Source organism: Symphodus melops (genome assembly GCF_947650265.1).
Source record: "Symphodus melops genome assembly, chromosome: 10".
NCBI classification, from domain to species: domain Eukaryota; kingdom Metazoa; phylum Chordata; class Actinopteri; order Labriformes; family Labridae; genus Symphodus; species Symphodus melops.
The window spans coordinates 21,926,272-22,045,712 of record NC_136700.1 but is presented as its reverse complement, the minus strand read 5'-3'; the positions used below and the strand labels follow the sequence as shown (position 1 = coordinate 22,045,712).

At 39.6% G+C, this 119,441-nt stretch overlaps 6 protein-coding genes across 14 annotated transcripts; 4 read left to right on the top strand and 2 right to left on the bottom strand.

Annotated features, from left to right (window-relative positions):
• Positions 1-26,980: 26,980 nt before the first annotated feature.
• Positions 26,981-28,669, top strand: LOC306830785 (uncharacterized protein). The gene is made up of 2 exons (XM_079354463.1): positions 26,981-27,447; positions 27,511-28,669. Exon 2 carries the CDS (start codon positions 27,544-27,546, stop codon positions 28,288-28,290), a length of 747 nt encoding a protein of 248 aa, XP_079210589.1. The 5' UTR covers positions 26,981-27,447; positions 27,511-27,543; the 3' UTR covers positions 28,291-28,669.
• Positions 28,670-46,841: 18,172 nt separating this feature from the next.
• On the bottom strand, positions 46,842-63,640 carry adamts15b (ADAM metallopeptidase with thrombospondin type 1 motif, 15b). Of its 2 annotated transcripts, XR_013780016.1 has the most exons (9): positions 62,479-63,640; positions 59,039-59,171; positions 55,997-56,164; positions 54,944-55,227; positions 54,670-54,847; positions 54,033-54,208; positions 52,855-53,030; positions 49,155-52,024; positions 48,998-49,030 (listed from the first exon to the last, which is right to left on the bottom strand). XR_013780016.1 is itself a non-coding variant. In XM_079354529.1 (8 exons), exons 1-8 carry the CDS (start codon positions 63,448-63,450, stop codon positions 51,247-51,249), a joined length of 2,865 nt encoding a protein of 954 aa, XP_079210655.1. In that variant the 5' UTR covers positions 63,451-63,640; the 3' UTR covers positions 46,842-51,246. The 2 variants fall into 2 exon arrangements, 1 of the variants encoding a protein (XP_079210655.1); XM_079354529.1 differs by having other exon boundaries at positions 46,842-52,024.
• Positions 63,641-65,095: 1,455 nt separating this feature from the next.
• On the top strand, positions 65,096-78,937 carry LOC306830620 (A disintegrin and metalloproteinase with thrombospondin motifs 8-like). Its single transcript, XM_079354207.1, has 9 exons — positions 65,096-66,070; positions 67,766-68,005; positions 71,066-71,198; positions 72,054-72,221; positions 73,045-73,337; positions 74,912-75,098; positions 75,347-75,519; positions 75,887-76,062; positions 76,527-78,937. Exons 1-9 carry the CDS (start codon positions 65,336-65,338, stop codon positions 77,269-77,271), a joined length of 2,850 nt encoding a protein of 949 aa, XP_079210333.1. The 5' UTR covers positions 65,096-65,335; the 3' UTR covers positions 77,272-78,937.
• A 2,130-nt stretch (positions 78,938-81,067) lies between these two features.
• zbtb44 (zinc finger and BTB domain containing 44) lies at positions 81,068-93,156 on the top strand. 2 transcript variants are annotated; one of them, XM_079354560.1, is made up of 6 exons: positions 81,068-81,438; positions 83,707-84,806; positions 85,350-85,434; positions 86,142-86,293; positions 86,419-86,719; positions 90,143-93,156. In XM_079354560.1, exons 2-6 carry the CDS (start codon positions 83,744-83,746, stop codon positions 90,546-90,548), a joined length of 2,007 nt encoding a protein of 668 aa, XP_079210686.1. In that variant the 5' UTR covers positions 81,068-81,438; positions 83,707-83,743; the 3' UTR covers positions 90,549-93,156. The 2 variants fall into 2 exon arrangements, with proteins under 2 accessions (XP_079210686.1, XP_079210687.1); XM_079354561.1 differs by having other exon boundaries at positions 86,419-86,502; positions 90,143-90,290.
• A 2,746-nt stretch (positions 93,157-95,902) lies between these two features.
• On the top strand, positions 95,903-100,976 carry LOC306830325 (cyclin-dependent kinase 2 homolog). Of its 6 annotated transcripts, XM_079353732.1 has the most exons (15): positions 95,903-96,005; positions 96,248-96,299; positions 96,506-96,568; positions 96,737-96,772; positions 96,886-96,995; positions 97,112-97,344; positions 97,501-97,536; positions 97,683-97,748; positions 97,866-97,909; positions 98,013-98,040; positions 98,125-98,265; positions 98,489-98,681; positions 98,830-98,962; positions 99,295-99,402; positions 100,292-100,976. In XM_079353732.1, the coding sequence occupies exons 6-15, from the start codon at positions 97,272-97,274 to the stop codon at positions 100,727-100,729; spliced, it is 1,260 nt and encodes a 419-aa protein (XP_079209858.1). In that variant the 5' UTR covers positions 95,903-96,005; positions 96,248-96,299; positions 96,506-96,568; positions 96,737-96,772; positions 96,886-96,995; positions 97,112-97,271; the 3' UTR covers positions 100,730-100,976. The 6 variants fall into 6 exon arrangements, with proteins under 6 accessions (XP_079209858.1, XP_079209854.1, XP_079209853.1 ...); XM_079353728.1 differs by having other exon boundaries at positions 95,904-96,005; positions 96,251-96,299; positions 98,013-98,265; XM_079353727.1 differs by having other exon boundaries at positions 95,905-96,005; positions 98,013-98,265.
• LOC306830326 (uncharacterized protein) lies at positions 99,299-105,172 on the bottom strand. Of its 2 annotated transcripts, XM_079353734.1 has the most exons (14): positions 105,114-105,172; positions 104,520-104,594; positions 104,282-104,341; positions 104,021-104,111; positions 103,738-103,826; positions 103,511-103,638; positions 103,372-103,423; positions 103,072-103,169; positions 102,777-102,917; positions 102,632-102,693; positions 101,987-102,033; positions 101,758-101,906; positions 101,170-101,384; positions 99,299-99,403 (listed from the first exon to the last, which is right to left on the bottom strand). In XM_079353734.1, the coding sequence occupies exons 1-14, from the start codon at positions 105,161-105,163 to the stop codon at positions 99,398-99,400; spliced, it is 1,263 nt and encodes a 420-aa protein (XP_079209860.1). In that variant the 5' UTR covers positions 105,164-105,172; the 3' UTR covers positions 99,299-99,397. The 2 variants fall into 2 exon arrangements, with proteins under 2 accessions (XP_079209860.1, XP_079209859.1); XM_079353733.1 differs by lacking the exon at positions 99,299-99,403 and having other exon boundaries at positions 100,986-101,384.
• Positions 105,173-119,441: the final 14,269 nt, after the last annotated feature.

Genomic DNA, 119,441 nt, shown 5'->3' with positions numbered 1-119,441 from the left:
TGAGGAGGAAATTTGGCCTTCATTAGAGTCACAGTGCTCCAATAGGCTCGGCAGGAACAAGAACCAAGAGTCTGGAGGCTGTACTGTGCACTGTGATGAAAAAAAAAACTTGTAGACCAAAGTGTGCAACCAATAAAATGTTTAATTGATGATGGCTCTTCACAAAATGGGATTATGTGATCACTGCAGCTCTTGTGTGTGCACCTCAACCTAGTCCGTCCCTTTTTTTCTCTCATCAATGTTTGGTTCTGAAAAAAGTGTTTATTGGTTGTTTGCTGTGCCATTTTCACAAGCATCACTTTATACATGAGCCAAGTCCATTACATACTAAATGGAGTCCTAATTTACCACATTTAACATCACGTTTTGATGAAGAAGATTTACAAGTAGAGATTCAGGGTAGAAACTCATTAGAACAAAGCTTTAATGACAATAAATTGGGAAAGAAGTGAGGACATGCTCTTGTAGATTTACATGCAATTAGATGTCTTCTTGCAGGCAGTTGAGTTGCCTCCCCTGGCCATTGGAAAACTGCAGTTTAAAGACACTTTCAAGTTTATTCAAAATTGCTTCACTTTTGAATCCGGAAGGCTCTGTAAACAATTGATACACGATCTATGTTTCTGATTTGGGTTGTCACAATACCAAAATCGTATCGATGATACCTGTTTTGATTCCACAGCAACAAAAATACAGTAGAAGCCATGGCGCCCAGTATTGAGTATTTTCTGCATTTTTTTTATCATTAAAATTGCAGACAAACTCCTACACATGGTCTGAATCAGTGGTTGCCAAAGTAGGGGCTAACAAGCACAAGATGCCTTCCTTATGGCGGTGTGCTACTGTAGGTTAAATGCCTTAACCACCTTCAGGTACAGAGGGGTTCCCTTAGTCTCTGGCACCCCTGTTCTGGGGATCGCAAGCTGAAAAGTTTGGCAAGCGCTGGACTAAATTACATGGACACATTGCCGCAAATACTGATTTCATATTGGCTATCATTAAGTTCACATTTCAATCTATAGGGTGTGCGTTCAGCTGTCCTTTAACTTTCCTCCACATAGCAGGAGATCAGGTATTTGTTGAACATTTTTAATTTGAGATCTGGGCAAACCCTGGCTTCCTTCTGATGTGACCGGATCAACCTTAACCCACCCCATAACAGAGGAAATAAATCTATTGATCCATTAAAAAACGGGATTTGCCTGATCGTTCATGATTATGGCATAGGTGAAATTAATTCATTAACAAAATAGACACTTACTGTCAGAAATCAATCCAAGGCACACCTGAATTATCCAGGATCTACCTTTGTCTTAAAATCCAAATATTGTTTGCTTGTTTTTTGGCAACATTGTTTCCCATAAAAGCTAACATCAAAAGCAACAACTATAGTTAACATGGATTTCCTACATGCTGACGTCATCGCTGTAAAGCAGGGGTGTCCAAACTTTTTTTCTTGCGGGCCAAAATTGTTGCGTTAGAATCGCTCACGGGCCACAGGGTTTGTTTTTTTTTTAATATTGGAAGGAACTTTTTGTATTTTGACCTCTTCAAAAAATAATGTAAATACGCAATAACTAATTGCAGTGGGAAACTGTTGTGTTCTAATTTTTTTGGAAAGAATAGTCAGGCTTTTATAGGTCTCCCTCGCTAACATGAAAAAGAAAAAAAGAACGAAAGATGCCATCTGATGAGGCCTGGGGCCAAAATCTTCTGATTCTTCGATTTGAAGTCAAGGGCCACAAAAAATCCACTCAAGGGCCACAAATGGCCCCCGGGCCACACTTTGGACACCCCTGCTGTAAAGCAATATAATGGTGCACCTAAAGAAACATTTCAGACAGTTATGTTATGTGACCTGAACTGGAGAAGGTGTTGAGCTATTTTATAATTAGAATTTTTTTTCTTGTACATTCTCTGAGAAATGTTTGTTTTTCAAATCAGCTGCTGATCTAAAAAGGACATGAAGAAGAGTGTCAGACAAAGTCATTTTGAAGAGCTCAATTGTTAAAACGGTCAATGTATGCTAGTTGCTTTTCAAACTGTATACTATGCATCTATTAGTTGCTATTCAAACTCTGATGACCTGCTGGTTGGATGACAAATGACCAGCATAACATTACACGCAGTACATTGTGGAGAACATTGTGTTTTCATGCATTCATGCCCTCTATGTCAATCTAAGAGGTAATACATCCCCACTGACATAACATTATTAGTCTCATATCGTCCCCTCCAGGGACATGTTCGCCCTCCAGTTAAGTTCTCTGAAAAACAATTACTCAATGTTTCAAAGGGTATCAGGTGACGACAGAATTTCAGTCATACATTGAGTCAAGGTGGGCTCTATCGTTGTGCACCTTATTAAAAACAACAACATACCACATGGGTGAAGTCATTAAGGGGGGGGGGGATCTTTGTGCTTCTTTGTTTTCCCATTTCAAAAGGAGAGAGCATGAGCTCATTTCATCTTCACCATCCACATGCAGTAATATATTTTCATTATTAGACCTATTAGAAATACAAACAGGCCATCTGAGGGCAGGCTGAGTGTGCAGCCAAACTCTGTTCTTCCATGTTGTCACCCCTGTAACGCCTCAGTCCAAAAGAGAAGTATTAGTGACAGATTTTAAAAATGCATCCAAAATAAACTACTTACCAGGAAATCCACTTAATTCACAGAGCATGCTCTTACAGTATATATTAGCTTAGAAAAAAGAAAGGTACATGTTTTTTTTCTTCTTCTGGATATCCCCACACTGACTCCCATCTTCCAAATCTAATTTTCTAGGACATTTAATGTAAACACAGCATGAATGAGTTACCAAAGGCCATCCATGTGTAGCTTCTGTACAGTGACGATGCTGCAAACTTTAGATGAACAAATCATTAAACATCTCAGTTTTTCTTACTTTAATGCATAATAAAAAATACATTTGTAGATTTGTTTAAAGGTGAAATGATCCTTTATATGTGAATGTCAACAACAACAAAGAAACATTTACATGTTAACATTTTACACCTGTCTTAATGAAGCACAAGGTTTGCCAATATTAACTGTCCTGGACCAGAGGGACATTTGAGCGACTAAAAAAAATAGATTTGCTGAGATAAAAAAAAAGTGAATTTGTGTGAAAAAAGAAAGCATCTATGTCATGCTAGTTGAAGATGAAATAGTTCTCATATTAAAAAAAACACTGACAATGTTTTAAAGTCCAGATTTGCCATGTTAATGGGAAAAAAACAAACATTAACCTTTGAATACGATGATGTTGGCACCAACATTATCTTTTTTTGTTGGTCTTATATCTGACATGATGGCTCCTTTCCTGATTTGTAACTCCCCCAAACCCCTTCCTACAAAATAAAAAATAATGACTTAATTCTTGACCCACAGCAGTTGACACACCATGAATATTCAAGACACTGCTAACCTTTTTTTCTATGCTAGATGTTTTTTCTCTGTTTAATTAGCATTTTATTAGCATAGCAATACTAGCCTAATATTAATAAATATGTCTCTTTTTTAAGAATGTAAATGACTATAGATTTAAGTAATCAGGATCAGTTTTTCAGTACAGCAAGTGCATACTTGTTTCACTTGTCCTGACGTTACATGACAGTTATACAACACAGGAGTGACAAAGTGTGTGCAGGATGAAACCTAACAGGAGCTCTGTGCAGACCAGCAGACTAAACATGTTGAGGCCCATGTTGCCTCATCACCCACAAAGTGTTGGCCCTGCAGGCAAACCACAGGAGGCCCTGCTGTGTGTTGTATTTTAATGAATTCAGTTTGTCTTGTATGATCTAAGGTTACCCTGCATGGATTCTTCCACTGACTTCACCATGACTATGCACTCTAAAACAAGTCTGCATCATGTATTTCACACATTTCACTTGTTTGTAAATCAAACATCGTACTATCACTGTGCGCCCAAACATCAACCCAGTGTTGAAAAATGAAGCCATGGCAGAAGTGTACAAACTGCAGTTCCTCAAGTGTCTACTTAAGGCTGCCTGCTGAAGCAAAGAACAAAGTTCTTCAAAAAAATGAATATGGTATCTATAGCTTGTTTCTTCAATCAATCACTTTGTTCAGATGGTGATTTTTTGACTCAACATTTTCATAATAAAGTCTAAGAGTTAGACAGGAATTTGTATCATTACCAATGTGGCTAATTTGATTGACAGGTGGGTGCATCGTAGCTGTTTGCCAGGAGGTTTTATGACCCACCTCTGATTGAAAGTTAAGTAGAGACAGCCCTTCCAATTTGGCAACCGCCACCGGCTTCAAAATGCAATTTTGGAAACCAATGGATTACTGTATTGAGACTACATTCATGCGTGAGCCGCGAGCTTGAGATTTATGACTGCACATGTAAAGGGTTAAAAATGTGTATATAATTCATTGAAGGTATTGTGTTAAGTTAAATGAGTTAAAAAGAGACCCCAATATATTTTTTTGTCTAAAACAGGTATTTTAAGCCATATTTAAGTGCACTGGATTCATGTTATTGCGATTCTAGCTCAGGTCACTAGAGGGCGCATAGCGCTTGCAAGGGGCATTATACCCAAAAGAGGCAAGTGCTGCAGAATAAATCCGAGCTGAACGCAGCTAAACTTCGTTGCCTTTTTGTATCCATATACAGGTGGGTTTATTGTCCGCAAAACCACAAGCATGAATGTCAATATAATGACCAAGAGTGTTGTGAATGTTGTCGGTAAGAATATGTTTGTAGTTGAGTGTGTAACGGTGGCATGTCAGAGAGTAAAGTTTTACACTAGCGTGCTAGGCTAGCGCACCTGACGCTAGCGCATGGTAACATTGAAGAGCACGTGAGCTTACCAAGACATTTAATGGGGGTTGTTTTGTTCAAGTAACGATATAGAAATCACAGAGAGCTGTACGTTTCATGTTATGTTTAATGAATGGAGGTTTATTTAAACTTTATGGATGTGATTTATGTGTGAATATCTGATAAGACATATGTGTATGGTCTTATGTGATGATGTAATGCTAGTTAAGTGTTTTGTTTAAAATGTCTGTAGAATAAATCCTGCAGCCGAGCTGAACGCAGCTAAACTTCGTTGCCTTTTTGTATCCATATACAGGATTTATTTAAACTCTCCTCCCTGGCACCCCCTAGGCCAGGTCGAGGGAGCAACACACACTAAACATGCATGCCTGCACAGTAAAAGGACACTGTCCTAAGTTCCCTGGACCAGAGTATCTGATCAGTTAATTAAGCAGGGAACGATGGTAATGGATTTTCACCCATCAGGCAAGACAGTATCTTACTCGATCAGTCAGTATTGGCACTTTTTCCAGTCATCCAATCAATGGGTATAGCAACTTGAACTTAGGTAAAAGATATCACCCCGAGGAGAGTGTGATATCACATAATGAAACTGCTTTGGAATCTTCTGTTCTCCGGTATGTTCTTGTACTTGTTCATTATTGTGAATATTATGTATTCAATTCAAATTTGCCTCTTCAAAGTGTTGAACACTGTCCCTTCGTCTTCTGTCTTGAATGTCTACAGGATCCTCTTTCTGCCATGTCTTGCCTCCTGAGCAAACTCATCCAACAGAGAGAACTTTTAAGGAGTGCCTGTTCGAAATCTTCAGGCTTCAGCCTCATTTCTGTTTTTTTTTTTTTTTTAACCTTTGGTGGGATGAGACAGACCATAACAGATTTGGAAGGGACATTGGAGATTTTTTGAAGAAACAGATGTTTTAAAGTTTTAACACCTGTGTCTGATTCTCTGATCACTGGGATACAACAGGAAAAAAAAAAAAAACCTATTTCACAGTCTACTGCATGCATTGTCCAGCAGTGTGGTTACTCTGAAATTAGTTTCTGTCTGTATGACAGCACCAGTGAGATTGTTTTCCCTCTGAAGCTTACAGAAAGAGTGGGCAGGTGAGTGCATGCACACGTGTGAGCAGGGATGTCCTGTACATATTGAATTCCCGGCAGCCTCCTTACACCTCTTCCATCACCTCCTCGGTCATACACTATCTGTCAGCGGGCTGACAGTATCTGTCAGCAGAGTCCATGACTGCAGCCCAGCTCTCTGCCAGGGCTGCAGTCATGGACCCCATGCTGTGTTACCATGGTTACAAGATACACCGGGGAGAAACAGTGTTGTTGTCTTGTCTGTCTACTGTTTGCACATTCCTCGTAGAACCTCATCTCAAGCTCAGGGAATTAACAGAGTCAATACTGGGGAGAGGAAAAAGACATAACAAACATCACATCTTGTTCTCACTAAGCATTATTTGGTTTAAGTTTTAGCAGAAGTTAGCTCTTTGTCAAACAATACCCCTTTTAACATTTTACTACCATTACATACCTGCTGGAAATGTACAGTGAAGGTATACATTTTCCAATCTTCACCTTGGAATTAAGGTTGGAGTCAAAGAAGTATTTCTCAAATATTTGCACATGCATTTCTTAAGTGGTGCCCAAAATAACAAATTTTTTTAAGAACTTCAAGCAAAGTGGGAAAAAAAAACACTGCAACAAAGTCAATCAAAGGGACAATTTTAACTACAAAACCAAAAGAACAGAAATAGACAATAATAATAATAATAATTAACTTTATTAATTGATCCAAACTTACATCTATACAGTTTAAATGAATCCATCCATTCTGCCACATTTCATCCATCCATGCATCCATCACTTTCATCCATCAGGATTGCTTTTGATCAGGATACATGGATTTCAACTGTCACCTATTTCATTTTATACAAACACCGACTATGCAGACTCGAAACTATATGGAAATATATTTACTGTTAAAAGTATATGTCCATATTTTTGAATTTTTGAGACAGGGAAGTCGCTTGTTCAATTCATTTCCCTCTGAAATAAAACAAGCCCAAAAATGTGTCATCTACAAAAAATGTTCTTCCTGAGCTGCATACCTCAAGAACTCTACCGAGGAAGAAAAAAAATGAACATAACTCAAAGAGTGTGCCTTTGTGCCAAAACAAAATATCAATCATTAATTACAGTCTGTCCTCTGGCTGAGGCAGATTAGACGGTTCTCAATGCAAAGACACACTTTGTTCTTGATGTATTAGGTCTGAGTGCCAAAAAGATTTGGACCATCAAAGAAAACAGTTCAAGGCTGACCGAAAGTAAAATATGAGATATTTGGCATGCACTAAATAGAGGGAACTGTTGAGCTTTATCTCTGTTAAACATTGTCACACATATTGCATGTCAGGACATCTTCTGACTCTCCCAAACACGCACATACACACTTTTTTGCCACTCTGTGCTTGTCTGTGTAGGTCAGTCAGTTTTTGCAACAAGTCAACATCTTCTCATACACTACTTGTAGTTGTACAAACAGATTAAATAAAACAGTGAGAACAAGCTGACTTTTCAGGAGTTGCAGCACTGCGACACACAAACCAGCTGCAGCTCTGTTTCCTGTCTCTTAGGCCCAGAAACAGTCTTTCAACGTATTTCTTTCAGGCCCACAAAAAAGTGGTCATGTGCAGGATTTATCACATCACATTGCAGAAATCACTGGTCAACAGCCAGTTTTTGTTTTTGTTTTTGTGTGTGTGTGTGTGCGTGTGTGTGTGTGTGTGTGTGTGACAGCCACAGAGAACACAAAGCACTGCAGTGTTCTTCCAATAAATTCAACCTTCATTATTGATCACTAATTATGTTCATATGAACCAAAGCATCAACCCCCAGTGATGAAAAATAAAGCCAATGCATAAAAAATAAAAATAAAAAATAACCCTGCCGTTCCATAAACGTCTACTTGAGGCCTGTTGCAAAAGCCCTGACAGTCCCATACACACCCATGTTCAAATGTTTATTTTGACAGAAGAAGCAGAATAAAACATGCTTTAAGCCTAGTTTGACACAGTGTGGGTTTTTTCATTGTCTTTATACACACACAGTACTGGGAGGATTCTTCTTAGGAGCTCATCATTTTTCATTTTATGAATGATATGCATGATTAGGAGCCCGGCTGATCTGACTGACAGGTGGACTAGTTGGAGTTGTTTGTCAGAGGGCTTAAGGCCACCTATATAGCTTTTGCGAGGTTGACTGAAAGTTAGGATAGCATTTTCAGCACTGTCCGCTGTCCCTTTGCTTCAAATCATGTCTTTACCTCCTGGTGATGTCACCGAGACTACATCCATATTTATACAGTCTATAGAGAAAAAGTTCACTGCTTAACACAGGGAAGAGCTGCTGGAAAGACAAATGTCTCCTCAGGATATATTGCAAAATGAAACAGTCACACGAAGGGTGGATATCTGACTTTGTCATGTATAAGACATCTCACTAATGTGTTAAAGTTGCTGCTCTTTGTTGCGTGGAACTAAAGACATGAAAATATGTCAGAACATCGCTTATTGTGCTGCCTCTCTTGTTAACAGTCAATGATGCTTTCAGGAGTCAACATTAGTTCAGGACATTTCAATGTTCCTCTTTTAGAAATGTAAATATTATGAGTAACCTATTCCTAAATCTAAACATCCCTTTGTCAAACCATTATAGATTTCCAATAAAAATATAAAGACTGTGCTGATACTCGTATGTATATTGTATTGTTATTTCTCAGTTTAAACACAAACATCACTGACTCAGCACTCAACATTTGTCTTTGGTTTTCTTCCACTGAAAGATAATGACTGCAGCAGCTTTGGCACACCAACTAAATTGTTTGAAGTAATAACATCAGTGTCTCAATATTTGGTTTACAATAAGCCCACAGCCAAACTCATTCCTCCTCATTCCTCATTACTGAAGAACATTTCTTGACGGGGTTTGGCTCCTCCAGCACTTCTCTTGAATGATGAAAGACTTCTTTAGCTAAAGACTTCCTCATCACTCGTTCTGACTGCTATTACTTTCTAAAAGATGAATGACTTTTTTAGAAAGCATTAAACTCCTGCAGATCAAATGTTCTTACCCCTTGAACCCATTCATTCATCCTTCTGCTGATCTCTTCCGAACACTGTCACCCTCTCCTTACGACTTCCTGCTACTTCTTTTAAAAATGTCGAACTGCTGGCACAGAAGCTTGTCTATACATTGCTGCAGATGTGGCTGTTTTTGCAAAGTAATTAAGCTTATTTTTATTTAAAAAAAAAGACAGTTAGACTGCCCTGAAATCTTCCTGACTTTTCTTTTTAATGATGCACCTCTCAACTTAAGACTATCTCTGAAAGAAAAGGGTTGGTCTCTGAAGGCACGACATGACGTAAACACAACTTTGTAGAAGTGGCGTTTAAGCCAATCTCTTGAATTAATTACATTTCATTTTGTGCAAACAGTTTGATTATATCAGCAGTCCCTTTTGCTGAAGTCAGTTGGTTTTAAGGAAGAAAAAAAACAACATGCAACCTCATAGCTACTTAAAAGAAAAAAAAAAACTTTGCAAATGAAGTCCAAATACCAGGTTTTAGATCACAAGCTCTCTGTTAGCTATTAGCTTGTTTTCATTCTGTCTTCATGTCATGTCATGTCATCATGTTGTTATACAGTTTAGAAGTTTAAATAGTTAAATATGTGCCCCATACTCAGGGTGGGTCTCAGTGTATGTCATGTTTTAACAAATGAGGCATGCAATGCCTGCTGAGAAGACAAAAAAATAAATAAAATACAATGATACTGTGTTTGCCTGACAAGCTTTTATTGAGTAATTGATGAAATGTTAAAGAGCTTGATTCAGCTCTTTAAAGTGGGAACACAGCATGAACAACGATCGTGCCTAAAAACTCTGTTTCTATTTATGCTCCTTTGAACTGTCAAGTTCAACTTGGAGGGATCCATAAATATGGTTAATCTGTCCAAATGTTGGAGAAAGGCAAATATGAGGTGATATTGATAGAAAACAGGAATAACATCTGATGTATTAAAAGCATCATGTGATGACTGCTTATAGCCTACAGTATTTGATGTGACATTTTATTAAGGGGCTGGAAGGAAAAATTCGCACTTGCAGCTCACCCTAAACATTTATGATTTTCTCGTACAGTTTGTGTGAAAACACCATCGGGTATGGATCACTTATATGTTTGAACTGGCTTTCTGTATATGAAAAAACATACACGGATCATAATCAATCTTGATCTCAGTCATATTGCTCTGATTAAGTTATCAAATTGAAGCATGCTGTTTGAATATAATATCAAAGAAAGCAGATCTTTAGTATCAGTTCCAGTCTTGGTTTCAATTCAGACACACATTTCCTCTGACATTTAGTCAAAAGTTATTCCCTGTGTCAATCACCCCACAAAAGTTTGGGCCAAATACCAAAATAAACCAGAAATAAACAATCCAGAAATGCCTCCAATATTGACTTGATGGGTATGAAATCATCATCAGATCTACACGTGCCACATCATACAGTATGAGGCTCACTTTCAAAAGCCTCAGTTATGCAATAGCTGTTCCACTGACTCATTGGGCTGGCAGTAGATTATATTAGGGACTTTTGGAATCATCCCACCAGCTCATAGAAGAAGTGTGTAAATATTCCAGTTTACTTCGAGGCATACATTTACTCTGTAATATATGTTTATGGGTTGTAATGAGCTGGAATTAATCCGATTGAACACACCCATAAACCTGAACTCATGACATGCCAAATCTGCCAGGTTAAATTAGCAACACATGCCTTATTTACCGTAAAAATATATATGTTATATAAACAGGTGGGTACATATAGGTAATGTGCGTAGGCAGTTTGAGTTTTAATGATAACATGTGTGATTTCGTAGATACATGTATGTAAATAGGTACTTCCCCATTCATTGTTTTGTGCCACCACACAAGCAAACTACCTCATTTCTTCTTCTTCTACGGGAATGTGCGGAGTGCGGGGCTTGGCAGAATTGCGACATCATCTAGTGCAGCTGTGGAAATCTGTGCCAATGGCTCTGCTACCCATCAGTCATGGAGTAGAAGCAGGCCAACAGCTGACCATGCACCACACAGCACCATCGAGCCTTTACTCAACTGCACACACACACACACACACACACACACACACACACACACACTGACAAAACAGTGATGTCATTGTGTTTGACGGGACATAACAGCAGAGTTGGCCTGGCAGGCCTCTGCGGTTTGTGGAAAATAATTCCAGCTATATAAAAACCAGCAAATCCACACAACCCAGCCCACAAGACTCGTACATGTTGGAGCAGAACTTCATGTGTGTGTATATCTGAAACAAACACTGTCAGGGCAGAAAAGAAAGAGTGAGAATGAATCCAGAGAGTGAGAGGGACAGAAGACATTTAGTCATGCATGCACGAAGAAAACACACAAAACTGCACATATAGTAACTTGTCTATTAAACGTTTGCAACCACAGAGAGCATTAGAGAAGCAGACATAACCACTATGAAGCCACGTATACATTACCTTGAGGCCAGAATCAACCGTGTTCGGACATCAGGATGGATACATGTTACTACAACTCAATGATAGTGCATGTCAATCAAAGCCATCCATAGCTCTCTAAAGTATTATGTGCTTTTTAGTCTATTTCAATTAAAATAGAACTTTAATTTACAATCTGAAGGTCATCTTGAATTCAGAGCTTTCACATGAAATCACACACTAATGGAAACACCCATCTGGTGGGTATTAAAGGCTTCTGATTGTTGTACACTATGAGAGAAGGTGTCTGTCTCAGTTCCTATCTGTGTTTTAGCCAATTTTATTAAAACGTTGTTGTTTAACTGGATGCACTAACTGACAAGGAGAACAGTCAGGGTTGTACTTCTGTCTGCTGAAGCCGGATAACAGTTTTCAGATGCATGTTTGATTTACAGATGGTTTACACTTATTCAGGTGAATCAAAAATAAGATGATGATGATGATGATGAACGAGTCAAAGCTACAGACTTGTCACCTGTTGATTATGTCTCATACAGGAGACGAGAGGTGGACAAAAAATGGGGGAACAGTAGAAATTTGGAAAAGATGAAATAATCTTGCAACGCTTTCTTTCAAGTCAGAGTGAGAGAGGACAAAGCTCCTTTTTATCAGCAACGCTCAGCTATAGTTATTAAACAAAGTAAGTTGTTCAGCAGGGTAAACGAAGTCGAACACAAGCAATGCAGTGAGGTCTCTGCTTTCTGTCAAAATGATCTGTTTGAAATGTATGAATGTATCTACAAATTTAGTACAAAGTCTTCCTAATAAAGATGTGAAAATGACTTGCAGTTGTTGATAAGGGGTGTGAAGGAGGGTCCTCTCTGTATGAAAGGGTTGCAGTTTGAATCCATCTCCAGGAATCTACATATCAAAGTCAAACTGTGCAAGACACTGAACCCTGAGTTGCTCCTGAAAACAATGCACTGGGGTGTGGATGTTCTTTTTTGAGAGGATCTTAACATAGCAGCCTCTTTCACCAGGGTGTGAATGTGCCCTCTATAGTAAAAGCACTTTGAGTGGTTAGAGGACTACAACAACGCCATAAAAGAACAGTCCATATACCACTGATTAGGAATAAAACTGGCTCACTGTAGACCAGAGAGGAACTTAGCTGCATCAGTCTTGCTGCTTGAGCCTCCCTTGCATGTATGTTAGTGTAGTTAAGCTTATCTGAGCTCACAACACTTTACATCACTTGTCCAACACTGCATTAAACACCATTGCCAATCTCTCCTTAGGGGTGTTAAAAAAACCTTTAGATCTTAGATGGCATGTGATGCACTTTTATCTAATAAAAGAAGTTAATATATGTGATGGTGGTTTATGTGTTGCAAGCCAGCGACGCAGAGCTTATGTGGTTCAGCATCATGTTCAGTGACACCTTGTTATAAGTCCAAGAGACTGTGGTGGAACCCTAACCCGTGTGATTAAGTCACTTAGCCCCCTTAGTGCCATTCATTTTATTGCCTTTATTAAATCCTGCTCTCTGCATTGTTTCTTAGTAACTGCATCAGACATCTTTATAGCATATGAGCTACGAAAAAAATAAAATAAAGCCATACATTTCCTGCTCAAAGACATAAGAAGGAAAGAGAGTGAAATTTGTCAGCAGTAAATATCTGAATTTGTACTTAACTGACACGACTTGTGAAAGTTTGAGGGTTGGACACTTAACTTTATAATATCTTCAGCATGACACTAAGAACAACAGTTTAACTGCATTGAAAAAAAAAAGATTTCCAAATGATATAAAACACTCTGAATACAGCTGTATATTACAAATGGGAATTGTGACTCGAACACTGTGTACAGCACAGGGTGTGTGTCCATTCATTTACTTCCAACCATTTGTCTTGTGGATTCAGTCCAATTCAGCCACATGTAATTTTTATTGCTTTATTATTTCTCTAGCACATTGTTTGTCTTGGATTTATTTCTCCAGTTAAAGACAAGCAGGGAAAGTAAGAGAATAGATGTGCACATGGGCACGAGCAAGCTGCGTGAAGTCCACATAAACAAAGTCTGGTCACCACATGAGAATCTTTACAGGGATGGTAACTCGATGGCAATCCCAAACACACACGACCACATGACGTTCAGCACAGTTTGGCAATAATGCTTCACAGCATTCCACCGCTGATGAAGACATCTTGATAGAAGCTCAGAGCACTTTTGCGACACTCGAGGGGAAAAGGGCAATGACATATCCATTGGAATTTGCTAAATTATTTTTTCAGACCTCAGACAGTGGCTTCTCGCGCATCTCTTGGTTAAGAGGTTTATGTCAAGGCGCCCTGCTGGCCAGCTCCACTGACGTCAGTGTTTTCCACAGTTTTACTCTTCAGTGCATTGACCTCATATTAGATGCACCGCCACAAAAGACGTCATATTCAAAGGGGCGAAAAGATCATACCTGTCTCACCCACAGCACATCTCCTGCATGTCCCTCCAGGATATCATTCCTCACCCTCACCTATCATTTAGGGGGAGGATATGTGCAGGTTTTCAGAGTGACAAAGTGAAGTATTGTGCTGTGGTTCTGTCAGTGCCCTCCTTCTTAGGTAACAAATATACTTGCTGTTGCCAAAGCCCTCACGTACTGGGCGTTTGTTTCTGCCAAGTACCTGCAATTTATCATTTCCTCTTTGACAAAGACTCCTCTGTGTGTGCGTGGTTCGCTGTCATTACTCCCCTTCACAGTAAAAGTTTAGGATTGCATTTCTTGATGTAACTTTATAGGGAAGGAGTAAGCAGATAGATATGTCAACACTTCATGTGTTTTTTTTTTAATCCTTTCAGGGTTATTCGATGATACCTGCTTCTTTTTCATTTTTGTACAAGTTCAACCACTGTTCAACATCCAGTGAAAAACTACAATGTCAGAGCTTTTTATCATCTTATATCCAACGTCAATTAAGTAAACACACATAACTGTTTAATGAGAAAAAAGATTTTACAGAACAACTCCGCTTATGGGAGCACATATTTAACTTACAAGACATCAAAGATCACTGATGTGCAGGTGTAGTCCATAGTAAATATTCTTGTGTTGGTTTGAAGCTGTAACTCACAGTTAAGGAAACTAAAAATACAATTTATGAATTGCTTGTTTTTGTTACTTTTCCTCTCAACATTCCTCCTCTGCTCTGATAATTCAGATGAAAATACTGCAAGAGCCGCATTTGCCAACAAAACTGTCAATCATGACATTGTATTTTTTGCGTCCGAAACTACTTATCATTAGCATTATAAGCTCTATCAATAGAACTGTCGTTTGACAAATTGGTTTGATGTGTATTTTACATTTGCTGAGGTGACACCAAGCAATATCCACTTGCCACTCTTATTAGCCAAGCCAATAATTATTCATAATAAAAACGTTTATATCCATGAACATTGTAGAAAATACCAACATTCAGTCGCTGGGTGGAAGAAAACTTGGAAGATACTAAAACCAATTGTTTTACAAGGCTGTTAATGTTTTTGATTTTACTGTAAAGTTGGGCCTACTGGGAAATGTCTCACTTTTGAAACCAGCCTCTCGTGGCTTCTAAAGAAAATGCAGTTTAGAGCTTTTCAGCACTGGCCCTGAGGTTGCCCCTTGGTGTCATGATTTAGTCCTGATTTCCTGTCTTGTTTTAGTACTTTTTTTCCCTGTGTGGGGTATTATTTCTTAGTGTAGTCTTGGGTGTTTTCTGATTTATTTTGTAGTTCTGGTTGTTGGTGTTTCCTGTGTTGCCTTGTGTCCTTGTGTTCTTCTATGTTGTCTGTGATGTTGTTCGCAGTTTGTCATGTGTGGTCTGAGCCCGTCGTTTCGACTCCCTACTCCTTTGGATTTACTTTGTTTCTTCTTGCTTGGTTTTTGGAACGTTTTGGATTTATTTTGAGTGAGTTCTTGTTTTTGCCTTTTGTTTAATTAAACCTGTTTTTACCTGCAATTGGATCCTCCCTCCCTGTTTTTTATTTTATTTATTTTTTTACCTCAGAACGTGACACTTGGTTATAATATAAAACATTACATAACAAACATAATACCTTTAGAAGGCAAAAGATGAAATAGACTTCGAGTGGATTTAACATTGCTCATCTTTTCATTGAACAAATTGCACATTTTAGAAATTCCCACATACCAACAGTTAGAGATTTTGCTTGCATTTTGAAGATTTCCCTGGGCCTATTTCATTGACACACATGGGCCTCTACATGTCTGAGTGGCTTTACACATGGCTTTTCCTAATTTGTATCCATTATGAGTGGTTGCTCCGTCACTCAACCAGTTCACAGCTGTCCTGTCTTTGATAGGCAGCTAGAAACCAAATCCTTTCAGTATTTTGGATTCTTCCGAAAGCTGTTTTGTCCCGTTGGCTCAGTCAGAGGGAGCCCTGGCGTTGGACTAAAAGAGGAATGTTTACTCCTGTCAGAGACTCAACCCTCTTGTCTAATTGTCAGTTCTGTGAAGTTTAATAATTGGATTGCCTTAAGCCATATAGGCTTTTTTCAATGTTCACTTCCCCCCCACTCAGGACAGCAGAGCTACTGTAACATATATCTAAACACACAAAGAACCTTTATTCATACTGGGGTCTATAATCCCCACCACAATCTCCTGTTATTTTTGTTGTGATTTCTGCACATACTGCAGTATGCATTTGGCTCATTTTTCAGCACTCATTCAGTTCACTTGTTTCTGGTTTCTAAAACAATTCTTGATGCTGGATTAGTTTGTCAGTGTTGCATGTTTGATTCATAAATACAGTTTTAACTTCCCATGTTTTTCACAAATTTTAAGATCTCAACAACATATTTTAAGGTGAGAATGACACACTGTTAGGAAGGAAATATCACAGACAGATTCATTCATTTGTAAAAACAAACAAACAAGGTTTCATTCATTAACATTATTTAATGCATTAAATAATGGTTACTAACAGTTACCTATTGTGTCTAGTCATTTACTAAGGGTTTTTATGTTAACTAAGGTATCACTTAATACATGTTTTAATTGTTTTTAAGGATGCTATTAGCATTAGTTAATACAGTAATAAGCTTTAATCAACAGTTAAGTCAGACAATAAAGATTAAGAATCCCTTAAAAAATGTCTCTTGTTAACATTTACTTAGGGTTTAAATGTTAATTAACGAATATTACTAAATGGTTTATGAATATGTTCATTTCCATGCATGTCTGGAGGTTCACAGCTAAGTCATTACATTTAGACAAAACAGTTTTTAATTCACGTTTATTTGAGGTTCCTGACTGTCCACTTACTTGTCTATCCTCCAACTGGTGACTTATTTTGGATGTTATGCCTCACAATTTTCCATCAAGCACCCCGATACAGGGCACAAATATATCTCCAAAGACATGCAGGTAACAGACAGAAATGAACCTACTGACTGAACTTGTGACCCTCTGATTTAAGCTAAATTTACGATCCAATTAAACAAACTTTCCCCAAGTACATAAAAACACATACAATGGTTGAATGTTACATGACATCATCTCCCTAGGTCGAAATGCAGGACTCAGTCATAGCCGAGTTCTCATTCCTCAGGTTAATGGTTTGGTTGTAGAGCCGTTTACCTCTGGCCCTTAAGGGGCAGGTGTTAGCTGTAAACTCTCAGCGCTAAGCTTCCCCCTGCTGTTTACTAGCACTGCAAAGCTGGCCAGGCGTGAGCCCAGCGCTAATTGTACATCAATGCTCAGCTCTGCAATAAGTAATCTCTACCAGCTGCTGTCATTCATGCCAACATGAGCATGTGACAGCATAAAACTACCAGAAATGACATGGACATGGTATGTAGAGGTGTTTACACAAAATACAGGCAAGCATGCACACACACACACACACACACACACACCCACACACGCTCTTTGTGCCTGGATCAAATCCAAGCACAAAGAGCTTGTTCTAGTCTGGTCTACATTTTGAGGAAGTTACACTCTGACTGTAATTGTTTGAGATTTACAAGGAGCAATATAAATGATTGAGTTAATTTAACACAGTGTGAATGGTCATTTGTCACTCACTCTATAAAGCGTCGCTCCAGGTGGATCGGCTGGCAGCTCTGTCTCTGGAGGTTAGTTGAGGGAGGTCTGTTTTGACTGCACGGATAGTATGGTACAACTTCTTTCTCCAAGACTGAATGAGACCCCGGACAAGAACTACAGTTACCTTCAATATAATGTATATTTACAAGCCTTTTCTTGGGTATGATAGTTACTGTACAGCAAATGTTATTAATATTCATCTATAATTCAACAGTGTTTAGGATTCATTCTGCAATGTGAGTGACACAGAAAGTATAGCTACAAGCAGTTTATTGAATTTCAGTCACATTTTCTTAATACACTTTTCGTGCAACAAATACACTCTCATATTAATCCAAATATCTGCAGCAGCTCTGTGTCGGCTCGCATCTTCATTAAACTTTCTCTCATAGGTATACTCATAAACCGTAACCTTTATAAATGGTTAAAGTCAAAATACAAAAGTAAGAAACATGTTTGCGAATGTCTTTTAAAATTGTTTTTGCAGAGAAAGAAGGTAATTTGTGTCGACACATCTGACACTGGAAAGCCATCCCACTTATCTCTATAGATGCAATCATTTTGACAGACTGCTGTCAGGAACTCCAGCTCACTCCATTTCTTTTCTGGAGTTTTGTGCAAGTATAAAAACACTATGGTGGATGCAGACTCTAGTCATTCGCCTTTGACTTCAGCACTGCATTCAAAAATATAACCCACACTATCTTTACTAAAGGCTGCTTCACACGGCAGGATAATTAGGCCGATTTTGGCCGTGATTCTCCCCTTTGATAATCTTAAGGATGCCCCAATCATCGTAAAATAATCTTATAAAATAATCCTGCCATGCGTGGTGTGTTAAAACTGCTCTCGTCTGCTTGGAAGGATGTCAGAACTGCTCCGATTTCAAATCGGGGATATTCAACATGATGGATTATTTTGGCTCAATTTCTCATCATTTGTGGTGTTTCCCAAGGGGAAAACGAGAACGAGCCTGTTGTGTGTGACTCTGATGAAGAGTTTTCCGCAGACCCTAGTGAATAAAAATATGATGTCCCAAAGGATGTATTACAGACAAGGGCCAGTCCCATCATAGCTTTATTTAATCACTGCATCAAAAAGACATACAAGTAAAGAACAACTTATGTCCTTTGTATAGGATATACAGGGTAGAAATGTTAATGTAGAAACACTTGGCAATACAGTTTACTCATATTATTGCAGTTAAAAAGGTCAGGTCTTGGAAATTAATCAAAGGCAAGTTTGAGGGATTGTTTGGATACACAAAATGTGGGTAAAGGAACATTTCTCGGAAATCTTTTAAGAGAATACATTTTGTTTCTTTGTTGATTAGCAATAGTCTTACTTGTTATTTTGTTCCTGACAACCAAGAGACAAGCACCAGCTGGGCTCTGACCTCCTCACTGCCAAATTGCCTCATGTCTCATAGACTGACTCAACCAATATAAACCAGAAAATAACACAGACAAATTGGGTTTCAGGGAAGGAAGGGAAGTGTGGATGGAGAAATAAAAAGGACTGGATGGTGGATAACTCTACAAGAGTAAAATAAGAAAAGATGAACAGCCATTTGAATGTTATGTCATGCAGCCTTTTCTTCCAGCAACAGGTTTTTGCATTTTCCCATTACACAATGGGTTACATATAAGCAGAAGTAAAACAATACATTTCTAAATCAAATGAAGCTCAAGCACAAGTTCAGTCAGGAAGACTATTCCCTTCAAGATCGGGTCTAAATCCAGAACCATAATCTTCAAGATAATATGAGGAACAAGAAACAAAACCTTAACTATTAGGTCAATCAATCCTTCATGAAGCATACAGAGAGTCGAACATAAAATACTGGAAATGTGTGTCTTTGAGGGGGAAGCAGTAATAACATTTGCCTAAAACTGCACAAATATTTGACATATTACAATATTCTGACCAAAGACAACTTAAACTTAAAAAATTTAAAGCAAATTCACAATTTTCCAGAGTCTGTCTTTTTAAATAGTTTATTAATTGAAGTGTATTTCTTCATCTGGTCCTGCGATTTTACAACAAAGTCATGTCATAAGATCCTACAGATGTCTAATCTCTCCAGACCTGTCACTGATCCAGACTAAAGTGTGCACAAAGACAGAAAAGACGAGCGGGACACCTGTACTTTTTCTGTTGGTGTCGATTTAATTAGAAATCTCGTGAAGTATGCAGGTGATCCATCAGAGTCTGTCGGGCTTCGGGCCTCCTTCCCCTGCAGCTAATACATTCTACATGTGGATTCAGGGAGTGATAAATGGAGCTGGAAACTGTGAAGCAGACAAATACCCCCCTGTCATACCCGCGCTTCTTAATCTCAGCTACTCATAGCATCCTCACTCCCCCTGGTCTCCATCTTTCAACTGCGACTCGAGGGCAGCTGTTAGCAGGAGATTACATTGGCTTTTCTCTTGTCTTGTGTAAACTTTGGTTTAAGTGTTTGGCTAATATTTGGATGTACATGGCAACAAATCGACAAAGGCAGAACTTATTTATCAAACCACCCATGATACTTTCAAGTGATGTAATGCATTACTTTCATATTAGAGGTTCAGTCAGCCACTGACACATGCTAATCTGTTTAACAACGAAACTAATCCACAAATATAATTCCCATTAATCTGGCTGTTCTGACTGTACAGTATAAGAAATGCTGATCATGATATAACTCTTCTTTTATTAGAGCCTAACCAAAAATATAAACACTTAGGGCCTGATTTACTAAACGTTTGCATGTATTAAAACATGTGCAAACTTGATACCACCAGCAAAAAATGTGTTATCTGATTTACTAACAGCGTGCAGTGAGGATTGCGTCTGTCATATGAGCAAAACAACTTGTATTGTCCAAATAGTACGTTTGCCTTAATGAATATGAAACGCAAGGTGTTTCTGCCTCAGCGTGCAAAATACTGGGAGGAGAAAATGCAAAGAAGTTAAGGTAGTACACGCAACGCGATTTACCAAGCCAGGCAAAAATTGCGGGGATTGTGACAGCGTCTGAATTTAACACCTTTGAAGGGAATGTGCAAACTTTTGCAGTGAACATGCAATTCCGTACTCTTTAATTGAGATCTTAGTAAATCAGGCCCTTAAAGTAGTTCCCTTGAACCAGAGGTTATGACACAACATTAATGGACCACAATCACAGCACTAAGAACATTTTGCAAAGTTACAGTGGCAAAGAAAAACTGCCTTCCAACAGGCAGAAACCGAGGGCAGAACCAGACCATAGTTAGTTAGGTAGAATAAAACAAATTAAACCCTGTTGCTTATTGGTCTCTAGTGTTGCAATTCCCCACTTGAAATGTTGTATGTTGGAACCAAATGTCACCAATGCTAAAATAATTAAAGAGTAATGAACAGTGGACCGCATTCATCAAATGAAGCTCCAGCAAAAGTTCAGTCAGGATGACTATATTCCGCTGGCGGGTTTTATTGTTTATTTTTATACTGTGTCACATGTCCTCCTCCACACATGTTCTTGTCATCATTCGCTGTTCACATCACCTGGTGACATATATATAAAATAAAACTGCCCATTGTTACCCTATAATAATAATGCTGTCTTTAAATATGGCATCCACCATTTCATTTATTTTATTAAATGACATAACTAACAACGTAGTCAACTTTTATTGCAATATTGTATTGTTTATATTGTAACTGCAAAAAGCACAACTAATTTGTGAATGTAAAATAAGCACAAAGGTTAACTACTTTCACATAAATGTGACCTTTATATCTCTTGTTTAAACAACATGTCTGTCACATTATGTCACATGTTTTACAGCAGCAGCTTTTACTCCCAGTGCAAAATCAAATACAATTTCAAATTTGGGCATTCTGCACTTTTCAGTCCTGTGTGTAAACACGGCCCTGATGTTTCATGTCCTGACTATAAATTGGTCTTTTATGGGCATTAAACTGAGAATTAGGACTGGCACAAACTTATAACTTGATTAGTCCACCTGCACTGGAAGTCATAGATAAAAATGCACTTATCTGTTAGCGTACTTGAGGTCTATTATTTACAAGAGATCAAAACATTTTTCTTTAAAGGAACCCCAGATAGAAGCTACTATCCTTTTTAATGTGACCCCCCATTAGCCATTTCTCTTGCACTGTCTATATTAGATTAAGATCTTGTATGTTATCGCAAGCTGCTTTCAGTCAACTGTAGGTATATTAAAGCAACATTTCCATGTCCTCCCCCAGCAGGACCTGAATCATTTTTCATGTCACTGCAGTGCAACAGAAGTCAGATGAACTGCTCCCTGGTGGCCTTCATGGAGGTATTTCCACATTACAGTCAATGAAGCTGATGGATGAGAGGCTGGAAGCTGTCACTGGAGGCTGTCTGATGGATGTTCAACTCAGCCACTGATGGTGTTAAACTGAAATTCATGTCAGGAAATGATAATGAAGTGGCGTTATTGACACTTGAATGGTCTCGAGTCAATAATGATTGGTTATGTGTGTCAAGTGTGCATTTCTTTAGTAGAACAACTACTCCATAAACTCTAATGGATTAGCACTAACTACCTAGATGTTGGCCATTACAACATTGATTGTTAGATTATAAATATCTTCTCTCAACTCAGCTGATTCAGGCAAATGAGTCCTGGCAGTGACACTTATTAGCAGCTTACACTTTGTATGTTAACATGCACAGTGAGGTCAATCTACGGTTACAGCTCGATAAATTGGAATCCTGTCCTTGCCCCAGTATACATCACATGCACAGAGGGGGAATCGATCCTGAAGGAATACTGTCGCAATATACCACCTTTGAGCTACTTGGAACTTCTTCCTGTTGACCTTGCTAACAAGTTAGCAAAAAGCAAAGTGGCGGTTGTATGTCGAACAATGAAAACATGGACATCTTTAAAGTGCTGTGCATTTGGTACATGCTCTTCACTTTATCTTTGGTACAAATGCAATGCACCTACAGCTTATGGTGATATCCAGGGCAGACAACAACGTGACTTATGCTATGCTACTTATGCACAACTACATTTTGACTTCTTGATTAAACCCCGGAGTGCATTCAACATCTTAAACTGGACTAGACGTTCTGGGCATGCTCTACAATCCCCTCTCTGGGGTTTAAACCCAGAAGTCAAAATGCACAAGTTGGTACAATAGAATTAGTCACATAGCCATTATTTGGATTGTCTCGCTTTTGATAATGCTGCTAATGCACATTGCTGTTTTAGTAATAATTACGAAACACAGTACATTCAAGTTATGAAATAAGAAACTCAAATATGTCGAGAAACTCACTAACACAGTGGATGTGTCTTCATCCCTCCTTTCATAGTTATGTGTACTATCGGGGTCACCAAGCTTTTTTCTGAGAGCTAATCTGAGATAATAGAGTGGCAGCGAGCAAAACAAAGAAGAAACTAACATTCTGAATTCAGCTACCTCTTGTATACACGTGTCAAATGTTGAAAAACGTACAAAGCGAAGAGACTCTCTGTGACACTGTGTTAGTTACAGGAAAAATAATAAGTTTGTGTAAAAACTGATTTTGAAACATGTTGAACATGCAAGAGAGGGTACAAGATCCAATATCCCACAGAAACACCTATAATCACCTCTGTGATCCCTGCAAGAGCCAGTACCCCTTAAAATGTGTCCAAAACTTTGAATGTATGATGAAACAGTCCAAATTACACATTAAGAATTATTCAGTTAAAAGTATGTTAACACACACTTCATAAGTAATAATATAAGTAAAGCCTTGCAGGGTTGTTAGTTGTAGTAAACAACTCTTTTGGCTTTGCCAACGTGGAAGCAATTTGTACAATAATCTTCTTATGATTCCAGATCATATTATTCTGGTTTGTTGCAAACTTTTACCTGAGAAAGAAAAACACATTTGGTTGCCAGCATTGTCTTAATGGAGCATGTCTTCTTTCTTTACTCTTACATATATGGACGACTGTTGGATCAAAAATCTTAACAACAGGCTGTACCAGATGTTTCGCATGGCATTCAGACAGGCATTTCTGTGGCTGCACTTCACTCAAAGCAAATAAAGGCTCACGCCTGGATTTCGTCCCGGGTGGTGAGGTTGATGAGAGGAGGATTATTTTAATCCTTGTCCCTCCATGATGTTTGAAAAGACTTTAAAACTCAAATATATTCAACTGGTTTAAATAATTAACTAAACGGAGAATGCCTTTTTATAGCTCCTCTAATGTTATAATATCATCCTCTGTTTTCTGATTCTCAGATACTTCATGCAATGGGCCACCTATTTTCACACGACAAGGGGTGTTTCATTTGCACAACTAGCACTTATTCGACAAAGAAATAGCACTCATGGGTCTTTCAGATATTTCAGATGAATTTCCCATGAAACTTTAGATTTGCAAGTTTGCCTATCACTATTTCAAACTTGTTTGTTATATGTGTTTTTAAACCCATATTTCATCAACCGGACATTTATGACCGGTATTTCCACGTGTGTCAGACTGACAAACAGTGAATGATGATGGATGAAACATTATTCACTGTAAATGGGTGTGAAACAGACAATGTCTAATCCAGAGGAAGTTACATTCTCACGATGTGTTTCCAAAGATTTTGGCTTTCCAGTAACTGAGGGCAGATGAGGAAAGTGTTTGAAACAACATCCAACTGTGGTGTTTCATAACAGAAAGGAACAGGACAGTGGAGACTGTAAATTATAGGGTATATTGACATACACACCTCACATTCTTATATAGGTTATCTGATACAGTATTATTTTATGACTGCACAAACTGCCCACCATCTTGCTTTCTTTCTTTTTGAGATAGAGTGCGGGTACGGAAAGTATTCAGACGCCTTTAAATTTTTCACTCTTTGTTTCATTGCAGCCATTTGCTAAAATCCAAAAAGTTCATTTTCTTTCTCATTAATGTACACTCAGTACCCATCTTGACAGAAAAAGCCCCCAGAAATGTAGAAACTTTTGCAAATTTATTTAAAAAGAAAAACTGGAACAGCACATGGTCATAAGTATTCAGACCCTTTGCTGTGACAATCATATTTAACTCACACAATGTCCATCTCTTGTGATCCTCCCTAAGATGGTTCTGCTCCTTCATTGGAGTTCAGCTGTGTTTAATTAAACTGATTGGACTTGATTAGGAAAGGCACACACCTGTCTATATAAGACCTTACAGCTCACAGTGCATGTTAGAGCAAATGAGAATCATGAGGTCGAAGGAACTGCCCAAGGAGCTCAGAGACAGACTTGTGGCAAGGCACAGATCTGGCCAAGGTTACAAAAGAATTTCTGTAGCACTCAATGTTCCTCAGAGCACAGTGGCCTCCATAATCTTTAAATGGAAGAAGTTTGGGACGACTAGAACTCTACCTGGCTGTCCAGCCAAACTGAACAATCATGGGAGAAGAGGCTTGGTGAGAGAGGTAAAGAAGAACCCAAAGATCACTGTGGCTGAGCTCCAGAGATGCAGCAGGGAGACAGGAGAAAGTTCCACAAAGTCAACTATCACTGCAGCCCTCCAGCAGCCGGGGCTTTATGGCCCGACGGAAGCCTCTCCTCAGTGCAAGACATGAAAGCCTGCATAGAGTTTGCCAAAAAACACATGAAGGACTCCCAGACTATGACAAAGAAGATTCTCTTGTCTAAGACCAAGATTTAACTTTTTGGCGTTAATTCTAACTGATATGTTTGGAGAAAACCAGACACTGCTCATCACCTGCCCAATACAATCCCAATAGTGAAACATGGTGGTGGCAGCATCATGCTATTGTGTTATTCAGCTGCAGGGACAGGACGACTGGTTGCAATTGAAGGAAAGATGAAATTAAAACTGCAAGCGGTGATGAAGGGACCGAAGCACCCCACGCATGTCGGCGCGTGTCGCGACCGCGAGAGTGCGACCGCGGGAGTGCAGCCGCGACAAGTGGCCAAGCAGCAGGCCTTACAGTCATCGAAGGTTAAAAAAATTGCAGTGTGCCGAGACATCAAAGTTTGATGGTACGCCGTGGCCACGCCCTTTGACGAAATAACGTGCGGAGCACAACGAGAGATCTTCAACATGTCCAGAACACACTGACACTGAGTTCACGATGATCGGATAAACGCTGTTGTAGGAGTTCGTTCAAATAGCTAACCTGTGAAAAAGGAATTTCAGCCATTTTTCTTGCATTAAAAAAAATATGGCGGACTTCCTGTTTGGTTATGACTATGGGCGTAAGAGGCTTTTATGTGTCTCCTGACATGCCCAATGAGCATAAAAAATTTCATGCACGTAGGCCAAAAAAACCTCTATAGGGAGGCCTTTTTGAAAATTTCAAGGGGGCGCCACTGAGTCATTTAGCCACGCCCACTTTTTATGCCAACATGTTTAGTTTTATTTTTCCACTGGGATCATGTGTGTGATGTTTGATGAATGTATGACTTAGATTAAGGCCCGTTACAAACTACTTACTGTTTGTGACGAACAACGCGTCCGTATGACCACGCCCTTTGACGAAATAACGTGCGGAGCACAACGAGAGATCTTCAACATGTCAAGAACAAGCAGATACTTAATTTGCGTCCATCGGATAAACACTTTGAGGAGTTCGTTCAAATAGCTAACCTGTGAAACGCGAGTTTTCGCCATTGAAAAAAAATATGGCGGACTTCCTGTTTGGCTTTGACTATGGGCGTAAGAGGATTTTATGTGAGATCTCACATGCTTAATGTGCATAAAATTTTCATGCACGTACGACGAAAAAACGTCAATGGGGAGGCCCTTTTGAAAATTTGAAGGGGGCGCCACTGAGTCATCTTGCGAAAAAAATTTACGAATAAACGAGAATATCAAATTTTTCGCCAGACCCGATGACGTTGGAGATTTTGATGAGTTTTCATTCACGTTCAAGCCGTCAAAAGTGGCTCCAAAGAGGAAGAAGAAAAAAGAAAACGACAAAAATAATCATTTGAAAAACAATAGGGTCCTTCGCACTGGTCAGTGCTTCGGTCCCTAATAAAGATAAAATTATAAAGGAGTGGCTTCAGAACAACTCTGTGACCATTCTTGACTGGCCCAGCCGGAGCCCAACCTAAACCCAATTAAGCATCTCTGGAGAGACCTGAAAATGGCTGTCCACCAACGTTCAAAGTACAAAGTACAACCTGACACTGACACCACAACCAAAACCAGATATACAAAATAAAACAAGAAACACTAAAGACTAGACTTGGAAACATTAAACACCAAACTAAGAAACTGAAAACACAAGTAACAGGAAAACAAGCCTACAGACAACGTAGAAGAACACAAGGACACAGGGAAACACTAAGGACTAAAGTAAACCACAAGACTAAGAAACATTAAAGCACCCAAGGAAAAACAATCAACACGAGGAAACAAGTACACTAAGGACAGAATGAAACAAAACCAAACCATGACAGTACCCCCCTCTTAAGGGACAGCTCCCAGATGTCCCAAAAACCACCCCAGGGTGGGTGGAGGGGGTCCGGAGGAGGGACTCCGGAACTTCATGCATACAGGCCTTAATCAGTTCAGGTGGACGGCCCGGAGGCCAAACAAACACGGGGGAAAGATCTAGGGGACGGCCAGGAGGCCGAGCAGGAACGGGAGAGAGTTCAGATGGGTAACCCGGAGGCCGAGCAGGCACGGGAGAGAGGTCAGGTGGGCGGCCCGGAGGCCGATCAGGCACGGGAGAGAGTTCAGGTGGGCGACCCGGAGGCCGAGCAGGCACGGGAGAGAGTACAGGTGGGCGGCCCGGAGGCCGAGCAGTGAAGGGCAGGACCTTTTCCAAGGGCCCAGGAGCCAGCCCGATTAAAGACGAAGGAACGTCTGGAGTCGGCTGGACTGCCGAGGAGGAGACATCAGGAGTCGGCTGGAACACAGAGGGAAGCTCAGGTGTCGGCCTGACCACAGAGGAGAAAACGTTAGGTGTCAGCCAAACCAGCGAGGAGACATCGTTGGACGTTGGCCAGACCGCCGAGGGAAGCTCAGGCGTCGGCTGGACCGCAGAGGAGACGTCGTCGGATGTCGGCCAAACCAGCGAGGAGACGTCGTTGGACGTTGGCCAGACCGCCGAGGGAAGCTCAGGCGTTGGCCGGACCGCAGAGGAGACGTCGTCGAATGTTGGCCAGACCGCCGAGGGAAGCTCAGGCGTTGGCCGGACCGCAGAGGAGACGTCGTCGGATGTCGGCCAAACCAGCGAGGAGACATCGGCGGGCGTCGGCCCGTATGCCGAGGGAACCTCAACTTGATGACGGCGTTCAGCAGGCACGGGAACAGGAAGCTGACAACGCTCTGCCGAAGCTGGTGGCAGACGGCGTTCAGCAGGCACGGGGACAGGAAGCTGACAACGCTCTGCCGAAGCTGGTGGCAGACGGCGTTCAGCGGGCACGGGGACAGGAAGCTGACAACGCTCTGCCGAAGCTGGTGGCAGACGGCGTTCAGCTGGAACGGGAACAGGAAGCAGACGGCGTTCAGCCGGAACGGGGACAGGAAGCAGACGGCGCTCCGCCGGAACGGGAACAGGAAGCAGACGGCGCTCTGCCGGAACGGGAACAGGAAGCAGACGGCGCTCTGCCGGAACGGGAACAGGAAGCAGACGGCGCTCTGCCGGAACGGGAACAGGAAGCAGACGGCGCTCTGCCGGAACGGGAACAGGAAGCAGACGGCGCTCTGCCGGAACGGGGACAGGAAGCAGACAGCGCTCTGCTGGAACAGGGACAGGCAGCAGACGGCGCTCTGCTGGAACAGGGACAGGCAGCAGAGGCTTAGTATCGGGCTGAGGTTTAGGCTGCTGTGGAGGGCTTGACTCAAAAAACACTCTGGTCCAGTCGGGGAGCATATGAGTTAGCCAAGGCCTCGAGTAAATCTCCCTTCGAGCCTCAGCAAGGGCTGCCTCTCTTTCCTCCCCACAGCATGCCATTTTAAAGTCATTCTTAATGCACGTGAGGTTATATGTAACCTCACGCAGATCCAAAGAAAAAAATCCTGCTGGGTCCATTTTTGGTCGGTTCATTCTGTCACGGTGAAGCAGGCAGGAAACAGGAGAGGAGGACCCAATTGCAGAAAATAACTAAAGATTTATTTAACAAAAAGATAAAACAAAAACTTACTTAGCAAAACCAAAATCCAAAAACCAAGACGGAGAAAACACAGGGAGCAGGGATAAGCAACAACCAGAGATGACGACACACGAAAGACACTGACAATGACATGACAATACAATGAACCGACAAGAACTGAGGCAGACACAGAGACTAAATAGACATGGGGTAATCAGACACAGGTGAGACTAACGAGACAGGTGAGGAACATCAGGGTAATCACTAAGGCGGGAAACACAAGGAACAAAGAACACTGAGGACAAGTACAAAGTACAACCTGACACTGACACCACAACCAAAACCAGATACACAAAATAAAACAGGAAACACTAAAGACTAGACTTGGAAACATTAAACACCAAACTAAGAAACTGAAAACACAAGTAACAGGAAAACAAGCCTACAGACAACGTAGAAGAACACAAGGACACAGGGAAACACACTAAGGACTAACGTAAACCACAAGACTAAGAAACATTAAAGCACCCAAGAAAAAACAATCAACATGAGGAAACAAGTACACTAAGGACAGAATGAAACAAAACCAAACCATGACAAAATCCTGATAATAGCAACTTAAAAGAAACTGAGGATGAGGGAAACATATAGATGTGTTCTGATATTATCGTTTGACCATGGACTGTATAAAACATTGATCAATAAAATGCAGCGATGGAGGTCAGCTTGTTGGAAATGCTTTCTAAAGGCAAAGTGCTGGAACTGAGCCTAAACGCTACAACACCAGCTACAGCTTCACGTCCTTCATAAATCAAATATGATGACTTAAAAAAATATCCCAGCGCCAGTACATTGTGTGGCTGTAAAGACATGAGCTATTCAGACTTAGAGCAATTCTAAATCTTTTGGCTTTACTTGAGGCAAGGTAATGAGCTCTGTCTCTGTCACAGTCTATGTGATTGACTCACTTTTGGAGCTTCAACTAAACCTCAAGTTGGTGCACTTCACACTGGCTTCATGGCCTGAAACGTCCTTTTAGAGTGGTTCACCAAGCTTTCTCCTCTTGTCCTCTTAACTTAGTGAGTATTGTTTGGATTGTTCTTCAGCTAACAGAACTGCTGTATGTTGTGTTGTTGTTACATGTTTGTAAGAGCATGACTTTTAACACTTTTTCTCCCCTTTAAGACTTTTATCCTGATGCAACCCAAGTTTCCAAATATAGTAATTTTTGTTATGAGATGCTCTGAAAGGAAAATGATATCACACCTGGAAACTGAAAAGTGATGACAAGACTATGGAGAGCAATGCATAGTCTCTGCCTTATGTATGTTTCCCTAAAATCTATTACTTTATTAACATTTTTGTTTGTGACAGTTTGCACATTTTCTGAGCTGTGTCAGTTGAATTACATTTTTCTTCTGTAAGACAAGGACATTATCTTCTCAAGTCACTCTTGCTAAGAAATTAATCACAAATTGTTCCCAAAATAATCTACTATTATTTGTACTATTCAGTCAGTGATCTCTCTTCATAACAATACAAAGAATGAAGTAACTGATCGTCAACGTGTGTGCAGCGACTACAATAAAATGTCAATGGCCAACTCTAGGGGGCAAATTGTTCAAAGTGTTGGCTATTTGATGTAAAACAAAATTTAAAAAAAAATACTGGTGACTGTGTAAAAAAGCTATCAGTCAAACTCCTGTTGACAACAGTATTTCATCGGGTGTGACTTTCCATATTCAGGATCTATCATTTGGCATTACATTGTTGCTTCTCTATCCAGGAAAACATCCTTCAAACGTTACATCTTTGCATAAATGTCCACACAATATGGAGTTCAACATGTTTCCCAGAAGAATTTGGCTTGAGGGAATGGGCAGGAGGTTGGATGTGAGTTAAACATCACCTGCAAACTATTAACGTCTCCAGAAAAGGGCCTTTCCCAAAATGTAGCGTGAATCAAAGTTTACCGTTCTTTCAACAATCGGATCAGTGAGGTAATCACTGCCAATCTTCAATTCTCTTATTTAATAATACTTCATTTAGACATCAGGAGAAATATTTCAAAGAAGATGAAATTCCACATGCTCATATTTAATTTAAATCCCTTCATGTTACGTTTGAATGTGAATTGATTTACACCAATTATGGACTGACAGAATGTTACTTGTGCCTGCGTATGCTCTGATTATGTAAGCGGAGTTTGGCTTAGTGAGAGACAGTTCAGCCTCTGACTGAACTAAAAAATGGTCCTCATGTTTTCTTATTCTTTTATCATTTGAAGTAATAAAGTCTCATGTTCGGCATTAAGTCTTCAAACAAGATGAAACTTTAAGTGTCTGCAGACATGTTGGAGAATTCTTTTCTGATCGCATCAGCTTCCTCTAAATTTCATTCATAGACAGTTGTGCTGCCATCTAAAAATCCTCTGAGCATCCTGTCCCATCTGAAAACATTTCGAGGAAAGTGAGATTGCTGCCTGATTATGTTCCCTGGCAGCCAGGGTTGAACTTGGAACACATTTTTGGCTCTTGAATTCTTTGTAAGTACTCAGAGATGGGACGGTTGGATGAGGCCGGTCTAAGGACAGGTACGATGACGGTACCATTGAAGCCAAAATCTTAGTTACTCACAGACACTCAATAACAGAGTACCTTTAGTCATATTTAAGACTTTTTATATGCACACAAAGGAAATACTTTGTCAACACCAGATTTAATGTGAGATTGAACAGATTTGTTTCCATTTGCCCCAAGTTCAAAAGGTTTGTTTTTTGCCTATCTTGCAAGTCACTTCATAAGTTATATTTGTCTCTACCAACCATTCCCTATATATTCATCTTGATGCCAAATGGAAGGAAGGAATGTTGCGTTATAATAGAGAACCTAGTCGTGAAATCAAATCGCCTTTCTGAACAAGAGTTGACTTGGAAAACATCTTAATGAAAATTGTTGCCGAAACCACAACACGCAGCACAGCCACAGCATTGCATTTCTGTCAAAACATGTTTAAAAAATTTGCCGTACATGTTATTTATAGGGGGCCGAGTGGCCTTTGGGAGATGGAAGGATATATATTTCTTCAGATGCATACTTATCAGTTCACTAAAAATGTGTATTTATTTATTTTCCACCATAAAAATGCCTCACAGTGTTTACTTAATAATACATCAGGATTGTGCAGCGCAGCTTGAGGGTCAGGGATGATTGTGAGACCCCCAGAGAAGCTATATGAAATCACTGCCAGGTTTCTATTACATCTTTATTAGTGAATAATGTTCTTGGATTGCATAGCTATTACACAGCAGAAATGTATTTCCATAACACATTTGTGACCTTTGGCTGTCAGATGCAGTGTCATTAAACTACATTACCTCTCTGAACTGCAGAGAGCTGAACGAAATATTGTGTGAGGAGATGAGGATCTATATTCAAGAAAATAAGTCTGGATTTTGTTCCTTTATCAGAGAATTAGGATAAAAAGAAAAAAAAACAAACTGCAAGCATACGGCTAGTTGTTAAAACAATATTGATAGTTTGATCAAATCTACGAGCACATACTGTATGGACATTTCTTTTTTCAACAGGATGAATCAAGGATGCTTTCACACAGTAACATAGCCACAAAGGGAGGGGGCTTCAAAAGAATACAATTCTAGTATTTTATTGGCTTATAATTTTGAAAGGTACAAAATGTTTGAAAAAAAAATCTGATTTTAATTGTTTTATAATCTAAAAGCTTCCACAAGCAAAACAGAGAGAACATTGTCAAAATTGCACAAATACATTTCCAACGCTTCCACAGCGAAACATTGCCAACATATTTAAACAGCATGCAGGAGTTTGATTGTGATTTCAGTTAATGTTTTTTTTTTTTTTTTATCAATAATGGCTGGCGTTTATATATTTTGCTGTGGTATCAAAACAGATATGGATATCATTTCACATTTAATAGAGCGTTTATGTTTATAATTCTAACAGCCACACCTGCCTGTTTGTCTGCTGTCTTTGACTTGTACTGTAGGCTACATGTAGAACAAAGAACCCACTGCAAAGAACTGGAGAAAGCCAGAGGACACAGCAGGAAATGTAATACTTAACTTCTGTTTCCCAGCATAGATAGAATGTTTTTAATGTGACACCCATTAATAACAGAGACTTAAGAGGCAGCTCGGCTAGCAGCCCCTTCGTCAGACACCCTTCCTATGTCTGCAGAGGAACTTTAGAGAAACAGTCACTCTAAAAAAACACTTCATAATGTTTAGCAGTTTTACTCACTGGGTCATTTATATGGATGGGAGGGGAGTTTTGGCTTGGTGTGAGACACCTCAGTTGGTATTAGGTTCCTGATTAAAATCCTTTCAAAGAAGAAACACTGAATAAAATACAGACCCCAAAAAGCAAAGCTTGTAGAAACAACCTTAGCACAAGTTAGCAGCAGATCTGCTCATGGCCCCTCTTACTAAGCCATGCCTGTTGATTATCTTCCTAGAGACACAAATAGTAAGGTCCTTTACCTGCTTTTTGTAAAGCGTCTTGAGATAAAACCTGCACCTGAATTAACGGTATACAAATAAAGATTGATTGATTTTAAAAAGTGCTTCATCCAGTGTTTGAACTGGTTTCATTTACAGGGTGTGTTTGATTAAGAGAGATGGAGTCCCTCAAAATAACTCGTCACTGCTTAAATGTATTTGATTCACTTCTAAACATATTAGAATTTTTGCCATCACACAGTATCATATATTTTCTTCTACACGTTTACAATATCAACAAAAGAGTCTTGAGGAATATAACAGCACACAGAGTGACACAGTTTCCCGTGCAAAGAGATTGCAGTCACATGAGTACACTCGTAGTAAGGCCCAAATTGCAGGATATTAAAGTCACCACCTCCTCTCACTCACAGTTAATTTCCTGAACGTTTCTTACCATGTTTTCACATCTGCTCTTACAAAACTTCACACAGAAATGTATTTGAAGACCTGCAGCGTGGAAATCCTGCATTTAAAAACAATAATAGTGGTAGCTTTGTTAGTGTCCCCTTATTGGACATCCTCTGTAGATCTAAGTTCACCAGAGAGAGTTTAAACATGGTTTATTCATTCAAACTTTAGATCAGCTGTCTGGTTTCTTTAAGAGGATGCTTCTCAAACTGCCAGCATAACTGAACCAGATGTAATGTGATAAATGTTTTGATTTATTAAGTCTTCATACAGTACATTCACGTTTGTTAGTTACAGTACTCCTGCACCCGCTGTTCATTCACAACACATTGTCATTGTTAGCTGTAGTTCTATACTGTATCTATCTGTTTATATGGCTTATAATCACTCTAGAAGTACAATACGTATTGTGTATTTTTGACAAAACATGTGCAGGATGTCTGACTCTTTGCTAAATACAGATAAAATATCCCTTATTTTCAACAATGCAGCTTTTACCATGAATCTCTGCACAAAACCCTGACATCAAGTTCAAGTGGGTCCTGTCAGACTAAACTATTTGGAACGGGGCTACATTTGCCCTGACAGTGATGTATTGCAGCATGCGGTGGAATGATGAGGGGGTAACCTGAGATTTCCCACATGCACATTAAGACAGACATGCATTCACATGCACCAAACATACACATACAACCCCCCCAAAACCTCTGCGTTAAATACCACAATGACTGGGTAATTCTGCATGCCATGCCTCTGCAGGGATGTTGCACTTAAAAAGTTAAACATTAATAGTGGCCCACACCAACAACCTGACAGTGAGAAGAGCTGGGGTAAAGTTGGTGTGAAGCTTGGGACAGGTGACCTCCTCTCTTTGTCATTTAGATTGTATGCAACTCAGAGAAGAGGCAGTTGTGTTGTAATTGATTGTGTGTTGGTTTAGTATGAAGGGAGTGAGGGGAGTTTCATGATGACAACCATGACTTCATCCATTAGTGCTGCCCAGACTACATCTTAAGATAGCAAAAAACACACAAAAAAAACAGAACTTAACCACAGAATAACAAAAAAATTTTTCTTGTTTTCTTGCATCAAGAGTTTTAGAGACCAAAAAGAGCCCTCTAATCACCATGGTATCCCGTCTTTTTCATTTGACCTATTTGGATACCTGGAGTTTTCACGTTTGAAAAGATTTATTCTGACTTCATGATGTTCACAGCAACATTTAGAAACAACACAGATGTTACAAAGATAACATATTGTCTACCTAAACAGATTCACTCTTTGAATTATTATTCTAATTATTCTGACTGAAAATGTTTTGGCCCAGATCTAGCTCCCTGTAGATGTCAGATTTTTTTTTTTTCAGTTAAAACTTATATTATCAACTATTGAGACAGTAACAGACACCTTAGAGAAAAGAAAAACCCCTTTACTTGGTTTGACCTGATCACCTATTGATGACATCATCAACACTATTTAAATCAGGAAGTTGCTATGGGCCGCCCCCTTCCCAACACAAGTCCTGCATGGTACAAAGTTCAAACAAAGATACAAACCGTTAACATGTGAGGTTCTTTAGTTAATGAAACCAACCAATTACTTTGAGTCAGCTTAATCTTAATTGAGTATTTTGATGTGGACAATAAAATAAGCAACTCAGGCAAATGAAATGCTACACCAGCCATCAAAACATTAGCAATATACACATATAAAGACGTGTTTTATGTCAAATGAATATTCATGTGAGGAGAGGAGAGGTCTCAGAATTTAGATAAATTTAAGGATTTGGCTTTTCTGTCTGTGGAAGGCTGTCAAACTCCAAATGTAGATTCAGGGCACAACATTGTTTTTTTTGTTTTTGTTTTATTCTTTTACATCTTAACAGTAACAGTACATTTGAATGTTTACTTTGTGATTTAAACAGGTTTAGAGATAATACTTTGTTTTTTTCTGTATGACTCAAACTTGGTGCAAAAGGTCAAAATACCAGCTTCTATAATTTAAAGCTCCTGTGAGGGTTTCTCATCAAGTTAATACAGACTGAAATAAAGACCTAATGACCTATAAGTGAAAGAAGCCATCAGCAACATTTCTCAAGCAGCCCCCAGTGCTGAAGAATAAAGCTAATGAAGAAACTAATATCACATGATAAACTACACCTCATTGATTGTCCACTTACTGTTTTTTGTATTAGTTCAAACTGTATGGGACTAAAGGTTTTTTTGTTTTTTTTAACTAGCTCACTTGGGATTATGTTCGGGCTAATGAGTCTGTCTGTCTGTCTGTCTGTCTGTCTGTCTGTCTGTCTGTCTGTCTGTCTGTCTGTCTGTCTGTCTGTCTGTCTGTCTGTCTGTCTGTCTCAAACCTTTGCACACTTTAATGTAAATACTGTAATAACTATCTAGCGCTTTTAAATTATCACACTTGTTGCATAATTAACAATTTTTCACAGCATCTTTTGCACAGATCACCTCTGCACTATTGTTTTACAGAAATATTAGTGATTTCAGCATTTAAATGTTAACTTTAAAGTTAAATCCCTTGTCTATATGCAAACATGCCGTACCAATAAATCTGATACTGTTTGTTATTCTGCTTTAACAGGAAAAGATCAGTAGAAAGTAAATTACGTACCACTTTGTCCACTGGCTACCAGAAAGTAAATGTTTTTAAAAAAAAAAAAAGTAAGCAAATAACTTACAAGCTTTGTTTTTGTTTTGATTTTGAAATACCGCTAATGGTTTGAATTAAGTAAGAAAATGCTAATTTCCACTGGTTTTCAACCGAGGTCCTTGAGGGTTTTAAAAACACTTCCTAATAATGGTTAACGAAATCATGTATAAGAATTAATCGTGTTTTCACTGCAGCAGCTTTACACGGTACAGCTTGACTCCTATTGAGGCCTCAGAAAATTAGTTTCCATGGTTTGGACCTCCGACTGTTTCCTCTTCCTTCAGAGCTATAACGACTTGTTCCTGCCTCAGAGGCTGTCTTTGTGGCTCGCCATAATCCCTGACCACAAATCCCTGACTCCTTGAGTAAACTGATGCTAAATGTAACTGCAGTATGTCAAATCTCCGTAACAACGATTGACTCAGTGCGTCCAAGCTTTTCGCTAATATGCTTCACCTACCTGCAGAGACAATCAACCCAAATTACAGAGTCAACGTTTGATTATTTGACTTTGATCAGCAATTTGTTGATGATATTGGAGTAGATCCAGATGCTGTTTCAGTCTCTTTTTGTTTCACATGCACACTCTGTGGTCTGGCACAGTTCACATGTGTAGTGTCAAAGGATACAACGTAGATTCCCATGAGCAGAGAACTTTAAAACAAGGAAACCCAACATAAAAGAAAGACGGGTTATTGGTTCCAGCGCCCGAGGCCACATGCAGTCCTTAATGTACAAGGTTTTCATGTTACTTAAGTGTTAGCACATTTCACACAAAATGTCTCACAAATGTCCCCATCGTTTCATGCACATAGCTTAGGTCATAGGCCTATATCGTTTCTTTTCTCACTCATATCTGAGCTTAAATGGTGGTCCTATATAGTAAGAATAACTTATTGATTAGGTGTAGATATTTGTGGTGTAAACTGTTGCAAACTGAACATTAATAACACTCATGACCATTGTCGAGGGTTTTATTCATTATTTACGACTGACAGACCCTCTCTCCCTCTGAGCCACAGCCGTCCTATGGTCTACTTTAATGAAGATACTGTTACATACTCTATTTTCTTAACTTTGAACGAATTCTCCAAACTTCAAATCACAAAATGATCTTAGAGAAATCCACGTAATGACCCGACTCTGCAGTTTATGTAGTAGTGTAATAATGTATTTTATTATCGTGGTGGCATCGAGTAAACTGTTTCAATGCATTATGGACATGAAGGATCCATGAAATAGTTTCCAATGGTGTTGATTTTGCATGATAGTAGCAATAATGGTAGAATTTGTTTTCAGTTGTTGCAATGCTATGAATTTCAGCAAGGCATGTTTTTGCACACAAGAAGTCACCTGGGCAATCATTTCCACAGAACAGAAAAGACCAAAGAAAGTCTGAACCGGCTTCAGACAAGAGTTGCTGTATATGGTTTCACTTTGGCTCCGGCTCAGTTCTCCTCTGAGTTGAACTAAGCAGTCCAGTGTGTGGCATGAGTCTGCTTTGAAGACGTCAGTGATTAATGGTCTGTACGAAACTCCTCTGCTGTGCTGGTTACATCACTCTCTGTTTCTACCTCTCTCTCCAACATGACACCTGATACCTTGTCAGGCCTAGAAGATCATGTCACCAGCATCAGAGTCTAGTGTTTCATATGTTTGAGAGGAGTGCTCTTTAATCCAACACTGTCACATTGAAAACAGACCCTGTGGATTGCATGACAACACCCATCATAAAAACAGCCATTACTGCTTGTGCGTATGGAGGCTTGACCGCATGTTTTCCTCTCCACTCTGTGTTGTTAAGATGCTATAAAACAGACAGATAGACAGACAGAAACACACGCACACAGCAGTTTTATAGCGTGAGCATGTTGTTGGTGCACATTTTGTGAAAGCCTCATGTAATTCACCTCAACCCTGTGATTTAGATACAGGTGCTCTGCAGAGAGATCAAAACCAGTGATTCATACACACGTCATCAGCTTTTGCTCAAGCAGAAATAAGGAAGTCACAATAAATTTGATTGATTGCAGCCATGACAATGTTTGTATCGATGGCCCGGTTCAGCTGCAGATGACTTTTTGAACTGATGATGTAGTCTACATGGACCATTCCATTGTTGTAGTCCCTAGACCTGACATTAGCTGGCGTGCCACTCACACATTATCTTGTGACATTTTTATATTGCTTGGAATTAGAAGCTTTTCTGTTTGCAATCGAGAAACTCTGTTGTGCGTTTTGTCAAAGATACTGCAATGGAAGTTGAACAGAAAGGCCCAGTAAAGGTCAGGATGTTACTAAAGAGTTGTTAAACAGGGGAAGAAAAGACATTGCATTACTGTATTTCTAATAGTGCTCGTGTGTTTGTGTACATATGTCTGTTAATGACCGGCATGCTGTGAGACCGTCCACTGAAACATTTCCTCCCCTCAGAGAGGCTCATCAGCGCGGGCTGAGGTTAGCCGCTCTAGTGTAAACTTGTTAAGCAAACACAGCATGTTGTGATAAAAACCATGCTGTCTCACTCCACGCCTTTTCAAGATAACAGACAGTTATTACAGCTGAGGACAGGCTCTCGCTCTGCTTCTTTTCTTTTTTTCTCCCTTTTCGCAAATCTCTCCTCCGAGCCCACTTTTCCCTCCTTGCTCTCTGTCCACAGTTTGAACATGTTATGGCTGTGAGCCAAAGCGCCACAGAGGCCATTCTGTGGGATCAAAGCCTATTGGCATCTTCAGTGGATTCCAGCCATCCGTCGCTTCAATCTCCTTCAGATAACAAGAGGCGTTTTTGTGGTGTGAGAGCAAGCAAGCGTTTAAAATGTACAAAGTCTCTGTGAAGGAAGTGAATCACTCTTTGTTGGTGTCTTCAGCAGGATCCCAAAGGTGCTGCTCTCACTTTTTCATCAACTTGCCTTTCACTGAGATTTAGTGTAGAAACTGAATGTACAACTTTATCACAATAAGCAATACAAACTCTGTTTTAACTTTATTTTCCCAAAACTTTTAAAATATACCATAAAATGTTATCCTTGTTATAAACATGCAGTTTCACAACCTATTTAGGGCATGAACACAGTTGTTAAATTGCTGTTACATGCATGAAAACTGTAAAACCCAAAGGATTGAACTGTAAAGTGCTGCATTTTTCTAGCATGCTGCTTTTCATTACAGCCAAGATGATTGCTGAAACTTAAGAAGCACAGTTAACTAAGCCCGGCCCTTATTTTGAGAAGTCTCCATGGCAACGTAAATCTATGTAGGCGCTGGAAATACCCCAATTTAGTCCTCATGAAGCTTTGTTTTACTTTGTTGGGAGAAAAAAAGGACAAAGAAGTGAGTAAAAGGATGCAGAGGGACTTGTGTCTCTCAAGGTTAAAAATGAAGGTAAAATGAAAGAGGACAGGAGTCGCACAGAGAAACGCAGTAAGTTGTTTTTGTAAATTGGAAAAGTCTTGCTTTAGTATTTCCCTTTTGCTGAAACTTTTTACTCCTACTTCACATTTCAAATTAAAATTCTGTATGTTGAATTATATTTATCAAATTAATTTAGTTACATCTATATATAGATATATATATACATTTATAGAACAGCAAGTTAATACACAAGCTGAGCAGGCTATGTATGATTTACTGTAAATAAACTGCATACAAACTAAATCCCATGAATACATTGAAAAAAAGTTGTGCTTCTGCATGGTGGGGTTGCTCATGCAGAAGTATAAGCACAATATGCACCTTATTGGACAGAACCTATAGTATAAGCGATGAAACCATTCCTCTCACAAATCGTTTTAAACAAAAGCGGAAAATGTTTCACATAATTGGTTTGATGCGTGGGTTTGAGTGAGTGTTTTCTGGCCTATTGTTAGTGAGCCCGCATTGATTCATTCTTGATTCCACCTTCTTGGAGAACATCATCACCCAGGACCTTAAAGCCCTGTTTCTCGGTACGGCGCACATTTTGCGTTTGTGTTTCCATACACTAATCCCGGGAAAGACTCCTAAATAACCGATCCGTACCATCCTACTTTTTGGGACCATTGCATTGGGGTGCCAAAAATATAGAGCCGACCCGAAAAGGTGGAGCTAACACTACAGTCCGCTGATTGGTTGAAAGAATCGTCACTTCCCGTGTGGCCAACAAGACTCGGCTGTGTTTAAACCATTGACTGTAATACAAAGGCGATTGTTTGCATCTGTATTTCTTCTTGCCGCACACAACCTTCTCTGCAACAAAGCATGATTTAGTCTTTGTAATAAAGCCACACAGACTTTATCCAGCCCTGTGGGCAGCTTACAATAGGCTATATCCATGTTAAGGCTAAAACTGATTAAAGGGTATGCATAAACATACACTGCACTAAAGTATTCACCATTTAAACTGCACACTGTCAATTTGCACTCAGCCTTTATCATAAACATACCTACAGAACTGTACAGCTCCTCCTTTGTACTGTTTGTATTTTTTTTTGTTTTTACATTTTATTTTGTTGTACTACTTGTAAGTTTCGGTATTTTCTGTTGCATCATGTCTTCAGTCTTGTCACAAAGTTATTAAGCCTGCAGATTTCAGATGACTTTAATGTGCTCTTGACTTCATACTATAACATAACAATCAAAGCCACACTATGCTGAAACAACACGTGGCTGTCGTGTGAGGGCACAGTGTCTCATCTCCAGTTGATATCGATCAATCCTTCATTTCAGAACACGATTGGTATGAGAATATGACACTGCCAATAAACTCTTATGGATGAAGTTGTCACTGTTTACCTCACATTCACATACCCAGTCTTTTTTCGTTGTATTCTTTTAAAGCTCAGGCTGTAGGCTATCCCTTTAGAAGACAAAGAGCCAAGATTCAGAGAAGTGGTTTGTGCTGACTTAAGACCTCCATCTGCAAATTCTTCTAAACAAAGAGATAAATCACAGGAAGTATTTCTGCTTCAGGTAAAACATCAAAACTCATTTAACCTCCAGAAGCAAGTGCCTATTAACTGAATGACCTATGAGCCCAATACCATTTGCCTCTGTGGGGACACAAGTCAACTCAAGGCTGCTATAGGCAATGATAGGATGTAGAGAAATGTTCAAATATCCTGAACATTTTGATATTATTTGTAATTGATGCAACAAACTGCAGACTTTCTGTTGTAGAGTGATTCCTTTACAGCTTGAAGAATCAACATTTACCTTTTTTTTCAGATAATATATTTCAGGTTACATTATGTGTAAGTTAAGGAATATGCATAAAATAGAAAACCAATGCCACACACTACAGCTTTCATAACCTCTAAGCTTATTTGAAATGTGCTTCAATATGGGACTGACAAATGTATAAAATCAACAAAACACATCAAAAATACATGCAGAGTACAAAAACGTGACCTTAAACTAGTTTTGTAGTCAAGACCACAATAAATGAGACTAAGATAAACCCGAGACCAGAGTGGTCGGAGACCAAAACAAGTCAACACCAAGACATTGAGAGATCAATACCGAGCCATGACCAAGAACACAAGTATTAATGAAAAACCACCATCTTGTGTTCGGGGCCGTACATCTAAATACAAATGAATTGAAGTTAGTCCGTCTAATCACGGTAATGACATGGAAAGAAGACTGAATAAAAACGCTTTCGAATCTGAGACAAAACCAAGACCTCTGAAAGTTGGCCTCGATACTGGTCTTGAGACCAAGACCAATTTGACTACTAAAGCTCTATCACAAACAAACAGAGATTTCACTAACAAACAAACAGAGATTTATAGACTCCTAGTTGCTGCCACAATGGAAAAAAAAAGCTTAATACATTTTTCAAGAAACAATTAAAACCAGGAATGAATTGAACCCCTAACAAGTATCTGCTATAGGAGCATGATCAGATATTTCTTTACATTTTTCCTTACTTTAGAATAAAGTCAGTGCATTCATTGAACTCGTTGGTGAATGTGGTAGCAATTATTCTGACTTTATATTCCGTGGGACAAAATGTGTTTTGAAATGAAACTGTACAGATGCCATCATGGCCTAAACACTGTGCTGAACATGTTCTATTTTCAGAGACGTCACCCCACTAGCTGTTCTGAAGCCCAAATGATATCTTTGCCCGATTGAGAAACAGGCGTGGAGATATAGAGTCAAGACGAGCCCTGAGCCTCTTGGCTAACGGCTAGCAACGTATCGGCCTCAACTCAGCCACACCTAAATGTATGTTAAGGTATCCTTCATGAATAGAAAATGGAGGAGTTATAAAAAAAAAGACCTTCCGTCAGTTTTAATCAATATAAAAAATGAGCTATTTTATAAAGACCAATTATTTCTGCATTGAATTATTATAAAGCTATTTAATGTATATTTGGATATTTTGATACAAGACTTAATGAAGATTCATTCGCTGTTGCATCCAACCTCAAGTGGGCATGAAAGGAATGGCATTTTTATTTTGCAATTAACATTGGCTTCATTTTTAAACACTGGAGGTTGCTGGTACAGTATCTTATGCAACATATTTGTGTTATGTAATATTCAGTTACTGACTGAATTAAATGCATTTTCTGTACAAAGATCTTCTGTTCAATAAGCAGTGGACATGATGTTCTCCAGGGCGTCTTGGCTTTGCAAATGAACTTCACAGCCACTTGTTTACAGCCCTCCACATGCATTTAATTCTGCAACGCTGGTCATTCTGACTTTGCGGTTCAGTCAATGCAAAGAAAGGCCAACTTAAAGCCTCAGCGGTTCCCATGGTCGCGGAAACATTAACCCTTCATGCACATTTGCCGCATGACTGGACTGTGAATGGATGGACAGAAACCCACTTGCACAACAGGAGGGAAAAATAATCAAAATCCACTCAGCCCTTGGCAGAGGCCGCTGTCAACCGCTGCGTTGTTGTGTAAAGCAGATAATGTGATTTCCGGACAAGAGCTCTCTTCACACCTCTCTGCAGCAGCGGCCCACTGTGAGTTAAAACTCTTTAAGATGAACTGCAAAAGGGCGATTTTCTGAATACACAAGACCAAATCTCACATTCAATAGAGCCCTGTTCCATTCACACGAAGTCCATGTCCATTAAAGTGGCTAAAGACTCAAACAGTGATGATACAAGAAGACACTGCAGGTCTATGCTTCTTCACTTTCCTGGATGGTGTGCAGAGACACAATTCATCACATTCACCTCATAGCCATTTTCCTCTGACAACTGGCTTGAATCAGAAGCTTGAGTGCTGTTTTAATTTAAAAGTCTATTAAGAATGACAAAAAGGATGTGAAATTGATGTGTGACAAGTTTAAATACAGTATCAATGGCAAGAGAAATCATGTGATGCAAGTACTGTATGTGCAGCAGACCTGACAAGTGTGATTTTCGTTTACTTATTAATGTGTTGTTATTTTGGCATTCCTTTTGAACCATTTATTACAGTTAACCAAATTACAAGCTCAATTAATACACATTTTCAGGCACACTCTGTTAACCTCTTGTTGGGGGGCTATCAAAAATCTGGCAGCTACCGGTAGCTCGTGATATGTTAGAGAGTCAAGTTTAAGCTACATACAGTATAGGAAAAGTCGTGTCTGTTTTGCTTCAGGCTTTAAGATAGATAGATGGATAGATACTGTATTGATCCAGAAGGAAATTCAAGTTTAAGGCTTTAACAACAAATGCAAACATGTAGGTTGATTTTAAGACTTTAGTTTTTCCTGCGATATCATATAACACGATCACAAAGTAAAGTTAGATGGGAAATGCTTGAAAACTACTGCTGGCTGGTGTCTAAATGTAGCTAATGAAACAACACAACATGCAGGTACACTTAATTGTCTCGTCAGGGAAATTCGTCTCGTACTCTCGTGCTGCTTTTACATTTAGCTGCCTCCACAGGAGAACCAATTAATACAAATAACACAAAAGTCCACATGTAAACAGAGAAGCACTTTCATTGTGTAATTCCTCTCTGAAATATCGCTTGATGTCCTCATGTATTTTCACCGCCTTTTGAGTTACTGGTGATTTAAATAGTGAAATGAAAACAATGTGTGTTTATGTTAGTGCTTTGTGCAACCTGGAAACAGCATTAAGACATGAAAAGAGCATTTTTAGCTTCCCACCTCGAGTGAGACATCCCAGGGACGTGGCTTTGGTGTGAATGTGTTAAATGGGCGGAGGAGCTGTGTAGTCGTTTGGAAAATAATAGTAATGACTGACTCAAACCATGTTGATCTAATTTCCAGACACATTCGATTCAAACAATTTTTATTGATGTCATACAAAAAGTCATTCCTCATGCCTCAGACTCTAGCTGCTTTTATTATGAGGAGTTCTTCAACTTAGTTGGTCACTGTGTGAATCATGAACCCATTTCCCCCCGACACGCCCAACCTAATAAACACGTTACACTGCCAGGCTTTGTCATCATTCTTGGAAAGTCTTTAAAGTCTAGTGGAGTCTTCAGGCTTCTCAAAAATATCACCATGTCAGGCTAAATTATAAGCACAGCCACCTAACATAGTTACAATTCATATATTTCACCGATCAATGTTTGATATTGTTAAGGTTGAAATAGATTTCTCTATTTCTGTAGCAGTTCAATGGGAAATATGAGAGCAATAATGGTCTTTTAGTGGCATTATCAACAAGAGTTTTGCAACCAGGACGCTCAGCATGCTGTGATGTAACTTAATCCCTCTGTCATCTAACTCTACAGAGGTGACAGAGGGAAATGCAAGACACTGAGACATCTTATGGATGTTTTTTAAACTAGATGACCATGCAGGAGTTATATGATGTCAGTGCATAAAATTGCACACAGACATGGTCACACTTAACAAGAAGATACAGGACAAAGAAGGTCAAACAGTGGTGACTCATTGCTTTTTAAAAAACAAACAATGTGACTTTCAGCTGGAGAATCAGCCAAACTTAACAACAATTGTATTTATAAATTGTTTTGCCTTTTTTCTTTTTTTTACTTTGTGATTCAGGTTTCTAAATGTGCTAAGCATGATAAGCTAACCGAGTTCAGCTTCAAACGATGACCTCCTGATAATGAATTAATTTGTGTTTGTGTTTTTAGCTCACTGCCCTCACAGGCTGCGCTGACCTACAGACCAAACTTCCTCTAACAGATATTTTCTATAAAAGCAAAGAACAAAGCACATCTGGTTCACTGGCTCTGAAGTTTAGGCTCAGGCTTTTCAGGTGAGATCAGGAGGAATTCAGAGCATGTGGTTATTTCGTGAAGTTGAACTTTTTAGAGTGGCTGGACACCTGCTGCACCATGAGTCCAAGTCTCAGCCTCACAATCCTCCAAAATCTTTCAGAATCTCTGATGAATAATACTGAGTTAATAAACTAAAGATTGGACAGAGCTTCCTTATTGATGGGTTAGGGTGGTAATGTTTTTTTTAACCTCATGAAAATTGTCTCTCAGTGCTTTCTTACCTTTCCACACGTTGGCATTTATTTTCACAATATCACTTTCTCCATGTGATAAAGTTAGACAAAGGAGCACACAACCAATTGTGATTGCTGCATGCTCCCTATAGTGTAAGCGGAGGCTGTGGTCCTCCAAGAGGGAATCCCGGGTTTGAGTCCGACCTGTGGCTTTTTTCACCATGTCATTTTCCGTTTGATTTTTCCCAGATTTCTGACTGTCAACTCTCCTATCTCTCAAAAAAGGAAAAAAGCTTTAAAATACACTCACTGGCTGGGCAGAGGACCAAGATATTCTTCAGTGGTGAGTCAAGACAAGAATTTAATCATTAAAATCATTCCTGTGCTCTCTGAGTCATCTATAGATGGTATTTGGTCGTTCAGGCTGTTTATGAAATCATCAAGTATAGCATTCCCTTTATTAGCGAGCATAATCAGGTAAGAGCTGCATATAATCCTGACGGACCAGCTGTATTAGCAAAAAAAAAAAAAAAAAAAGTGCTTAATGAATATCTATAGAAATGTATTTCACACTGAAAGAGTCTGTGAAGGTCAAAAGCAGCAGTTCCTTGATGAGAATATCAAGATAGAAGAAGATATAGAATATTGCTTACGTTTCATCATATTTCATGTTTAATAATATGTTAAATCTACTTCATCTTGACACCTTCATCAACAGCTGTCTGATGTGAACTATGAATGCTGTTGTCACAGAGATGCGTCTGTATTTTCTGTCCAAAAATATTGATATCAAATGAATCACTAAACCCTTATGTGGGTCAAATCTTTGGGGTGAGGGTGTCCAAGTCTGAGAGACGTTTGTCTAACAATGCAGCAGGCTTACTGGGCAGACGGTGGCCGAGCTGGGTGTGTTATGACAGATCAGCCGGGACAATGGAGCTTGAATCAGCAGAATACCAAAATGGATGAATGAATGTGTTTTCATCTGCTGTCATGCTTCAGCTGAGGTATCAAGACTGTCTCATCTCATGTGATGGAAGACTGCGTGGCACAGCAGAACGCTGCCGTAACAGATACAGCTGGAGCAAAAGGGGATGATCAAGAGACTGAAGGAGTGCATCCATTCTGACTCCCAATGATGAGGGATAGTAATATTATTGTTTTTGTGTAAAAAAAAAAAAAAAAAGGATATCTGACAATGAAATATTTATGGACACGTCATTAACCAAGACTCAACATTTGTTTTTACACTTATATTTATTTTTATACAGCTAGATAAATGTATACATAGTATACAAATACAAAAACAATAATAATAAAAAAAACTGTACATGATTTAAAAGAGAGACAAAAAACTGTACAGCACCATCTTTTCAATGGTATGATTGGACCCTCTGAAACAAAACAAACTAAAATTGAGACAAAAATACAAAATTAAAAAGGAATCGAAGGAAGTGTTAGCAGTGTCAGTCAGTTCATTGTTGAGGCAATATTGAAATAAACACAATATACTTGTGCTCTAAAGACAGGGTGTACCTTGATAAGCAACTCTTACACGTGTACTCGTCTGTACATTATTTAACAACCAGGAGAAAGCTGTTCTTGTTTCGTGTGAAAGGGAAAGTCATTTACATAGTTTTTGTGCCAAAGCTATAGTCTATGAAGTAACGGATATTGCCACCATTATCCATCTGTTATGTAAGCCACTTATTTCGTTCAGAGTCGTGAGGGGCTGGAGCCAATCCCAGCGATTATTTGGCATTTGTACAACCTGGACTGGTCCCCAGTAAATCACAGGGCGGACATATACAGACAAAGAACCAGTCCCACTCGAATCCACAACTTAGAGTAATAAAGAGTCCCCTATCAGTGTAACGAGCGTGTTTTTGGACTGTGGGAGGAAGCTGGAGAACCCAGTGGGACCAACGCATGTACTGTACAGGGAGAACATGCAGACTCCACACAGAAAAATTCCTATATATCCCAATTGGAACAAAGTACCTTCTTACTGTGAGGTGACAGCGCTAACCATAGCACTCCGATATACTACAGTCACCAGTGGGTTCCTTTTTTTCCTTTTTGGAGTACTTGTTTTATACTTCAGATTGGTCTTTTACCAACACCAACAATCTTAATATTCAAAGTCTTAATAAACAATGAATCCATTAATCCTCGTTGGCAATAACTTTTTACATAACCACCGCTACTTCCCTGCTGTGTCATCTATCTGGCTCCTCATGACATTAATTGAAGAAGACTTTAAACTACGGATTCAGACCAACTAATTTGGAAATATTTACTCAGACAATCAATCAAGAAAGAAGTTGGCTCCGTGTCTCATAAACCTTCATCCGAACAAACGTATTTATGCAACCCTGTGTAAAGTCTGCATAAGCTACACTAACAAAACTGCAACCAATTCACAACCTTCAACACTTGCAGAATGTGCAGAGTTTCAATACATTTAGGCTCCATTTAGGTTCACTCTGATCTGCTCCATGCATGGACGACAAAAAACATTCAACAGTTTTGCCAATGCAGCAATACCATCAGCCCAGTTTAAAGGGCGATTCTTTCTCCTATATCTGGTACATGTCTCATGTCTCATCCATTCCAGCTGTTCATTGACTTTGACGTTGGTTATGTTTACTTTTAAACTTAAAGATGTTGGAATCCTTCTGTTCAATGCATTTCTGTGTGCTTCAATATTGAATATGACAAATTTACAAGTGAGTCCAGACAGGCGCCTTCACATTTTCGAAACTTTGGGTGTGATGACAAAAAGGATTCTTACCAAATCTTTTTAAGACTGCTTATACGTTTTCCACTTATTTCCACATATTTCCAGCTGTGTGGGAAATGCAGGAACAGTTACCCAAAGAAAACAAACCCTGTTCCATCAAAACAATTAGAAGCCAGGGGAGCAAAATGAACTAATATGTGTTTGGGGTGGACTTTATATCATAATGTGTGCCAGTGAAAACATTAGGCGTAACACTAAAACAATGACTAAATGCAGGAGCAGCATAGCAATAGACTGACATGATCTTGGAGTTTCCCAAAAAAATTAACCTGCATTGTGTCTTAAAGACATTCTTCAGATTGTGTTAGAGCAGTTGTGTCAGGTACATATCAAGTGTATTAGCCGCAGGACAACGTTTAGCTCTGCCTCTTTATTGAGATACCAGTCAGAGTTCTGGCACAAAAACTAGGCTGTATATCACTGCAGACGGGGCCAAGCACGCTAATGTAGCTCATTTAAAAAAAAAAAAAAAAAAAAACACTTTTGAAATTAACATTGACGATTCAAATTGGGAGGAGAGATATATTGACCAGAGTAGAAACGGAGAGGAAAAACTTCTTTAGATGGAGCCTCAACAGGTCCCGATGAGGTGGGGGGGGGGGGACTTCTGTGAAAACTGGGTGAGCTGGGCTGAGTGGGGGGAAAAAACTGAACCTCAGGACCTTAAGCAGAGGACACCAGCGACTAACACCTGCAGTCAGCATCACTCCCCATCCAGAGCTCCCTGCTGTATTGATCATTGGATTTTACTGACCTTCAACATTTTAAAATAATATATTTGTACTTTTTTGTATATTTGTCTTCACAGTAAATTTTCAGCTTAAACTGTTTTTCTTTTTTTTTTTTTCATCGCATAATGACACAACCAGAATGAGTTGGATTAACAAACCCTATAAGGCCCCAGTAGCCTAAAGGTTAGTGTGCAAGCCCCATGTACAGTATGGAGGTTATAGTTCTCCAAGCTAAATTAGGTGGCATCATTGACCCCATCTGCAGTTATAGATAGCCTTGCTTCTGAGTAGGCACTCTGACCAGTTTCTAAATTAAGGCGTCAAGCTCACATCTCCTGTGATTAATACCCTAACTTTTGAAATGTAAAACATAAAACCTTACTTATACAAGTACACAACATCCCCTTTAAGGAGTGATGAAGCAGCTGAGCAGCAGAAAGACAGAACCATGTGCAGGATGAGAAGACACAATCAAAAAGTAAAAATTAATGTTAGCCAAAGCAGAATATGATTTTCAGTTGTAATTTGAGCACAAGACTCTCACCTCTTGTGTTCAGGAATCTTTGATGAACACTTGTGGCCAATATTTTAAAAGGCTTCATTATGAATCCCTGTCCGTCTCTGTGGATTACTTGCACACGATAAGTACAACATAAATGAACCGTTATTATTGCTAACCAGTTACTGTTAATCTGCTGAAAATGCACACACAAATACTTTGAAGGTACTTCGATACTTTTGTAGGGGTTTAAAAAATCTCCCTTCTTACAGACAACAAACTGGTTGTTCAGGCAATAAAACACAAGATCTTTTAAATGTCCCATGTCGTTTCTTGATTCCAGAGAGATGTCTTCAGGCCCTTTTTCCCCCCTCACAACAACCTAAAACCATTTGTATAATCATTTTTTTTCCATTAAATTACTTTTTTGAGAAGGTGGAACAAGTTGTTTAACTGCAGTAAACTATTAAACACAAACAACAAGTTCATTATCTGATTGACCTGATGGGTTGGTTATTAGATTTTTTTTCCCCATCTAAATGGCCATCTCTTGAGCTTAGAGGAAGCGAGTTTTGATAAGCAAAGACAACTTTTAAAACCAGAATGGTAGCACACAAGTTCATGCAGAATGGCTGTAAAAAAACCCCCCAAAAAACCGAACAAAACGTATTAAATCTCTGCAACGCTTTAAGGAACTTTAGGCCTGTTACCGTAGCACCAAAGCGTCTTTGAAAGTAATAATTCTTTGGCAACAAAGAGCAAAAAGCTTAATAAGCTCAGTTTGGTTTTCACAGAACAGACATGCATGCATTATGGTTGCATTCCTAAGTACATTCACTACAGAATATTCTCACATCTTACCTCTACTACACTTACTTTCCTCCTATAAAAAATACTCTAATTTTTTGGTCTGGGGTAATAGTTAGAAAGTCTTTGATACTGCTGAAATTCTTCAAGATTTTATGCATAGCATGTGTGGTAATTGCAGGTGAAGAAACGTGTAAAGGTCAAGATGAAATACTCAGATGAGCAGCTGGCTTTGTTTTCTACATCAGGCAGCAGCCATTGCAATGGGTACAAAGTATGGAAAGAAAAGAAAAAAATGATGAAAAAACTGCTTGGACCTGCAGAAATAATACAGTACTTAGTTTCACATTTTGATATAGTGAAATAAGACAAATGTCATTTCACAGGTGACATAACTGCACAGTGCTTCTGCAGAGTTTTCTCCTCAACAAATCTGTTTGTTCAAGTGTCTTTGTTGGTTCATCTCAACCAATCCATGAAGCAACACCAACATTTAGTTATGTTTCTGTGCAGTCAGTGTCTCTGCACCTTTCTCCTCTTTTGCTCTCTGTATGCTCAGGTACCGTGTCATGTCTCCTGGTAGAGGTAGACAGTTAAAACCTGCTGCAGAGGATCTGACAGTTTCTTTCTTTTTTTTCTCTCATCTTTAATGAGGCCTGTCTCTTCTAACATCGAAAGCAGACCCTCTCTGTCTCCTTTTGCTTTCTTTATCGCAGCAGGCTGCTTTTGAGGGTATTTCTGCCCAATGCAGCCTTGAAGTCCTTGAATTTGACTGTCAAAAGAAGTCCTCAGGCTGCGTCTTCCCAGCTCTAACATGGCCTCAGGTTACAGAGGTCCAGTTCCTGAGGCTTCCTCCTTCCAGCGCAATGGTCTCTAGGTAGATTCAGGCCGCTGTCTGTCATGCAGCGTACCGGCCGCCTTTTAAAGCCCCTTCCACAGGACTTAGAGCAGTGTGACCAGGCGCCTACATCCCACATGGGGCAGGGGTCCCCACATGCTCTCACTGCTGCAGGTCTTTCAGTGTTGTCACAGTCTGCTGCAGGACGCCCCTCAATGCTCTGGCACTGCACCAGCCTCTTCTGCAGACCGTTCCCACACATCACAGAGCATGAATCCCAACTCCCTGTCACCCAGTGGCTGATCGGCCTCTTACCCATCATCTGCTTCTTTGCTTCAACCCTGTTACTATCCGACAAGACGCTGTTTTGTGCTGCATGGCTTCGCTCCTCTTTCTGCAGAGTCTTCTCCTCTTTGCTCTCCTTGGTGATGTAGAAGGAGTAACGTACCCTGGGAGGAGTCATCTTACCCACAGAGAGCACCTCCACAGTCAGAGGCTCCTGCAGGGGTCTGATGGCCTGAAGAATCTCCACAGAGTTGGAGGTGCCGCTGTAACGCAGCAAGCTGCCCTTAACCAGCAGGTCACGCTCCACGGCTGACACCACATAGTTACCGTTGAGAAGGTACTTGCCATGTCGATTCTTTACTGCCAAGTAGTTTTCATCACTGACCATTCCTCTGTAGCCACGTTGGCGGATATCAACATTGGAAGCTCCGACTGGAAGCATCACCACAAAGTTGTAGCCATGACTGAGAAGAAAGTGAGGACACATACACCATTATTGATGTCCGAAGGCCAGTAAAAAAATCCAGCAAAATTGAATGTACGCTTAAAGTGCATGACATGTTTTAAGACTGATTGCCTTTTTAGATAGGATAGAGGGTGATAGGAGAATGGGGGATGGGTATGAAGAAGAAAACAGACCATCTGCTGGAATCAAACCAGCAGCATTGCTGGGATAATGCAGGATGCAGCATCTACGTCAGGGTCTCGGACATGTTGTAAATAGCTTGCGGCAAAGTTTTCAGCAGCTTGCCCAGAGGTTTACAGTTAGTTTTCCAAATTCCATTGACATTATGTTTAAATATATATTGAAAGTGTACTTTCAGTTTAATGAAATACATAGATCACCCCTCCCCCCAATAAAACTGATAATAAAACAGATTACAATAAAAATACTGTTTGTCAAGTTTGTCAATGCTTGAACATAACTGCACACAGAAAAATAGCTGCAACCTCCATTGACACTTCCCATTCATTGAGTGTATTCTTTACCATTGCTTAGATAAAATAAGTTATTCAGTCCTATCAGCAAGCCTGTTCAAACAATGAAGGTGGTCATGCCGAGAAAAAACATGATGAGTGGGAAAAGTGAGAGCTATAAAGGGAAGGTGAAGCGATTGATGACCGATGTTGGCAAGTCATTGTCCTGGCACTGCCTTTTGATACAGGGCTTTGAAATTAATTTAGAAATGTTGAGTCTGGAAGCACTTCAGAGACATACTAATTGTAAAAAAACTTTGACCTCTTCCTGGCACTTGAGTTGTACTAATGAGTGTGACAGTATGTGTTAACGTACATTGGTTTGGTGAACAGTCCTGAGACCTTCTTGCAGCCTTGGTTGTCCCCGCCACAAACACCACACTTGTCAAACTTCCTATTAGAGTCCAACTTGCCATCACAACCAGCCTTGATGCATTTTCCTTGAACACATACGGCCGAGGTGTCAGGAGAGCAGGGCGTCCCGTCCACTACCTGAAGAGTAAGAGGCATTACAGAACATCATGCCAATTATGTTTTTTAAGAACAACAGGGAGAAGTAAAGCACCAGACTTTTGGCACAGAGGCCTATATGTTCCACCGATGTGTAAACTTCATTCTTCTGACTAAACAAACACAAGAAGCCAAAGAGCTATATAAACAGAGAGTCAAAGCTGCACCACAGGGAGTGTACAGTGTCCTTTAGTGTAAACGAGACATTGGCTTGCGTTGCTCTTACAAGATTGTTTCCTCTCTGTTTGCATAAATAGTTGCTGACAAGCCACAGCTGTGAAGGGATGCTTTCCCTGCATTTTTCCTGTCTCTCCACTCCATTAATCGTGCAGCAGCAACGGCTTTCTCTCACGCCAACAACCAATCTCCTCTTACTGAATGACACAGAACATCTTGAACTGTGGGTAGGGTCAAATTATACCAGGTAATCCGACTCAAAATTCAGTAACCCTTTTGAAACACAGGTCTGCTTCACACCTTTACCTACATGTTTAAACTCCACCTCCCATGAGGTTTTAACTCGTGATGAGGCGTTTGATGACAACAAGTTCACCTTGCATTAGCAAGTATAAGACTTGATACCCATTAAGCTCAGTTTAATAACACCATTCCCAAATGCCTAAGCTTTCTAGACAGATCTAAGTGTGGCAGCACTTTGGTTTTGTATTCACAGCAGAGTAATGAAAGCTGACAGCACTGCTCCATATACACTCTACAGGCTGCAACCGCATTTGCACTAAAGCTAGCAATTATTGGCCCTCAAATCAGCCTCCAGATGGTTGGGTAATTATGTTTCGCTGGTAAGGTTGAAGCAGTCAATATGTCATTTGCCTAGAACTTTTCAGAACTCATCAGAGTTTCTCTAATAACACAATGTTCCTAATGGCTTCTCTAATGAATATCATTTAGAAATGAAGCAAAGTGGGCCATTGATTCAAACAGTTGCGGTAATATAGTGTAAAAATGTATAAATCAGTTAAATACCTTTGGAGCGAGGACATAGAAGTATCCAGTCCCGTTGGCGCGGCAGATGAGCTTACATTTGTCTTTGGGAGAGATGCCTGAATATTTGGGAACCCAAACTACAGAGGAGCCCAATCTGTTGGTGTTCAGGTTCAGGCCATTGAATGCCTCACACTGCTCCTCACGGAAGCTCTTACCTGTAAATGAAAAGAAAAAAAGATCAGTATGACAACTTATCGAACACTGGTAACTCTTTGCATGTCAGGCCTTTTATTTCTTATTAACGCGTATGCAACAGACACCCAGCACCAAAATCTTGGCCCTTGCCTATATACAGGTTCTGCAGTCACATACAGATATATTGACTATGATAACTGTGACTCTAATAGTTGCACACTAATGAGCCTATACTGGGTAAGATGGACACATATTACTCTTAGTAAATATACAACCCACAAACTTCATAAATATTGGAAATCATTCTAAGCAGAGCCCCATGACCACTGTTTTAACACTCAGACAAACCAGGTGTGCTGCACTAAGTAACAGATGTTGAAGTCTAAATGGATAATATGCTCCTTGGGGGAAAGGTGATCAATGACAATCATGACCCACAGGAATTTTATGTCTGTATATAATGAGATAAAGGCTACCATACCTGTGTCAGGGCAAGGGTTGAGGTTACAGGAGCGATATTTGATTCGAAGGCCATAGCAGTATTTGCCTCCATTCTCAGGTACAGGGTTGTTACACTCCCTCTTGGCAAGCTGAACTCCTCCACCACAGCTACGGGAGCAGTCTCCAAATGCACCCCACTTCCCCCACCGGCCATCCACCTTGAATCAAAGAAAGAAAATGCACTGTGGTAAACAAACTTGTATTAAGAATAACCAAGCTGGAAAGGATGGTGAGCTCTTTCCAGACTCTCTTACCTGGATGTGCATGGTGCTGTTCTTGTCTGAGCAGGCTCCACGGTAGCAGACTTTTCCGTTTCCACAGTTGGTGCCATCTGCCCAGGGGAAGTGTCGGGTTTGGCAGACCAGCTGACCACGAGCTTTTCCGGTGCACCACAGCTTTGAGCAGGGCTGCATGTAAGGGCAGGGCTTGGAACCTGGTCCAAAGGCGAGCTCGCACTGGCGGTGCAGACTGTAGCTAGAACCAGGCAGGTTGTCTGAGAGGGACAGCTGCCTTTGAGGCTGATCCAGCAGACAGTCTCCTACAGAAACAAACCACAGACTGTAGGAAACATGGAGGTAGTCTCACCCATTGGTTCCTAAAGAGGCATTATGAAGCCCCATGATGACAGCCACCATATTGGAAATGTCAACTTAACATTCATTCATGTTACCTTTAGCTGCCTCTAATAGCATTTTCAAACTTAGAAAACCTAAAGCTGCAATCATTGATATTTTGCATTTAAACAGGGGCCTTTTAAAAACTGCATTTGAACTGGAACTGGAAACTGCATTTTTCTTCGGCTTATTATTCAACTCTTCCCTGTTTTTTGATTTTTGGTTTTTATTTACGATTTGAATGTTTAGTTACTATCACTTTTCTTAGTTATAAAAAGTGAACTATTAAATCGTACTGAGTAGGACCAATCAGAACGAAGTAGCGTCAGCATTGTATTATGGCCATGACGAGGTCATGTTCACCTCCTTTGCCTTTAGCTTTGGCAGCAGTATGCTAATCAGCCATTATGATTATATCATGGCCAGCAGACGCCTTGAAGCCCGAAATTATTGTTTGACATGACCATTTAAAACAATAAGAAAGGACAGGTCAAAATAACTGTTAGTTAAAAAAATAAAGTATATTGACATGAGCTCTTCCACGTTCAAACAGTTTTAACCGTGACAAAACAGTGCCAAGGTCTCTTTTTTTCATGGATACAATCAGATTGTAACCAGCTGAGAGGCATGAAGCCTGGACAGAATTAAAGCTTTGTCTGAAACCACAGACTCGTACAGGATGTGTTTACTAACCATGACCTCTGTCCAGGAACTCTGTAATGATGGCTGCGCTGCACACCGACCAGGGCCGGCTCCTGTCGATCTGAATCAGAGTGGGAGACATCATGTGGTTGTCCTTCAGTTTCCCGAAGACCTCCTCACATGCTTTCACGTTGTCGTGGGGCATGTTGAAGACGTGGCCTGAGGGAGGGAGAGAGGGAGACAGAAGGTCACAGCTTTTAGAAAAGGAAGAGTTACAGTAAAAGTAAAACATGGGTGAAAGACAGAGCGAACAAAGAAGTTAAGGAATTCATAAACTAATGGAGGATCATTTTAACTCAAAACAAGCTGCAATCAAAAACAAACAGAGGATAATCTACATGTCAAAATCAAACATTTCTACATAAAATTGTAAACAAAACTCTTTCGGGGAAAAAAAATTAGGGATGCACTGATGCATCAGTTAAACATCTGTATCAGCCCTGTTGAAAAACTCAGCAAATTCCTTTGTATGCATGCCAGTAGCCAATGTTTGTTTGTTGTTGCAAGGCTAGTATGCCACCTACTGATTTTGAAAGTTTTTTTATTGGCAGAGAAAGTCAAGTGTTGGACAAACTCCAAATCAGTTTTTTTTTTAAATGATAGAAAACATTGACTGTGAAGATGTCGTTATTAATGTATCTGAGAAAGATCAGGGGAAAGCAATTTGTAAGATATTAAGTGACAGTTTAAGAGGAAGGGGTTTAACAACACAGACAAGAATAAGAAATAATTTATGAAAAAAAAATCATGAATAAAATCTGACAATGGTTATTGTTAACATTTATGTCAGCCCTGATTTTCACAATTGGTAAGTGGAAAATTGACTTCAGCTTGTTCAGAGCTTCTCCAGCCTTCTGACTCCTACACATTCACACACTGATGTCAGAGTTGGCTATTTAAAGTGGCCATCAGTATTAGTTATCCCATCCAAACACATTTATACGCCACTAACGAGGAGCCCAAGGACACATCAGGCATGTTGCTACAGGAGCTAGCTTGGGATTAAACCCCTGAACTCCCTATTGATGCTTCTCTAAAAGAAACCCTTCTTCTCGAGAAGGTACTTCTTTTTCAATCACAGCACTCAACGAGCTGTTGGGAATGTAAAGTTCAGCGTCTACAGAAATTACTTTTTGCCAGACATCATTCCAAACATGTATGTATAAGGCAAAGCAAGTTAATCTTAGCCTGATTTCAGGATGATGTCATAGCAGACAGGAATGTGCTCAAACATGGGAATATTCAGCGTGGCATACATCCATGTTCTAAACCAGGCCAGACAGGAGAATGTAGTTCCCAGGGAAATCAGTTCAGTCCCTAAATAAGAACATAAAGTGCTTTCAAAAAGAAAGAAATCTGTTTTTGAATTTTCAGTCATAAAATAGGACCGTTTAAAGGGGAAATTGAGTCATTATTTAACATATATGTAGACAGTGTAAACCAATCCCTCCCTCGAGGCCTCATGAGTTACTTTTTCATCTGGTCTTGTTTCTTTCAGCGTTTCTTTTTCAACCTCTGACGATCGAAAATCGGATAGAAAATCTGAATAGCCGTTATTAAGAGATTTAGGAGTGTGTACAGCTATATGCAGTCTATCACAGTCCATTCAAGTTCATACAAAAACCTGACGGGAAGGATTCCCCTTGTGTAGCTTTAGTGTATTTTTTTCTTTACCTGAAATATTGAAAGGGGTCATTAAAACTGCTGTAAGGAGAGACAAAATAGCATCCATTACCTCAAACTGAATCTCATTGATTCAGGATTTTAGAAAAACGTGTGTGCTGACTTTTCATGAAAATGGAGATGAGGTAACTGATATTTCACTTATGTCTGTTTTCCGTTAGGTGTAAGCTGCAACCCTCTGATAGCCCATGTGGTGAGGAAGTAGTCATTCTCAGCCATTTAAAAGTTAGCTCGAAGCTATGAGGACTCATCATAAGATCATATTTTTGGTGACTGCAGATGCTGGCTATCTAAATGTTAAGACATCTGAATAAAACATGTACTCGGATAATACATCAAAATGTTGTTGTTTTTCTGCTCAAATTAGCTGATACACTTTGGGTTTTTTATCTCTCAAATCAATATTTCTCTGTGAAAGCAGGATCTGTTAGCAAAGGACAAGAATGTCCACAGTTATATTGAGCAGGGTTTGGTTACATGCAGGAAAAATAACCTGAGGAGGGGAAGGTAAACAAAATACAATCCCAGAGCACTTCAAACTCATTCTCAGACATTTTTATAAACTTTGCTTGAGGACACTCATAGACACCTTACAGAGAAATAGAGGATGAGGACTCTTTGAAGACGCAGATGCTGCATTATTTAGTTTTTCTTGTGAGACAGGATTTCTAGACAAGGACACGTTTTGAGTCCTGTCTCATGTCACAGAGAATCACAAACTAAAGTTACTCTGTTTTCACCATGTATGTCTTTTGTCCTTTCATGGGTAGACGTTTTCATTGCCTGTTTTGGAGATATAGTTTTGAGTTGGAGTGAGTTTTCTAAAAAACACAGTAATACATGTACTTAAAGGGGAATTCTTTTTAACTTGGTCATCACACATTCATATTTTAGGCTTTAAATTACTAATAAGATTGATTTAGCCAGAAGACAGACTAGTTGCATCCTTTCTGGGCAAATGATCACCTGATTAAAGAACAAGCAGCATACGTTGACCTCAACCTTGACCCTGAGACCTGCTGGTTTTCATTTTGCCCATTTGATGAGGGACTGATTTGCAGACAAAAAGGGTGAATGCAATTTAATAGCCACCCAGCAGTTCTCTATAGGATCATGTCTGAGAATCAGAGATCATAATGAAAGTTACCCCCTGACCACGAACATTTCCACACTGATGATTCAGGTTCACATTAGTCAAACCTGACCTGATCGACTTTTCAGGTTAAGATTATATTCAGCTATTTCCATCCGAAACCATGTGTGCCAGCATAAATCTAAAACAGGTATTCAAACCCTGCTGATTGCAAAACATCTCATCAAATCTCACAATCATTGGCATAACTTTCTTACCAAGTTCATGGGCCGTTGTGAAAGCTGAGGGCAATCCATCGTCTTCAATGACAGAGCAGCTCCTCTTCGGGTCACACATGGTCCCAACATCAGCCATCCCCAGAGTATCACAAGTTGTGGCCCCACAGAGATCCTAAAGACAACAATGAGATTAAATGAATCTTAAAAAATCTGATAAGGTTGAAGCTTTGATCTGGACAACTTGTGCATTGGATGCAGGAAGCACTAATGCAATGCAAGTGGGACTCTGGTTTGCTTGTTACTGCACTGCTCTTGAAATATATTAAAGCTGAGGGTCAGAGGAGAAAGCCCACCACACATTTCCTCTTGATGTTTAGTGACAGAGGTTAAAGCTCCTGCAGTCACATGTTCCAGTTGCTCCTGCTGCTTTGTCAGCAGTGTGTAAATGTGTATGGGAATAGTTATTTCTGATGGTCACTTTACACAGCAACCTCTGTCTTCAGTGTGTGAATGGATAAATGTGTAGGTGTTGACATGTTGTGTAAAAGCTTTAAGTGGTCAGAAGACGAGAAAAGTGTTATACAAGCTCAAGTTGTCCATTTGTTCCCAACTGATAACCCTGGTGATGTGTTGGCTCTTGCTGCCCATCTGTCTTTACTGTTGGGTTGTGTGAATCATTAGGGGTGTTAAATATGTGACTGATCAGTAGGGCATAACTGAGGGGAGGGGTTTCCTCACTGAGGGCTTATCCTTTTCATTAGGATGCATGTATCTTGACTTGTGTTTCATTGAAATGCTATATCTCTAACTCTGTACCCATAAAACTGTGGATAACAGATCTAGATTGATAAATATGTTTTACTTGTTCACTACTATATCGTTTTGACCAAAAATTGTATACACATATATTATGTCCTTATCACTTTCCATATCACGTTTCTTTTCCTCGAGGGCCTGTAAAAGGCATTTTTACAGAAATGTTCACCTATAAGGCAATCACACATGCACACAACTCTAAAATGTTGTAAGTTAGCTGCAAGTGTGCAGGCAAACAGTCAAACCTTTCCTCTGACTTTACCCAAATGGGTTCCTGCCAGCCCAAGTGAGCTGAAGTGAGAACATATAAGGAAATACACAGGGGGAAAAAAAATCTGTGCAAACATGCAAAGGTGTTGGTGACGTTTAGCTTGTGACCTGTGCACAAGAGTGTATGCAAGCAAAACTTTTCATTATATTGTCAACTCTGTTGCTATACCTGCCAACTCCACGCTTACATCATGTGGTGCCTCCTGAGAACGTCTTTGCGATTAACATTTTAATAACTTTTAAGACTACACTTAACAAAAGACTTTCCAATGACAATGGGAGAATAGAAAGTTAGAACATTCAATGTCCTTTAATAAGTAAACATCACTTTTGAGGATGCATGTCCAACCCCCCCCCCCTCTCTCTCTCTCTCTATGTCACTCTTCAGCTGTTCTATTAATAACATCAAAGGCCAACAAATAAATGGATAAAAGCCTCACAATCTACTAGCTTGTGACTTTTAGTTTGTTATTTTACATGACGGGGAGTTATGAGACTTTCCCAATATTTATTATTATTGAAAGTATCTATTATTATGGGAACAGTAAATTGTTATCAGAAAAGACTGATTTATTAACAGGACTATTGTTGAAGATTGATGAAAAGCTTTTTCTCTGCCTAAAAATGATTCTGTTTTATTATCTCTAGAGTTCTATGATGTAATTAGATCCAAATGACTTTACAGTGCCTTGTTGAGTCCAATGTAAATATGAACACATTGTGGACAGTGAACTTGCGAACCCAGTCACACAACGAGGCCCAGCAGTGGTAGAAGCTCCCTGTCAGCCATGTGTATTCAAAAACACTTGCTCTCCGTAACCTGTTACAAGGGGGGGTTTTTTTCCACCAAAGCAGCTGCACTTATTGTGCCCTGCAACAATGACAACATCCAACATGGACTTTCCTACGTATAATTCTGCTCAGTGTAAATATGGGATCTGTCTGGCCAGTGGGTTGGTTTTAACCTTGAAATGTTTGTGGTTGTTGCTATGCAGTGAAGGAGACAGGATGCGTATCGGATGGCTTAATTGGATCTAATGGAAAGCAGGCGACAGCGAGCAGGCATCGGGAGAGAAGAGACTTGGAAAGTTAATGATTATGGGGAAAGATTTATCCCTCAGTGATCCAGGTTCTAGTAGGCACACTGGATTATCAGCCGTGACCGGGCTGAAGGCTCCAGAAATTCTCAATTTACACAAGTTTAAATGAGTAACTGTTAAACTACAGTCTAACTGGATTCTTATTAACCTCGCAGATGATTAAAAAATAGGCGTATAGTGACTGAGTTCTGTTGAATATGACAAAGGTGAGGTGTTTCCTGGAAAGAACAAACTAGGTGGCTCTGTTCCAGTGACTTAATAAAGAGAAGAGGAAAAGAAGGGGAGCTTGCAGAGGTTTGCAGTTCAAAAGCTGCACCAGCTTACTATTTCAGTGAGGGACTGCTAAACAGCATGTGTCTATTTAGTGTCATACATACATCATACACAAGTCTGCCAAGTCATTTTCTCTTCTGTTGGCCCAACAGTGTATATCAAACTCTCTCCTCTTTTTGCTTGTGCAATCTGCATCCTTCCCTGACTGTCTTTCCTCTTCTCTCTTGGGTCAAATTGTGCCCAGATGTTACACGAGAAAGCAAATAGAAAGTAGCCAGCTCAGTTTCATAAAACTTAACTAAATACATTGTCTGAATCTTGCTGATGGTATGGAAATGGCAGAGAAGGTATACAGCCAACAGTGTCGGCTTGCTCTCCTCTCCCCAATTCTCTCTCTTGGGCTCTTCCTGCATCACAAGTAAGGCAGAGCATGTTCATTTGTTTAGGGGAGAGCTTTGAGCATCTTTCCAGCTGGATACTTTAAGGTCTAGCATTACTCTTGCTGGTGACTTTTAAACATCTTCATTTTGTCTTTGGATAATTTACTATACGGAACAAAAGTTTGATATTTATTTAATTATTTATTTATTTTTGGTTAGAATTGTAATTGTTAAATGTTTAACATCTTATTTGAATTGTAGAATTATTGAATTATGTGTCTGGTTGCTGCACCATTAATGAACCCCGCATACATTGTTTTTTTTCTTGAAGGATAATGAATCAAGGCTTTAAAATGTCAATTCACAAAAAAAAAATAATAATAATAATAAAAACATCAGGAATGTCTATCATTTGGTCGTTTTATGTATCTGGTAGTTTGAGAGTTCACATTTACCTGCAACATTTAACAAGGTGAGAAACACGTGATTTGAGTATAGCTTTCAGTACTTAAGGGGCTTTTTACAGCACAAAGGGAGCGTCTCATAATCCGCCCCTGTACAGGTTGCATGTGTTTTTATCGTTGTTGTTCCAACACCAATGAGCTCCATCACAGCTGGGTGTCTCTCCTCCTCTGCTTACCTGTCTGGTGAACAGTATTGCAGTGTCCCAGTACTCCGGGTGCTTGTCGTTGTGTTTATTTAACTTCTTCTGCCAGGAACAGAAGTTGCGCAGAGTCAGAGCTGCATTGCTGGAAACCTTTGGTCCCTTGTCAGCTTCATTTATCACCATGAAGCCTACCACCACTATGTTTATAGAGTTGAGAATGCTGGGGTGCTTATAAAGACGGGCTGCTACTGACATCAGGGTCAGAAGGTAATGCTTTAGGTCATCCCCATGAAATTTGGCCATAGATTCATCTGCCACCACCAGCACCTCCACAAACCTGGGGATGGAGGCGAACCTCTTGGACCTCCCCAAACTTTTCAACACAGTTTCAGTTAAGCCATCAATCTCAACCTCGCTCATGTGTTTGTATTTCTCCAAGGACACGTTGAAGTTGGAGTCAGGTGTAACTCCGCACCTGCTGGTGAAGTTGCCGCTGGAGTGCGCAGCGCGTCTTCGGCGGCGGATCACATGTGTCCTGTCGAAAGAGCTGGCAAATCCAGACGCGGCAGCAACGTCTTCAGTCCGGCTCAGGCCAATGAAATACTCCATGCCGTTATAGGAAAACCCACCGTTGAGACCTTTACACAAGCTGAGCGCTGCGAAAGAATCCTGATCTGCGTTGATGTCGCCTGAGTAGAAGCAGTTCCTCAGGTCAGCTGCTGCAGAAGTGTTAAGTGATGAGGAGCCGCTCTCAGAGAGTAGGCTGCCTGGTGCAAGGAAGCCAGAATCCGGCGTGAGATGGAGATACAATTCCTGTTTGAACGCGTTTAACCTGAAAACAATCTGTCTTTCATTCATCTGCTCCGTGCGCCGGTGCAGATGCTTGTCATGCTTTTGATGATCCACGCGAATAGGTATGCAAAAATCCACCTCCATACTGTATGTTACCTTTAAATAAAGTAGGAATTTTGTAAGAACTACTAAAGAACTGATAAGAAGAGCCATCTCGGCTCGTACCTAGCAAAGTCCACTCTGTAATTCGGTTGAGTTTGCATGCGGTTCAAGAAGTTATGCGCAATGGCACTGAGCGCTACTCGTGCGTCCTAAGAAAACTAAGCACCCGAGCGGCATTTCAGGTTCATTCCCATCTTGCACCGTTTCAACTCTGGTCACCGATTCCTCTGAGCTGCTGAGCTTTAAAGTTGCGCGTAAAACCCTGTGATCTCTGACAAGTGAAATCTGGATATGCGCGCATGAGAGAGAGAGAGAGAGAGCTCATTGGTCATGCGTCTCGGTTTGAGCTGCACTTGTAACTCTCCAAATAGTGTTGTTACTGTATAGCAACAATGTGTGACAGGAGATGGAGCATCACCCCTCCCACCCAGCGCCCAGACTCACTCCGAGAAGGAATCACAGGGTGTAAACACACATTATGGAAAAATCTACCCAAGAAACGGGTTACATTCTAATGGCTTTCACATTGATATCAAAACAATGCAATTGCAAGCCGTCAAACCACAGATGAACGATATTTTTCTGCAATTTCTCCAAAGATCTTGTGCCATTTTTGCGTATTTCGTACTTTAATTTGCATACATTTAAAAAAAAAAAATTGATTGTTTCTCTTTATTACAAACGCAAATACTATAAAATCAGAAAAAAATAACTACATAAATAGACTTTAACACTATGGCATTTCTCCACATCATCATGCAAAAGTTAAAGACAGTTTCAAATTGCAATGCAGGCAAAGAGCGACACCTGTTTGAGTAAGAAGTCCACTGGAACGTCAGCGTATGTGAAGGTATGAACAAGTCTGTTATACTCTATTGCCATCTTGTGGCAAAATACTTTAACTACAGCTTAATAAACATTGTTAAAACAACATTCCTGGCATTCAGGCTTAATAAACATTCTTACATTAAAAAAAGATTTTGATCTTCTAAATCAGACGTGTAATTTAGAAAAACAAATCCCTATAACTGCATGAACTCCATGTTCAGCAGGATTTGTTTGCGCAAGAATGATTTATTTGTTTTCTTTTTTAAATATTTTGCAAACAAAAAAGGTCGTATTGTGCCAGTGCCCATTTGTATTGATGGATGAATTGAAAGCACGTAGTCTGTTTACTTCGTCATAATGTATTATGAAAAGTTTAATTTGATGAGCATAAGCAATTAAATGATATTTTTCTAAAAGCTCTGCTCATGTAAATAAACGTTTCGCAGTGTGCAGTGTGGTCTTTTCCAAGCACACACACATCGCCTCTCTCCGTCCAGCAGTGCTCTTTTGTGCGGGGATAAAGCATCTTGGCCTTGCGGGGCTCCGGGCTCTGTGGGGGCCTGTCACTCACAGGGCTCCGAAATAACTTGAGGAGCGGACTTCCAGCTATGCGTAGTATAGATGTCCTGCCGCTGCATTATAACACTCTGGGTTAATAATAGGTGCGCGGTTGTCAAGCTTTTTTAGAAGGAGGGAGTGTCTGCCTTTTCTCATTGGATCCGTTTTATCCGCGAGTGTCTCGTGAAGTGCGAGAGTGGGAGGAGAATTTCCAGAAACGCAGGATATCAAAAATAAACCCCCTCATGTGAGGGAAGAGCAGAAAGTATAAATACCCCCGAAGTGTCCAGACTGCAGCGGTGCTGGTGAGTGGCACAACAAGGCTTGGATAGATTAGAAACGAAAACTCAAAGAGACTGACGTTTAGAACTAGTCAAACTTCGATGACCCTGACCGACTCTACAGCACTGAAAATCCCTTTCGATCTGTAAAGATTCAAGAGGACTCACTTTTGATTGGAGACGACGCTCAACTTCCCACAGATTGAGGACATAAACTGAAATAAATTGTTTATTTTTGCGACTCTTGATTGCAGTGCGAGTTGCAGAAGATGTGTTCCACGTTGTGTTGTTTATTTTTATTCTTGTGCGTAATAAACGCAACACTTTCCACTCCATTTGAATCAGAGGATGTTGTACCTGTCCGGATAAATGGAAGAATTAGAGGTCGCTTTTGGAAAAGAAGTGAGGAACAACCGACATTTATTCTTAGCGCATTTGGCAAGGACATGACTATAAATCTCATTCCAGACACTAGTTTTATCGCACCTTCCTTCACCATACAGCGCATCAAAGCCAGAGATGTTGGCTCTTTACGCAGCGCTTCAGGTGTCGGACTTGCCGCGGGTCTCCAGGGTTTGATGAACCAGACAGTGGAGAGTGAAGGATACCTGAGGAGCTGCTTTTACTCCGGGAATGTGGATCATGATCAGAACTCGGTTGTGTCTGTCAGCTTGTGCTCAGGCATCTTTGGCTCCTTCATAACGGAGGGGAAAGAGTATTTAATTGAGCCAAAACTTCGAGGCGGAATGGGGCCAGACTCTGCAGAGCAGCTGCATGTCATCAAGAGGAGGACATTCACTAAAAGCCACAGTGTTCCCCTACTGTTTGATCACGAGGCAGCGGAGAGCCGAGGAGATACGCACAACGGGGAAAGTTTTACGCACACCGACAGTGACGCACGAAGGGAACCTCGCCGGAGACGCTTTGTTTCCGCGCCACGATTCATAGAAACGCTGGTGGTGGCAGACTCAACCATGGCCCACTTCTATGGAGATGAAATAAAGGTCAGACATTATGAACTCATTCTTTCCTACACACACAAACATATGAACCTAAACACACCATCATTGAACTGAACGGATTCCACTTTACCATAAATAAACTGCTCAAGACGTCACACTTTATTTTCCATAATCCTCTCTGCAAGGATTCACAGCTCAGAGATACAGTCTCAGGAATTAGTTGCTCTTTGCCGTTTCATAAAAACATGTTTTGGCAGTAAGGGAGCTTAGGAGGAAGCCGGTGTGCTCCCTGTTTTTCACAGACTGAGAATAAGGTCAGGCAACAGAAATGCAAGAAATGCTGAGGCACATTCCTCAGGACTTGGTCACGATTTGGCAGCAGACCCTCAGCATCATGCAGGGCAGATTCACAACGCTTAGTCCTATGCTGTATTTACTTAGAATGATGAATTAATCACATGGCTATTTCCTGCCAAATTATTTAATGTTTAAATGATAAGTGCTGATTTTATAGAAATATATGTATCAATATTTGTCCTGCATTTATTCTGGAGATAAATTCTTTAACAACAGTAGACAGTCCATGATCCTGGCACAGTCTGGAAAAGACACATTCTTGTCTGTCTGTACTTAACAAGCTCTTCTGTTGCCAAACATTTACTACAACTACAGTAAGAAAATAAAGACAAACACATATTTAGGGTGAAGCTGATGCACTGGCTTAATATCTGTTTTTGTTCCCAGTCATGTTCCAAATAATGTCCATATTGCTCTGATTTTCTGTGAACAGGGGCAGTTTTAATGATTTGGAGGTCTTTAGCTCAAACTAACGTGTGTCAGTGTATATTTGTAGTGAGCAACACATGTGGAAAAACTTTTTATACGGGAAAATCATCAGTTCCCAGGAAAAATGATTTCAGCACAGCCGACGAAGACTTAACATTACACATCATGGCACAATACACCCACGTTCACAGTGATTTAGCTCTCCTCTAAAACACAACCTCTTGACAGTATTGTGGAAAAGCCTGCACATTACTACACAATCCCATGACACAATCGGGGAATGGAACAAAAAAAAAAACATTTTGGCGAAACTATTTATAGATTACTATATTTTTACTGGAAAAGAAGAAGAAAGAGACACGATGCCTCTATTCAGCTGGAAGTGGTTGAATGCATTAGATGAAAATACATGTAACTGTGCCAAATGTTTGCAATTTAAGCTTAAAGGGATTCCTGTTTAGGTGAACAAACTACATGATTAGAGGAAAACATAGAGGGGGTCTCTTCTTCAAGATCAGTCACATTTGCTGCTCTTGTTCCCTTTCAAGAAAGCAGACAGTTTATCAAAAGAGGAGAGTCCAGTCCAATGTCTCTTCAGCCACACACTAATACTGATAACACAAATATATAAACACACTGCATGTCATGTTATTCTTTTGTCAGTCATATAGAAGGATCAATACTCACGTGCTTCATAACCAGCATAAACATAATGTGCAATGGAAGCACTTAAATATTTGATCTTAAGTTAGTATTGTATTTATGTTTTTAATTCTGGTATCATGACAATACTAATGTCTTCAGGTATGAGATATTTGTAAAACCATCCCTGGGTTCTTATATCTATCCTCTACTGTGTCTTCATGCTGTCCAAACTTTCAAAAGTCTAAGGCCAACAAGTTAGTTTTCCTGGAAATTTCCGTTTTAAAATGTTGTGCCCTGTCTCTCCAGCATTACATCCTAACCCTGATGTCGATGGCCGCCCAGCTGTACAAGCACCCCAGCATAAAGAACTCGGTGAACATTGTGTTGGTGAAGATGCTGGTGGTGGAGGATGAGGAGGTCGGCCCAGATGTCTCCAGCAATGGAGGCGTGGCTCTGAGAAACTTCTGCTCCTGGCAGCAGCTCTTCAACCCACCAAGCCAGAGACATCCAGAGCACTATGACACCGCCATGCTCTTCACCAGAGAGGTGAGCGGCAAAAACATGCCTGGTGTCTTTACACAGCTCCAGAAAGGCTGTTGACTTGTCTGCAACAAAACACACCATCATCTACACTTTATTTAACCTTTATTTAGTCAGGTTAGTCCAATGGAGAGCAGATATCTCCTTTTCAAAGAGAGAGAGGGGTGAATGGATTTGAGCTTGTAAAGCATTTACACTGCTATGAGTCTGCTATGAAAAGTGTTCACCAGTTTTAACTTCATACACATTCATACACCGCTGACATTTGAGAGATCATTGATGGGTAATCTTCATTCGCAATGATATTGTGTCATTCACAGAAGACAAAAAACTACAGAGCATTTTTTGAACAAGAAAAAGATTTATATAAAGCAGTCAAACGCAATACGTCGTGTGTATAGTCTGGTTGTTTCATGTTATGGTTTGTTAAGTTGGTGAGTGCAGTTGCATAAACATATTGAATGGAGTTATGTGTTTCAAAGTCTAGTATTATACTAAAAAGTCATTTTTTTTTCTTTTTTTCGCTACTGAAAAAGCAATCATTGAGCAGAGATGAGTCATGAATGAAGCACTGGTGGAATTCTGTCCAGCTGGGGGGCATGATGTGGTTTCAGTAGCAGCAGACTCAAAACCACACAACAATTACTTGAAACCAGAGTGCCTTTCACCAAAACAGGTGCAATTTTTGTTACAAGTGGGGAGGATGGGGGTGGGGGGGTCCCAGCTGGAAATTGACATCCATATCCTGACACAGTTAATGTCAGATCTTTTAGGACCACTTTTTTGAGATTAAAGAAAGGATGAACCAAGAGGAAGTTAAGGAAAGCCCTTTTAGCCTTCAGGGTGAATTAAGCTGCTGAAAAGGGATCTACAAGATGGAATAGTTGTAATCTTTTCCAAGCAGGGGGAATATCAACAGAGAACAAACAAACTGTGTTTTATGGATGCTTCAACAGGAAATAAGTTCATGTGTCCTCAGGGTTTGTGTTTTGATTGGCTTGTCCTGCTGTACTTGGCTGCCGTCTCCTCTCTGGTATGTGCACTTTGACAAGGTGTTAGCAGACAATGCATATGCTAGTAACTTCTCCATTATTACACTTTTATAGCTAAGTGCATTGCTGTTTGCAGCTTGATTGATGACAAGCTTGGTATTTATCCGCCTACTGAATGACGTTTGCATGTTGAGCTGAGCCTAGTTTGGGGAAATGATGAATAGAACATGTGGGGTTTCGCGGACTTGTTGCAAAGGCTTTCCATCGGAGAGGCCATCTTCCACACAAGCCCAGTTGATGTTTGTTTTTCCATTTCCGCGGAGATATGCTTTGAAATGTAGAGGACGGAAGGCTCCACGTGGGTGAGCTAACTTTAGTGCCGCCACAAATCAAACCTGACATGATAAGGGACACTCTAAATGGTCAGGGCTTGAGTCCACAGCCAGGTCAGGGTTGCATATGTGTGCCATGCATGCGACAGTCATAAGAGAAGGCTGCTGCTGCTACTGGCTGTTGTGAAACTCTAAACTTAAGCTCTCTTTCTTGTAGTGGAAACATTTTTCTCATGCATTCTTGTGGTCTCGTCCTCTATGTGTGGTATTGCATGTCCGCCGACTGTAGCCAATGTTTTGACCCATTCATTGTCCTCTGTGTCAGTGTGTCTGTACTAATGAGTGCTATTGTTGAACAAGGTGTACAAACACATGCTGGGTTGTGTTTAAACGGCAGCCCCGGGTACAGATGTGTTTTGAATTATAGACCGCTCTGCTTTGTGGTTTTTTTAAGCCTGAGGCAAGGCCATGGAGGCGTCCATCTCCGTCCTACAACGCCAGGCTTCCTCATCTGCAGGGAAAGATTTCTGAATCTCCCACATCACAGCTCTGGACAATACATGCATGCCCAGGATAATTTATTTGCTTTTGATTGCTTTTTATGATGGAAACACTCAGCAACATGTTTTTGATTTGTCTACAAATGGCTGAAAAACAAGTTGACATGAATAGATGTTGAAGGTCCATCCGGCTTGATTAATAAAACAGTCAGGCAGAATAATGACTTTAACTCATAATGGTCCACTTGGGAGCTCTTTCAAGATACTACTTTTTAATGAATATAATGAAGGCCTTTTCCAGGGTTCCAAATTATTTATTCATGTAAAAATCCTATCATGACCACACCACACCATGGCAGTAATTTAGCCTGAACTTATTTGAACTAGTTGAATTGGATTCAGTGGAAGAATGTATTTTCTTTGTTTGGCCCATGTTGTTTGTGTTATGAAGCTATTGTTCGAGTGGCACGAGTTAATTCTGGTTGGTATGTCACGGTTGGTATTTGGTATGCTGCTGTGGCTTTTCTGTTTTATGGCACATACAAATAGTTACTCTCTCTTGTTCCACTGGCAGAGAACACTTTCCAACAATACAAAATAACTCTTATTGTTCTAAAAGGCTTCTTATCATGATGTCTGTATATGTGCTTGTTACTGAATTTATACACTTTGGCTTGAATGGTTGTTTTGTCACTTGGTCTTGTGGTAAAGCCACCTCCAGTGGCATAAAAGATTCTGACTGCTATACGTGGAGTTTGTGGTAATGGTTTACATGATATGTAAATACACATGCCACTTCTTACATTCATAGATACAAAAAGTAAACTTTGACACTTTTGAGCTTGATAACCGATAGAGAATTTTGACGACTGATATGTTGGCAGATATTAGGGATAGCCAAGCAGTTATGTCACACACCCGATAAACAGAGTGTGAAAGTGCAACGGCCATTGATTTGTGTTTGACCTCTGGCCTTTCCTTCGTGTCACCCCCCACTGTCTCCCACCACATTTTCCTGTCTGCAACAGTCATATCAAATAAAGGCAAAAATGCCCCAAAGGAAAAAAAAAAAAAAAAGTTAGATTGAGTCTCGTCTCAAGATGAGAAACCACTGTAAGAATTAAGCACAACAACAAAACTGCAGGTAAAGGAGATTCTCTGGCAAGAAAATCCTCCCATTTGTCAAGTGATCACTATTCCCTGGGTGCTCTAGTTTCAGTATTTCCCTTTTCTTTGTTGCAGGACATCTGTGGACAGAAAAGCTGCGACACGCTGGGTGTGGCTGATGTCGGGACGATGTGTGACCCTAAGAGGAGCTGCTCAGTCATTGAGGACAACGGACTGCAAGCTTCGTTTACAGCTGCACATGAGCTCGGTCAGAGCACATTTTTGTCTTCTTCTGTGGGCTGGTGTGGGCTAAAAGATTCATGGAAACTTAAAAAAATGATGTTTATATTTAGAGTTTCCTTCAGTTGTTCATGACAACTTTTGATGCAAAGGAACCTTAGAAATTCATTGACAGCCATTTTCCTTAGACGTCAGTGCAAGCTGTCATTTCCACTGTTGTTAAACATTGGGCGACAGTATTTCAGATTTTCAGTTTATTTGTCAGTAAGTCATTTGACGAATCATTATCATTTAAACCTTTATCTACTAATAAGAAACAAAACAGACAATAGATGTCAAAACTTGGGCCTTAACCACACATTGCATGTCTATATTTGCCTCCAAAAGCGAAATCAAAACAGCTAACATCAACCAATTTTTAGTTTACATTATGTTAACTTGTCAGCTACAGTAGAGACCGTCTCATTTATGCTGTTGAAGGACTTTAAAACAATGATGTTTTTTTTGTAGTGGTTGTTATTGTCAGCTGATGTTTTACAGTAGCCAATAGGGTATCATGTTTCTTCTTTAGACTTGAAATACTGACCAGTGTCCCTCCAGATTTACACTTAGCATGGTTTGACTTAACATGCACATTTGGGGGCACCAACACATTAAATTTAACTAACGTTCTGACTATTTTTATTATATTTTAAAAATACTAACAAAAACAAATGTTCTACATTTAAATGCAAATACTTGCAGCCTGTTGTAAAATAGCCCAAATAGTTGAATTAAACGTAAACACACACTTTGAGCATCCGAGCCTGATTGGATGTCAGAGGGAAACAGCAGCCTTTTCATATAAGTAAGTCAATTCTAACAGAATCTTTCCCCATCTCAGGTCATGTGTTGAGTATGCCTCATGATGACTCCAAGACCTGTGAGAGGCTTTTTGGAGATCTGGGAGGACATTACCTGATGGCTCCTCTGTTTGTCAGCCTCAACAAGACTGCACCCTGGTCTCCCTGCAGCGCTCTCTACGTTACAGAGTTCTTTGACAACGGACACGGTAGGAAATATATCAGGTTTATATGATAAATATCACTGAAGATAAATCTTAAATTAAGAAGCCCAATAGAGACCATCTGCCAGCATGGAGGTCTGTGGCTCTGTCATTAGAGTTGATTTAGAAATCAATAAAATATAATGTTAAGCCTTGTGTGCTTTAATGATAGCTTTTCTGTTTAAACATGTCGCTCCTTAAATTATGTGTTATACGGATGGTTTATCTTGCCCTAGATTTCCACATCTTCTCTTTCTGTTTCTCTTTATTTTTCTTTGCCTCACCCTCTTTCGCTCATGTTTTGCATCGTGCATTGTTTGTATCCTTGCAAGACCTATCAGTGAACCGTCTTTTCCGATGACTCATACGATGGACTTCTTCCTGTTCTTCGCCTCCTCAGCCAAGAGCAACAGCTGGTGTCAGCAGAATGTGTTCTTTATCAGTTGAGAAAAAGTCTCCAACTAAAAATTAATGTGGCTGAGAATGCCGATTCCAAACTGGGGACGTCATTGACAACTCCGGACAACAAGCTTATTGAATATAAAAAGCAATCATTAGCAGAATAATACCTACATTAAGATTTAGACAAGATTTAAGATTTTTTACTAGAGTTAAATTTCCAGATTTGGAGAATGAGGCATTTTTAAAACTGCACCCCATTAGTTAGATTTAATGATTTATATTTATAAAATGGATAGAACTTGACCTAAATATTTTTCCGCTGTTGTCACATAACACATAGGGAGCAACACATTTAAAATATTCAGTGCAATAACCTCCAAGCAAAAGTATTCATACTGTGTTTGGTTTTTTTCTATTGTTACCACAGGGGACTGCCTGTTGGACGTCCCAGAGAGCACCATGTCATTACCCAGAGAGCTGCCAGGCACCAAGTACAGCCTGGACCAGCAGTGCCAGCAGATATTTGGAGAGGAGTTCATCCACTGTCCCAACACCTCAGACAGTGATATCTGCAGCCAGCTGTGGTGTCAGGAGGACGGAACGATGCAGTGCTCCACCAAGAACGGCAGTTTGCCGTGGGCTGACGGCACTGGCTGTGGCATCAACAGCACCTGCCTCCATGGAGTATGCATGCCCACCCAGGAGGTGATGGAGCCTCTGGTAAGGCTGTTTCTTGAGCTCATCCAAGCAGCACTAGGCATCTTATTCTTATTCTTGTTATAGCCAATCATCTCCAGGTGTTTGCTGCAATAGCCTTTGTTGGTCTGCTGAAACAGTTTGTCTATAAACACTCCTTATATTTTGGCCATGATTATCTTGGATTTTTTTGAACCAGAAGTTATCCCATTTTAATGTGAGGATTGGTAGTCATGGTTTGGCTTCACATCTAATTTGTAGATAAATAGAACCTGTAAGATGTATCCTGCTGAAAAGCCCTCCCCTCAAACACACACATTATAGTTCATGGTGATATGGGCTTTTTTGCTGTTATAAAGGCAGAAAAAACAAACAATCAAGTTTGTAGTCCTTACACTTCATCAGCAACTCTTAAGAGAAGCAAATTCCCCTTGTTCCTTGTCTCTGCGATTCAGTGTTTAGCTTTTAAAGAGAGAATTCACACAAACATTTAATCTGTGCTGCTGATTGGCATGATTTGAAGGTGGGTTATGGTTATAATAATATCAACCGCTTTTTCCTTTTTATCAATGTAATATGATAGTGGACATATAGCCACAGTATCAACGAAGTGCGAAAAAAAAACATTCTGGCGAGCAGAAAAAAAGAATGAAGCTGCTTTATTACGTTCATGGCGATACCACCAGTCGCTCCCTGATTGAGTGATATAAACGCCATCAACCTCCTCGAGTTATGTCTAAAATGCAGTTGCATGATTTAGCTTCAGTTGTTTTTAATTCATCGTTTGTTTTAGATGAACTAAGCAATACAGACTTTATTGAGAAAACAGATGTTTTAGGGGAAACATTTCAGGTCATCAATACAAAACTTGTGTTGGAAATCTGCTGATTTATGAATGACACTGTAAGGTTAGCCTTGGAAGAGAGTCAGTTCAAACTACCATTAGAAATCAGCAGAGTTAACTTCTTACAGTATCTCAGTTAGTGGAGATACAATGATTTTCAGTATGGCAGCGTTATGCAGTTTTAATCTGGAAAACATGAATGAACCGTAGAAGATAAAAGTACAGATCACTACATTTTATGGTTCTGGTGAGTTTCAGATCCAGCTGCTTTTTGATGCCTTTTTATATTTCCTTTAAGAACATTTATACATCTTGGTGTTTCATTTGAGCATGGTTGCCTTAATATCTTCTCCTTGTGTTATGATCACACATCTGTTTATGAAGCCAGACGTGCTGGCAGCTGGTACATGAGCTGATCCAAACTCATAAAACTTCTGGAAAGGACACCCAAAAATTGCGAACTCACACATGTATCCACAAACACGCACACTTTATATGTTACTTTACAAAGCTGCAGCATGGCAGCTTCCACTGGTGGTGAGTGACACATGTGGCAGGAATGTGGGTAGAGGCAGACAGAAGGCGCGTGCCGAACTTCAACACAGATTTAGCCTGGAGTGTTGGACTGCCAACACACTGCGGCCTCAGAGCCAGAAGCCAGACTGTGGTCAGGGCTACACAGCTGAGATTGCCTTTGGCGCGGAGTTCTAACCAACCACTCTGACTGCTCTCTTCTCGTTGTGTTTGACCACAGGTGGTTGTGGACGGTGGCTGGAGCGAATGGGGAGCGTGGCAGCAGTGCTCTAGGACGTGTGGAGGAGGGGTGGAGTTCTCGTACAGGGAGTGCACCGACCCGGTGCCTCAGAATGGAGGAAAATACTGTGAGGGACAGAGGGTTCAGTACCAGTCCTGTAACACGGAGTCTTGTGACAACAACCAAGGTGAGAATCAGCCCTGGACAGGATTTTTTTCCTTTTCTTTTTTTTTAAACTGCTTACAGCCAGAGTTTTTATATGAATAATACTTTATATGTCTCATTTAATGTTTGTTGTGAAACGAGTTTAACATAAATGTTTTATTATATGATTTATCATGATTTGACATTTACAAAAAGATTATATTTCCGGTAGCTTCCTATCAGGGTCTGAACTCCTTGAACACAAAGCTTGACTTTCCGTTTCCCCTTCAGGTAAGAGTTTCCGAGAGGAGCAGTGTGAGAAGTACAACAGCCCCAACTACCTGGACTTCAATGGGAATATGAAACAGTGGATACCAAAGTACGCTGGTGTTTCTCCCAGAGACCGGTGTAAGCTGTTCTGCAGAGCTAGAGGCAGCAGCGAATTTAAGGTGTTTGAATCCAAGGTACAGCATCAAAAATACACTTACAGTGCAGCAGTAGAACTTTTGGCTTTTTGTGGGCCTTAACAATCTTATCATCTTCATCATTCGTTAGTACTGTGGAGACAGCTAAATGTGTGCAGGTCTTGCAGTCCAAGACAAAGTTCCTCAAATTGACAAAAAAGTGACTGTACTGTACTGTTCTGTATCATATCGTAACGTGTCCTATCATATCACATCGTATTATATTAGCAGATTAATAATGACGCACTTTAATATATATCAAACAGCCTTGATACTAACCAATGAATTAATGATATTCTTCAAGATGCAGTTGAATCTGACAGATTTTAACTCTCTTGGCAATGAACACGCCTATGTGTCTCTGCAGGTGATCGATGGGACAACCTGTGGACCTGACACCACATCAGTGTGTGTCCAAGGTCAGTGTGTGAAGGCGGGATGCGACCAAGTGATCGGCTCCAGCAAGAGAGTGGATAAGTGTGGAGTGTGCGGAGGAAGTGGACTCACCTGCAGAAAGATCACAGGCTCCTACAACAAAGCAACGTAAGTGTTTTTAAAAAAAAATCTTAATAGGAAAAGAATAACTGAAATGATTAAAATGACATGTTACAGTTATCGTGCAAAGATTCACCCAAAATGTATTTATGCGTTTTCCTTTCACTATCGCAGTAGAGCAAAACCTTTTCATTATCACTAATGCAGCAAAAGAAATAATTCCACTGTTAGGATTTCACCAGGAGCATTGAAAGAATCCGAATCTGTTTTTTGCCAAGAAATATGTTCACCAACAAATACTTGAACTAGAAAGGGTTGCTTCATTCCCCTGTAGCCAATTTTGTATTCTAAGCTGAGCGAAGCAATTTTTTCTAATCTATGGCTCTAAAACATACTTAACTTTTTTACAAACTAGACAAGAAGAAAGCATATGCTAATTATCAAATTTGACAAGCATAAGTTGCTTGTGGTCTCTTTAAGTTGTCTAAGTCCTGTTCTGTTTTCTCCACCAGCTATGGTTACAGTGACATTGTCACGATTCCTGTTGGTGCGACTAACATTGACATCAAACAGCGGAGCAACAGAGAAATCAAACATGATGGGAACTACCTGGCTATAAAGAGAGAAGGTGGCAATTATATCCTAAATGGTAACTTCTCAGTGTCTACAGTGGAGCAGGACATTCCTGTAATGGGTGCAGTGTTAAAGTACAGCGGCTCCTCCACCACGCTGGAGAGAATCCAGAGCTTCAGGCAGCTGAAGGAGGCAATCACCATCCAGATCCTGGCAACAGCTGGGGATGCCAACCCTCCAAAGGTCAAATACACCTTTTTCATTCCCAAAGATGTGACCTTCAACAAATCAAAGGAGAAGAAGATCATGTTGCCGTCTTTGCATATGATCCACGCATTTGATGTACCTGACTGGGTGCTGGGGGAATGGTCCGAGTGCTCCAAGAGCTGTGGCTCCGGGTGGTCCAGGAGAAATGTTGAATGCAGAGACAATGCGGGCTTCCTCTCCAGCCAGTGTGACAAAGATCTAAAGCCCATAGACATCAGGGCCTGTGGGGATTTGCCATGCCCCATTTGGCAGATGGGACCTTGGTCCGCCTGCTCACGAACTTGTGGTCAGGGGGAGCGCCGGCGCAGCGTCTTCTGCATAGACTACACTGGGAAGACTGTTGAGTCAGAGAAGTGTGATCCAAAGAAAATGCCAGAACCAGTCTCTGGAGAATGTCTCAACCAAGAGTGCTTATGAGGGACAAGAGAACGGTGAACTTTGCCATTTTGGTCTGATTAAACTTACTAAACATCGATGGATTACTGAATAGGCAGACTGGGCGCAGGATAGGAGTCCAAGTGAGGAAAGGGTATGGATGTTAAACAAGCTAGAAAAGCCATAAAACGGACTTACAGCATAAAGCAATAATCAAAAGTAGCAAAAAATAGATACAAATGTCGATGATGAGATACAATATAACCACAATGACACATACGACTATCACAAAGAGATATGAAGAGACCACAAAAATAGAATAGCAACAAAAACAAACAGAGATAGATAAATATATCAATGTCACAAAATAACACAAAAAAACATAAAATACTTGAGGTTGCTCTTGTGTCTGCGTTTTTTCCAACTCCAAACGTTTGTAGTCGTTATGTTTCCTTCATTTGTGAAAAAACTGCTTTTAGCCTTTAAAATGTCTGTGCCCAGGGCCCGTGACCACATTATCCATCCATGTAACTAACTGTTCATTTGACATTACTTGGCTCTTGCCTAAATATAGTTTCTTTTGTTGACATTTTACAACCACTATTGAGAAGCAAAACAAAGGAAATCTACCTCAGGATGTACATGTGATGCTATGTAAAGATGCTACATGAAGGTGCTGTGTGTGCGTGTTTTCTCCAGAAAGAGAAGTTTTCAAGTCCCACTTTAGACAGAAACTTTTGGTATGAAGTCTGGTATAATCTGCAATGATCCTTTTTTTTTTTTTTTTAGTTTTGCTGTCACTTAGAGTGGGGTTTGAACAAAGGCATTAAACCTGCTGTCAAACACCAGCACAGTGTAAATATACCTCTGTAAGTGTCTTCCACAGAACTCAAACCCCCATAATGCTTTGATCGAGCCTTTTAACTTTTACATAGGTAGGTACATGATTAATGCAATGGGACTTTTAACCTCTGGGAAATGCGCTCCTGTTTGATTTGCTTCTCTTTTCTGTATACATCCCAAATTAGATCAGTGATTATATTTCAAAAAGATTGCATTATTAAACTTTGGGGGAAACCAATCGTTGACCTTTAATCTGACCCAATATCTTTGGCTAAAATATGCCATTTAGAACATTCGGTTCCATTTCTGAACCAGACGTGTAGTATTTATAAAAAGGAGGTTGAGTTTACACGGTGTGTAAAAGATTTAGTCTAGATGATGACAAGTTATTTATAACCAGAAAAACCTTCGACCGAGAATTTCCCTCTACTGTGGTTGAGCGTAGAAAAGAACAGCTGAGGCAGTAAATGCTTCTTTAGAGATATTATGATAACCACATTATCATCTATATGGCAAATAGTATTGGTTTTATTCAATTCCAAACGTGTACTTGTAAATGCATTGTATGCAAACACTCACAGTTGTTTTCACATGTATATTTGTATGTATATTTGAGTTCTTCATTCCTGTTGTTAATTTACAGTATGCTATCAAAAAAACAGACAGAGCATTAGGCTAAATATCCCTTCAGTGAAGGACCATGCTATTTTATTATAACAGCTTCCTTTTTAAGCTATTTATTTTTGTACAATGTGTACCTTGTATGTGTAATGAAAATGGCAGGTATGTGTAATGAACATGGCAGATACTGCTGTCTGAGATTTTTTTTTTTTCACAAGAATGGTCAAATAAACACATTAATGTCTATTTATGTGATCCTTTCTTTCTGCAGTTTATTCTCCCCCATAATAACAACATAAACTCTTTGGGTCATGTATCCTAAGGTTTTCAGCATTTTTATTTTTTCTATTTTGCACAAAGTCACATGATTTGAGAATTATTGCAGACAGGTGGGTAAGTATTGACAGTCAGTATGAGGAAGAATCTACTTTTGAATGAGTTGTGATTCCCAATCACATGTACACGTTTTCCAGATCACTGCCTTAAACGACTGTGGGCCACTTGAACCTAACAATGTCCTCCAGACTCCTGGAATTCTCCTTGGTGGTTCTGCTTTTTTTAAAAGCAGGGTGAGGCACATTTTATTGCAAGTTTTACAAACTGAAACCCCTTAAGACGTTCAGTAAAATCCTCCCACATTGGAATAACTTTTCTGCTCAGACGTCTGAAATAAAGACAGCTGTATAAAACACAGTAGCTGTGGTTTGTTAAGAACTTCCGTTTAACATTTCTTCTTATCAACCGACAGACCTTGGTTGATGTCAAACCACACCAGGTAATAAGTAAGTTGCCCTCTAAATATAATTCAATTAGTAGGGCATTTTATCAAATGTATTTTGTATTGTAAAAGGTGGCAGAGGACTGGAATTAGGCTAGTATGAGACATTTTCTATTTGGTATTGGAGCGCTTGACTTTTAGATCAATTGTAAAAAAAAGTCCTTGCTATTTATAAACCATATTAAGGCAATTTGTGTTTTTTTAGAGCCAGCTTGTGACTATGGTCAGCTTTAAAAGAAAGCCATTAATTTCTAAAATGTTTCCGGGATAAGGCAATTTCAGTGGAGCCTCTAATATGATCCTAAAAAGTCAAATTTCAAGATTAAGGCCTCCCTGGTTTTTAAACTGGGCTTTCGGCACAGCTAAGATGTCAAGCTGTTAATGGGTTTTTCCAACCTCAACCATAATCCTTTTTCTCAAAACGTTCTGTGCACTTGTTCCATGTGGCACAAGTAACAGTGGCAGGGTGCAGAGGAGCGAGGTCACTCTCACACACACCTCTGGGCAAGGTGAGGAGCTCTTTTGCTCTCCTCTGTTTTTGTTCTCTCTTTTCTCTTTTCACAATTATTGATACTCTTGCACATATAGGTTGTTGGTTTTTTTTGTTTTAGTTCAGGCTGGAGATATCTGAAGATTTTTTTGAAGGTTAGTTTTAGAAGGTAGTCTTAGGGGGAGGTGTCGAGAGCAACGACCCATTGTGAGGTTGGCTCAACACCTTCCTTTCTTTTGTTCTTTTAAAGCCAGTGTCTCCAGTCCCTTTAGTCTCATGTGTTTTGTTATAAATATTTATTTTTCATTTTCCTTCAAATTAAGCTTGGTGTTAAAATATATAGGCCTGTCTGTGTGGCGTCAAACATGTTCTGGTTTTCTTTGTTTTGAGTCTTATCTAGTTTTCTGGTGAAGGAGGTCATAACAGCAACCGGGAGATCATGAAATTGTCAACGGATACTGAGGAAAATCGTTTTTATTCACATTATTAGGATAGCTAGTATTATGTTTGCTCATAACATATCTAATATTGGTTGAATTGAAGAGGTCCCAAGATTGAGACTTTTGTAACCCTAATTATTGTCTGTCTCAATGAAAGTCTACACCTGTTGAACGGATATTTCTATTATCAAGACCTGATTCAAACGACTGAAGAACTGTGCTAAACACGCTTACCACGTTTCTTACCAGCATGCACAGGTCTTAATGCAAAGCAAAGGACAAGTACAAGGACTGGGTTTTCTTTTCATCAAAGTTAAATGACTGAATGAATGAATGAATTAGATAATTGTCTGTAATCATCTTAAACAGTAACTGCACACATCTGACTTGTAAAGGCAAAATGATCTCAGAATCAACTGATACAAAATTATTTGATAACTGTAAGTTAGAACATAATAGATTTGCATAAGACTATATGAACACGTACAAATTGAGGCCTACACAATAAGTCATGATGTATAATAATGTTTAAAAGTAGCGTAGGTAATTATATGATGCACAAAGACACGTGTAACAGCGTGTATCATATTTGTGCATGCAATAATTAAATTATCAGGTCAATATTAGGTCATAAGAACTGTGTGTAAGATACATAGTGAATATGAAGTGAATGCATTCAGTGCGAAATCGTGAGCAGTGTCAGAGTTGTCGCTTCCTGTTTCTCACTGTGCAGCACGGTGACAGATGCGCGTTGCATTGTGGGGATACAAACACAGCGCAGAAAGGACAGCGGGAAGCACAAAGGCATGAAAACAGCCCCCCGAAAACTTTAAACTTCAGCGTGTTGTGATGTGAATTCACGAGAAGGTGAATTAAACAGTGTCTTTTGCGGCTGGCAGGCTGACAGCTGCCCGAGTGAGAGGAATGTGAGTGTTGGGAGTGAAGCGGCAGGGCGCACCGCTGTCTCCGACTATCGCTCCTTTCAGCTGTTTGCATCCAGAGAGGCCCAGCCTTTATCTCGGGCCTCATCCAAAAAGGTAAATCCCCTCTGCACTGTTTTTCTTAAATGGCGGTAACTCCATTGAACACACTTGGAAGCCGCTATATAGCATCCTGCAGGAGGAGAAAACTAACTAACAGAACTGTGTTGGCTTGGCTATGGCTAGCTTTGTGGCTAACGATCGTTAGCTTACGTGCGGCTGCTGCGTAAAGATTGTTGGTTACCTGAAGTGAAACCGGGAATATGTCTTATCCGGCTTCAAAATAGAAAGCGTAATTTACTGTTTATATGTTCTTGCCGGTGTATATTGTGGGTCTTGCATTTTTAGATTACAATTACCATTAAATAAGAACGGAGAAGCACTTTTTATAATGTCACCCGAAAAAAACAAAAAAACAAAATACATATCTGTCACTATTCGGGCATTCTGTTGACAACTAATAATACTAATAATAGCTACATCAGTTCATTGCACCCGGTATAACAGAGTCTCATTTTAAATGTGTTATGTTCTCTAAAACCTGATGCTTATTTATTTTTATTTAATCTGTTGAACACTTGTTGTATTTTACTTTGGTAACAAAGCGGATGTCACTTCCTTGCTTTGCTTGATATATGAGCGTCACACTGTTAGCTATATTAAGCTAAACTGTAATGTTTGTTCAAAACGTTGTTGTTCAGCATCTCACTCCGCAGATATAAACACACGTGCTTTACACGTAAATGCACACGTGCAGTCTTTATAGACTAAGTGTTGGGCCTGCACATTAACTGGGTGATGTAAACAGAGTGAAAGCACCAGGCTGAAGGCGACGCCTACTCTGCCTGACCGCCATCCTCATTGTTTTGGTTGGGAATTTGACTGCTTGTTTTTGCTGTTTACATAGCAATTTATTAATCAGTAATTATTATACAGGGTTTAACATATTTTTTTATAATCGATAACATTCAAGTCAAATCTGTTGAATCTGACGCCAGAAACAATTCAAACAAGAACAAAGAGTTTAGAGAACCTGAACAATATTCAAGTTATTACCTCTCCTTGTAAGTTTGTACTCAATATAACATATGTTTTCTCAGTTTGCGAGATGAATAAAGGATTGATTGATTATCTGACTATGATTGCTTTAACTTTTCACTAAGGTGGATTTAATCAGTAATCTCTCTGTTAGATTCACATGAAGTTAAGCATTAGAAGTAAAGATTCATAAAACAATACAACAATCTGAAGCTTTATTATAAGCCATTATACTGATGTGCAACACAACAATTCAAAATGAAGTTGGCACTGTCTGAGTTAACTGTATACCATCTATATTAACAATATAAACAGTAAAAAGTAGTGTCATCAGTGAGTTAGATATTCATTTAGAGAGGAAAAACAAAATTAAAGTTTTTTTTTTCCTTATTTTGATTTTTTTTTTTTCTTACCGAAATGTGACTTTTTGGTTCGAGCCGTTTGTGTATATCCGTTCTGTAGAAATATTATTAGTTCCATAAGTTATTTTATTATTAGTTTTTTCAGCTTTAATCTCTAATCTTTATGTTTTGTCAAGATCACTTTGATTATATTTTGATTATAGAGTTCCTGCACCTAAATTAATAAAGGAGTCATTTTTGCCTTGGATTGCCTTTGGATTTAAACTCTCTGTTTAAATAGGCACTCTCCTGTTGCACCTCTACAGCCTACGACTATAATTCACTTAGCCTTTACTGGGCCAACATAGCCCAAGAGTATTTTCCTTTTTTTGTGTGTGTGTGTGTGTGTGTGTGTGTGAGTGTGAGTGTGAGAGAGAAGAAGGGGAGCGCACTCTCCCTGCGAGAGCCCCTTCACTCGAGCTTTTGTTTGATGGAAAATCTCATGCCTCAGAAAATCCACATGTCTCACAGACAGCTGCCGAGCATCCTGTAGTGCATTGGCCTCCACATGGGTCTGGCTCGCTTCGCTGCGCATCTGCTTTGATTGTCGTTACATAACTTGGCATTTTGTCCCAGCTCTCACCCCCCCTCACCTTGCCTTTCCCTCAGAGAGCACCTTAGTATTTCCCCCTGCTTACACCCACTGTTTCCACAATGTACTCCAGTCATTTCATCCAGTACTACTCAAGTGATATTTGACATCTCATTTCAGTTTTGTGTCTAATGGAGTGGTTCAGCAAGAGTACACTGTGACAACTGTTTAAATTGATCAAATTATTTCCAATCATTTCTAAAATTGAATCTTGAAGTCTTATAAAACTGTTAATATGGTTTAACTTTTGCAAACCAAAGTGATCTATTTTTTTTTTCCCTCATCTCTCCGCAGGACTCATTTCCTGAACACATTCAGACACTGACTCAGCATGGGGGTGAAAACCTTCACTCACAGCTCAACCTCACACAGCCAGGAGATGCTGGAGAAGCTCAACGCTCTACGCAATGAAGGCCACTTATGTGATGTCACCATTCGTGTCCAGGACAAGCTTTTTCTGGCCCACAAAGTGGTCCTAGCCTGCTGCAGTGAATTTTTCCGCTCCAAGCTGGTGGGCCGGCCTGAGGAGGAGGACAAATTTGTGTTGGACCTTCATCATGTGACCGTTAGTGGCTTCGCTCCACTGCTGGAATATGCCTACACGTCAACTCTCTCCATCAGTACGGAGAACATCATTGACGTTCTGGCAGCTGCAAGTTACATGCAGATGTTTGCTGTGGCGAGCACATGTTCAGAGTTCATGAAGTCCAGCATTCTGTGGAGCCCGGGTAACAACAATAACAACAACTTGACGGCAGATAAACCACATGAATCAGCACCAGAGAGCGCCTCGTCAAACTGTGCTTTGACGCCTTTGGATGGCAGCGTGTCGCCAGTTTCTTCTGACTGCAGCATCATGGAGAGAAATGTCCCCGTATGCCGCGAATCGCGACGGAAACGCAAAACCTTTGTTACAATGGCGTCGCCCGAGAGTCCGCTTAAATGCACTACACAGATGGTCACCACCTCTCCTCAGATCCCCAACCCCTCGCCCTCATTCTCAGACAGCACAGCCCAGCCGGTGGAATCATCTCTGGCCTTCCCCTGGACTTTTCCTTTTGGTATTGATCGAAGGTTCCACTCAGACAAATCAAAACTCCCGGAGAGTCCTCGATGTCTGGAGCAGGGCACCCCAGGGACCTCGGAGGTTGTAGTTGGCCGGAGGCTAAGTGACTTTCTAACCTGTGAAAGCTCCAAGGTGGTGTCGTCGCCAGTGCCGGCAGAAGAGGAAGACGTGAGGGTGAAGGTGGAGCGTCTTAGTGATGAGGAAGTCCAGGAGGCTTCCTCACAGCCAGTCAGTGCCTCCCAAAGCTCGCTGAGTGACCAGCAGACAGTGCCAGGAAGTGAACAGGTCCAGGAGGAGCTTCTCATCAGTCCTCAGTCCTCCTCTATAGGTACTGCTATTCTCCCTAATTAACTGAGTCACAGTTGCCATTTTAGAATAAAAATGTCATAGTAGTGGTCAGATTAATGAGCTGTATAGGTGCAGGAACAAATTAGCCTGAAGATCCATTTCCTTACCATATTAGCGTGTAAGAGTTACTGAACCCATCAACGATATAAAGAGGCTGCGTCCTGACCCAGTTAACTGTTGCTTAAATAGCATGCAACTAGAGCTGCATTCCACCTACAAGCTTTTTATTTGTATTTGTCTCAGTGGAAAGTTTTATTGTCTGGTGTCCCGAATGTTGTTTCAAAGCCTTTTCTGCTGTAAATAAAAAGAAAATGGAAAATCCCATCATTTTTTCCTAAACTCATTAGGAGCACAGTGAAATGAAATCCAGCAGCTTTACTCTTAAAATTTAGGATTAACCGTCAAAGTCCTTGATTATGTTGGTGTAAGCATTTCAAGTTGATATGCTGTTGACTTTGTTTATTTTTTCAGAAATTCAGCAGAAAGCGAGCATGAAATAAAATCGTTTTCTTCCCGTCTCCAGGGTCAATGGATGAGGGAGTGTCTGAGGGCTTGCCGTCAATGCAGAACTCCTCTACCACTGGAGGACATGCAGAAGATGATGAAAGGTATCACAATTTGTTACAACTTGCATCGAGGCGAGTCACAGGCAGTAAAGAATATATAGACAGAATCCACAAAACATGCTGTCCAACCCACACCTGTTTAGGTTGTTAATTAAGACGTCATATTGAAATGGCAAAGACATGATGCAGTGTCATATAAAGAATTGTAAATGCTTCAGGCCACGTCTTAAATGTTACGAGCAAGCCAACGTGGCATTTTTCTGGAATTTTATGAACGTCGAATACAAAAAATTCTGACACATCTAAGAAGTGGAGCAAAGGAGTTCCTTTAATGAAATGTCAAAAAAAGAGGTTTCTTAAAAAAGCTTCAACCAAAAAATGCTGTTGTATTTCTTGTCTTACATAGACTATCCATTATGTTCCAGTTTCTGAAGAGAAAATAGTTATTTTTTAAATATATTTTTAATTGTATGTTTTTCCTTTGACACAATTACAACAATCTAGCAATCTAAAGTTGCCAATTTTCAGTAGTTTTTTGTTCCAAATACTTATTGTTTCCTTAACGGACATTAAAACTCAGGTCCATCAGTTAGTTATGCTAGACATAGCTTTACAGGCTAGTTTTCATTGGCAACAGTATCCATGACAAATCCCTGCCTTGTTTCCTGTTTTCAGAACTATATGTGCAGAAGAAGCACAAAATAGAGTGCTTGAATATTTCTTTGACCTTTGCTCTATGTGTTTCTCAGGTTAGAAGGTATTCAGTATCCATACCACCTCTATATCAGCCCTTCAGCCAGGCCCGGCACCAACGGCCCTGACAGACCGTTCCAATGTCCCACCTGCGGGGTCAGATTCACGCGTATTCAAAACCTGAAACAGCATATGCTCATTCACTCCGGTATGTGAAATTAGGAATATAAAAATCCTTGAACGTTATTTAAATAAAATTAAAAAGTTTTATTTTAATAGCACATAAACATAGTGAGCGTTCAGACATTTTGAAACTCTCCTTTCCTTTTGCAGGCATTAAGCCTTTCCAGTGTGACCGCTGTGGGAAAAAATTCACACGGGCCTACTCCCTAAAGATGCATCGGCTGAAGCACGAAGGTAAACGCTGTTTCCGGTGCCAGATTTGTAGCGCCACATTCACGTCCTTCGGTGAATATAAGCACCACATGAGGGTCTCCCGACACATAATCCGCAAGCCGCGGATTTACGAGTGCAAAACGTGCGGCGCCATGTTCACCAACTCTGGCAATTTAATTGTACACCTGAGGAGTCTGAACCATGAGGCATCCGAACTAGCAAACTACTTCCAGAGCAGGTGAGGAGTCTTGGGGTGCTGACCCCCATCATTTACTCAGATCCCACCTGGATCAGAAAATACGACCAATTAGATTCTAATACCTGAGGTTCATTTGATCGAGTTTGTCATGTCTTTGTTCTGTAGGACTGTGTTTCAAGTAAAATCTGATTTCAATGGTCAGATAACTGAAGTATTTGTCTGCTACCTTTAGTGGGAATTTTTCATTTCACCTATTTAAAGGAATAGTTTTACATTTCGGGAAATATCCTTTTTACCTGTTTATACAAACCTGAAACAACATTGGTTAGCTTAGCTTGATATTCAAAATCCGAAACAGCTCGACAAGCCACCATTACAGCGATGGCGTCTCACTTCAGCAACTGTGGGTTTCTTATTTACTTATTTACTTTCTGTAAATCTACATTTTACAGCTGTGGAGCTCTCAGCAGCTCAAACAGTTATGACAAAGTTGAACTATGTGACACTTTACATGCATTCACTGACTGTGCAAAGGGCTAAGGTATTCCTCAGAGGAGAAACATGAAGAAACATAAAAACATGAAGTACAGAAGCTGCGCTGGATGAGGTTTGTGCAAGGTAGTGAAGAGTGCAAATGCCAGGGAGTATGAAATGGCAGTGTAAACAGAATACTTTTCAGTGTGTCATAAGACCGGAGTGAGAAACATCTAGTTTGGCTCAGTCCAAATGAACAGCCTTATCTCACCCTAAAGTAAAACCTTTTCTTGATTTGGACCAATCTCCAGAGGACCAGCAAAGATTTCAAGAAGTTCAACCAAATTAGATGTTATTGTTTAGGATGATATTTAAAGTCAAAGTCCTTGTGTAGCTGCTTCCCTGAGCTCCCCAGAATCAGAAAATAAAAAGACAACATGGTGGTAGTTTGGAACGGTTCAGTTTTGCACCATCTCAACGGACCAACACTTATATGTGTGAACTTTGTCGTTAGTCGGCGGCAACAAAATCCGCTAGATTCTCCTTTATTTTAATCTCAAACAAAGAGGTAGTGATACCAGTAGCAAAAGACAATGGCAGACTGATAAACCTGCTAAAAAGCAGCTGACAGTATCAACATCAAAATTGGATGAAATTGTAAATTTGATCTGTTTAAAAACAAAACAAAAAGGATGTCATTGTTGTCCATATTGCCACGTCTCTCTAGCTAAGAAGTGCTGCAGCTATTAACTCTGAAATCACAAATCTGCTCTTTTAGTCTTCAGGTGTTTTAGTTTAAGTATCAGGATTCATATTGTGCTAAGCTCAAATCTGAATCTTGGAGAAAACAGTGAATAAGCATATTTCCCAAAGCTGTGAACTACTCCTTTAAAGTTCATTATTAGAATGGGAAGGACATCTCGCCTCTGGTTGAATAAACTGGAGGATGAGGAGGGGAATACAGACTAAAGTTTTCAGAATAATCTTCCGATATTAGACCCGACTGTGTAGTTTTCTCAAACAGCTGAAATCATTTCAGAGTTTGAAAACCCTCATTTATTCTCCCACTCTTTTACAGTGTTGCTCTTCAAAAGCATTAGGTCATGCAAAAAAGCTGCAGAACAAAACTTTAATCATTTTGTCATCACTTTTTGTATCGACCTGAATGACTTGTCCTTAACCAAACAGAGTGGGTTGGTTGTTTTCTATCAGCAGCTCAGCCCACAAAGCCTCATGAAAAACAGAACACAGTGTCTTTCTAAAGTAGAAGAGTGTTTTTATTTCCCAGACTTTTCCACTTCTTAATCAACTCAAGCCCTCACAGGTCGGCAGGGCTCAAACGGGCCATTGACTCCTCAAGAGTTTTATAGTAGGTCTTCGCCTGAGATCATAACAGTGTGGAAAATTCTCTGGCAATCCAGTCAGACTCTTAACTCCCATCCTCAGTCTTCACATAAAAAGAGATGTTAACTACACTGTATGTTTTTTTTTTCTTTTAAGTTGCTGATTTGCATTCCAGTTTGTCAGATTCAGCTGTCGTCTGTCCCACAACAATTTACCAAAGCAGATACTTGAAGCTATTTGTACTTTTAATCTGCCGACCACACTTGATCTATAATCTGGGCTCTATGTAGACGTCTTTTGTTGTGCAAGTGAAAAGTGTTTGAACTGTTTTGGAACAACTCTAAGAAAACAACGTGCTAGAAGTACAGTAGCTGCAGCTGGGGCCATTTTTCAGACACTTTCTTAAAATTAACATTGAAAATGCAAAGATTTGATGAAATGAAGGGCTTAAAGGGGCATTGACAAAACAAATGTCAGATGTCTTTGTGGTCACATACACTGCTGTTGAGCGTTTGTGTTGGACAAAAAATACAAATACCGTAAATTCCGGACTATAAGCCGCCACTTTTTTGTCACGTTTTGAACACTGCAGCTTTTACAACGATGCAGCTTATTTATGGATTTTTCTTTGGGGATAATGAGCTTCTGTCGCAAAAACATTTCACCTCGTCACATCGAATCTTAATATCAGTCATTTTGCACTTCATGCACGCACCCTCATAATGGAAAACACACGGAGAAATACATATGATGCAGCTTTCAAGTTAAAGGCGATCGACCCGGCTGTCACAGAAGGAAATAGAGCTGCTGCACGTAAAGTTGACAGCGACAACGAAAAAGAGACTGAGGAAGTGAGTAATGAAGTCATTCTGAGGCAGTGAATGGATGGACTTTTTCTTGTGAAATGTATTACTGTATTACGGTAATCTTTTTCATCAGCCGTGTTACAGACACTGTTGGATAAAGGATTTCCAGTAGGCTAGGCTGCGGATGTTACCGGTAGCCTACGTATTTAATTAAAAGTAAAAAAAAAAGGTTTTTGTGTCACGTCTTTCTGTGTAAATAGCTCTTGTTACAACGTGGACACCTGCGGCTTATCAACAAGTGCGGCCTATATATGTACAAATACATTTATTTACTTATTTTTAGCCGGTGCGGCTTATATCCAGGTGCGCTCAATAGTCCAGAATTTACGGTACATCGATTTTTTTTTTCCCATTTCAGTTTCATTAATCCAGTTCCAAAACTTACATAGACAAACAGAAATGCTCCATATATAACTAATTTAACATGTTGATCTTTACTCACTAAATTGTAGGGTTGCCAAATGACCAGAATTTTAGACTTTGACATAATACTTAATAATAAACTCCTGCAAGCACGTTGTCTAAATGGCACGCAAACATATGCAATGTTTCTGGACAAAAACTTTGTCAATGCATTTGTGCAGTTTAGACAGCGCTGCATGTCTTTGGGTTAAAACATGACTGAAGATCTGATGTCTTTCTTTGAAGCTTTCAGCTCTTTTGAATTCTGTTGAGAGATTTTTAAATGTATCAAGAAGTATTGAAAATCTTGACAACCTTATTCTGCTCATTGTTACAGAATGACTCTAAACCTGTCTTGTTCTTTCCGTCTTTGCAGTGATTTCCTCGTGCCCGACTACCTGAGCCAGGTTCAGGAGGAGGAGGAGGCGGCGCTGGGAGTCCAGTATGAACTAGAGGAATCCCAAGATCACCCTGTCTACCCGGGCAGCACCTCCACCACTGCTGCAGCCACGTCCTCCTCCTCAGTTCAGATGCCTGTAATCTCCCAGGTCTCCTCCTCTACCCAGAATTGTGAGAATTCTTCTGGTTTCCTCTCACCTGAGCCCCTGGAACCCCTGGAAGCCCCGTCCTCCCTCAAGATGGACACCGATGAGGCGGCAGCCATGACAGAGGAGACCAAGATGGACAACAGTGAAGGAGGAAGTTCCCCAGAGGTGTTTGATGAAGAGCGGCAGCCGCAGCATGCTCAAGCTAAGGAGCTGGCTTCCATTACCATCGAGTGATTCAAGCCTTCTACTTCGCCCATCATGTCTTATTTTGCAGTCTTGTCATATGGGAATATGTGTCGACCCGTGGATAAAACGGACAGCTGGGACATGTGTTGAAAGTACCTCCCCATGTGAAGCCTCAATTGAAGTTTGCTGAAGACTTCAGTTGCCTTGAGGATTTTTATCCACATGGAAATCAGATGCAATTTTTAGTTTCAACTAAACCAAATCCAAGAAAGAATTAATTTATTTTTCTTTGCAACAAAAGTAGTATTCCCCATCATTTCTGGTAACAGTTTTCCAGCTTCGAGGAACATCAGATTTAAACATGTCCAACACATCTGGGTCCAGTGTTTCCCGAGAGTATTTTTAAAGGGTACTGTTTAGGAAGGTTGTTTTTTTTTTTTCTTCTTCTTCCCATATGACGTGAATGCAGCACGAGCTGAAGTCTCTTCTGTCTTAGCTACTTTGAGGTCTGTTAAGAACAAACCTCGCCCTACTTTTGGAAAGTGCCTGAGAGTTCCCTTTTTAACAAAGCAGCGCGGAGAGGAAGAGGAGGTCGTGACTTTGCCAACGGTGACAAATTGAGTCTTTGCAAACTGAGTCAAAGAAAAAAAGATGTTATTCATTTGTGGTGATCATGCTAGTTTGTATGGGCAGAGACTGTGTTATTCCTTCAGTGCCGTCGCTATAGGCAAACTGTTCAATGTCAATATTATCTATATTGCAATAGCTTGTACTGTTTTACTATTTGAATGCTGTGTATGTTGTGTGTTGTGAAATCTGATATGTCAGGTGTGTGTGTGCATTTTTTTTTGAATCTATATGAACAGATTACATTTCATTTTTTAAACTGTTAAAAACTTGAAATGATATTGTCAGAGTATTCCCTTGTGCAGTATATCATCCGTTGGGACACATTTCAAGTTATTTTTTAACTTTTTAATGAAACACTGTCGTTAAATCAAACCTTGGATCTCAAAAGATTGAACTCTAGGAGTTTAGAAAACTTTTTTTTTTTTTTTTTTTTGCAAAATCCCTTCAAATGAACGACAAAAACAGGACTGAAATTCATGTCAAACATGACGTTTAAAAATTTGAGTTGCAAGGTTTCCTTATAGCTGCAGTGCTGTATTTCCAAAGGTAAAATAATGTAGCATTTCATCCCAGTTTAATTCAGTCAAAGGTTTGTTTCAGTTTGGAATGGCTTCAGATATTGGTTGTCTTGATTAACCAACAGTTCCACATGCTCTAGGATCTTTGACTGGAGGATTGATGTTTCACCCCTTTGTCTTTTTGAAATTCACTTGTAACTTCTTGGCCAATGAGAACATGAACACGATCAGCGGATGGAGTCATACATCAGCGTAGACTTGCATACGAGCTTCACACCTGATTTGGAGTCAGTGGTGAGAATCCAAGAGTATCAAGTTCTCTGCAAATAGTGTTTATTATTCTTCAACCTTAGTTTTCACAAAGGGGGAGACCTTTATAGCGGATAAAGAAGTCCCCGTCTAGAAAGGCCTGTATGTCTGAAACAGGAAGTGATGCAAACAGAGGATGATGGATTACGAGACCGTCAGGTGTTTGGTGAAAACATTGCTTTAGAAGCAATAGGTGACTGCTTATGTGTGAATGCAAATACTGTGAGCTGAATCATTCTAAATGAATCATAAATTGTGATGTGCTAAGAGCTTGTTATTCACCTTAAACTGCATTTGAAAACGGCTGACTTTATTCCTTTGATTTTCTTCATGTTGCTTTTGGGTCAAATCCTCCTGCGCCTGTTACCTGTGTTGTGCCAACATGTTTGTATTTTTGTACTTGGACATTGTTGTGCCTGTATTTCTGAGAAGATAATGACACCCATGGGGATAATCCATGAGTTGAATGCTACTGACTGTGACTGGGTATCTTGTGCAGTGAACTCTTTTACTTTCTGTCGTCCCCCTGAAAGTAGTACAAACAGACGTAGTTAAAGATGATCACAGCAGGATGTTACACCTCATAAACAGGGTTGATTGTAAATGTAAAGATGAATAATTGCTGTGATGAGGCCATCGGTGTGACCATGTCCTCATCATTGAATTCACTGAGAGCTGTCTTAATTAGAGCCTGACCGATATGTCATCAAAAGATGTTCTCGGCACTTAAATGACTGATTTGTGCAATTTGGCAATTTTTTTCCTTCCAGGACATAATGTGCAGAAAATAATGCGTGGGGTTGTACAACGATGTCTACTGTCTGTAGCGCATGTAACACAGAATGACAGCACAGCAGACAGTGGCCCACGCTGTTATTGGTTAAGAATATTCAATCATATTTTGACGGAGAAACAGTCCTCTGAGAGTCGACAAATTGGCCACAGATGTGCAATAGACGTAGAATGGTCTTCTTTCATTCTTGCTCGGAAATTCACTTTTCATATTTGTTATATGGTAGGTTTGTTATCCTCTAAAATCTTTATCAGTCTCAAAAAAAAACATATCGGTTGGGCTCTGGTCTTAATAGGAGTTTGAATCGGCCTGCAGCGTCCTGTCAGTCACTTTTCCAAAATTGTGCCATCTTGCCCTTTTTATCTAGGGTACTAATCATGCTTTTTCCTAAAGGACCAAATGTTCTCTATCTGATTGGGGATTTGCCATGGCAATCAGTAATTGCACATAATAAAAGTAAGATAATCATTGTAAGTGGTCCATGCTATAAAGCAAAGGGGTCCTGCTGTTATTCACCCCTTAAAACACTGTATGACGTTGTGCATTTAAGAGGCTAGCCTTAGTATGTGGACCTATTAACTCTAGTTGCACATTTTCAGAACGTTTCAAAAACTTCTTTTTTTTCTATTCTCCATTTGTATTTCATGCTTTTCATCTGTTGTATTCAGAGTCTGTATAAACAAACAAACAAAACAAAAAAAATGTTTTTATAATGAAATGCTGCTGTTTGTTGAAACGCAAAAGTGCCCAAAATATTTTTTGTGAACCGATGGTGTGCAATAAATGGACAGGTTGTTGTTTTCAAAGGTTTTATTTTTGTCTTTTGGGACAGTGAACTATACTAAAAAAAGAATGTAGAGCGTTTGTTTTCTTTAAATGTGACTGAAGGTGAATCAAATAGAATCCCATTTGATCTGTGAATCGAGGAACAAAAACAAAAAAAAGCTTTGTCATGACGGTGATCTTCAGCTCCTTTCTGTTTGTTTGGAGAGTTGCACGTTCATATCGTTCTGTGAAGTGAAGTGGAGAGCATGTCTTCAGTTGGCGATGCGTTCTGTCACGGCCTTATTTGTCGAGGACTCTTCATCCAGCGTAGCTTCGATCTGTTGTTTAGCATGCCTTCTTCTTTTCTGTATCCCTTTTTATGTGCAATGTTTTCAGATATTTTCATTATATACAGGACATGCCTTTTCAATGTACACTTGATGTTGTATATGTTTTCCAGTCCTTATTTAATGTTAGGAAAATATAAGACAAAAAAACATGGTAGCTCTTCATAATTGCATATATATATTTTTGGTGACTTTTGTATTATGGTTGCTGTTTCATGGCATCTTTGGATATTCTTGTTAAATGTGAATAGAACAGATTAGTTTGGGAGTATGGGGGGCCTTGGTAGTCTTCACTTTGTGACTGTCTGCAGTACGTGTATATATATAAATATACAGTATATACACTCATACTATGTTGCATATTCTTTATACTGTAGACTACTTGATGACAACCTGCTTTGAGACAGTTGTTGTATTTTGTGTCTTTGATACTGTATTTGAACTGTCGTTTGGAGAACCTGTTCAAAAACATCCCAGATAATAGTAATGCAGCCTGCACATTAAAACGGGAGAAGAGGCGTTTGTGGTGTTGAGTGTTTTAACTGGATCATGTTAAAATCTGACAAGGACCACTCTGTATTTTAGAGTTTATGGTTGTTCCCAATCTTTGCTAGTGTTCTGGCTTTGCAGTCCGATTGTTGTTACAGAGTTGTTTTTGTAAAAGTATAAAATGTAAATAAAAAAACCTAAGTCGAAACAAGTCTGAAGTTGTTTTATTTGTACTTCATATATTTTATTTTTGTGATATCTGAGTATCTATGTTAATACATTTTTTTATTGATTTGCTAATTAATAAAGTTTGACGGTGAAAAGTACAGATTTATCACTGTGTTTTACACTTCATTTTTAATTACTTGCATTTTTGCATTTTTACTTGCATATTAGCGTGCCTAATAGTAGCATACTGAGAAGTAGTACACCAGCGTACTTTTTAAAGTCACTACTGAACACTGAGCAGTACCTTATTCTACATGACAATAATCTCTAGCTTGTTACTCATTAAGAGTTCAACCTTAGCACTCATTACTGCTTATTGATAATAAGTTATGAAGTTGTTTTACATGCCTTTTCATCTTAGTGTTTGCTTGCTTACCATATAGGGGCCATACTAAGCTAAGCATAATAATAATACACTAAAAAGTAGCCAGTGTGCTACAATTAGCTAATAAGCAACTAGTTGAGGGTGAATATTGTGACTGTAATAGTTGTACCAAACATTTTTTTTTTTTTTTACAAATAACTAATTTCAAGGAAAGTGGTGCAAAGGCAACTGAGATGACCTCTCCCCCAGAGGTCAACGTTTGCTTACAGTGATTTCTACTCACACACATAAAAACACATAAGTTCAAGACGCATAAAATGAACAAAAAAACAAACATTTCTTAACAAAGAAAAACTCAACTAAAAAAAAAACTGTATTTGTCCACTGTACGGCATACATTTTAGGACATCCTCAGGTCTCAGACGAAGGTGTCAGACCTCAGACGAAAAAGCATCAGTTCTCAGGAAAACCTCCGTCGGGTGTCAGACCTCAGACTAAACGGCCTCAGATGAAACTGTCTCAGACTAAACGGCGTCAGACCTCAGACGAAACGGCCTCAGACGAAAAAGCCTCAGACGAAAAAGCCTCAGACGAAACGGCCTCAGACTGAACGGCCTCAGACGAAAAAGCCTCAGACGAAACGGCCTCAGACGAAAAAGCCTCAGACGAAACGGCCTCAGACTGAACGGCCTCAGACGAAAAAGCCTCAGACGAAACGGCCTCAGACGAAAAAGCCTCAGACGAAACGGCCTCAGACGAAAAAGCCTCAGACGAAAAAGCCTCAGACGAAACGGCCTCAGACGAAAAAGCCTCAGACGAAACGGCCTCAGACTGAACGGCCTCAGACGAAAAAGCCTCAGACGAAACGGCCTCAGACGAAAAAGCCTCAGACGAAACTGCCTCAGACATATTTATTTTATTTATTTTTAAATTCGAGGGGGGGGGGGGGGGGGGTGACTAAACGGCCTCAGATATAATTATTTTATTTATTTATATATTTTTAAATTGGGGGGAAGCGGAGCGTTGCCGGGGAACATGAAACGTCATCAAGATGCGACCACAACAACCCTGGCGCGTCTATGGGCGCGGAATGAAAATACAGTAAGTAAGTTTTAGTTAACGTTCGCCGTTCTGTTTCTTTTGCTTATGCCATTGTTATATATATTGATTTATTGACTTATGGTTAAAAGGTAGGAAGAGAGCTAGCGTTATATTATATTTTTGTAAAATTAGGCCGATACTATTGTGTCTTGCTAATCGTAGCTAGCTTCAGTACATTAACGTTAGTAGCAATGGCTAATGTTTTGCTAAATTGGTCAGTAATTGATCCATATATATTTCAGCAGATGGACAAAGTGAAAGCCTATGAGGATCTTCAAAAAGAACTTGAAAACGGTAACGACTGTTTCATTGTGGTTTAACGGTAATGGTAGCACATTCATGCTGACTTTAACTGCCACACAACGCTGACAGAATTGAGCTTTAATCATGTATGTATGTGTACTTTTTGTTGTTAAAATATAAAAGGTGAATTTGATTCAAGATTTGGTGACTGACTACTGCATTATTGTCACTCCCTCCACTTCAAATTTAATTTGTAGGTGAGCTTACCAAAAAAGGCTTTGATGCCAAAGTCAAAAAGCTCCTGGCAGCTGACAAAACAGGTAGGCTTGACTATTGATAGTTGTTGCACAACTTGTAAAAAATTACAGGCTGATTGAACGTACAATATGAGGACATCACATTTGTATATGAAGTTCACTGTACAGAAGCCTGTGGCAGTTGTGGAATTAATGCAGTTGTTTCATAACACTGCCCTTCTCATATTGCAGATGACACCAACTCAAGAAGGGCCAATGCATTTTTAAGTAAGGAAAAATAAAATTGTACACAGTTGTAAGAGCTAGTACTGTTACTAAGAAATAGTTTAGATCGCTTGGCTTGACACAATTGTCAGTCTAAATGTATAACTACTTTACAGGTGCAGCAGAGGCATTTGGCAAAGCCAAAAAGCTACTAAAGCCCCAAGTAAAGAAAAAACAATTTCCACTCAATGATAAAGATTTGGGCTGTGGAAAATCATTAGTGAAGGTGTGTGAATACTAAGCCACAGACACAGATTGTATGAATGTGTTGTATACATATCTTTGTAAAGACCTTCTTTTATTATGATTACATTTTATTTTATTTTTTTCCCTTGATGTTAGATAAGACTGGCTCCAATGGAGTGGAAGCCTAGAACTCTCAGAAAGTATGGACGGTACCAGAAACTGATTTTGGATGAAACTCCACCTCGCGTCCTTCTACAAGGCCATGAAACCTATGATGACTTGGTCAACATAGGCAAAAACAGTTTCTGGCCAGGGGATGTTGAGGGGAGTGAGTTCACCCTTTGCCATTCTGATGGGTCCAGGTGGAGTAAGGAGGACTTTCACAAAGAGTATAAGACTGTTTCAGACCTTTCGACTCCATGGAAAAGGACAGTTTATGTTGGACGAAGAGAATGTGGTAATTAATAGGCAATAGTGTAATAAGTATTGCTTTTATCTTTAATGTCCAATTTGTTAATTTTGTAAGAAATATTGTTTTTTTGCAGATGTCATGGTTTCAGGTGATCTAAGTTCCGCCTCAGGTGTGTACTTGTATATCTGCCAATGCTAAATGAAAGATTTTTTAAATTTTGTCTTGTGATTACATTTCCAACCTATATAAGCTTGTGCACTATGTGTTTGCTAATGTATGTTTATATTTTTTTGTGTAATGTGTCTAATTTTGCAGATGAACTCCTTAAAACTGATGTGGGCGATGATGAAAGTGGCATCTGTATGTCTGCCGATACTGAATGTATGGACTTTTTTTAGTGTATCTTGAAATTACATATTGAACCGGTATATGGTTGTGTAGTATGTGTGCACTATTGCATGGTTACAATTTTAGTCTAATACATGTCTTATTTTGCAGATGAATTCCCTGAAACTGATGTGGGTAGGAGTCTTGCAGATCAGGTAAAGCCTTGATCTTCATTATGGTCTTATTTGTGTCACGGACATTAGTTAGTACACAGTGGAAAACATGCAGTATAGATATTTTCTCCAAATGTGTTCATAGGATATCCATCCTAAGACATCCAGCTCAGGTGAACTGGAGACAGGGAGAGCGAGAAAGGAAAGCCAGTGCAGGTCACAGGTGGATGTAAATTCAGGGTCATCTGCAATTATAGGCAGAGCTGTAAGCCAAGGGCTGTCACCATGTGCACCTATAGGGGAAAGGAGAGCAGTGGAGGGAGGTGAAGAGCTATTTGTAGGTTCTGCAAATATGTTTCTCCCTGAATCGTCCAGCATGACTCCCATTTTACCATCATGTAAGTAATGTTTTTTGTTAGATTTATCATTAGACATATTTTTAAGCAGAGGTTGAGTTAAACCAAAGAAAGAATAAAAGTTGTCATATTTCAGGGGTAGAAACTGACTACAGCTCCTGGAGATAGCCTTGCATGGTTTAGATATGACTGTTCTACAAACATGACAGGAGTGATTGGAGCACCAAGTGGCAGCTGTTTGATAATGTGTGTTTTTATCCCCAAGTGTATCTTCCACGTGTTCCATATGTGGACAAGGCTTTAATTAAATACGATGAAGAAAACCTACTTGGTGAAGGAACATTTGGCAAGGTATATCAAGGTTCTTTCCATGGTACTCCGGCAGCTGTTAAAAGGATAGTATTTGGCTCTGCAGGATGTGAGGACGACGACATCCAACATGAAATAAACGTGTCCTTGTAAGAACTTACATGTGATTTATATTGTTTTTTTATTTGATAGTGCTGTGTTTGCGAAAGTTTTATAATGATACATTTATCATTGTATTTATCAATGTTGTAAAACAATGTGACACTACATTGTGTTCTTTGTCTTGTATTTTATCAGGAGACTGTCTCATCCCAACATTGTCAGACTCATGGCAGCAGCCCGCAGTGAGACCTGCTTTTTGTTGGCGACCGAATACATTCACGGAGCCACCCTGGAAGCAGTGCTTCATACAGACAACTGCTTTGTAAAGGTGCCATTACTCTTTCTCTTATGTCTGCATGAACAATGTTTAGGTGTGTCTGTGGGGGGGGGGGCTTACTTACTTTGTCTGCTGCCACAGAAGCACAGGATGTTTGCCATAAAAGCATTTTATTTGCTAGAGCTGTATCTGCCTTTTTTTTATTGCACTTCCACCTATGGGTAATTTGGAAGTTGACGTTCTTGTCAATACGTGTACATTTATTTCGGAAGAGATGCAGGACATAGTTACGATTTCTGCACACTTGACCCCATAATGTTTAATTTGAGCAACATTTTCACTATTTCTTTAGTTTACATATATTTTACCTTTTGTCTTGTTAGCTCGAAGGACATGATGCCAGTTTCATATCATTGGACCTTTCAATGGCTGTTGAGTATATCCATGCACAAAGAATCATTCACCAAGACTTAAAGCCAGCAAATGTCATGGTAAGCTACTTGTCTTGAATTACAGTTTTTCTCCCTGATTTTGTTAATTTTCCCAGATCACAACTGAAATTCTCAACTATTTGTTCAACCTCCACGTCATCAAGTCACTTATGCACATCAGAAAAGCAATTTCTCTGCTTTTTCAACAAGTTAAACAGATACAGTACTGCAGATGCAAATGCTTTGGCATATTCATGCAAAGGATTATGTACACTTATACAATTTCCTACATTATCCAGAGCGTATGTTATGTACTGTAGATAAACATGTTTTACATAGGTTATTTTTGATTGTCTTGCCCCCTGAAACATCTAATCATTCGTTCATTGCATGAATCAGTACATGCAGAATGGTTGAACATGTCACATTTTCAATACTGTAACACATTTTGATCGACATGGCATGATCACTTAAATGTAGGAAAGAGTGGACGACTATACATAATTTGCATGAATGTCCCAAAGGATTTGTCCAAAACAATTAGAAATTTGTTTTATGATGTGCACCAATGACTACATGTGGAGGTTGAATAATAAGTTTTGAGATTTTAAATTCTGATCTGAGAAATCTATCAAGCAACTGAAAAAAAATTGTAAAGACAAATTAACCCATATTGTGGGTGTGGTGCTAAGTTGTGAGCTTCATCCCTCTGCCAAGGTTGCCTTGCATCTGTTTCCTGAGATTCACTGCACATCAATAAAAAAAAAGTTAAAAGTGCATCCTACCTGAATACCATAAACATTGGACACTATGGGTGATAGGACTGTAATTAGTATGGGAATTATATAGGTATTATGTCTGTTGCAGCCACGTGGTTTTGACCAGTTATACAATCTGTGAGATTTTGGACAACCTGACCTTAAAAGATTTGTATTTCAATACCTTACAGGTTCACTACCCATCTAAGAAGGCAATCCTGACAGACTGGGGCCTGGCAAACATTAGAGACACTGTGATGGTTCGTCAAGGCAGTAGGTTCACTGCACAGGCTGTAGGGCCAACTGGTGGTACTTATCTTTACATGGCTCCCGAATGCATTCTACACTTTGAAGAGGCCTCCTTGCAGACAGACATGTGGTCCATGGGAGCTACATACCTGGAGCTCCTCACTGGGTCTGTTCCGTGGAAGGTCAAGAAACAACGAGAGCTGGTTGCACTAATGGCTGCCAAAACCCCACCACATGCCCTAGCACATCTCAGTGAGAGGTACAGTTTTCTTAGTGGGTTGGTAAGCTATGACCCCGCATCGAGGCCTGCCGCATCTGATGTTGTACAGTTCCTCAAGTCAGGAGTTGATCTTGCAAGCCGATATGGCTACAGCTGGTAATCAAGCAATAAGTTGGGGTTCAACAGTACATTTTTACCACTGTGCTAATATGTTTTGCTGTATGTTGTAGTCTGCTGTTTATGAAGCACTGAAATTCTTTTCTTACAGTTGAAAATTATCAAGAAATCAAAATGTAGGTTAGGACCTTTGAAACATGGAAAACATTGTTTAACAAGAAAGTTTCACTTTTTCTGAACACTAAACTTCCAATACTGTGAAAATGTTCAAATAAAAACATTGCCAGTTATTTGTATCATTTTATTTCTCAAAAGGTATTTAATATACTCCAGCTGATAGCCCTGTCGCTTGTCTTAGCCAAAGGAAGACTGGTGAGGTGTTTTAAAGATGTCACTTGCTCACTCCCCTCCCATCCTCTGTCTGATGAGAACTTCGTATATCTCATTTGCCTCTGCAAATGTACAGGGTGTAGGAATTGTATTCTTGTTCATGGCAGTGGTGAATTCTTGGACTATCATGAGGTATGCAGCAAGACAACCATCTGCTGTGTTTGGAAAATGACTGCTTTCCAAAATGGCATGGCACATGTCTCGGAACTCCTGGTTTGCCACCATTAATGGTTCATCTTTCTCACTGACAAGTTCTTTAGCGTAGTCGAGGAGGTCTGTGTCGACTGGGCACAGCATGTCAGCAAAACCTGCAATTGGGGGAACATTTTCCATTAGAATGACAAGTACATCAATAATTGCAAAGCTGTTTCAGAGCATGCATATAAATCAGTTCACCATGACCTACAATGCTTTAAGCTGAAGCTTCAATGTCTTTCCTGCATGTTAATTTAAATATGAAATGTTTTAAGTAGGTTTACAGATTTAGTAATATGAAATTAAAAAGATAGGTAGCCAACACTAAAACATAAACAAATATTTACAAATTTCAGAATTTGTTCCTATAATCTGTCAGTCTGATGCAATGGTGTGATTACATTGGCAAATGACGTGTGTTTTGTTACGTTAGAATTAAGTTAAATAAAGATTATCAACTTTTGTTGCAACTTGCAAGTAACATACCAGGAGGTGGGGACGTGTAGAGAACATCTGGCTTCCCAAATGGACCTGCAGCATAGCGTTGTTTGCGGATGTCATGGGTGTTCCATGTTATCTGCTCAGTTTTCAAATCTTTCTGAAGGAGTGGAAGGTGTGTGTACTGCAAGCAGTTGCTTTGGAGAAAGAAATGGAACTCAATGTTAACATTAAATCTGTTAGTGACATGCAATTAATCTGATCATTATTGACTTACATGTGTACAGGGTTGTCAAGCTCAAGGATGCCAGACTCCATCATGGCCTAAGCATGTGATTTTGAAAAAGACAGAAGTTGTATGTTTTAGCATTACATCAGTGAACCAAATTCTAAATTTATGTCAATCAAGTCTATGATTACAATAAGAGTGAGGAAATGCCCAAAAACTACAAGATTTTAATTCCCAAAGATGAGTGGGTTTTTTAAATAAAAATAAAGTCATGTAGCAAAGTAACTAGAAAATCAGGGTATGCAGCATTTATTTTCTTTTATATTAAGTCAAAACATCCTCATGCTTTTCCTTAAATACGCATACACAACAGTTAGGATCACTTCAGAAGGCAATAGAATAAAGCAAATGCTCCTGCTTGACGAGGACTTTTTTGATCTTATACTCTACAGTTTATATGTGTTTCTTGGGGACAGATTCAATCAGCCTTGACTAGCAACACATTACATTTAGAAAACTATCTAATCCAAGATATGGTCCAAAAACAAAAGAAAGTCAAACATCTAAATTGTCAGTTGGTGTTGGATGTTCATTTTACATCAAGCTGGTGTAAATGTCAAGCAAAAAAACATTAAACTTTAGGAGCGTACTTTTTTTATTACGTCTGTATTGTTAAATCATTTGCTTTTATACCTCAAATGTTATCAGCCATTTCTTGATCCATGCCCTCTTTAAAAGGCTGTTGAACCATTCGGCTCTCTAAACAATGAAAAATTACACTATTATTTTGAATGCCATCAGTGCCGGTCTAAAAATATTTGTGTATAAATGTAAAAACTTTCCTGGTTGTGCACTGATGTCCCCATTCTGAAGCACTGCTGTGCCTGGTTCCCCTGCTCACGCATGTGAAATGCCATCTGCATTTGACCAACAACAAGGTTCTCCTTTCCTCTGTCACCTCGAATCAATTTGGGACAGCCTGAGCATACAAAAAGAAAATCTTTTGTTTGTGCCATAACTGTTTGGTATTTGAAACCATATCAAGGACATTCTATTGTTACCAAAACTTAAATCTTTCGCTTGGTAACTGTTTTCTAGGAATTCCAACCAATTAAAAACAATACAGTGCATACCACCCTGCTCCTGAACAGCATCGTAGAAGTATCTTGCAACAAATCTTTGCTTGCGGTTGGAAGTGCCTAGCTTCAACCAAAGAAGTTTCCTAGAAAAACTGAGTGGACAACAACAGAAAAGGTGCACATATTCACATTACTATAATAGGACTGAATTACCGTTATGGCACGTGTAATCATAGCAAGACTTTTACTGAAAGTCTACATGGCCATATGTGACAAAATCTACATCAACACCTAATCTTCATGGAACATTAAATTATCAATGAATTTACAGACTGCAAAGAAAATGCAACATACCCATCAATACCTAGATGTATCCACATGCCAAAGAACTTCAGTTTGTCATTACCTGTATGGAACAATGTATGTTTCTGAATGAGTATAAACTTACCATCTTAGAAGTTGATCACTTAAATTTAAAAGATAAGATATGTACCATCAATGTGCCAGGTGTCATTTGGGCCATGGCAGAAGTAATTCCTCCGGTGAATTTTCTTCTTGCCAGGAGCTCTTTTTTGAAGACCACTTGCATCCAGATCCCTCATTATTTCAGCAACATCATTTCTATATTAACAGGAGATTACAAATTAATTAAAATGACCTACAAATTAATTGAAATGAGCTTCTACCTCATAACATTAAGAGCAAAGTATAGAGACCAACCTGTAGCAAGGCTGCACTCCTCTGATATCCCGAACCCGTTTCAGCATTGCCCTGATGCCTTGTTCAGGTGACCACTGTCTCATCTCACTCTGTAAATCAACACATTGCACAACATATTAAACCATTTGAATTATCATAAGGAAAAACACTGCAAATACAACCTGAGCAACTAACATTTCATTACATGTATTCAATATATCGGCAAAAATCCTGCAACAAAGGTTCCAGAAAAACATATTAATATCTTAGCCTTATTGACAATACTTGTTTTATTAAGGCTTACCTCCACAGCTTTGCGGATTTCAGTGAGAGGTCGCTGGGGGTCTCTCCGCCTCAATCCCAGAACTTTCAAAATCCTTCTCATGTGTCTCTCACTGTTAGGTCACAAAACAACCACAATACATGCTTTCCTTATAAAAGCACATGCATTGTGTCTTGTCCACAAGGAAAAGACTTTTGTAATTATAAGACAATGTGCATATCAGAGATGTGTCATGTCAATGGTATCTGATACAGCAACACATTTCTCAAAATGCAGGCCTACCTGATTTCATGTCCAGATGAAGCCAATACAGAGCGTATTTCCTTCTGTTTCAAGCCATTTCTGAATAACAATATTATCATATCCTCTACAAAACGTTAAGTGTGACAACCATAGGTTGAATGATATTCTAACACCTGTACTGATGCAAAATAGCTAGCCAGTGGAATTATGGAAATTTCTGGGTGTGAACATTCTACTTAAGAGGTAGTAACTTTATTCAGCTAAAACTCATACATACATAGCCTCATAAGTATATTGATGATTGTGGATACTCCTTTCACTCTTGCTGTCAGTTGACATCTTGCACCAATGTCTGAAAAAAAGTAAACAACAAAAATGTTATTGCAAAATAATAGCGTTAGGCAATTAGTAGAAATCCACAACTGACAGCTTTCTATACAATACGTCATTTGAAATTTAACGAGCTATAATTTTAGGACTAATGGTCAGTATTTACACTTGGTTCATTTTAAATATCAAACAAAATGTGAGAATTTGATTTACTACAATACACGACCTAATCACTTCACTGTTTTAAGTGCTTTAATAGCCTCACAGCGTTAATCATTTAAAGCCTCCCATAATCATTTAAGGGAGCTAAAATATGTGTCTGCTACAAACGTATGCTATGTACATTTGTAGCAATTGCTACTACTGAAGCTAGCTACGATTAGCAAGACACAATAGTATCGGCCTAATTTTACAATTTAAAAAATATAATATAACGCTAGCTCTCTTCCTACCTTTTAACCATAAGTCAATAAATCAATATATATAACAATGGCATAAGCAAAAGAAACAGAACGGCGAACGTTAACTAAAACTTACTTACTGTATTTTCATTCCGCGCCCATAGACGCGCCAGGGTTGTTGTGGTCGCATCTTGATGACGTTTCATGTTCCCCGGCAACGCTCCGCTTCCCCCCAATTTAAAAATATATAAATAAATAAAATAATTATATCTGAGGCCGTTTAGTCACACCCCCCCCCTCGAATTTAAAAATAAATAAAATAAATATGTCTGAGGCTTTTTCGTCTGAGGCTTTTTCGTCTGAGGCCGTTTCGTCTGAGGCTTTTTCGTCTGAGGCTTTTTCGTCTGAGGCCGTTTCGTCTGAGGCTTTTTCGTCTGAGGCCGTTTCGTCTGAGGCTTTTTCGTCTGAGGCCGTTCAGTCTGAGGCCGTTTCGTCTGAGGCTTTTTCGTCTGAGGCCGTTTCGTCTGAGGCTTTTTCGTCTGAGGCTTTTTCGTCTGAGGCCGTTTCGTCTGAGGCTTTTTCGTCTGAGGCCGTTTCGTCTGAGGCTTTTTCGTCTGAGGCCGTTCAGTCTGAGGCCGTTTCGTCTGAGGCTTTTTCGTCTGAGGCTTTTTCGTCTGAGGCCGTTTCGTCTGAGGTCTGACGCCGTTTAGTCTGAGACAGTTTCATCTGAGGCCGTTTAGTCTGAGGTCTGACACCCGACGGAGGTTTTCCTGAGAACTGATGCTTTTTCGTCTGAGGTCTGACACCTTCGTCTGAGACCTGAGGATGTCCTAAAATGTATGCCGTACCACTGGGGTAATTCAAGGGGACACAGCAGTAAATGAACAACATTTAACCAGGCTACAGAGTCAACAAAAGACTAAAGTTTCAAAGAGTAAAGTGTTAGTACACAATTAAAATACAGCATTACAAAGTTAGATACAAAGGACAGCAAAAGAATAGAAAGTTGAAATACAAAAAATTACAAAGGTGGTGATATTCAGTGATGTCAGTGATGACGTCATCAAAAATACCCTGGAAGTGATATGGCCCCTTGGTTGACAGCATGGAGTTTCAAACAATGTGAGGGAAAGGATGAAAAGTGAAACATTTTTAAGCTACAATGATCACTGTGTGACTGAAAAAGGAATCCACATACCTGTAGCCTGGATAAAAGTAAGTGATAGACAGCTTGAGGCTGGGACACATTCAGACAAACATGAAGTTGCTAACTGGATTAGGGACAAGTAAGGGAATGTCATCTTTGAGGATGTGAAGTGAAGGGGGTTGATTGCTGGATGATGTGTGTCACAGACAAAACTCAAGAAGGGAATGAAAATCAAAAATGGAAATGATGATATGGTGTCATGTGTCCCACTTCACATGAGAACTCCAGTGAAAGGAGGTGTAATCCGAGTGATACAAAGACAGTAACAGAGTGTTAGACCGTCACTGAAGGTCCCAAGTGAGTGACAGAGAAAAGTCTGACACAATCAGCTATGTTACATTTTGATTCAGTTTTAATTTGAGTCAAAGTTTTCTTAGACCATATCAGTTATTCAGTAAATCCATTCAGTGCTCACAGTGTTGGATGTTTGGACTCAGCTCACTTGTGCGTAGATATTATTTTGGAATTTGTGGTAAAAATGTAGATGTGTAAAAATGTAAATGTAGTGATGAAATGTGTGGCAGTACAGATGGTAAAAAAATAAATCAAAAAAGTGTAGTGAGTGTTGGGGAGAACATGCTGTGTGAAGGGCAGAATGTCCAAAGAGAAAGAAAGAGATCAACAGCATGAGGCTGAGGTCCAAGACAAGGCCAAACAAAATGAGAAAGCATCCAGGAATTACAACCAGGACGAATTAAGAGAATCAAGCCAGGTAGGAAACATGAGGAGTTCTGTCGCTGTAAGGACACAACCAAGTTCTTAGCTTTACTGGCAACAGCGATCAAACCATAGCTAATGTTGAAGTCGAAGGAAAATGAATTAGTTTGTTAAGTATTACTGAAATACAGTGAATACCAGGATAGTTGCAGGATATTTTACGCAGTCTGAGGACCGACCTGTATAATGTATTTTGGATTCACTCTTTCAGTGGATTTGGATCACTGGGACTCATGCTGATGGAGCAGGACTCTTCTTGTTGGAGTATTATGTCCAGAAAAGTACAGTAAATCTTCAAATGGCAAGCCAATATACAGTTCTTTATACTTATCAGGTTGCCATGCTGTAACCCATTTACACCAGCCATCCCTGGTCTTACTAGTAAGGATCCTTTGACTCAAGTGACACCACTTGAGGACATCAATGTGACCTCACCATAGCAAAATGCTGTATACAACTTAAACAGTATTTCTCTTTAAACACGTGTAAATGTTTCTTCATAAGAAAGATCAAACCTGGCCTCTATGACTTATGTTGTTTAGCGTAAAATGTGTTAACGTATTAGCCCTTGTTGCTTACTTTAAATGTGAGATTATAATTCATACTGTATTAATCCTGCAAGGGGAAATGTGGTTTACACTCTGTTTAATGAACATAAACACACACATAGTCTGAAATGCACAAACAGGATCTTATGGATATGCATTAATGGAGTGGTCTCTGAGAGAGGGGGCTGCCCAACCAGCGTCAGCTTCAGTTCCCAACCCAAGTCTCTACAGACTGAGTTACTGCCACCCCAAACAAGTGTTCTCACACTGGGAGTCGAACCCAGGCCGTCTGGGTCAAAACCAGGAATTCTAACCACTAGACCATAAAGATCAGATGAGGAGAAAAGAAAACTTGCAACAAGCTGGGTTTAAGCTGAAGATTACATGCTGAGTGTCTTAGACCAGCAGGCCACACTACAAAGCTTCAGCCTGACCACTATCTGCTGGACTTGTGGTCAAACTGCTTTCTCACAGATGTTCTGAGGATGTGCACTGGCTCCCTTGAGGAGTACGAGGCCAAAACATCACTGTTATGCTTATGAGCATTCAATGTTTTAAAGTTGAGCGCTCAGTGCAGGCGCCGGCCCAGAATAATAAAGTCACACAGAGTACACAGTGTAGAAAGCATCCACATCTGCATCAGCCATCATCACTTTGTCTCATCCTGTTTTGGAAGTGTTTGTAATCTTCTGAGGCCAACACTAATGCTCACTTTTGTTTTGGCTCGGCAATAGTTATCATTCTCTTATCGACCCAAACACACGATGACCAGTCTGAACTGTACTCATGCTTTGTTTAATGCAGAGTTTTGACATTAGCTCAGATCAACACTGAATCATAGTTATGTAACGCACCAGTTGTATGTATGAACTGTTAAACTCTGGATGGAGAGGAGTACCATGGTGCACCAGGAAAACATTTCTTCTTGATGGCTTTCTTATGGATATTGCCAGCCTTGCTAATTGTTCAACTATGATATTTTTTAGGAAAATTCAGGACAGTCTGATCATATGATATTCATCATGCACAGCTTTTACATGATCTTTAAACAATTAGTGATGTCTGGAAAGTTTCATTTCCATCATGTAACGCAAAACTGGCTCCTCTTTCACAGATTTCCACTCAACCTGTCATCTTTTTTCATAAATCTTAATCAGATAAGTCGTTTATCTGTTACAGAAGTGCTGAAAGTTTTTTTTATGGTGTAACATCAAACATTTTACCCTAAAATAAATCACTCTTGCAAGTTGGACAGCTGGTTGGGAAGCCGACCTTAACCTTGAAGCAGTGTTCAAGGTTGGCTGAGCTGCAGCTTTGGCTTTCAATTGCTCATCAATGAAAAACTTTTGACCATTTTAAACACTCCTATGAATCTAATAGATATATTGCACTAAATATTTACTAAACCAAATGTTTGATAAGGATAAGGATAAACTTTATTGATCCCCCAATGGGGGAAACAGCAGCTCAAAAACAGGAAACAGGAAATATAAACAGCATCAATTAAAAAAATTAAATAAGGAAGACAAATACAAAATAATTAAATAATACTAGGCATAAACACTATGTACACTTTCACTTGTGGAAAGACAGATCAGATTAAAAAGACACGCTGTGCACGGCATTAGTGATATTGGTGAGTATTATCCAGAGTCATGTGCTGATGCTGTTAAACAGTCTGACAGCAGATGGAATAAACGACCTGCTTTAGCTCTGTCTTGCTGGGTGGATGTCTCAGTCTGCTGCTGAAGGAGCTGCTCAGAGCCCTCACAGTGTCATGCAGAGGGTGAGAGGGATTGTCCATGATGGATGTCAGCTTCACTAACATCCTCTACAGAGTCCAGAGGACAGTCCAGGACAGAACCAGCCCTCCTGAACAGTCTGTTCTGTCTCTTCCTGTAAATTTTATTTTATAAATTTCAAATCAGTCAGATCTGTAAATATTGTGAACTTTAATGCAACCCAGGCTATTTGAATTGGTTAATATTTGAATAGCTTTCTTGCATGAAAACAAAATATATTGTTAATATATGTTAACTGGCTCAATCTTGAAGTCCAGCGAGCTTTTCCTGAACTCTAAAACTGCATTTTTCATTTGATAGTGAGTTCTAAAGATTGGAGTTCTTCCCACTCTTACAGACTTTGTAGCCACTTTGTTTTGATCTACAACTGTTTGCAACTACAAAGGTTTGATTGATTGATTGGACTGCATGTTAGATAGGAATAAAACAGATCTTATAAACACATTCTAAAGCCCTGGAAATGAAAGCTTTATGCAACTGTGAGACACCAAAGGGGATAGTCAGATTTGATAGACTTTAGATTAAGAGCATTGAACATTTTACGCAAAATAGTGCAAAATGTTTTATAAGATTATCAAAATCATGGGAGTCAAAGTGTGTTGTGCATCAACAATGCCCATCTTGCTTATGGTTGAAAAAATGCTTGCACAACTAATTAATTATTTTTCTGTCAACCCAACAACCAATTAACACCTGAGGAGTCAGATGTTAGACCCGTCTTATTGGTTAAAATTGGCAACTAAGCTATGTTAAGACCAAATAATAAATATTATTTCAATGATAAATAGGATCTGTTTTCAGTTTCTCTTTCTGTTTTTTGTACAACTCTGAGATTTACTTAGAATTCTACGATACAATGGATGAACACAATTTCCAAAAATATAAGTAGAGACATCTGTCTCAGGCAAAGACAGAAAACATTTTAAGCAGTGAAAGAGCTTAAGGGAAGTCATAGCTTCTTCTTCATATAAGCAGATAGTTTTGTTATTGCTGCAGCACGTTAAGCATGGTCTTCTTAACTCATAATGTTCACTTTTTTGTTGTTGTTGGCCCTCAGAAGTTTTACAGTTGAGCAAGTCAGCAGTGGAAATATTAAAGCACATGGTCTTTCAGAGATGCACAAAAGACTCAGTGTTCATAGGGGAAAGGCTTCTTTCAATTGTTGTAAATACCTGCAACATTTAAAATTAGATGCCGTTATGTAAGCTGGCACAGCTGTCTCTCTACAAAAACAAAGGCTCAGACAGCACAAAATATTTGTTCCACTAATCATCTGCTGCCACAGTGAGCGGCCTGGGAGCCATTCATCTGTTTCTTCTTCCTCTGCATTTTTGTTGATGAAATTTGAGTCCCTTCTTTTTCTGATTTGATGAAGAATGCAGCCGGAGCAAACTACTGGTGTTTTTATTTCATTTATAACAATAGAACACAGTTAGTTTGTCTGTAAATATAGAAGGAATCCATTATTGTGTGGCTGAGTAATTTCCAGACTTTGAAAACATCTGCAGGCCTACTGCAGAACTCCGTTTGAAATTTGAATAAATCGTCAGTAAATTAGGCATTAAGTAAAAAAAAAAAAAAAAAGAAATCTGAAATGAATTCTCAGTCTCATAAAACTTTGAACCTGCATAACTGTCTGTTAAAGTACACCTTTAATATCTGCCTGTCCTCCACACACCACAAGTGTGCTTGTTTCAATCACTGCAGCAGTGCATCGGAGCTTTGCCTGTTTGAGTCCTCTCAGTCAGAATCATCTATGGCTATAATTTTGCAGATTTACATGCTTTATATTCATTCATGTGCACCGTTTAAATGAATAAAAATAAATACAGCACATGCATGGTTTTGTGTAATTATGAAGCATTCTTAGTTTACAAGACAGGTTTGGAAAAAAGAAAAGATCATATTGCTGATTTGGGTTTCCATTGGCTTTAATACATTAAATCACACTGCTTCAGCGTTTGCCCACAATGTCTTAAGACCTAAACCATAAATTCAACAATAATAAAAAATACCTTTTGTTTTTAAACAAAGTTGATTTCACTGAGAGCCAGGAGGTAAACTTCAGTTTAAATAGAAGGATCAATATGTCCAGCTCTGTTATAAATCTGTGTTTCATAATCAGCCTTTGTTATATTCCTGGAAATCACAGAGATCGCTGGATGACACCGTGGTTTAAGGTACATGTTTGGTAAAATGAAGCTAATCCATCTATTTAACGGAGCCAGATTCTTGTTGATTTTGGCTTTTAGTAGATTGTAGACCCATCAGAGGAAAAGCCATCCCTCGACCCTGTGTCTTTGTGTTTACAAAGATGAAGCCAATTACTTATAATTTGGGAAAAAAAAGAACTTTAGAAATGTCCTATGCGCAAAGACTTTGTTGGCTCTTCTGCGTCCATTTTTCTTAATAGAACAATTCTGCAGAAATGGAAACATTTCCAAGCAAATTGCAAGTAAAAGAAGGCCAAAACAAAGGCAGAGTTTATCTGCTGAGAAAAGACAGGTGGATGATTATGCGTTATAGGCAGTCCTCTCTTACCTCCTTCTATTCTCCCTGCATGCATTGCCCCCTTTACTACCCCATTGCATAACCCAGGGCTCTTAATTTAATTCTAGTAAACTTTTACTGCAGAGCCACAAATGTGTTTGCAGATGCATTTATGACTTGTTTACAGTTTAGGGCTTATCTGTTGGACGTGAATTTGCCGGAGGGGGATTTTAGACAAACTGGATACAGCAGTTTGTGAGGAGAGTGATAATGTCGGAGCAAGTCTTCCTGCCAGGAAAAATAAAACACACTGCATGACTAATACACATGTCATCCATTCCCAATCAATGGAGGGGTTGGAGTCAATGGAATATTCCACAAATCACATCCTTGCCAGATTCATTAGGTTTTTTTATCCACAGAAAATAATAGACACTCAAACTGGGTATTTGAAAAAGTGACCCCAGGACCTGGTTAATGTTTCTGGCCATTCGTTTGGCTCAAGTCTTGCAGTTATGCAAAAGGGGAATGGATTTGTTCCGTCATTTTCCAGGTATCATGGACAGCGCTGACAGGCCTATGAAAAGTATTGTCCTTGCTGATTTTGCCCTTTTCCACAGCTCTGCTCTTGCTCAGTATTGAGATTACCTGCTAATAGAGGCAATAAAAAATCACTTCATCCACCTATGTCGATTTCCACTCTTTTCTAATGAGCTCCTCAGGCACTTATCTGCTGCTTGATTCTTTCCACTACAGCTCAGGATTTAATCTGCTTTCTAAAACCTCATCATCTCAGCCAGACATGGAACATCCAGCCTTCATTCCAGTGTAAATTCCTTGGAATCACGTGATGTCCCACAGTGCGGGAAGAGGAGACGAACATGTGAGATGCCTGTCCAGAAGGCCTCTACCAATTAACTGCGGCCTCTTAAAACCTCTGGAAATTTGGCTTGAAAGAGTCCAAATTGATTATTGATCTCAAAGTGGAAATTTTATTAAAACCTGCCAAGCTCGTCTGCTTAACATTGTTGCAGGTGACACACAAGCTGTTTTCACACATGCACTCCTTCTGCTTCAGAGATCTTCTTGTTGTTATTCACGAATGTCTTTCATAGCAGGAGATTTTCCCTGTCGGGGAGGTGAGGGGGGGAGGATTAGTGACATCTGATGGTCATTTTAAATAGCAACAACTGACATCAGTGTGTGAATGGCTGACCTGTGGTATAAAAGCAGTTAGCGGACAACAAGTCCATTTACCCTTTAAACTCCTGTGATTAGACAGTGGGCTTTTAAAAACAGTATCTAGTGACACTGCTGCCTAAAAAAAAACTGTCTGATTGTCCAAATTATCCCCAAGCCTAAATGAACAACGCAGAGGCCAAAACAAAGCTGGTTACATCATTTTCATTTAGGGACCTTGCATCAAAGAAATACACTGTCTTTGAGTTTTAAGAACTTCAAGCTTCAAAATGATACTGACAGAAATGTCAAACACTTTATCCCCTGAGGATCATGTGCCTAATTAAAATCAAGGTCATGCTCTCGCTGCAGAACATCTCTGATGTCTGTGCGATGTTCCAGACACTTTCCCTGCCATGGTAAATAATTCCTCAGCTTTTTTTTTTGTTTTTTTTTACCAAAATGTCTGCAATTAGGTCATCACTGGGATGTGCGTTTTTGCACCTCACATCTCATCATTGGAACAGTTCTGTGTTATCTTTTTGGAACCACATTTGCAGGAGTATACAAAAAATAGTCATTACTGGTGCAATAAGCAGGCTGGCATTTACACTATACATCAGTCAGGTTGCTGCTGGATCGCTACATGTGTCCATAATTGACACACGTTTCCTTTCCCTTTCTTTCCTGTGATCATCAGCTGTATTTAGCTTAAGGCCTTGTCTATATGTAGGTGGTTATCTTTGAAAACAGAAGTTTTTCTGTGTGTTTTGGCCTTAGTACACACGCAGGTGGAGTTTTAGGCCACTGAAAAGCCATATTTCATGTTTAGTGCTCAATAGTGTTAGCTTAATTATACACTAACAGCTAAAATATTAAACATGATAAAGTTTAGTTTATTAGCCTTTAGCTCAACGCCTTGCTGTGACTGAGTGCAACTTCACAGAGCTGATAACATTGCTGTTGACTAGTTGCTGGTCTTGTGTAATGTCAGCTTAGTTTCGGTTGCTTAATCTTAACCATACCTTCACTTTTGTTTAAACCTCACTGTTGTTACCATGTGTATATATAATAGAGAAATGAACTTTTCATTTTGAACTTTTTTTTGCTTTTTAATGTAATTAGGAATTTCCAGGAATAGTCCAATATTAGCTTTCTTGTCTGGGGATGGGGTTTCTTTTTGGATGCATCTTTCTCTGCTGGTAATTTAACTTTCTTTAGACAGCAGTGTTTTCCTTGTGAGCTGTCAATACTGCTCACGCAAACTAACCACTCTCTCCTGTGTTTATTCCAAACAGAAGCTTAAAGTATTCCAAAACAATTTCTTTATGTAAGGAAAGAAAAGATGGCTCGCATCAGCAGCAGTTAAAATAAAAAACTTTCTATTATTACTGTTGAGTGATTGTGGGTAGTAAAGCATATTTATTGATAGGAAAATGTTCCAGATTTTGACTTGAAAAATTCTGTGTCCAAAGATTTATACGCCCACCTGTCTATCCTTAGGCCAGGAGCACATTTTCCAACAATATCTACAAGTTCATCCAGTCAGTTACATAATAAAGTCAACCTTTAAAGCACCTCTTGGTCACTCTACACAATGGTTTCAACGTTGACTTCCTTTTTAAGTCCTGGGAAGATGGCATCCTGCCCTCAGACTAATGTGATTTCTGTGAAAGGAGAGCTGCCTCACATACAGAAGCTGGAGCCGTCAAAGCAGCGGCCCTGCTGTGTGATTCAGGGGCTGCTGCCTGAAGGCATGCTGCATATTTCTGCTTTAACTTATGTGACACAGATTTATTGTTTTAAAAGAATCAATTTTAAGATGCTCGCCGCCGAGGGCTCTTTAGTGTAATCGACGTGTATGATTAAGCTGCCAGTCCTTTCGTGGCTCAGGGTTTGACTGACTGCTTTTTTTCTTTGGAAAAGTAGTTCCATGTGTTTCAGTATTTTTACATAGGTCTTTGCATACATGGGCAGTTCATCTTCAATATTTACACTGGTGTTCAGTCCCAGTATGGATTTGTTTTATTGGACTAACACAACCTGCAACATAGCACCTTGACGCTAACTGACCATTGTTTTTTATCTCCTGTATCTTTTTTCATCTTTCACCATAAAATTCACTAGCAACAAATTCTGACATTCTCCATGTCTTTTTGGTATTAAAGTTACATTTATGTCTGTTACAAAAAAGGCACAGATCAGAGGAGGTAACACTGTCTAAATTGCACAAATGCATTAGCACTGACAGCCTACTGAAAAGTCGCCAATGTATTTGTGCAATTACATTTAAAATACATTGGCAACGTTTCAGTAGGCTATACATTTTGTAAATGTATTTGTGCAATTCAAACAGTGTGCAGGGGGTGGCTTGCCATTATTAGGTAGATTAATGTTTTTGTTGCTGTGGCATTGAAACAGGTATCGATATTGTCTGCATCTAAGTTAAAAGTTCTGGTAAAATGACAACCCTATGAAATCAAACATAATGAACAGTATGTCTCGACCTTTTTGAAAACATTTCTTATTGACTCCAAAATTGCAGTAACTTTTCTGAACCTGGACTGACAAATGATGTTTTGTGAGATCAGAAAAAAATCGACAAACGATTATGTTATGTGTAGTCCATTCTTCTTGTGGTGAGGCACAGATCTGCCATAGTTTACTCTTAATGTGTAACTTTCTATCATTTAGGATGCTAAAACTATCGCTCTCAGGGACTGCCACCTTTCTGTTGGACAAAATGAGGAAGTCTGCAAAGTTTCAGTTACATTTGATGTGGTGTTCTTTTTAATATCACCTCATTTTTTTTAAAATTTCGGCTGGTAGAAATATTGTGACTCATAGAGTACATTGACATCATTTCAGTTTCAGGTGACACACTGTACGTCTCTGCTGCTGCATCATCGCTTTATTCTGCAGCTGCTTGGCAATTTAGTTGTCTTAAATGTCAGATATCTTTGGAGCAGTGCAGTGATGTTCTCATCGTGTGGAGGTAGACATTCTTTACAAGACTGCCTTATAGTACTCCTGGGTGCTTAAGTAAGCCTGATTTATTAAGAAGGCATTTGGGGACTTAAGGGGGACTGTTGTGGTTGGTGGAAAGTTCTGCTGTACTGTCATGTCAGGTTAGAGGACCATGTCGTAAAAATCAAAACCTGTTTGTCTAAGTATTGGAAAAGTGTGTGTGTACGTGTGTAGGGCCCCTTTCATTCACAGCAGTGCATGCCTTCACACTGCTGCCTTATATGGTCTCCTCACAGTTACTGTCTGTCTGCCTGCTAATTTACTTCATGCTCTATAAAGAGGAGATTCACCTTGAAAGAAGCATCAGCATCAGAGCTCTACCTCAAGCATAACGTCACCATCTGTCACTTTTTGTTCCAGGCGCCTGCATACGGTCAGCTCAGTAACAGTGAACTGAAGGAGACGCTCTGTTATGACGACTCTGGGTGTTCATTTGAAGAAGTGTCACCAGGCAAACACCAGATCCTCTTCTCATAAGGACGGTTAAATGATTTAGCAGGCAAGAGTAAACTTTGGCCAAAACTTTACTATACACTTCACCTGATATGTGTTTAGTAGCCTACAGTTTGAGACATGTCTGTCTCACTTAATTTAAGTCTGACTAAGCAGGTTTCAAAAAGAAACGCTATTTGTTTTAATAAGTTGAATAATGTCATCATCCAGATACACAATGTCAAAATAAAAATAAACTATTTACTGAGTTGTTTCTACGGAGTTTAAACCCTTGACCTTTTTGATTTCTTGTAAAAAAATAATGTAATGAAACTTCACACCTGAGTTCAGCGTGTTCCAGTTGAAGGTCATTCAAGCAACATGGACGGCTCCAGGCTCCAAAGTGCAGTGTGAATGCAAAGTGGACCAAATAAAAAAATTCAACAATGTTATAAATTTCAATTTTAAATTGAGCCCACCAAACATTAATGTGTGAAAATGACCTAAATCTATTTTTGACAAAAACATAGATTTCAAATAAAGCATAGACAGCAAAACACTACATGAAAAAAATGTTTTTCATGTTGATTCAAAGCAACATTTGGGGGATGGTTTACAATTGGATCCTGTTAGAGTTCTAAAGATCCAACTCATTTTGTCATTATTTCACAACTAGAAAGCAACGTACAACTTGAGATAGATTGAGTAGGCTGGCTTGTAGGATAGACCTTTGCCTTGTTGTTGTTGTCCTTTATTCTTTGGTCAGTATCTCCCTATTTTATTGCTCCTGCAACACTTTCATCTCACTTTAAAATAAGGAAATATCATATTTTCTGTTGCAAAAAAAAATTCCAAAAGTCTTTCATGAAGCTGATTTGAGCTTCAGATTCACCTGTCGTGTGAACAATGCCTGAGAGAGACTCGTGACTCAAGGTGTGACTTGGGTTATCTGCGTAGCAAAGTCGCCGATACGTGATAAAAACCATCTGTTCAGAAGGAACTAAAGGTTCTGTGCCTTCTTCAGGTGGTGTCATTCGCTGGCAACACATCAACAGATGTTGTCAATCCCTCATCAACCACAAAACATCAACTCATCACTTCTATGGGCGGTTTCCCATCAATAGTCTGGAAACATGACTCTGTTCCACTGAGTCATTTTAAACCAAGTGTGAAAAATCATTTCTGCCTTTCTGTATAAAACGACTATATACGAACATTATTGTGTTCTGTCAGTGAAATTGTAAAAATTACCATTTTGTAAGCTTTTGAAAAGGGTTCATTTCCTGTTTCTTTTTGTCGCCTTACCCTTCCCTTGGTTTTTTGTTTTACTTTCTAAAATGTTCAATGTAGAAGAAAAAAAAGATGATTTTCACTCATGCAGTGGGCTAACCCCATTATCCCAGTATGGTGCCTTTTGTCTCTGTAAGACGAGCCTTTTCTAATAAATCTCCCCCAACCTGCTCTGGATTATCACTTCCATTAAGAACAGGGTTGACATTTATAAAAGTCATTTTATAACCCTATACTCTGTCTCCCAGCAGTGTAGTCCATTAGTGCTTACGCTCTTGAACAGAATACTCACGCTTTAATAGGCATCTTTTGAAGTGGGACTGAGGGGAACGAGCCTGTCGTCTGAGGAGAGGAGAAAGACCTTGTGGTTGAGCATGGAGTCAGCCCAGCCTTTCATCAAATGTTATTGTCGAACTATTTCAATTTGCAGAAAATGTTCCACGTTGGAACAACACCGTGAGAGATTTGATTGAATTGAGACTTCATGACAATCGATTTGTGTAAGTTGGTAAGCCCCAACTGTCTTCACTTTTGACTGATTAGCTCCAATGTCATGGCTGACTAGAGGCGTGCCATCTCTTAATGCTAACCCAGCTTACATTACAGCCACACAGATAACAAACTGGTGCACACACGAAGCAGTTAGCCAGAAGCTGCTTCTCATTTTGCCCATTTGTAAGAATGTGTATTTGTTTCAGTGTTGTAAAAAGAGACTCGCGTGATTCTCCGTTTTTTCTTTTTTTTTTTTTTGCAAAGACTTTTGATCAGCGGCTGAATTGTCTTAAAAATAAAAATAAGTCTGTCACTCTCTCATTTTTAAAGTCTTAAAGTAGTCTAATGTAAATAAGTCAGTAACTTGATAGAGATTTCAACAAAAGTTATTTTGTTTTGAAGTGAAACCAAAGACTTGATGACAGACCTCTACTGCACACACTCAACGGTCACGTTTCCTCAAGATTCAAGATATTTATTTGTCACATGCTCCGCAGGCCATGCAATAACAATAACAACAATAAACACTCAGTTTAGCAATAACAGAATAGAATATAAACTAAAAAATAAAAGGAGTTATTTGAATGTACAAAATGATACATATAGAATAGAATACTGTAAACAGTGTAAAGTGTCAGTGTGTAAAGTTTCAAGTGTAAAAGTGACCAGGGTCCAGTAAAAAGACAAAAAGATTATTCAATGTGCAAAAATAGAAAAATATAGAAAAATTTAAACAATGTTGTCGAAGGTGTCAAAGTGCAGATTTATGTTTTTTTTCAATGTATAGGAAACTGACACAGAGCTTGATCTTCCATTTGTCCTGGTCCCTGAGAATTTGCAGGTTTTAAGTGGCAGAGATTCTCTAAACTTTATTCTTATCATTGGCTGTTTAAATGGTGCCCAGGTCTATTTAAAACATTACAGCAGACAACAGAGCAATGTGTGGTCAAAATATAACTACCTGTGGCAGTGAAGGTGGTGAAGCTGGAGCTTGTTGTTTATTCTTAAAACTGTGGGCCAGCGGGGCTTTGGGCTTTGACTTTGGGCTTCACATCAACTGTAAGACACTGCAAGTACTGCAGCTCCCATATTGAAAAAAACATATATTCCGTGATCACAACAAGTGATAACGCTTGTGGAAGTGGCCTAATAAATAGTTTAGTGTATCAAAATGATCCACAAAAATGAGGCACAGGATGACTTTTGTTCACATACATTAATGCAGGGGTTTGCTTTCATTTTGTGTTAATTGAAAAAAGAGAATGTCCTTGCACTTCCATTTTT

Excerpts from the sequence above, each read along its gene's own strand:
- LOC306830785 (XM_079354463.1), top strand. The coding sequence starts at position 27,544 with ATGTCGGCCAAACCAGCGAGGAGACGTCGTTGGACGTTGGCCAGACCG.
- zbtb44 (XM_079354560.1), top strand. The coding sequence starts at position 83,744 with ATGGGGGTGAAAACCTTCACTCACAGCTCAACCTCACACAGCCAGGAG. Across the intron at positions 84,807-85,349 it reads TCCTCAGTCCTCCTCTATAG|GGTCAATGGATGAGGGAGTG; the intron begins GTACTGCTATTC and ends TCCCGTCTCCAG. Across the intron at positions 85,435-86,141 it reads CATGCAGAAGATGATGAAAG|GTTAGAAGGTATTCAGTATC; the intron begins GTATCACAATTT and ends TGTGTTTCTCAG.
- adamts15b (XM_079354529.1), bottom strand. The coding sequence starts at position 63,450 with ATGGCTCTTCTTATCAGTTCTTTAGTAGTTCTTACAAAATTCCTACTT. Across the intron at positions 53,031-54,032 it reads TCTATGTCCTCGCTCCAAAG|GTAGTGGACGGGACGCCCTG; the intron begins GTATTTAACTGA and ends CTTACTCTTCAG. Across the intron at positions 52,025-52,854 it reads GGACTGTTCACCAAACCAAT|TCATGGCTACAACTTTGTGG; the intron begins GTACGTTAACAC and ends CTTTCTTCTCAG.
- LOC306830325 (XM_079353728.1), top strand. The coding sequence starts at position 97,272 with ATGTTGAGGGGAGTGAGTTCACCCTTTGCCATTCTGATGGGTCCAGGT. Across the intron at positions 97,537-97,682 it reads TGATCTAAGTTCCGCCTCAG|ATGAACTCCTTAAAACTGAT; the intron begins GTGTGTACTTGT and ends CTAATTTTGCAG. Across the intron at positions 98,963-99,294 it reads CAGACAACTGCTTTGTAAAG|CTCGAAGGACATGATGCCAG; the intron begins GTGCCATTACTC and ends TTGTCTTGTTAG.
- LOC306830620 (XM_079354207.1), top strand. The coding sequence starts at position 65,336 with ATGTGTTCCACGTTGTGTTGTTTATTTTTATTCTTGTGCGTAATAAAC. Across the intron at positions 68,006-71,065 it reads CCATGCTCTTCACCAGAGAG|GACATCTGTGGACAGAAAAG; the intron begins GTGAGCGGCAAA and ends TCTTTGTTGCAG. Across the intron at positions 75,520-75,886 it reads TTAAGGTGTTTGAATCCAAG|GTGATCGATGGGACAACCTG; the intron begins GTACAGCATCAA and ends GTGTCTCTGCAG.
- LOC306830326 (XM_079353733.1), bottom strand. The coding sequence starts at position 105,163 with ATGCGACCACAACAACCCTGGCGCGTCTATGGGCGCGGAATGAAAATA. Across the intron at positions 102,694-102,776 it reads ATCAGTGCACAACCAGGAAA|CCGAATGGTTCAACAGCCTT; the intron begins GTTTTTACATTT and ends TTGTTTAGAGAG. Across the intron at positions 101,907-101,986 it reads CTTGACAACCCTGTACACAT|CAACTGCTTGCAGTACACAC; the intron begins GTAAGTCAATAA and ends CTTTCTCCAAAG.